General features: G+C 49.0%; 6 protein-coding genes, 1 long non-coding RNA gene, 1 other non-coding gene and 2 pseudogenes across 17 annotated transcripts in view; 5 read left to right on the top strand and 5 right to left on the bottom strand.

Annotated features, from left to right (window-relative positions):
- The window catches only part of LOC125407427 (uncharacterized), a 12,886-nt gene extending 6,666 nt beyond the window's left edge, over positions 1-6,220 (top strand). For both annotated transcript variants that reach the window (XR_015735665.1, XR_007234214.3), the window contains 2 exons: positions 3,840-3,933; positions 5,066-6,220. This is a non-coding gene — a long non-coding RNA (uncharacterized LOC125407427). The remainder of the gene's footprint in view (positions 1-3,839; positions 3,934-5,065) is intronic.
- LOC125407426 (ribosomal protein uL24-like pseudogene) lies at positions 1,279-6,104 on the bottom strand (annotated as a pseudogene). Its single transcript, XR_007234210.3, has 3 exons — positions 5,964-6,104; positions 4,612-4,721; positions 1,279-1,999 (listed from the first exon to the last, which is right to left on the bottom strand). The product of XR_007234210.3 is annotated as a ribosomal protein uL24-like pseudogene (transcript).
- Positions 6,221-17,548: 11,328 nt separating the features above from the next.
- Cyb5r3 (cytochrome b5 reductase 3) lies at positions 17,549-35,460 on the top strand. Of its 2 annotated transcripts, none has more exons than XM_048445007.2 (9): positions 17,549-17,705; positions 23,945-24,076; positions 27,494-27,566; positions 27,806-27,912; positions 29,017-29,146; positions 29,514-29,597; positions 29,756-29,841; positions 30,823-30,922; positions 34,390-35,460. In XM_048445007.2, exons 1-9 carry the CDS (start codon positions 17,685-17,687, stop codon positions 34,560-34,562), a joined length of 906 nt encoding a protein of 301 aa, XP_048300964.1. In that variant the 5' UTR covers positions 17,549-17,684; the 3' UTR covers positions 34,563-35,460. The 2 variants fall into 2 exon arrangements, with proteins under 2 accessions (XP_048300964.1, XP_048300965.1); XM_048445008.2 differs by lacking the exon at positions 17,549-17,705 and adding an exon at positions 19,127-19,260.
- A 1,457-nt stretch (positions 35,461-36,917) lies between these two features.
- Positions 36,918-37,068, bottom strand: LOC125407520 (U12 minor spliceosomal RNA). The gene has a single exon (XR_007234244.2). It is a non-coding gene; the product is annotated as a U12 minor spliceosomal RNA (small nuclear RNA).
- Positions 37,069-37,347: 279 nt separating this feature from the next.
- Poldip3 (DNA polymerase delta interacting protein 3) lies at positions 37,348-66,201 on the top strand. Of its 2 annotated transcripts, XM_048445009.3 has the most exons (9): positions 37,348-37,505; positions 52,461-52,851; positions 53,754-53,840; positions 56,231-56,326; positions 58,355-58,534; positions 59,078-59,155; positions 59,234-59,363; positions 62,789-62,855; positions 64,132-66,201. In XM_048445009.3, exons 1-9 carry the CDS (start codon positions 37,447-37,449, stop codon positions 64,307-64,309), a joined length of 1,266 nt encoding a protein of 421 aa, XP_048300966.1. In that variant the 5' UTR covers positions 37,348-37,446; the 3' UTR covers positions 64,310-66,201. The 2 variants fall into 2 exon arrangements, with proteins under 2 accessions (XP_048300966.1, XP_048300968.1); XM_048445011.3 differs by lacking the exon at positions 53,754-53,840.
- A 4,833-nt stretch (positions 66,202-71,034) lies between these two features.
- On the top strand, positions 71,035-103,832 carry LOC125407430 (ribosomal RNA-processing protein 7 homolog A). 3 transcript variants are annotated; one of them, XR_015735662.1, is made up of 9 exons: positions 71,035-71,179; positions 71,606-71,748; positions 73,918-74,043; positions 74,627-74,744; positions 76,139-76,236; positions 76,576-76,774; positions 77,642-78,173; positions 86,079-87,942; positions 102,897-103,832. XR_015735662.1 is itself a non-coding variant. In XM_087899124.1 (7 exons), the coding sequence occupies exons 1-7, from the start codon at positions 71,107-71,109 to the stop codon at positions 77,725-77,727; spliced, it is 843 nt and encodes a 280-aa protein (XP_087755250.1). In that variant the 5' UTR covers positions 71,035-71,106; the 3' UTR covers positions 77,728-78,190. The 3 variants fall into 3 exon arrangements, 1 of the variants encoding a protein (XP_087755250.1); XR_015735663.1 differs by lacking the exons at positions 86,079-87,942; positions 102,897-103,832 and adding an exon at positions 80,198-80,953; XM_087899124.1 differs by lacking the exons at positions 86,079-87,942; positions 102,897-103,832 and having other exon boundaries at positions 77,642-78,190.
- LOC146890965 (serine hydrolase-like protein) lies at positions 78,017-92,712 on the bottom strand. Of its 2 annotated transcripts, XM_087899121.1 has the most exons (12): positions 92,655-92,712; positions 91,431-91,580; positions 91,239-91,352; positions 90,844-90,885; positions 90,464-90,483; positions 90,109-90,183; positions 88,406-88,515; positions 87,420-87,499; positions 82,216-82,250; positions 80,369-80,451; positions 79,093-79,189; positions 78,017-78,443 (listed from the first exon to the last, which is right to left on the bottom strand). In XM_087899121.1, exons 1-12 carry the CDS (start codon positions 92,710-92,712, stop codon positions 78,324-78,326), a joined length of 984 nt encoding a protein of 327 aa, XP_087755247.1. In that variant the 3' UTR covers positions 78,017-78,323. The 2 variants fall into 2 exon arrangements, with proteins under 2 accessions (XP_087755247.1, XP_087755246.1); XM_087899120.1 differs by lacking the exon at positions 92,655-92,712 and having other exon boundaries at positions 91,431-91,644.
- LOC148118986 (serine hydrolase-like protein) lies at positions 103,659-119,040 on the bottom strand. The gene is made up of 12 exons (XM_087899125.1): positions 119,022-119,040; positions 117,679-117,828; positions 117,487-117,600; positions 117,090-117,131; positions 116,714-116,733; positions 116,359-116,433; positions 114,813-114,922; positions 113,824-113,903; positions 107,744-107,778; positions 105,902-105,987; positions 104,733-104,829; positions 103,659-104,085 (listed from the first exon to the last, which is right to left on the bottom strand). Exons 1-12 carry the CDS (start codon positions 119,023-119,025, stop codon positions 103,966-103,968), a joined length of 933 nt encoding a protein of 310 aa, XP_087755251.1. The 5' UTR covers positions 119,026-119,040; the 3' UTR covers positions 103,659-103,965.
- A 6,010-nt stretch (positions 119,041-125,050) lies between these two features.
- The window catches only part of LOC148118984 (serine hydrolase-like protein), a 20,368-nt gene continuing 7,072 nt past the window's right edge, over positions 125,051-138,346 (bottom strand). Inside the window, exons 9-12 of one of the 2 annotated variants that reach the window (XM_087899123.1) lie at positions 135,692-135,726; positions 132,518-132,600; positions 131,362-131,458; positions 125,051-126,249 (exon numbers count right to left, since the gene is read on the bottom strand). In XM_087899123.1, the coding sequence (XP_087755249.1) occupies positions 126,223-126,249; positions 131,362-131,458; positions 132,518-132,600; positions 135,692-135,726 (242 nt within the window). In that variant the 3' untranslated portion in view covers positions 125,051-126,222. Of the gene's footprint in view, positions 126,250-130,287; positions 130,715-131,361; positions 131,459-132,517; positions 132,601-135,691; positions 135,727-138,346 lie in introns of those variants that run through there. The other variant, XM_087899122.1, reaches the window with a different exon arrangement.
- On the top strand, positions 127,203-130,461 carry LOC148118985 (ribosomal RNA-processing protein 7 homolog A-like; annotated as a pseudogene). The gene is made up of 4 exons (XR_015735664.1): positions 127,203-127,336; positions 127,912-128,029; positions 129,188-129,285; positions 129,918-130,461. The product of XR_015735664.1 is annotated as a ribosomal RNA-processing protein 7 homolog A-like (transcript).

Here is a 138,346-nt window from a genome sequence, read left to right as displayed (position 1 = left end):
GTATTTAGGGCTGGGGCTCAGAATTTATCTCTAAACTCTCTGGTCACTGGATTTAGGTTAGTAGGAGTTCAGACATCTTTTGGGTGTGGATAACATTAACGTTGTTTTATGCTGTTTCTTTATTGAAAAGTTGGCTCTAGAGTTGGATTATGGCTCTCCCTTCACGAGACCCAGGCATATTGAAAAGTTTCCTCTATGTGGCTGTGTCAGTTGAGTCAGCTGGCACAGAGACAGGGAGAAGAAAGCAAAGCAGAACAGCCAAAAATTAGACTTGGTCTATGTGAACATTCTGTACCTCAAGATTTGTAAGTTTATTTTGTTGAATATGGTTAAAATTCTGTAGAATCTTTTTTAAAAAGTTAAAACTAGTAACATTGGAGTTGACAGTTAACAATCTATGAATGGGTGATTTTAAAGGAATCATGTGGCAAATATCATTTTGATTTACCACCATCTTTGGGTGGCCACATGTCTGACAGCCATCTTTGCTAGGGGTAGAGAGGGCAGATGTCAAGTGATAGGCTTTGCTGGGTTGCAACAGATGGAGGTCATGTGTCTCCACCACTATCTTGGTTAAAGGTAAACCACTTAGAGTGGGCTTACCAAGGAGGCAGTAACAGGTCTCCAAAATATTTTGGATTAGGATGCATTTTTGTATGATAATTCCTGTCCTGCCCTGAAAACAAGGTTTATGAAAGATAGGATTTAAAAACATGCTTGTTTAATCAGGTATTAAAGTTGTACCCCCATGCTTTTATATGCAAGAATGTACCTTGCCCTGGCAGTTAAATTTTATACTTTAAGTGTCGTCCAAGTGGCATTGGTCTAAAGGAGTCACGGGGAACAGCTGAGACTTGCCAGTGTGTGGCAGGGCTAAGTTCTTAAAGACAGCCCGGTTGCAGTGGTGTGCCTCAGCGGTTTGGGGACTGTTGGTGTGATGTTATAGTCACCAGGAGCACCAGCACAGTGAAACGGAGCAGGCTGGGGTCTAGAGGGCAGGCTATGTATATGATGCCGAGGGTGGGGCCAAAGAGGTGATCCTAGAGAAAACCCAAAAGATTGTGAATGAATCTCAGATATTGAGCTCTGAATTGTTTGCTCTGTTGGAACTTGGTTTTGTCTTATGTAGATTGTGGTTGGGCCCTGTGTCTTCCCTCTTGAAGTAAAAACAGGCACTTTATTTTTGATATTGCAGAAGCACAAAGTTGAGAGATTTTAACCTTCTTTTAGGAGGAAATTTTGGAGTTACACAGACATTTTAAATTAAAAAACGGAACATTTTTAAAGGAACGGCTTTTATTTTATAATATTTACTTTTTTACTCCTTAAGCAGTCTTTTGTTTGGTTGGTTTTTCAAGATAGGATTTCTCTGTAGCTTTGGAGCCTGTCCTGGATCTAGCTCTTGCAGACCAGACTGGCTTCAAACTCACAGAGATCTGCCTGCCTCTGCTTCCCGAGTGCTGAGATTAAAGGCGTGCGCCACCACCGCCTGACTCCTTAAGCAGTCTTTAATGAAAGCTGTGTATGAGACGCCCCTTCTCCACCATCTTCTCAATCATTTCTTCCGTGTGTTTGCCCTTCCCCTTCCTACTTGCCGAGACTTGGCTTTCCTTTCCAGGATCTTTGCGCAGCTTTAACCTGGTGATGATAACCACCTTGCTGGGGTGGCTGCCCACTCGGACAATTGTGCCATTAGCCTTTCCTCGCTGCCCTTGTTCAATGTAGAATAGGAAATAATGTAGGCATATTTCTTTCTGTACACTTGGACCACTTTGCCAGTCTGCTGGCCTTTGTTGTGTCCTCGGATAACCTGAATGTCATCCTTTTGCATGGGCATAGATTGAACATTGTACTTCTGACTCAGCTCTTTGGAAAGGGGGAAGGCGTGATCTTCCTCCGGATGAGAGAAGGTGCACTGAAGTGCTGTTTGCGGTTCTTACTTCAGTCAGGCATCAGAAAGGGATGGAACTTCATTTTGGTGGGGGCGATCCAGTGACGGCTGCAAAAGGAAAGAGCAAGGAACACCTTTTAAAATATTTAAATTTATAAGGCTATGGGGCATTTTAAGTTTATAAAATGTTTTATATTAATAATTTGAACTCAAAAATAAGTAAAAAAGTTAAAAATTAGGGCCACGGCTATGAGCACCAAATGCCTAATACCAGAGGCTGGGCTATTCCTGTCTTATAATGCAGCAAGACAGTGACCTAAATTGTCTGGCAAAGGGCTTGGAGCAGCTTCTCAGCCTATCAGTCTCCATCCTTCGGGGGCCGAAAAACCTTTTTATAGGGGTAGCCTTGGACCACCTGCATGTCAGATGTTTGCACTGAGTTTCATAGCAGTGGCAAAACTGCAGCTGTAAAAAAGCAATGGGAGTCGGGCAGTGGTGGCGCACGCCTTTAATCCCAGCACTTGGGAGGCAGAGGCAGGCGGATCTCTGTGAGTTCGAGGCCAGCCTGATCTACAAGAGCTAGTCCCAGGACAGGCTTTAAAAACTACAGTGAAACCCTGTCTCAAAAAACCACCCCCCCCAACCAAAAAGAAAGCAATGGGAATGATTTTGTGGTTTGGTGTCTTCACAACATGGGGAATTGTAATTAAGGGTCTAAGCATTGGGAAGGTTGAGAACCACTGGCTTAGAAATGTCTCTCCTTACCTAAGGTCTATTCATGCTTGAGAATGTATGTCTAGCCTACTTGTCTTTGCTAACTTTATTAAGCTTAAGCTATTTGGATAAGCCGAGTCATGTAAGAAACTGTTATATTCTGTAATGGTGCACTGTAAAACAATCAGGAAACTTCCTGGTCTCTCAGTGGGCTGTTTATGAGTTAAAAGTCTTATTTTGATACTAAAGGAGCTTTAATTCAGAAATTATGGGGTTTTATTTGTTTGTTTTTTGGTGTGTATTTTGTTTGTTTTGTTTTTTGAGACAGGGTTTCATTGTAGCTTTGAAGCCTGTCCTGGAACTTGCTTTGTAGATCAGGCTGGCCTCGAACTCACAGAGATCCACCTGCCCCTGCCTCCCGAATGCTGGGATTAAAGGTGTGCACTACCACTTCCTGGATCAGAAATTGTTTTTTAAAGTTCAGACTTAACAGAGATAAAACTTTAAAGTCGTTCCCAAGTTCAGGCATTTAGACAAAAGCCTCCATTTCCTCAGGAGCTTGAAGAAAGTTCCTGTTTGTTAAAAAGGGAATCATTTTCCTTATCTCTATCAAAATGAACTTGTGGCCCTTTCATTGACACGGGGCAATGCTAGCCTCTAGGCTCCCTCAGTCCACCTCACAACCCTACCCCTGCAACTGTATGTCTTATGAAAGCTAATAAGTTATTGTAAGCTGTTAAAGATAACTAAGATATACAAGTTAACAGTTAGCCACCTTATAAATGATCAAACTCTTTAATATGTTCAGAACTGTACTTGTAGTCATGCTACATATTAATGTGATAAATTCTAGGAAAAAGCTTTATTTAGCCTATATGTGTTTTAAAGGTTCAGCCAAGATTTGTTTAACTCAGATATACTTCATAGATAACGGCCCTCAAATGTGTCGGAGGGCTGAATAATATGGCATTTAAAATGTTTAATGGAAAAGCTTCCTGTGACAGAGACTCTCCAGCTTCTATCTGTGACCCCAAAGTCTCCAAAGATAATAGCAGGGCACTGTAATGACTGCGCTTGGATTGTGGTAACACTAACCGCTGGACAAGACTGCCTAATGCTGCACCTACCACCAGGACCAGGCCCAAACTGTGAACAAGCAGGACACCTGAGAGCCAACTGCCCCATTTTACCCAGACAAAGTAAGATCAGTCTCCCCCATGTTCCTCCTCCACAGGAAAACCTCTTACCTTCTGGGCCTGGCAGCCAAAGTCCCGGTATCTCTGCCCCTAACTCCATGGAGAACACAGGAGCCTGGGATGATTGTCTAGGTAATGGATTAGTCTCTGTCATTTTTAGCTGGTACCTGGGCCATTTGAATTATACTTCATGTTATAATTTATCCTTCTCACATCTCTGATGGTATTGACGGCTAGGCTAACTGTAACACTGTCAGCTTAGCAGCAGCAGGGAACCATGTTCTTTCCCCCATAGCTTTGGTCACCATATTATCTCATTTCATGTGTAAAACTCAAGGCTTGATTTTTCTACAGCTACTAAGTTTCCTGTAGAGAAAAGGTAGACAAGTTTGCCTTGCTAATGGGCTTCATATTAAAAGATAAACAGGTTTCAGATGTAACTTTCCACGAAAGGAACATGATTTGTAATAATTGTTCTCAGTAATAACTACTTGTGTCTCTGGTAACTGATTAGATGGGGAAAAACGTGTTAAAGTCAATGCCAGTTTTGAGGGTCTAAGAAAATGTTCTAAGGTATATAAAGGTCTGAGCCTATGAGAGTCTATGTGAGTTCTGGAGGCCTCAGAAAGTGGTTTAAGATGTAAATATAAGTTGTAAAGGTGTGAGAAAGTGATTTAAGGTCTGTGAAAGTGGGAAATGTTTCAGATTTCTTTCCCCTTTATGCTATTGTTACACTAAGACTGCAAAGGTTCAGAGTTTTAATATTGATCAGTAGAGTTCTGAAAAGCTGGTAGAACATTGACTACTTACTGTTTGGTGACAAGGTTAATATTTAAATTTACTTCAGGTATCTTTTAAATATAGACTTAAAAGTGCTTCTCATCAGGCCAAAGACCTCTGTCCAATCTATATTTAGCTCTCTAGAAAGAGAAAAAAAATATTTATGCTTTTTAAACCAAATATATAGCTTTTTCTAGGACTCAAAGGTGTGAGTCTACCCCAGCTGTTTTATAGACATTTGTTACCTGCTTTTTCTACTTTTATGTCTTTTTGTAAATTAAAAACTATGCAAGCTTCAGAGAATCAAGGGAGTCATAAAGCGTGGATCTACTTTTCACAGGTCAAAAGGACTCCAGATAAGTACAGCCTAAATTTCCCCCACCTCTCTCCTGGTCTCCTCCCAATTACTAGGATTATGGGCCTGAAAGTTCCAAATTTAAGTTTCTAAATTTTAACTTCTGTCTCTCATCTATCTCTGTTTCAGGAGATTTCCTTAAGGCTCTCGGTCTCTACAGCTGGGTCAGTGAACCAGAAGCTTCTGATGAATGCCCCACTGCCTGGATTCCAGTCTCCTGGGCCCTGACAACACCACCCTTGCTTTAGCAGGAAGTAGTTACAGGAGAGTCTGTTGCCTCTGTTCCTCAACACTTTAGAATGTTAGATCAAAAGGAAACTCTCTAGCATAGGGGACAAAATAGCTACCTATAGTGCCCATAGGTACACCAGGCAAGATACCTGTTAAAACCAAGTAGACCCAGATCTATCAACAGGAATAGTCACTACCTGAAATAATTCTATAGAGCTATGACAGGGCACTCGACCTGCTCTACGTAAAACAGAGAGGTTACTGTACAGCTTTAAGAGAAAGTTGTTTCTATATAAACCATTCAGAAATTATTAGAAATGATCTGTACTCGGAAAAAAAATTGTTGCAAAGGGGACCTGAGATGAAATAAATAACTGGTCCCCATTCTCATTTCCAGGTCCTTCTAGATAGTAGCTCTGATGTCAGCCATCAAAGGGCCTTTGGCCCTTCTGCTTCAGCTACTTGCTGTTGGCGCTTGCATCACTACTGCCTTAACTAAATGATAATTCCTGCCTGGGCACCATTAGCTGATGGTTATTAGATCCCAGTATAAATAGGTACCCATCAAAGAGTCAAGGATTTGACTCAGGAAACAACTCAAGGGGAGAGTGTAAGAGTCAAAGTTACATTTCAGATTTTAATTACTATGCCTTAGAGATGCATGAAACAAAAATGTCTCTGATCTGTAAGCCCCTTGCCCAAGGACAGATAGTTCCCGAAATGCTGGAGGCTGTTGTTTATGGTTGATAACAAGCCACATGGTTTCCCTCCCCCAAAACAAGTTTGTTTGACTCACCTGCACAGGATGTGTTTGATCAGGTACGTGTGGGAAGTTCACAGGCAGGAAATACATCAGACGTATTCTTGCCCCTGATTGGACATAGGCTGTTGGTATGTAAGGACGTATGTTAGCCCCTGATTGGACCTGATGGGAATACTTAAGCTGCTGTAAACCTTGATTTGGGGTCATCTGGAAACCCAGGGATGTACCTGCCTAGAGCCCATCCATCTGGTCAATATTTAACTAAAGCTTGCTCCAAATTTGGCTTTAAACTGTGGTAGTGATCCTATTCTTGATTGGTGGGATAATGGGAGTCAGCTGGTCTACAGAGTTTGGAGTCAGCAGGTGCTACACAGTAGGACACTATCTACAAATAAACAAAACCAAAGGGGAGGAAGAGAAGAAAGAAGGCACAGGTGTCAGTACCCAAGGTGGAAATGGTGTAGAAACGAGTTTTGTTGTTGTTGTTGTTGTTGTTGTTGTTGTTGTTGTTGTTTTTGAGACAGAGTCTCACTGTGTAACCCTTGGCTGGTCCGGAACTCACTTTGTAGACCAGGGTGGCCTCAAACTCAGATCCACTAAAAGCTGACCTTCACTGCATAGGAGAGAGTTGTGGGAGAATTTCCCAGAGGGAAGCAAACTGGATTTTGGACTTCAGGCCCCTTGAACTAGGAGATAAGATATTTCTGTCAACCTTAGCCAGTTGGTGGCTGTTTTTAGGGTGTTTCCTAGTTACTTATACCTGTGTAGTACAAAGATATTCATTGGCAGCTTTACTGAAATATTTGGAATATTTTCCCCCTCAGGAACTGGTGCAATGTCTCAGCAGTTAAGAGTGCTGGTCACTCTAGCTGAAGACTCAAGTTTGGTTCCTAGCACCCATTCACGGTGACTCACAACCACCTGAAGCTCCAGTTCCAGAGGATCCATCTGCCTTTAGCAGATTTACGCAGATTTATCTGCAAGACCTAGGATTTGAAGACCTGAAAGCATCAGGTGGACTACAGTCTAATGCTGTATACCACTTTCTTTCAGTGTGCTTTTTTCTTTTATTGTTTTTTTAAGACAGGATTTCTCTGTGTAGCTTTGGTGTCTGTTCTGGAACTCACTCTGTAGATCAGGCTGACCTCGAACTCACAGAGATCTGCCTGCCTCTGCCTCCCGAATGCTGGGTTTAAAGGCATGTGCCACCATTGCCCAGCTCAGTGTACTTTTATACATGAAAGATGACTAAGAAAGCAATGATCCAAAGAAGGCTGTTTGAGTTCAGAAACACATGATCGGAAAAGCATGTCAGCACATATTAAATATTAATAGGGCAGCCCTTTCCCAGAACTTTCTCAGGACAGATCAATTTGAACACAATTGCCTGGCACATCCTATAGGTTTTATCTGGGGAAGCATGAATGTAAGGCAGAGGGTCGTATCCAGATTCAGGGAATACTGACCAGACTGGAGAATAAACATGTCTTATAAATTGAATGTTTAATGTTTAACACAGGGGGCACGAAATCACGCCCAAGAACAATCCAGGGAGTAAAATGTACTCAAGGTAAAGGCCCTCTGCATTTGTCCTGGTCCCCAAGGCATTGTTCACCACACGTCATTGTTTTGACCATGTCACGACAACCAGGCACCTGCAATTGTGCACATACCCATACACAGACATACAGGTACATAACTGAAAAATACCATCCTCAAAAAATCAAACTTGGGCTCAGCACTTGCTGATCCTTCAGACCCATGTTCAGTTCACAGCACCCATATGGCAGCTCATAACTGTAATTTCAGTTTGAGAGGATCTGACTCTCTCTCTGATGTCTATGGGTAACAGTCACATACGTGGTACACAGACATACACACAAGCAAAACATTCATACACAGAAAATAAAACTTTAAAAAAAAAAGTGGCGCAAGCCTTTAATCCCAGCACTTGGGGGGCAGAGATAGGTGGATCTCTGTGAGTTTGAGGCTTGTCTGGTCTACAGAGCAGTGAGGTCCAGGACAGCCAGAGCTGTTACACAGAGATACCCTGTCTCGAAAAAGCCAAAAAAGAAAAAAAAAAATTAAACAAACCATACATGTGTTCTCTTTTTGCCCAAACATTTCTGTCTGTTCATTACCTTTGAATAACTCAGTTGACAGTACAGATTTGTCCATTCCAGGGTGTTCCCTGGGTTCTATTCAAAATGATGAAAAATCAGGAAAGAGTTGAGCTACCACTGGGGAGCTTGCTCACATGTGTGGCAGCGCCTCTGCATGTTAGAGCAGCAGGCCCCATTATGTTGGCCTCCAAAGAGGTTAAATGCTCACACAGAGAAAAATACTGTTTCAAAGGTGAGTAACCTATGAGATGGGAAGCCAAAGCCACGTCCTTACAAGCTGGGTTCATTCTATTGGCTGAGCAGTCACAGAGCTCGGGAGGACACAGCGGTCACCTCTCTATGGTAGAACATCAAAGAGTGTACAGACATGATTTGGGTTTTTTTTTTAATTTATTTATTTGTATTTTATGTACATTGGTGTTTTTGTCTGCATGTGTGCCTGTGTGAAATGTTGGATCCCCTGGAACAGGAATTACAGACAGTTGTAAGCTGCCATGTGGGTGCTGGGAATTGAACTCGGGTCCCTCTGGAAGAGCAGTCGGTGCTCTTAACCACTGAGCCATCTCTCCAGCCCCATGATTTGGGTTTTTGAGACAAGGTCTCTTTATGTAGCCCTAGCAGTCCTAGGACTTGCTATGTAGACCAGGCTATCCTTGAATTTACAGAGATCTTCCTTCTTCTGGCTCAGGAAACCTGGGAATAAGAGCATGCACCACCATGCCTGCCTGTAGACATACTTTTAAAGCTGTAGAGTTGTTGTGGGGATTAGATCAAGTTATGCATAAGGTCTCAGAGGGTTGTCTTGTAGATCAAGAAGCAGGGAAGGAACCTTTATAAAAAGATATGGCTAAAAGGAAAAAAAACAATAAAGAAGATAAAAAATTAAAAAAAGAAACAACAACAACAAAAACTAAACAAACAAGGAAAAAGAGATGGTTTAGCCAAGTGACCATAGTAGCAATAAAGTAACAAACAGACCAACTGTCATTGTTGTAAATGGAGGCTGTGCTTCCTGGCTGTCCAGACCGGAATAACCACGCAGAAACTATATTAATTACAACACTGTTTGGCCAGTGGCTCAGGTGTATTTTTAGCTAGCTCTTACATTTTTAATTAACCCATGTCTATTAATCTATGCATCGCCACAAGGCTGTGGCTTAGTGGTAATGTTCTGGCATCTTTCTCCTTCGGTGGCTACATGGCACCTCCTTCGATTCCACCTATTCTCTCTCTCTATCTCTGTTCAGATTTCCCATCTGGCTTTACTCTGCTAAGCCACTGGCCAAAACTGCTTCATTCATTAACCAATAAAAGCAACACATACACAGAAGGACCTCCCACATCAATTGTTGCTCCCTCGGGGCCTTTGCATGTGCTCTTTATGGCCAGAAATGCTCTTCCCATGTATCTACTGGATTTGTTCACACACCTTCCTCGGGCCTCTGTTTCAAATGTCCCTGCCGTAGAAAGCTTTCCTGCTTACCCTAGCCCTGCTTTTCCTTGACATTATATGCATATTTTCTCCTTTACTCTTCCTTCAAGTCTCTACTTTATTAAAAAGCAGTTTTGAGACTGGGTGTCATATAGCTCAGGGCTAGGGGCTCAGACTTGCTTTTTTTTTTTTTTAAAGATGTGCTTTTATCTTATGTTGCAAGTATGTCTGTGCCCCATGTGTATATGGTGCCCTTAGAGATCAGAAGAGGGTGTCTGATCCCCTGGAACTAGAGTAAAAGATGGTTATGAGCATCTATATGGGTGCTGGGAACTGAACTCTGGTCATCTGGAAGATGCTTGTAGCCACTGAGTCACCTCAAACTTGCTAGTTTTGAATTGATTTTTTTGTTTGTTTGTTTATTTGTTTTCAAGACAGGGGTTCACAGTAGCTATGGAGTCAGTCCTGGAACTCACTCTGTAGACTAGGCTGGCCTTGAATTCACAGAGATCAATCAGCCTGCCCCTGCCTCCTGAGTGCTGAGATTAAAAGCGTGCGCTGCCACCACCACCCTGCCTGAACTGATGATATTCTTACCTCTATTTCCCAGACTCAGCTAATCCTGATCTTTCTAGGTTCAGATAATCCCTCGCTTAATGGATAAGGAAACAGAGCCTGGGAGAGAGGAGTGATTCATTCAAAGTCACAGAAACAGCCAAGATTTGAAATTTTCTGGCAGTATGGATGGAGGGACACAGAATCTCCCCTACCCTGCTCCAGCAGCATGACCACCCACCTTAAGGCATCCGAGGTAGACATTAAAGTGGAAAGAGAGGGGCCTAATTCCAGAGGTAGTAGGGAGAGCCAGTTCAGAAGCAAGCAGGTTGCAAACTGGGAATTCTAGCTTCGTCCCAAGTCTGGCTGTGTGACCTCAGGCAAAATTCTGCATCTCTGAGCCTTGGCCTTGCGTCAGACAGCAGTTCTGGGTTAGGGGTTACATGCTCTCTGGGGGACTGGACCAGGTTCTCTCCCCCCCTCCCCCAGGTAATGAATCCTCCTGGCTGAGAGGTATTCTGCGGACTTGGGCGACTTCCTGAGAGGATTACCACACCATGCAGGGGTGCCAATGCCTGTTTCAACAGGACTAGCCCTGCTTGCTTAGAGATTGCTCAAGGATGGTGCTGGATTGTGTGACTTCGAAAGAGGCTTCAGGGGTGGCCTGAATCAAGCTCATCACCCCAGAGTCCCCTCCCTACTGAGCCCCCTCCCCATACCCCACAAGAAGTTTCTACTGGCCTATATTTACCTTTCCTTCTTTGGAGGATCCCCAGCTCCCCTCTCCTTTGTGAAATCTTTGAAACATAATCTCCTTCACACTGTAAGAGCCCGAGGATTATGTCCTTAGTGCACAATGGAACATTTATCAGGCCCTGCAGGAATCTAGTTGGAGGGGTTATGTGTCTATGTGATTAGTTCTTGCTTCCCCTCCCAGGGGGTGGAGACCCTACCCTCCCTACCCATCTGGGGGCTTTCTGAAGCAGAAATGATATGGTGGGATTATTTGAGCTGAAACCTCTCTCCTTCCAGTGAGTTCCTTGCAGCTCAACACCCTACCCCACTCCAGGGATAACCTTACTGTCCCCCTCCTTGGTGCTCTCCCACCCCCAACCCCCCACCCCGCCCCTTCATTCCACAGGTGGGCTCAAGTGTTTCCTGGGCTTTTCATATCCTCCCCTGCAGTCCCTCAGAGCCTACTTGTCTCTCATGCCAGGCCACTGACCACCACCTTGCTCAATCCAGTGACTCTGTGCTGGTCTTCCTAGATGGTGAACCCTGAGCCTGAGAGTTCTGAAATGTTCTCTTTATACTCTGACCAAGGGCCTAAGCCTGGAAAGTTGCTAGTCACTGCAGTCACTCCCTGGCCCCTTCCCTTATCCAGCCTTCCCTCCTTCTCTTGAGCCACAGGGAGATCTTTTTTTTGGTAGGTTTTTTTGAGACAGAGACAGGGTTTCTCTGTGTAACAGCCCTAGCTGTCCTGGAACTAACTCTGTAGACCAGGCTGGCCTTGAATTCACAGAAATACGCCTGCCTCTGCCTCCCAATCTGCTGGGATTAAAAGTGTATGTGTGCCACCATCGCCAAGCCACAGGGAGATCTTATGCTTTGTTGTGGCATGAGTTTTGAAGGGTCTGTGTGTGTGCACGGTACAGAGTTGTGTAGTGTGCTCAAGACAGGGCCTTATGTATCTCAGGCTGGCCTTGAACTCATTGTATAGCCAAACAGGATCTTGAACTCCCGATTTTCCACTTCCACTTTCTGGGTGTCGAGAACCCAGGTGTGCACTCCAGGCCTGGTTCTCAGAGCACTTTTAGAATGGTCTGTCAATGGCCGGCCCTCCAAGTCTAAGTCCCCTGCCCAAGGCTAACAGCTACTCTCAGAATACCTTGTCTGTCTCATTGCCCTGGCAGCCCTAGCCCCACTTCTTACATCCAATAGTACCTGCCCCACATATTTTGTTTAGCACATTTGAGTAGAAAGTGACCCTGTTTACCTGAAATTTGGATTTATATTTTACCTGGTCCAAGGCAAACGACTAAGACATCCGAAGTCCTACAGTTTTACTGTAAGTATAGCCCAGACAATATTTAGATGTGAAGCAAGAATTTAACTATGATATATATATATATATGTGTGTGTGTGTGTGTGTGTGTATACATGAATTTCATATATATAATATATATTCATATATATACATGAATTTCATTCATTTTCATATATATGCATTTTTTACACAATAATATAATAGCATGACTCCTGGGCCTCTAAGCAGCATCCAGGGTACCTCCGGGACAGTTTTACTCCAACCTAGGGACTTCAAATCTGCCCTTAGACTCTGCCTGGGAGCCTTTATCCAAATCCTCACCAATCCATGGAAGGACTGGAGTATAGAGCCCCTCGGGAAGTAGCTCCTCAGGAAGTAGTCCCCACAGGACTGCAGATTCAAGGTGACTCCAAGACTGATGACCTGAATTTGTTTCCCAGGGAAATTGTTTCCCTTTTTTGTTTTGTTTTTTGAGACAGGGTTTCTCTGTGTTAACAGTCCTGGAACTCACTCTGCACACCAGGCTCAAACTCACAGAGATCTGAGATCTGGTTCTTATGGGTTGCCTTGGTGTAGGAGGTCCTTCTGTATTTGTGTTGCTTTCGTTGGTTATTAAAGAAACTGTCTTGGCCTAGTTGATAGGGTAGATCTCAGGTAGGTGGGGAAGACAGAGCAGAATACTGGGAAGAAGGGCAGAGTGGCAGATGCCATGAATCTCTGGTCTGAGACGGATGTAGGTTAGAATCTTGCCAGTAAGCCACAGTCACGTGGTGATTCACAGATTTAATAGAAATGGGTTAATCAAGATATGAGAGTTAGCCAATAAGAGGCTAGAACTAATGGGCCAGGCAGTAATTTAATTAATACAATTTCTGTGTGGTTATTTTGGGGGTTAAGCTAGCCGGGCAGTGGGATGTGACTTGCGCCCCTTACTACACCTTCTGACCTCCACATACATGGTAGCACATGAACACTCATATCTACATAAACAAACAAACAAACACATAAATAAATCAATCAATTCTCTGTCCTCTCTGGGCCATGGCTCACTCCTATACCAAATGGAATTAACATAAGCCTTTTTTGAGGATCAGGGGTTTGGGTAGGTCGGGGATTCTCTGCCAATGCCTGAAGGAGATCGACTGACAGGGAAATTCTGGTCTTAGGTCACAGCAGGGCCCTGAGGTTGATCAGGTCATAGGTTTTTCTTTCCCCTAAAGCAGTTTTTAAACCGCTTCAGTGACAGCCATTCCAGGCAAGGAACATTGAGGACACTAAAACCTGGGATGAAGTCACTGGGGATTGAGACATTCACACGGGAGGATCGCCTTACCCTGGGAAGATCTGGCGAGTGCCAGGTGCCAGGAACAGTGGTGAAAGCTGACACCGCACAGATTTTATCTGTCACCATGCTGCCTGGCAGGAGAGCTGGTGGGAGAAGCAAGAGCAGTTGACTTGATGCTGGGTGCAGAAGCAAGTCTGCAATCCTAGTAAGACCCGGACTCCAAAAAAAAGTACTAAAATTGTAAGAAACAAACCAAACCATGAAAGAACTGTAACAGGGGTGCTGGTGGTCGCCCAGGGGATGGACTGGAAGTCTGGGTAAGACAGAAGACCGATCTGCGTGGAAAGAGAAAAGGCTGCAGTGTTGGTACACTTTTAGTCCTAGCTCTTGGGAAGCAGAGGCAGGGAGTTCCAGGCCAGCCCGGTCTACAGAGTGAGTTCCTGGACAGTTAGAGCTACACAGAGAAACCCTGTCTTGAGAAAACAAACAGCAACAACAACAAAAAAAAAAAAAAAAAAGAAAGAAAGAAAGAAAGAAAAGAAAAAGAAAGGAAGGAGGGAAGAGAAAACAACAGCTTTAGTGCAAACTGTTCCCAATGTCACCTACTTTCTCTCCCTGATGCCCCAGGCTGGCCTTATTGCTAGTTCCTCACAAGAGCCTGGGAAGAAATCTATCCCAAAACACTGGACCCCAGCCTCCCTCAGCCTGCTCAGCCCTGGAGCAACATCCCAACCTGAGCTGAAGCCCCGATCTGACAGAGGGAGGGTAGGCTGGGGCTCAGAGAAAAGGTCACAAGAAGAGGCACAACATCCCCCTGGGAATCAACAACTTCTGGGCGGAGTCCAACCACTGCAAATAGATCTGAGGGCTCCCCCCCACACACTCAGGAAGAGAGTTTGTTGAAAGTTGAGAGCTAGCTCAGTAATCAAATAGAGCAAGCCAGAAATGGTGTGACAAGCTTGTGATCCAAGACTCAGGAGGCAGAGGCAGGAAGATCACTGGGAGTTGGAAGCTAACTTGGCCTACATAGTGAGAGAGACACTGTCTTCAAACAGGCACCAACTCAGACAACTTTGACCACATTCTATGTTGGAGTTCGGTTCTCACCAGGGCTGGAGGCCGCCAAGCACTAGGTTGGTAGGCCTCGGGACCCAGGCAGCTGGAGAGTGGGGAGAGTGGAGTATCTAAGGTGGCTTTTTTTTTTTCTTCTGTTTTTTTAAGACAGGGTTTCTCTCTGTAGCCCCGGCTGTCCTGTAACTTGCTCTGTAATCTAGTTTGGCCTCAAACTCAGAGCTCCACCTGCCTCTGCCTCCTGAGTGCTGGGATTAAAGTTGTGTGTACCACGAGCGGCTTTTTAAAAAAAATTATTGTATTTTATTTATGTCTGTGTATGTGTACATGTGCGAAGGTTCTCATGGAGGACAGGAGAGGCCATTTGATTCCTTAGAGCAGTGGTTCTCAACCTTCCTAATGCTGTGATCCTTTAACACAGTTCCTCATATGATGACCCTCAATCATAAAATTTTCATTGCTACTTCATAACTATAACTTTGCTACTGCTATGAATCATAATGTAAGTATCTGTGATTTCTGATGGTCTTTTGGGGTTGAGAACCACTGCCCTAGAGTTAACACTGAGGTGGCTAGGCAAGCTGGGAACTGAACTCTAGTCCTCTGAAAGAATAGCACACGCTCTTAACCTCTGAGTCATCTCTCCAGTTTGTGGCTCTTCCTCTCTACCGTCCTGCGGTCACAGTCACCTTCCTGACCACATGATTCTTCCCTCCCCTAAGCTGACAAGATCTGTCCAGAGGTTGGCATCAGCTTCCACTATTCTCTACTTTGATATCAGCTCTGTCTCCTCAGGTCAGAGGTCACACAGCTAGTCACAGTGCCATGCTAGAATGACACCTGGTGTGAGATCTACTAGGGAGGCAGAGGCAGGCAGATCTCTAGGAGGAGACCAGCCTGGTCTACAAAGCGAGTTCCAAGACAGCTAGGGCTGTTACACAGAGAAACTCTGTCTCAAAAACGAAAGGAAGGAAGGAAGGAAGGAAGGAAGGAAGAAAGAAAGAAAGAAAAGAAAGAAAGGAAGAAAGAGGGAAGGAGGGAGGGAGGGAGGGAGGGAAGGAAGGAAGGAAGGAAGAAAGAAAGAAAGAAAGAAAGAAAGAAAGAAAGGAAGAAAGAAAGAAAGAAAGACTGCCAGAGGTTTAAGTATGAGTGCAGACAAGAAAGTTGACTGTGACCTATGACCCACCTTACGCTCAGGAAGAGGAACAACTATGAAGAGCTTCAGGCCCAGAGGAAAGAGATGGACAGTCAATAATGATCCTAACGAAGGCAACAGTGAGGGCTGGGGAGAAAGCTTAGAGGATTAAGAGTAACAGGGGTTGCTGTGCAGGCGTGAAGACCAGAGCACACATTTCCTAGCTCATTACTTCTAGGCCTAAGAAGAGCCTCCACACCCACACCTCCCTTTCGAGACAAGGTTTTACTCCGTAGAACAGACTGGCCTGAGTTTGTGATCTTCCTGCCTTAGCCTCAAAAATGCTGAGATTAGGAGAACATACTTAACTGATGTCCAGTCCACCCTCATATTCCAGGGTAGTATGTGTCCCTCCTATGCTTATTTCTTTGAGGTCGGGTTTCATGGAGCATACGCTAACCTCCACTCAGTATGTAGCCAAGGATAACCTTGAATCCCTTATGCCTGCCTCCACTGTCCAAGTTCTGGAATTGCAGATGTGGCAGCCATTGCTCCTTATTTATTTATGCCTTGGATTATTTGAGACAAGGTTTCTGGGGGTGGTTTGAATAAGAACTGTTCCACACAGGGCTCAGGTATTTGAACATTTGGTCCCCAGTCTGTGTTGCTGTTTAGGGAGGTTTAGGAGGTGTGGTCTTGTTGGGGATGTACTGTCACGGGGCTAGGCTTTGAGAGCTTATAGACTTGGCCCTCCTTCCCGTTCTCTCTGTTATGTTTAAGGTCCAGATGTTATCTCTCAGCATCCGGACTCCTCCAGCCAGGCTCACCTGCTGCTTGTGGCCATGCCTCCCCACAATAGCGGACGTCTTACCCCTCTGGAACTGGAAGCTAAAATAAACTTCGAAAGCTGCCTGTGGTCATGGTGTTTTGTCACAGAACGAACACATACCTAATACCGTCTCACTGTACAGCCTGGACCTCACAGAGATTCACTTGCCTCTTTCAGTACTGAATACATGGGTCACCACAACAGGCCCTAGTTCCCTGTTTTCATGCAGCAAGACCTTTCCTCACTCCCTCACTCAACCCTCCGAGTTCCCACACTCATCCAGGTCTCACATCACGGAGAGCAAGCAGCCCCCCCCCCGCCCCCGTTTCAGCCTCTCTAGCCTCTCCTGCCTTCTGCATCTACCACTTTGTCCCCACCTCCAGGCTCTGCAGGTTCGGGGTGCTCTCAAAGCGATCTTCTCTTTCCTATCTGGCCAGTACCACGCTGAAGAATATTCCGGAATACCAGGGAGGCATTCACTTCCCCACTAGGTCACATATTCAGCATGTGTTTATAAAAGTACCTACGTTCTATAGACTCGGTTCTGGATTCCAGGCACACAGGGGGCTGACTGCAGAGTCAGCCTGGGTAAGCGGGATGGGCACGAGGAAGCAGAGCATCCTGCATCCTGAACGAGCCGTAACTTAAAACGCTACAAAGGCCAGTCTGCACCAGGTGGGTCCCTCCAGGGAGCGCCGGCGCAGAACCAGCCTGATTGTAGAGGTGACATCTGAACTTTAATCCGGAGTTGGTCTCAGTACACTTGGGAAATTTATTCAGAATGGACCGACCGGTTCAAAGGCTTGAAGGGCTGGGCAGGACCGTGGCCTGAACACGGTGGTCAGAGGTGTTGGCAACATGCCCTGGGGTGAGATTTGAGTCCTGGCCAGCATAGTCAGCTCCTGCAAACTTCCAGGGCTGACTATTTGAGAGCTTATCATGGGGAGGGCCATCTTGTTCTCTACACCCGTACAAAACAGGCCCAGAGGACATCAGCTACCGCCCGAGGCCACACAGCGGCGCCGTCCCGGCTGGTCCCGCCGAGCCTCTTCCGTGCAGCGCAGACAGCCACTCAGAACGCACTCCAGTCCTCGCAGGGCGGAAGTGGTGGGCGGGAACACCAGGAGTCCCGCCCCAATCCGCCCACCACAGCCCTCCTGACTGGCTCCGCCTAGCGGCTCCGCCTCCGAGGTGTTGCGGCTGGGGTGGGTCGTTGGGGGGAGCGACCGGCCGAGTAGCGGGTGCAGAGCAGCGCAGCTACTGTCTTCTCCGCCACCATGGGGTCCCAGCTGAGCACGGTAGGTGGCAGTGGTCAGGGGTCGCCAGGTGCGCGCCGTGGGGACCCGGTACGATCCGGGACACCCAGCATCCGTTCTCGCGCACCGCGTCCCACCCGGCCCCTTGCGGGCCATGACTCACGCCCTGGCTAGTGGCCGCGCCACACCGGTTCTGCCGCAGGCCAGAGGGGCCTGGGCGCGGGGCGGACTTTGGGGGACCCTCCTGGGTGTGCACGAACGTGACAGGGAATGAGTGACGTGTGTGCCCGCGTGAGTGGGCGTGACTTGTGAGAGTGAGAAAGTTGGAGCGACTGAGCCCAGCCCGTGAGAATGTGAAACGCATGCATCTGTAATGAGTGCGCACCTGAGGGTTTTGTGAACGGGCAGTATGCTGTGGGTGCCCAGGTGTGTGAGAATGAAGTCATGGGCGTGAAGACACGCATGTGTGAATAGTGGACACGTGTGAGCTGGCATGGGCTAGAGTGAGAACTTTGGGGTGCATATGTGCACGGGCAAAATGTGTAGGATATCTCTAAAGCAGGGGTTGGGGGCATCTTTTTGCCATAAACAAGGCTGGTGGCTGGCCAGGATCTTTCCTGCTGTCTGTCACTTCGCTGCTGTCACATTCAGGCCTTGGCCATCCATTCCTGTTACTCACACAGCTATGTTGTTACTGAAGTGTCACTTAGACTTGGCCACCAGCCCAGAACACTAAGGATTCTGGGACCTTCTAATATCAATAAATCTACCCTCCTGCTGTCCCTCTGGGTTGACTGAGGCCCCCTCTCAGCAACTGGAGACCACCTTCTCTTCCTTATTTCTTAAGAGCATCCATGTGAAGTGTGCCCAGCCCCAACCACATAAACACACCCTAACTTTGAGGTGCCCAGCTTTTTGGATGTGGGAAAATTAGGCCAGCACCTGTCATGGAGGTTGTCCTCCTCTCTGTGAGACCCAAGACTTCTGCTGAAGACAGAAGTCTGGCTTCTTGGCCTGGCATTTGCTCTTGAGAGAGTGGTCAATCTAGAATGGTCCATTCAAGGAGCAGTCTGGGCCCAAGGCATCACCCCAGAGTGACATCACCTCACAGTGACATTCTGACCAGTTTCCCCAGAGGCTGCCCTTGGCCCCCTGCCCTCCCCTGCCTTCCAGGCTCTCCCCACCTTCTGGACCATGTTGGTGGGTTTGTCACAGCACCCCAGCTCCTGGCTGTTGCACCCATTCATGCTAAGTCAGCAGTAGAGCTCTAATCAGGAGACCCTCACCCTGGCCTCACCTCATCTGTCCAAGGATTGCTTGGTGTTGTCCTTGACTTAGGGGATCAACTGGGATCCCACATAGTGTCTGATGCCTACAGTATACACGGTCCAGCCTCTTGTCCTGGAGGCCATGTGCTCTGTGGGTGGCTGCTGGGCATCACGTGTACCAGGTGTCTTATCTGGGCCATGCAGGCCCTGTGGGAGGCTTCCTGCATATATTGGGGGCTCTAGCCCAGAGGAGGGCACTCAAGTCAGCTATCCGTCTGGAAAACATTGCAGGCTTGGCGTACTGTTCTGGACTGCCGCTCTGCCTGTCCGTAAGTTCCAGCAAGCCCTGACAGACCCATTCCTCTTGTAGAGTCGAGAAGGCCTTCCCACTGGCTCCTGGCAACCCAAGCCTGGTTGGTGGTGTAGAATGCTCAGAGGGTGGCTCCACTAACCACCTGTTCCTCCTCCTGGGCTCCCTGCCCCCAGAGTCTGGAGCCCAGCCCAGAGCCCCCCGCTTCAGGACTTCCTCCATTTCCTCCCACTTCCTCCTACTTAGAACAAGACCAGGGCTGTGGTCACTAGATAGGGCAGGACAGCAGGCGAGTGGGAGGTGGGCAGGTAAGCAAGTCGGTGACTGGTTTGTTTAAGCCCCAGGTTAGGGACCTGGCTCTTGCAGGAAAGGGAGGGTGGGGCAGAGATGCCCATTTTCCCTATCCAGCCTAGGCAGAGTGGATTCCAGGGTCCTAGAGGGGAGAATGCCAGAGCGAGCAGCACCCTTTTGCTATGATGTTAAGTGAGTTCAGGGCTCCCATCTTGGACATTGGCACCCAGTTTTCTTTATCTCTCTTTGCTGTCAGAGCAAGGAGAAGAAGGGGTGGGTTTCTTGGTACACGGTATGGCCGGTATGGCCGGAGTGTGAAGGTCTGGGAAGCAGCTGCTCCCAAGGACTTGAAACTGGTTGGGGTAAGGTGTGTGTGCTTGTGTGTGTGTGTGCGTGTGTGTGTGCGCGCACACACAGCTGAGGAGGAACTGGGGCAGTGACTTGGCCTCAGCCATCTGCCTCCTGTTTACTTGGCCACTGCTACTGGGACTAGGGTGGTGCTGCGAAGGGATGGGGACAGCCTGTTTACCTGATGCCAGTGAGGACAGAATACATCCAGCCCCTGGTGAGTGAGTCTGGTTGGGCCTCTAACTGTCAGAGATCAAGCCTTAACTCTTCTGCTCCTGGCCTTGATGCAGTAGCCCTGTGAGTGGGCCTGTCTCCCCCTGTCGTTTGAGCTCCTTGGGCGTGGGGTTTAGGCCTGGGCCACACACACACACACCTACTTTAGACACAGGAGTGCCTGCTGGGGTTGTTGACTGAATGAATGACAGCTGGGATGGCTTGTCACAGCTACCTTTCTAGATAGGAGTTTTTACATTGAAGAAGGTTCACCTCTCCCTTCCCAGTGTCCAGGAGTGTCCTTGGACTCAGGCTTCTCACCAAAGTGCCTGTTTGCTTATCTTAACTGAGAGCACCTCCCAGATGCAGCCTGAGGGTTGAGGTAAGAGGACAGTGCCTATTGGGCGCAGCCAGAGGCTGGGCCTGGCTCTTGAGACCTACACCTTCTGAGCATGCTCCAAAGCAAGAGGCAAGTGGCCTGGTTCCCTCCATAGCCTATGCTAAGCCAATTAGGGAGCTTTCTAGACAACACAAGAAGTCAGAGAGGCATGAGGGGTCAGGAGAGAGGGATGTTGTCCTTTCGGCAACTGCACAAATATTTGCTGAGTGCCTCCTGCACCAAGTGCTGGAGTAATGGTGACCAGGCAACCATAAGTTACCTGGAGACAGGAGAGGTGGGACATTCTGAACCCAGGACCGGTGGAGGGACTGTGTGGGGACCCTAGCTTACCCTCTGGGACCCACCCAGAGTCCTGACACAGGGGTGTCTTTGTAGACACTGCCCTCAAAACTGACCAGTACTGGTGGGTTTAGGGTGAGGGAGGATTGTGGGCTGGTCCACACATGGAACCAAATCTGAACTCCATGTTGGGCCCTTCTGAGCCTCCTTTGTTAAATGGGGAAGGGGACAGCTGCACTCTGTGGTAGTTGTTTTTCTATTATTGTGTTAAAGCAGCGTGACCAATGGCAACCTAAGGAAGAGTTTGTTTTGGCTCATGGTTTCAGAGGGCTAAAGTTCACCATGGCAGGGAAGGCATGGCGGCAGGAGCAGGCAGCTGGGGGATCACATCAACCACGCAAAGGAAGCAGAGATAGCTGATCTGTCCCCAGCCCTTCTTCCAGCAAGGCTGTACCTCCTAAAGGTTCTAGGACATCACTAAATAACACCATGAACTCAGGACCAAATATTCAGATCCATGAGCCTATGGGGGATATTCCCCATTCAAACCACAGCAGGAGCCCATGGCAGAGGGTCAGGAATGATCCAGGTGTGTGGCAGGCCCTGGGAGGCCCCCTGCGGGCCAAGGGGACTCCAGCTAGTGAACCTGTGAACTCCGAACAGTCCTGCTGGGGGAGATAAAGCAGGGTATGCCAAGCATAGGTCCAGTTGTGCAGAGTCATCGGTGCTCATCCCCAGGACTCCTGACAGAGGTGGTTTCTGGATGTGGTTTTGCTACATGCCATGGAACCATCTAGTAGAAGAAAAGCCTCCAGAGTGGTTCCTCTCTTCAGAGAGCTTACAGAGAAATTAAGGTTGTGCCAGGAGAGCTAGGCATGGCTCCCCAGGAAAACTTTAACATTTGAGTTGGGTTCTGAAAGAGTCATAGGAGAAGCTGGCCAGATGCATCTAGAGGCAGGGCTTTGGGGGCAGAAAGGAAAGTGTGCAAACGCTGGAGCAAGGTGAGTTGTGGAGGGAGCAGGGAGGGGAGGCCTATGTTGGAGCCACAGAATAGGTGCCTTGAAGGTTGGTGGTGGGAACGCTAGTGCGTGTTGGGGGAGTGGAGCAGCGTGTTGGTTTGGGAAGCTGGGGTTGGAAATATGCTTGAACCTTCTATAGGGGCTTGGTGTCTGGATCTGAGCTGTGGACAGTGATGTGAGCACAGTAGGACCTGTCCCCAGAGGTGACTCAGGAACAACAAGATGGGACTGAAAAGCCCTGAGGTCAAATTGCGGTCTCATTCTTACTTCGTTTTGTCTCTGTGGTCAGCCACTTGCTTACCCTGAGTAAGCTGGCAGATGTGACATGGATATGATCCTGAGACTTTGGTGTGACTTGGGACAGGATGATTCCCTCAAGCCTGGAGTAGCTAGGCTCTGTGACTTGGAGTAGCTACTAGATTTATAGTCAAGGGCTGAAGTGGGGTGGGCCCAGGGACGCATGGCCTTGACCTTGGAACAGTGCCAACTCAGGGTTTGTGGCTGGTGTTTCCTCTGTGCATGACCTTTGGAAGCCTCATTCACTTTCTCCAGAGCCCTAAGCCTTAGGGGACCCTTTCTGAATTCTGGGCTGGACCTCAAAACTGGGTCTCGCTAGGTGGTGCTGGCTCGGGCCTTTAATCACAGCACTTGGGAGACGGAGGCAGGTGGATCTCTGTGAGTTCGAGGCCAGCCTGGTCTACAAAGAGAGTTCTGGGACAACCAGGGCTACACAGAGAAACCTTCTCTTGAAAAACAAAAACAAAACCAAAAAACCCTAAATGAAACAACAACATAAAACAAACAAACAAAAAAACAAAACAAAAACCTGAATCTCTTTGAGCTTACACTCATGCCAACTTGGTCCTTCAGTGAGCCATGGGTCAGAAAAGATGCTTGCATGACGCTGGGCATAGTAGTGCTCACTAAGTGGGTGTGGTCCAGCCATTGACCCTTTTTAGACCCTTTGGGTCACATACCAGGAGCCCATGGGGTGTGGCCTTGGTTAGGAGAGAGGCAGTTTGTTCTGGACCCAACAAAGGGCCCTTGGCTGCTGGGCTGCTGGAACCTGCAGAACCAGTTTAGGGGTGAGGAGTGTGTCAGGTTTATGGTCCCTCCACTTCTTAGGTTGCACACCCCTCTGGGAATCAGGGGAGCCCCCAGCTTAACTCACTGCTCCTTAACTCACTCCTCATGGTGAACCTTTGTTCAGGCAGAGTACTCTCTGAGCTGCTGCGGGGTGGGGAGTCCTCTCAGGGCTTTGAGAGAGAAGACAGTGGGGCTGGGCCTTGAGAGCAACAATATCCTTCCTTAGGGGCTACAACAGGGCTAACCAAATGGCTCAGTGGGTGAGAGCCGTTTTCTTGTGATCCTAATGACTGATAGAAATAGCCAGAGAGGAAAGAGCTTTTGGCTTGTGATTTCAGTCTGCCATAGTGGAGAGGTCATGGCAGTAGAAGTAGGAGCCTGTGCTTGAGGCTGTTCACATCCCTGCTAACCAGGAAGCTGAGAAAGGGCCTGGGCCAGATCCAGTGACTCACTCTTTGAGCTAAGCCCAACTTCCAAAAACAGCTGCCCAGGGCTACTCAGCCAGTGAGGAGCAGTGCCCAGCCCATTGCTGAAGGCACAGCACATCACCAGGGAGAGATTCGGGGTCATTATTTATGGGGAGTGACTCAACTTCTCCAACCTCCCTGGCTTGTTTCCTTGGTTCTGAGGGGAAGGAAGGAGGAGAAAGTGTGGGGTCAGTGACCCCTAGGATTCAGGTTCATAGATGCTTGGAGCCCTGTGGTCAGCACAGGGCTCTGAGGTGGATTCTGAATGGGGCTAAGAACTGGAACTTGGGCCTGGGATTTGACTCAGTCAGTAGAGACCTTGCCCTGCATACCAGACACATTATGCCTGTAATCTCCACAGTCGGGAGGTGGAATCAGGAGGACCAGAAGTTCAAGGTTTTTCAAAACTTTTCTCGTGGCACTGGGCACAGATGGCTGAGAGATGTGGCAGGCGTCGTAAGTCTGGTTTTGGTAGTTCTAACGGGCTGCCAAATGGAGTTCCCTGGACAAGACTGGAGAAAGAAGGTCCCAGTCACCTGTAAGGGGGTAGCCGAGCTTCTTCCTGCCCATGTTGACCTGGGGCCCACTCTGTCCTTGCAGTTGAGCCACGTGGTGCTCTCTCCGGTCTGGTTCCTCTACAGCCTCTTTATGAAGCTGTTCCAGCGCTCTTCACCGGCCATCACCCTCGAGAACCCCGACATCAAGTACCCGCTGCGGCTCATCGACAAGGAGGTGACTGCCCCACCCCACGTTCCAGCATCCCTGTGGCTCCGGGGCACCTCATCACCCCATCACCTGCCCCTTTTACGGATGGCAAGACACAGGGATATCCCTTCCTAAGGCTACGGAGAAGTAACAGAGGGATTCAGACCCTACTCTCTGTTGTGTGAACTCCTTCCCTGGGAGGGTGAAACAGACGTCTGTTCCCTCCAGATAGGGCACAGTGACAAACCAAAGTACCAGTCTACCACAAGCCACCCTGGGTACCAGTGAGTTTATTGGACTTACTTTCAAAGCATGGGTGACCCCAAAGCAGCCATACCACCGAAAAGCCTCACCCCGACATGGATGATGGATTTCCCCACATGGCTTAGGTGGAGGGCCCCTTGGGTTAACCCTGTGCACTGTAGCACCTCCAGGAGGCCCTTAGACCCAGTCAGTTAGCAGGGAACCACATCTGACCCCAGCTGACAGGAGGTACAGAAGGGAGTGGCCGGAATCTCAGGTGGGAGTCCCCTGACCCTCCCCAGCCCATCCTTTCCCTTCTGTGGGGGAAAGTCATAGAATCTGGGGGTGGGGTGTCAAAGCTGCTCTGGTGAAGACGGTAACTGTTATACTGCGGGGTAATGTAACACCCTCTGGCCACCTCCATGTTCACTGTCCATAGAGTATGAGAGTGGGACTTCTGGGTACACACCCCTACTTAGCCTGGGGAACAGGGTGAGAGGCTGAGCACCCTGCACCTTGGAGATAAGAGCTCCCTTCCCCTGCCCGAGTGGTAGATGCAGCCTGGTTTTCGTTAGCCTGGATGTCTTCCTCTCGCTGCCTCTATGAACTATGTCTGCACCAGACCAGTCCTCTGGTCAGGACCCAGGCTGAGCTGCTCCCCTCCTGCCTAGATGCCCTCCCTTTTCCTCAAGGCCCTCCCTGCTCTATTCCTGGCTTCCCCTTGTTGCTTCCAGAGGGGTGTGGCAGGAAAACTGAGTCAGGGAGCAGAGAGTCAAAGCCTAGAGGAGTTGAGGAACCTTGGCTTCAGGCCCTGGACCCAGGTCTCCGCTTGGAATGTGTGACCATGGAATTGATTATCTCCGTGGGGAACTGATGGTGCTCACAGATGCAAGTCTGTAATGTTCTTAGTGTTGTGGAGGAGACAGAAGGGAAAATTCAAAATAAACAAATCCTCTCCTACTGAGACCTCTGGCCTCTCAGTAAGTCTTGTACATATGTGTAGACACATGCATGTACATATGTAGACACATGCATACTTTTTTTTTTTTTTTTTTACCAAAGTGGAGTTCTCATGTTTTGTTTTTTGGTTTTTTTTTTTTTTTTTTTGGAGACAAGATTTTACAGTAAGTGAGGCTGGCCTGGAACTCACAGAAATGCCCCTGCCTCTGCCTGTGAGTGCTAGGACTAAAGGCAAGCACTACCCGAGTGCCACCAGACCCAGCATCATGTTTTTTTTTTTGCTTGTTTTTTTCCCCTTTGGTTTTTCAAGACAGGGTTTCTCTGTGTAGCTTTGGCTATCCTGGAACTCACTCTGTAGACCAGGCTGGCCTTGAACTCAGAGATGAGTCTGCCTCCCAAGTGTTGAGATTAAAGGTGTGTACCACCGCACCCAGCCAGCATCATGTTTTAATAAAAAAAAAAGTGTATTTTTTATGTTTTGCCTACATCTGCATCTGTAAGTGTGTTGGATCCCTGGAACTGGAGTTACAGATAGTTATAAGCTGCCATGTGGATGCTGGGAATTGAACCTGGGTCCTCTGGAAGAACAGTCAGTGCTCCCAACTACTGAGCCATCTCTCCAGCCCCCAGCATGATGTTTTTAAACCTTGTTTGTCAGGTTCTTGGCTTGTGTTACTGATCATGGAACCCAGGGCTTTAAGCAAGGTGCTCAGGGCTCACCCCTCATTTCAGCCCTCTTAACCTGTTTTTGTTTTTCATTTTCATCTCCCCTCTTTGCTGCATTTTAATCATTAAAGTGTGATATGATTTGTGTGTCACTGTAACACTTCTGCTTGTGCGGTGGGGCTTCCCCTCCCCACCCATTTTGGAAGCTTGAGGCCTGCTTCTATTTTGCCCGCACAGTGCAGATGAGTTTACATGATTCAAAGCTGCCTTCTTCGGTTTGGTTTGTTTGCTTGTTTTCTGAGACTGTCTAGTGTGCTTTATGAGGACACAAGTTCACACAATGGGAACCCTCCTGTCCCCACTGAATGGGCACATGGCGTTTCTGGACTTCAGCTTCTTCCCCTCCCTCTCCACAGCCTGCTGCTGCCCCTCCCTGTCAGCAGGTGAACCTGCTTTGTGGTTCTGCCAAGCTGCCTTGCCAGACACTGTCTTAGTAGTTATCTGTACTTCCTCTCGAAAAAAATCTCCAGGGGGTGGTGTCTGCCGTTGGCCCTTAGGCCCAGTCAGTATTGCTGGACTCTGCTCCCGGTCAGCTTGAGGCCTCATTTGACCCAGCCCAAAGGTTCTGGGAGGCAGGGTGGCCCACAGCTTTGCCCTGAGTAGTGGCGCACAGAGAGCCTTCTCCAACGTTTCCTCTGCTCAAATGTGCAGGGTGGGGTTTCCCCTGCCCAACAGCCTCCTTGTGCTGATTTCTTCCCGATGGCCAAGGCCTTCTTTCTCAGTCTGACCTAAGATGGGGACACCTGCCTTTTACCCCCAGGTGTTAGTGCTGCGGCCATCTGTGATGCTTCCCCCTGTGGGTGCGGCCCTGCAGATGCTGGCTCTTCTCGAGCCAGCTTGGGTGCCAGGAGAGGATCCACAGTCAGCTCTGGCTAGAACTCACTGGCGAACTGCTTGATCTTCCCACAGGGGTCTCAGGAGGTCTCTCGGTCCTTTCCTTCGGCTCTTAAGCAGCTGCGGCCATCCCTGGAGGGGAAGTGTCCTCCACAGTCCAGCTGTTGACTCTGCCCTAGTGCCCAGTCTGTGGAGGGTGGAGGGTGGAGGCCTGACTTTGGGCTGTTGGCTGTGGCCAACCCCAGGACCTCCCAGGCAGTAGAGGTTGCTATGGCTCCTGGCTCTACATAGCTCAGCTTCAGCCACTCACTCCTTGTGGGCTCTTGGCTGCAGTGACTTCTAGAACCTTCTGCTGCCAGGTTTGGCACATAATGATTCTGTCTCAGCTCTGCTCCTTTTTAGTCCCGTCATAAGTTGCTCCTGTTATCTTAGGCTCCAGAGAGTAGAGGTGGATCCTTCCCACCACCATGTGGAATTTTCTGGATTGTCTGTTATCCCTCTTTGGGACCGTATGTTCATCCTTCCTTTGACCACCCAGTTATATGGCCTTCTCTGCAAGAGCAGAGGCCCACCAGACATGTGACTGCCCCCCCCCAGTATATGTGTGCTGGTGATGTCATTGTCACTGCTGAGGGATTGGCGTGGGGACCTCTGAGGTCCAGCAGCTCTGCCTCTTTACAGATCATCAGTCACGACACACGGCGCTTCCGCTTTGCCCTGCCTTCACCCCAGCACATCCTGGGCCTTCCCATTGGTGAGTCTGCCCAACCTAGCTCATCTCCTCCCTGCAGTCCAGTGGGAGGAGGGGGTCTGTGTCCCCGACAGTGGCACCAGCACAGGTGTAGAGACCAGTGCTAAGGCATGCTGGGAATCCCTCTGAGGTAGGAGCCAAGGCCGGACCAGAGTTTGATTGTGAAACAGGTGTAGGGTCATGGGAAGTAAAGCTCCTGGGGGGATGGTGCCTGACCCAAATGACCCCTCCCTGCCTTACAGGCCAGCACATCTACCTCTCAAGTAGGATCGATGGGAACTTGGTCATTCGGCCCTACACTCCCGTCTCCAGCGATGATGACAAGGGCTTCGTGGACTTGGTGGTCAAGGTAGGGTCCCCAGGGCATGACTGCGGGTGGCAGGGTGGGGTGTGGAAACCTACTTCCTCCTCAGGTGGCAGAGAGGGGGAGACCTCTAGCGGAGTGAGTATTGGCCGGGTGAGGAGGAAAAGGGAAACCTTCCAGGGGTAAAGGCTCAGAAGTCAGAGGACTTGAGAACTGACAGGTACAGAACAGAACCAGGCCATGGTGGCGTGCGCCTTTAATGCCTGCTCTTGCGGGGTGGGGGTGGTGGGAGAAGGCAGGTGGATCTCTGTGGGTTCAAGGCCAGCCTGGTCTACGGAATGAGTTCCAGGGCAGCTAAGGCAGTTACACAAAGAAATCCTGTCTCAGAAAAAAGAAAAATCAAGTGCAGAGCAGGGCCTTGAGGGGCAGATAAACGGTGGGGACATCCATAGCGCTAGACAGGGTCCTGTATGCCCCAGGCCGGCTTGGGACTTTGTCTAGGAACAAAGGAAATGGTCATGGACCGAGCATCTGTTTGGGTTGGAATCTCTGGTCAGAGTGCAGGGAGGTGGGGGAGCCTAGGACAGAGGGAGAGGGACAGAGAGAGGGAGAGAGAGAAAAAAAAGAAGCCGTTGACTGGCTCCTCCTGAGTCTCCATGGCTCCTGCTGGCCGATGTACCCAAGCCTATAACACCTCTCCCCTTCCCGGTCAGCCTCCTGCTTGTGTCTAAGGTCTAGGCCCCTGGGAGACGGCCCAGCCCTGACAGGGGCACTGCTGCTCCTCTGTGTCCATATTCTTAGGTCATTTGTATCACAGGCCTCCCCTTTCCCAAGGCAGTAATCCCACAGGGGCCCAGAAGGAAGTTGTCGAGGGGGATGTTTTTGTGACTGCTGAAGCTGTACCAGGAGGGAAGGGCGGGGCCGAGCTGATACCCAGAGCCTCACTGCCCTGGCAGATGTATAGATGCTGACACAGAACCTCAGCTGGTGCAGCATGGCCCTCCCGCTAGTAGCCCTGTGAGGCAGGTGGAAGCCTTGCTTTTGTGAAGTGTGGGGTAGAAGGCTTAAGTTTGGGTGAATGGGACCTTAGGAGAGGCTGGGGTGCCCCAAGGCTGGGTGGGGTCTGAGAGATACCTGTGTGGCTTGCAGGTTTACTTCAAGGACACCCATCCCAAGTTTCCTGCTGGAGGGAAGATGTCCCAGTATCTGGAAAACATGAATATCGGAGACACCATTGAATTCCGGGGCCCCAATGGGCTGCTGGTCTACCAGGGCAAAGGTGATTGGAGCGGCTATCCCTGGGAACTGGAGAGCTGGGGGTTCTGTGTGGGAAGGCTGGGAGGTGGGGCCAAGTGGTGTTCTCTTCTGCCTTAGTCATTGGCTGTTTAGAGGGTAAGTGGCCTGCTCAGGGGCTGCCCCTGGCTGTCCTTGGGGGACCAGGTTTACTTATAGACTGCCTTGTTTTGCTTACTCGGTTGCCCCCAAACCAGCCAGCCAGTGTCTGAGTGCCCACCTGTGCTCTCTCTTTCCCATGAGAGGACTCATTTGCACAGAGCCACTCCAGCTGGCTGGGGCTGTGTGGTCTTCTCCCTGTGCTGGACCTCACAGGGCACAGCTGCTTCAATCAACCATCTTTCTCTTCCTAGGGAAGTTTGCCATCCGTGCAGACAAGAAGTCCAACCCTGTTGTAAGGACGGTGAAGTCTGTAGGCATGATTGCAGGAGGGACAGGTAAGGGTTGGAGCCCCGGCTGAGCTGTGGTGGGTCAGGATGTGAGGATTGGGGAGGCAGGTCTGAGGCCACGCCTCAGTGTCCCACGCTTCTCCCTGCTTGGATGACTGGTGTGCCCCAGCAGGCATCACTCAGTGTGTGGGGACCCTGCTTTATAGGCATCACCCCAATGCTTCAAGTGATTCGCGCCGTCATGAAGGACCCAAACGACCACACCGTGTGCTACCTGCTCTTCGCCAACCAGGTCAGTGAACAGTCCCCAGCAGAGGCAGGCTCAGGGCTTGGCCAGGGCTCTGCAGAGGTGCCGAGGATGTCTGGAATGAGGGCCAGGGCAGACATTCTGGTGACAGCAGGTGTGGGGGGCTGCTGAAGAGGGAGCCCCGGGGCAACTATCTATCCCTAAACTCCTTCCTGCACACTGGGTGCTGCCTTCACCCTGGGCAGAGTTCCCCTTGGACTTCTGGTGGAGTGGGAGGATACTGGCCTGGGCAGAGTTGGAGGTGAGCTGCCTAGGACGCAGGCCTCTGAGCATTGTGGAAGCCTGGCTTTTGTGACCTGTTGTGTAGCTTCTCACTGGTGGACTAGGCTGGGACTTTTGCAAGAGCCTTCTCAGATCGTTTGTTTTGTGGATGAATATGAACTCATATCTCTGGGGAGGCCGGGCCGAGTCCCACCTGTTGTAGCAGTGTAGAGGCCAGACCCTGGCACCTTGTGCTTTCCAGATATGATTCAGGTTCATCATCCCCAGGATCCATCAGGCCCAGCTCTGCACTGCCCATGTGTCGGGCACAGTAACCCAGGGAAGCATGTCCTGTCTCCAATCTAGTCTCAACCGTCCTAAGACTTGGTCCCTGCACAGCTGTCAAACACAGCTTGATACCTGCACAGAGACCTTGCCTAGGCCAGGAAGAAAGAGAAAGCTTAAGCTGACTGTAAACCCACAAGTGGAGGCTGGTCCTGAACTCATGGTCTTCCTGCTTCTGCCTCTAGATGCTAGAATTATAAGCATGTGTCTCCATTCCTGGCTCACAGGCCCCATTTATAGGGTCTGGTTGGCCAGCTGTTTTGAGGGGCCCTGCAGGCAAGGTAGCTGGATTCTAGTGACCTTCAGCATCTTCCTCTGAGCTGCTGAGTGTGGTCCACAGGGGCATGATGACCCACTCCTGGGTCTGTCCCTGTTGAGGTGTCTGTCACCTTTCCTGACTGGGCGGTCTGTCTCCTGCAGTCGGAGAAAGACATCCTGCTGCGGCCTGAGCTGGAGGAGTTGAGGAACGAACATTCCACTCGCTTCAAACTCTGGTACACAGTGGACAAAGCCCCGGACGGTGAGCACAGGGAACCCCAGGTCAAGTGGGAGGCATCCACCTTTTAGCTCTGAGCCTTCACCAGGCTCCTTCAGCACCCATGGCCTGTTCATGGCTGTGGAGGAACCTGCTCTCAGAGAGGGGAAGTAAGTGACCACATCACACAGCTAGAGAGCAGCAGAGCAAGGCTGGAAGCCCTGCCCTCTCCACCCTGCCCCCACTGGACAGAGAATCCCACACTATCTCATTGGGCCTGGCTCAGGCCTTGGGACAGTGCTGAGGGTTGGGGTGGCAGCTTCTGTGTGGTTTGTAATCTGAACAGCCTTTGTATGTATTTTCTCTGGTCACTCACTCTGGAGAGAGGCTGTGGAGGAGCCAGGCCCATGCTGGAAGGAGGGAATGAGGCCCCCAAACTCCCGTGAGCCTGCTATCTGGGAGCTGAGCTGTTCTTCGTTTCCTGCTTTGAGTCAATAATGAGGGTCTAAGTGGTCACATCAGTGTTGGCGTGGGCTCACTGCAGGCATGAAGCCCTAGGTCTGACCTACAGCATAACACAGGCTGGACATGGTGGCACATGCCTACAATCTCAGTGTTCAGGAGAAGGTGGGGGTAAGAGGACTAGAAGTTCATCATTCTCAACCATCTAGCAAGTTCAAGGCCAACCTGAGCCACTTGGGACCCTAACTCCTTAAAACAACAGCAACTAACACTACTGTCTTTGCTGTAAAGAAAGCAGCTGTCCTGCTTCCCCCTGAGACTGTTTCTAGTCCCCTCTGGGAAAGAGTGCAAAGGTAAAAGATAAACTGTTTCTAGTCTCCCCCTGGCAGAGAGATCAAAGACTATTTCTATTAACCCAGGGTGGGGAGGGCAAAAAGTTAGACTGTTTCTATTTATCTTGGTTAGAGGGAGCAAATGAATGATTCCACCCAAGTTCAGCTTGGTGTCCAGTGAGTTTTGGGGGGTTACCCAAGAGAATGGCTGAGGGGTCTCTTACAGGAACATGGTGTCTCTCAAGGAGCTGCATCACCAAGAAGCACACCCCAGCATGGTACCCACTCGTGACCGCGGCATCCCAGTGCAGCTTGCAGGCAGCTCCACTGGAGACTCCCCTTCCATAGACCACTTTCCTGCCTTTTGTAACCCCAGGGAGGCCCCAGCAGTCTCCCAAATTTCTATAGCGTTTTTATGAGCCTTGGCCTTACTGCCCTGGGGCAGGAAGGAGTTTTAGTGGGAAGAAACAGCTACTCAATACCATGTGTGTGTGAGTCAGCGTGGCACTGGGTGTGGGTGTCTGAATGGCTTCTTTTCTTCTTTAAGGAAAGTGTCTGTGGGAGGTGGGCTTGCCTGGGAGCTGCTGAGACCGCCCTCCAGAGGGGGTCAGGGCCAGAGCTGCCCCCTCATGGTGGTCTGTGGAAATGCAGGCCATCTCGCACGGCTGGTTTTCATAGCAAGGCCAGGCAGGGCAAGAGCTGGGTTATCAGCCGGTGTTTTCCTTTTCTTCAGTACCATCCTGACCCATAGGGAAGCAGCAGCAGGCCCTTAGGACTCAGACACGGGACCAGCAGCCCACACGTGTGGCAAATGCTAGGTTTCCCCAGGGCCTTTGGGACCTGGATAAGGAAACACCATGCAAAAATGTCTGAGCTTCTGCTCTGTTCCCGTCTGCCCTGTCAGATGGCTCGTTCCCAGGCAGCTGTCTGGCTGCACCACGCCTTGTTCTAGAGGAATCCTAGGAAGCTTACAGTGACTCACACGCTGAGTCAGAGGGGTACAAACGGAATGTAGAAATGGAAGAAAAACAAGGGCTGGCCTAAAGAGTCAGGGATGAGGCTCACAACAGAAATAATGGCTGTGATGCATGTATGCCACAAGCAGACCTTGTATGTCACTCTGGGAAATAAATGTGTTCAGTTATTTAGCTCACGGTACCCATTGCTCAAACCCAGTGGATTCTCCCCAGTCCTAGAGTCCCCTGGGACTGCACTGGTGCCTCCTGCACCTGGAGACCCATAGAGGAGATACCAGAAGGCAACGCCTCCCTGTCAGTCAGTGCCTTTTGAAAACATTAACAACGTTGTAATTGTATGTCTGTGTGTGTGCTGCAGGATGCATTCCACAGCACACATGTGAAGGTTAGAGGATAAGTTTGTGGAGTTGAGTTCTGGGCATCGAACCCAGGTCTCCAGGCTCGGCTTGCACAGCAAGTGCCTTTACCCACTGGGCCATCTCCCTGGCCCCAGTGCCTTTTTAACCTTGAGCTTCTGTGTTGTTTCTGTTGGTGTTGAAGGCTTCGAGGAAGCTCCTCTGGGTTTCAGAGGGCAGAGACAAGCAAGAGATAATCCTGAGTGATGGCCACGAGGGGCTTGAGGGGCCTCTGCCAGGCCTGGCGGAGCCCTGAGTCTCAGAGGTAGCCTCAGTCGCAGGTGTCAGTGGCCCAGCATTCCTCTGCTCAGCCGCTACCTCCACCTGCCTACTTTGAAACCAATCTAGAGGATGTCTGTGCCTCTGGGGCACAGACCCGGGACTGGCCTGGAGCAGGTATCTTCAGGTGGACTGGGAGGTGTCAGAATTGTTCTGAACATCCGGAACCAGCCAGTCCTTAAAAGTCAACACTGGACCAGAGCCCTCCCCAGCCACCGTGTGCTGGCTTCCCTCTGCCACATTACCTATTATGAAGGACGGGAAGGGTGGAAGTAGTGTGCACACAGGCCCAGAAAAGAGGGAGGTGGTGGCAGGACCTGGAGGGAGCAGCTGCCGCCCAGAGCCCAGGCCTAGAGTCTGTTCTGGCCTCTCCAGTGTCAGATCCTGGACCCTTATTACTTGCTGCCCCTTCTAGGGAAGTCTTTTGTTTATTTATTTATGGTGAGACATTCTCACTCTACAGTCCTCAAACTGGCCTTGAACTCACGTCCACCCTTTCCTTGTCTCTCTCAAGTGCTGGGATTTCAGTCCTGGCCTGTGCATCGTTTACTGAGTAACAGTTTCAGGTCAGGGACCAGAATCCATCTGTGAACCAGACCCTACTTCTTGTGCGCTGACTCTGAGGTGGCAGAGGAGTCAGGTGGTGAGCTTGCAGCTGGGGTTCAAGGTGTCAAGAATGCCACTCTGACCAGCCTGGGCTGGGCACCTCCTTAGGGAGACTAGGGTGTAACTGTGAACAATTCTGGCTCCTCTGGGCATCTGTTTCTATAAAATGAAACTCATATGCCTTATCCTGGGCAGGCCACTTGTTTAGCATGCATGAGCCAAACTCTATTCTAGCACTGCAAGACTAAATAGTCCTAGATAGTTGTGGGGGCCATGGGCAGGGTTCCAAACTGTAAAGTGGGTGAGGGCAAGTGGGAAGGCCTTGTGTTTTGGTTGCAGGCTGTCAACAGGTGGTAGGTTTAGGAATGAATAGCATCTGGGAGAGGACAGGACTGGCAGGGAAACTGGGGTCAGCAGGGCAGCCGATTCCATCCTGACTGAGCTGGTCTCTTGTTCTACAGACTGGAACTACAGCCAGGGCTTCGTGAATGAGGAGATGATCAGGGACCACCTTCCACCTCCTGGGGAGGAGACGCTGATACTGATGTGTGGACCTCCACCCATGATCCAGTTTGCCTGTTTGCCAAACCTGGAGCGTGTGGGCCACCCCAAGGAGCGATGCTTTACCTTCTGATGGCTGGACGCTGGCCATTACCATGCCTGCTGCTCATGTATTCACCATAGCTACCTGTCCACCCTTTCCCTCCCCACTACTGTCCCTCACATAACATAAGCTCACATCCATACTGGGGCCTGGGTTCAGCCTGGTCTGCCCGGCCCTGGTCATCCAGCTGTACTGGCCCCTGAGGGGCCCCTTTGGGATCAGGACTTTGTATCAGGTGGTCCCTGTTGACCACTTTCTGCATAGGCTCCTGTTTGGCACTAACTAGCCATTATCAGAGATGTCCCATGACCCCCTTATACACACACCACACAGATACACACAGACAGACACATACAGACAGACAGACACACAGAGCTGTCAGTACCATGTCTACCCATTGTCATGGACCACAGTCTACAGAAAAGAAAAGGGAAGCCACAGTCCCAGCACCCACGTCTACACCTATATCCACTCACCTGCCTCAGGCCATGGCATGGCCTGTGCCCCTCACACTACATTATACAGCCGCACCCAGAGGCTCTCTTAGGAGGGTGACTGGCAGTGACAGGCTACTTTTCCCACCCCCTGCAGACCAAGAGTTCCTGGGACAGTACATGGAACCTTCTGAAACCTCATGCCCGCTCCTTACAGTCTTGGGTGCCCTAAGTTGTCAACCCAACAGAGTGTGGTAGATCTTGGGATCTCCGGCTTGGGCTGGAACCACCATGCTGGCTTGTTTCTCCATCCCAAACCTCGCTCCTGCCTGGTCCCCAGCCTGGGGGCGGGCCTCTGAGCAGTGCCTCTTACCTTGGAGACAGACTCGGTGCCTGGCGCTGCCTCCAGCAGGTGGCATTGCCTCCTGCACACCGGCTTTTTTTTAGTCATTTATGGGCAGAAAAGAGTTGAAATAAAACTTTGCTAATATTGACCCTTCTGGAGTCTGCATGGGGATTGCCAGGGAGGGGCAGGAGGGCCATGTGGGACAGACATATATTTTATTTCAGATATGCATTTGCATTGCCTGTTCTGAGTTTGGGAAGTGGGGAAAAGTAGATGGGAAGCCCACCCTTGTCCTGTCATCTCACTGATGACAGTCACTCCCAGGTTAGGACAACCCTGTGGAAGGTGGAGAGTCCTGGTTCACTGTCTCATGTTGAGGCCTGCCTGTGATGCCTCTGCTATTGCCTTTCCCTGATCTCCAGCTCTGGATTCTATGGGGTAAGGTGCTGGACGGGTAACATTGGGAAGACAGTTATTTGGAGACAGATCAGGTGGGAGCGACTGCCGCTCTTACAACTGGGTAGCAGGAAAGTCACCTCTGCTGAGATCGCTGGATGTCAATACCTGCTCCGTCAGGGGCAGACGTTCAGGCAGTGAAAATGAGTTTGAGGGTATATGGCTGGTAGAGGCAGCTCCCAGAAACATCAAGAAAAGCAGGCGTCTGGAGGGGCTGGGGAGCTGGCTAGGCCGTGTGTGTTTGTAATTCTAGCACTGGGAAGTGGAGAGAGGAGCCAGAGGTTAAGAGCACCAGAGCACCTGAGCTCAATTCCCAGCAACCACAAGATGGCTCACAATCATTCATAATGAGATCTGGTGCCCTCTTCCGGCCTGCAGGCATACATGCAGGCAGAACACTACATACATAATAAATAAATCTTAAAAGAAATAAAAAGGTGGGGAGAGAGGGACACCCAGCATGTGCACAGTTGGTGAATGAACAAAAATGAATAAGAGTAAATGGCTGGACCATATAAATACAAACACCCCCACTTGCCTTCAGCTAAGCCAGAGTGGAGCCAGGACGAGTGTGCAGGGGTCACAGGGCAGTCCCTCCTCTCACCTATCCCAGTATGTCCCTGGAACTGCACGTGGACTCTTGGGTGAGTCACCTGGATTCTCAGGCCCCGCAGACCTTTTCAGCTGTGTGACATAGCCGCAGGTTATGTCTGTGTTGCCTGAGGATGCGAAATTAGGGTTTGAGGGATTTGAAAGGGATCTGGTCTTATTCTCCGAGAACAAACCCGGATGAGATGTGCTGGACCGTGCCCAAACCCTTTCTGCCTTGGTTTTCCACCATATGAGCTAGCGAGTCTTTGCTCTTCCGAGACGAGACCTGAGGCTCCTGGAAGCTGATTTTCGGTCCCTAACTTAGACGTGGAATTGGTGGGAAAAATCAAATCGCTCCATGTTTGGAGGAAGTCATCAAAAGGAAAGGAATTCCTCACAGGGTGACACTTGCTTCTTAGTATGCTCGTGTACAGTTGGAACGGAATTCCCAATAGGGCGACAGCCTGCTTTTGTAGTCCGTCCGCGGGACGGAGGGTTACACAGCACCATCCCCAAGCAGTTTGTCATCTTTTTAACTTTCTTTAGCATGAATGGGGTCGGGCAGATTGCCTCGCCCAGGCATCCCGCAAAGTAGGCGGGTCGCCCTAGGGGGGAACCTTTACCCGCGCAAAAATTCTTCTCACATTAGCAGTGAGGACTCGGGCGTCACCCCGAATCGTTATTTTCCTTACTCATAAGTTTAAGGCATAAGGAGCCAATCGTCGTTCCTTAGGGGTAAGGAATTATATTCTCATCTCAAATGTGGTGAGTCCCGGAACGGTCAACTCATAAACTTATTTACGCGAAAGTTTTCTAATGGTTTCAATTTACATCCTGTTATCTCTTCCTTTGTAAAAGGAGGAAAAAAAGAATCCACCACGCTCCGGCCTTCTATATGCAGATTAGAAGTGGGCACCGCAAAGGCTCACGGGGAGCGGCCCCACCCCCTCCCGTTCTGAGCGTCGTTAGAACTGTCGCGAGAGTTGGTTGTCCGGGTGTCGGAAGCTGCTCGTCGTTCCGTAAGTGGCCAAGGGGCGGGCTCGCTGCTGACGGCTTCTCCGTTCTCCGCTAGGTTTGGCGGCACAAGATGGCCGACATCTCGCTGGATGAGCTCATCCGGAAGCGCGGAACGGCGACCAAGGGACGGTGAGCGTCCTTTTCCTCTGTTAGGGGCTCGTGGGGCTCGCTGCTTCGCGAGGTTCGGGGGCGGAGGAGGGAGCGGCCCGGAGCGCGACGCGAGAAACCGCTTGCGCCCGCCCCCCTGCGTCCGCCGCGCTCCTTATTGGCCGGGCCGCGCGGGCCCATCCGCTCGCCAGCCCACTGGTTACCGGGCCCGGGACGCCCAGCCGCGGGCGGGCCGAGGGCTGGGCAGGGCCGGCCTTTCCGACTCGGCGACTAGGTCCGGGGACCACGGTGGCGCAGTCTCTGCTCGCGCTTTGTGGTCCTTGGTGTGAAGAGGACGGAAGTTGAGCGATCGAGATCCTAGCCCAGAGTTGGAATGCCCAATTCCGCAGGTTCTCTCTAGCCGTTGTGGTTAACCCGGGCCCGCTGAGAGGCGGTGTATAGCTTTCAGATGCAGAGTACCTTGTTTCTGTCATAGTAGTGTCTGTAATTTTTTGTTTGTTTGTTTCGTTTTGTTTCTCCGTTTTCTTGAGACGGGTCTCACATAGCGGGAGCAGGCCGCGAACTCCGTGTGTCGTAGAGATTGGCCTTAAATGCCTGGATCCTCCCACTTACATTTCCCAAGTGCTGGGATGACAGGCGAGTTTGTTTCTGTTTTGAGAAGCTGGCTTCCTCCATGTTGCCCAGGCTGGTTTCGAACTCCTGAACTCTATCGGTCTTCCTGCCTCAGCCTCCTGAGTAACTGGGGCTCCAGGCACTCCCGTGCTGTTTATTTTATTCTATTTCTGGTTTTTCGAGACAAGATTTCTCTGTAGCTTTGGATCATGCCCTGGAACTAGCTCTTGTAGACCAAGCTGGTCTCCAACTCACAGAGATCCGCCTGCCTCTGCCTCTGCCTCCCAAGTGCTGGATTAAAGGCGTGCTCTACAACAGCCCGGCTCCTACTGTTTATTTACTTTGTACCCGTTTCGCAAATGGGAAGCTAGAATCTGCAAGAAGGCAAGCCACAGAGTGCTCAGAGTTTTAACTGCTGGCTGAGTTGGCCACCGACAAGGAAGGAAAACGACAGAGTGCATTGGTGGTGTTCACTGATGAGTGTCCTGGAGTTTTTAAGACTCAGTAGACTCTTAAACATTGGTAGCCTTTTCTAGCTTTTATGACTGTTGGGTCTGGGAATCGTGCAAATATTGAAGCCGAGGCCACCAAAATTAGATGAGCAGAAGTAACTTTAGTCCATTACCACGGGCTACCAGAACTTCTAACAAGTTAGGGCCACAGGCATTTTGGGGTGTGGCCTGAGAAGAGACCATAAGCTGCTGCTTCTTTTTTTTTTTTGGCAGCGCACACCATCTATTTATTTATTATGCAATATTCTGCCTGCATGTATCCCTGTGAGCCAGAAGAGAGCACCAGATCTCATTACAGATGGTTGTGAGCCACCATGTGGTTGCTGGGAATTGAACTCAGGACCTCTGGAAGAGGAGCCAGTGAGTGCTCTTATCCTCTGAGCCATCTCTCCAGCCCCCATATAAGCTTCTTTTTATAGCAAAAAACAAAACAAAAAACCTGCAGGGTAGGAAGTCAAGGAAGGGGAGTCAAAGGAATTTTTATGATCTTGAGGTTAGGTTTTGAGGGGAGTGCTTTTTGAAATTTACCACTTGTGATAACATAGTGTTTGTGTAAGCTTAAGGGGGTTTGCGCACACACGTCAGTGGTTATCTTAACATGATTCTGAATACAGCTGGGGTGTTGTCATAATATTTAACCATCTGCTCTCCTTGTGATTGAGTATATAGGGTAAGGGTCAAGCAGTAGAAGCTGGGTAGGTGGACTATTGTTCAGATTTACTCTGGGCCCTTCAGTGACTTAAATTTGCCATGTGAAGATGTGAGAATTGGCTAGTGGTTCAACACATTTATAGATTGTTGAGTTTGTAAATGCCCTGCTGTAGAGATGTTAGGTTCTGTTTCCCAGACAGTGATCTGCTCCATGAATGCTCATCCTTCCCCATGCCTGTGTCTTGTGAACACTTTTGATTCCCATACTAAACTGTACTTCCCTCTAATCTCAGCATTACTGCTTCCTTCACTGCCCAGTTAACCCTGCCTCCTGAGCCATAATGGAATGACCCATAGGAGATAGTCATTGACAACCACGATGGTTAAGCCAATTAAAGTTTTGAGAGTCCAGCTGGGAGGTGGTGACAGGGCAGCGTTCTCGTAATGGTCTTCCTGGCAGCTTGTTCATGAGAGGTAATTGTGCATGAGAGGTTGTGTGTGTTAGCTGTGACATTGGTATGACAATACTTGAGATAGTTGACTAACAGAGAAAAGAATTATTGGGCCGAATAGTACAGTAGCAGGAGGTGTTTACCTAAAGGCAGCCAAGAAACAGGAGAGGTGAGTGGAGGAGAGAGGGGAAAGGACAAAACATATACCCTTTGAAGAAGGTGACCTGCTTCCTGCTTTTGGGCCCCACCCCTTAGTTACCCATTTAGTGGAGTAATCGTTGGTAAGGTTAGTCTTTCCTGATGCAGTCGTTTCTTAGCACCACCAGGTTGTGATGGCACACACCTGTAGTCCCAGGTGGATCTCTGAGTTCAAGGCTAGTCTGATCTACATGGAGTTCCAGACAGCCAGAGCTACATAGACAACCCTGTCCACTCCCCACCCCACCCCCAAATAGCATGTCCAGTTGGAAACCAACTCTTCCACAATGAATTCTCTGGAGAGCATTCTAGATCTGAACCATAATTTTCTTTTCCTTTTTAAGTTCCTATCATTTTAGAGCTGAGGGTGATGGAGCATGCCTGCCATTCCAGCACTAGGATGGCTCAGGTGAGAGATTTGTTACCCAGCCCGAGCTAGTTATACCCTGTCTCAGAAAACAGCGAATATACTTTGTCATGATGTGGTGGGAGGTGTCATGGAGCTTTCCTTAAAGGAGGAGAAGCAGGGAACTCACTGCATGGGAAAGGATAGGTAAGAAGGTCTGCACTCGGAGACCATGGTTTACTTCTGCTTCTCCTTCCCGTGTGATCCTACGTAAGTTACTTTACTGTCCTTTCTCTTTCCACATATGTCTAAACACAAGGAACGCCTATTTCATTTCCCCAGGCCAAGTGCTCACTAGGGGGTGGCTTTCTTCAGTGTCACTGTCGAAGGCTTAAAGAAGAAAAATGAACTGATTTTTCAGTGTGAGAATTTTACTTCTATGTGAAGATTGGATTGGGACAGGAGTATTCTGGAAAACTAGAAGGCAGTGCAAGGGTTAAAACTCACTGAAATTCCATTTCACTTGCACAGTCAACAAACTCTAGATCTGGGGCTCCATATCAAATTCTGTGATGTCATTTCCCACAGTAAATATATTGTGTAGTACTTTTTAGAAGGAATCACTATTCTGGCAACTTCGATATTCATGCTGCAAAACTCTCCTGAGAAGAGTCTTGTGTTTAGTAACTTGGGAAGAGTGTGTGGCTCCTGGGGCAGCCTCTCTCCTCCTAGTGGATATGACAAAAGCCAGAGTCTGCCAGGGAAAACAGCCTCCTTAAGCCCACCTGCCTGTTAGCCCTTCTTGCTGCTCACCCAAGGCATGCCAAGGCAGTCAGGACCTTGGGGAGCAGTCCGAGCAGAAGCTGGAGAGCCCAGCACCGACTGCATTTGTGGTCAAGTGTCTTCCAGAGCAACTTCTGGTGAGGCCTCTTACACCTCATAGAAAGGACAGTATTCCCTGGGTCCCCAGTTAATCACGAAGACACTTTGATGAGTGGGTGTTTGTGGAGTAGTCAGAGTGGTCTGAGTGACCCTTGATTCATTTCTTGGTAGACTCTGCTGTCTCACCCACACTTGTCTCTAGTGTGAAGGACCCTCAGCCCTGTAGTGCTGGCTGTGCCCTGTTGACTTCCACCATAGATGTGAGAATCTCGGATTAAGTTAGTTGGCACAGCATCTCTCTTTAGTCTGGTTAGTCTAGTTCTTGGGATCACTGCTGGTTCAGTTAGAGTGTGCTGGAGCTGATCAGCTGAGAGCTGCACATCTTGCCTGAGGAAATCCTGGAGCCACAGTGGGTGGGAGGAAAGTGAAGTTAGGTTGAGACCTATGATCTACACCTGCTCCTCGCTGTTACTCCTTGTTGAGATAAACTGAAGGAAATGTAGCTCCAAACACTGAAGGTGGAAGAAAGAGGCTTTAAAGAGGCTTTCAAGTGAAATGTCTGAAAATACTTCAGTAAAGGAATGTTTCCTAGTATCTTGTCTTGCTACTAATTTGGGTTAAACTCTGTTTCTTTTCTCTGTATAAAAATGACCTTAGGGCTGGCTCAGCTGTTAAGAGCACTGGCTACTCTTCCAGTGGATCTGGGTTCAATTCCCAGCACCCACATGGCAGTGCACAACACCTTGTAACTGTAGTACCCAGGGATCTGATATCCTCATTTGGCCTCCCTGTGCACATAATACACAGACATGCACGTTTAATCAAACATATAAATTTAAAAAAATAAATAAAATCTTCAGAAAACAACAATAAGATCCCCCCCCCCCCTCCAAGTGATCTCAGGGCCAACAAGGTAGCTCAGCAGGTAAAAAAGCTTGCCACCAAGCCTAGCAACCGAGTTCCATCCTCAGACCTATTTTTGTAGAAGGAGAGAACACAGTGAAAGTTGTCATCTGATCCCTACATTTGTATTCTGCTGCACACGTGGCCACACACACAAATAATTATTTTGTTCTTTTTTTAAAATTATGTCAACACACACATACTCTAACATAACTCCCCTTCCTGTATTTAAATCCACTTTATGTAACCCATGGGGCTACCTTCATGACCTCTGGAGCTGGTCTTGACTCTGTCTTCCACAGAATCATGAAGGCAAGGCATTCCTAGTCCCCACACACTCTTAGTGTATGCTAGGTTCTAGTTGGAGACTAGGAGAGAGAAGGGTCCAGTGGCATCTGCACCTCTTCTTGGCCTGCAGTGTTCTTCCCAGGATCTCTCTTGAAGCCATTGCGCAGTTTGTAGTACTGATGTTGTTGTCTAGGGTGGGGCAACTAAGAGTCTTGCTCAAAGCTGCCCTCCTTCACCTTCCCGAGGACAAATGTGCAGAATGTGTTTAGCAAACTCAGTGTCCCTACAATGGGATGTGAGGCTGCAGGCTCAAAGATGGGAGCCGTGCCCGCCCCCCCCCCCCCAATAGGGCAGGGCTTTGTTAGAGATCCTTCAGCAGTTCTGGGGCAGGTAACATAATTGACTCTGGTTTAGAGACCTGCCCCCAGCAGTTGTGTTTATTTGAAGAATCCCTAATGACTAATGCCTGCCTTGTAACCAGTGCTGCTGCCTGTTGGGATGGATAGCTGTCTTTTCATGCAGGAGAAGAGATGTGATTATAAAAAGCTGGAACACAGAAGCCCCCAAAGCTGTGAAAAGAGTTGAATGAATGCCTGTAATCAGGGGATGAATGCATCAGATTGCAGAGTAGCTACTCCTAGCAGGAGCAGTGCCTGTATCCCTAACTGCCACAGCCTTTCTTCCACAAATGCACCCTTGGTGTACAGATAAAAGTGACATGCATGGAGGTGGCCCCTGGGGTTATGTGACATGGCAGTGCTAAGCTGTTTCATTACTGTCCCCTATTTCTCAGTGTATCCCTGTCACCAAGTAAGGCATTGCTATACATTAAAATGTCAGTCCAGATTGTCTTGGTGACTTAATGTATAGGCATTGCTATACATTAAAATGTCAGTCCAGATTGTCTTGGTGACTTAATGTATAGGCATTGCTATACATTAAAATGTCAGTCCAGATTGTCTTGGTGACTTATATGTGACCAGCTGAGGACTTTGTCAGGTGTTGTTCCTGTGCATTCTCACCTGATCAGCAGCACAGTGTGCTCTGTCCCAGAGCAAGACTAGAGCCCTAAGAGATACTCCTCCTGGGGACAGTAGCTTGTAGTCTTTTTTTGAGAAACTTGGTGAGACAGTTGAAAGGGCAGGGACCACTGAGTAAAGTTAGCACGATCATCTTGACTGGGCCTGCCAAGGGAGCAGTCTGTGGTCCCCAAGTAGTCAGGTGTCCTTTCTCTGTATTTGATTCTAATTGTTTAGCGTTTTCCCATACTAGGCCAGATTGGTTCCCATGAAAACAGCATCCTTCCTCTAGGAAGGCATAGTTCCTTCCTGTTGGCAGTCATTAAGTCCTCTGTGATTTTGGAGGACCGCCATAGTCAGGGAATCTATTTGATTTTGTAAAGTGCCTAATACTGTGTGTACCAAGGTCAGGTCTTCCTTAATCTGATTGGTCAGTTGGCCATGTTGTAAGTGTTGGCGCCCCATCCTTTGTAGGGTGAGAGCCATTGGGAGAGCTTACATGGAACCTTTTAGATGGGTATAGGGGAAGTTCAGAGGGCAAACACTTAAAAGAGGGTAAAAATGTGACTATGAGGATAATAAGGATGGAAGAAGTGATGGGGTAGGAGCAGAATGGGAGGGAACTAGAAGCACACACATACATAGACGCTTGTGGTGGAATTTTTGTTTAGTCCCTGTGTCTTTGGGCCACATCTCAAACCAGTTAGGATCTGTTGATGTGGAAGCAACATTGTTTTCAGAGGAGGGCACAGATCCCATCTCAAGCTGGAGTCAGGCCTAGTCACAGAATACTGAAGCAGCCAAAGAACCAGGTTGGCCATTAAACTGATCTGAAATGTTTCTTGGGCTTTTAGGAGCTGGTAAAACAGTTTAATTGATATAGAAAGACTTTAGTCTGGTTGTTCTAGTTCTGAGGGCCAAAAACTGTTCAGAGTGACAAAAAGAGGGATGAATTGGATGGAATTGGATCCCCCTTTAGAGGTCACCCAAACTGTTTTTAGGAGTTTAGGGTGCAGATTTCTCTTTGAGCTGAAAAGGACAATGTGGAAAGGGCAGTAGTAGTCAGAGCGCCTCGGAGGAGGGTCCTTCCAAGGGACCACAGTGAAACTCGACAGACGGTAACAGATCCAGAAAAATGCAGGAGGTAATAACTGTACAACCTTGTGGGAACATTAGAGACAAGTCTAATATCAGTTTTGTTTAGTAAGATTAAATACAATTGTACAACTGGCCAGATTGTGTACCAGAGTTTTAAAGAAGAAGAAGGTAACTATAATTAGCAGTTACACCAAACTCCCACATAAGAAACAAGCACCTGGAAGCTTTGTAAAAGAAACTTTAAATTTAGTTAAATTCAGCATCTAATTGGCAATTTAAAAGAGAACTAGAACCCTATTGAGCCATTTTTATAGGATTTTGTAGCCAGTTTTCACAGACACCACTTGGATAGTCTGGATAAATGTCCACAACTGTGAGTGTGATGGCAGAATATCTGGCAGTCTCCTTTAATTAGCTTTTATTAAGAGGAAGAATGGAAGGTAGGGTAAAGGACCCAACCAATTGAAAAGACGTACAGATCCTGTACCAGTCAGATGGTAGGCTTAGGTGCAGGCTCACTTGTTCACAGCATCCTCATACGTCTGTTCTGAAGACTTTGAGGGCAAAACAGTTGCTATTTTCTGTAGTTGGACTTCCTTTTTCAGGACAGTCACCTCCCCAATAACGACACAGAGACCTCTTATTAATTATGAAAGCTCGGCCAATAGCTTAGGCTTGTTTCTAACTAGCTCTTATAACTTAACCCATTTCTATTAATTTACATGCTGCCATGTGGTTCATGCCTTGTTACCTCATCTTCTTCATGTCATGCTTCCTCCACATCTCCTGTGACTTCCCCTCTTTTTCCCAGCATCCTTTGTGCCTGGAAATCCTGCCAGGCTATTGGCTATTTAGCTCTTTCCTAAGCCAATCAGAATGACACTTCTTCACACCGCATAAGATTATTCCACAGCAGTTTGCCTGTCTGAATGTAGACTCTCAGACATTCCACAGGCAAGAGAATTCCTTTCCCTGTCATGTGAGAGTGAGGAGCAATTCATCTTCTCTACAGATAAGGAGGCTTTTTTCTAGTTTGGCCTACACAGCCAGAGACAGGAGCAGCAGACTATTGACAGGTCTTATTTTCCCATGTATACTTATCCTGTAAATCCTGTAATGAGGCTAAGCATGCAGCTTACCCGGGTGGGGTTGTGTTCCATCCAAGGGAACGGCTCTTCCAGAGGTCCTGAGTTCAGTTCCTAACAATCACATGTTGGCTCACAACCATTTATAATGAGATCTGGTGCCCCCTTCTGGTGTGCAGGCACACATGCAGGCAGAACACTGTATACATAATAAATCTTAAAAAAAGAAAAGAAATGAAAAATGTTTTTTAAAAAAGAATTTAATCATTTATCAGGTAACTGACCATTAACTTCTATGTCTTAGTGATCTTTAACTGTTTACAGTAAGTAATTTTTATCAAATTAGGATTTTATTTTTTTCTCCATTAAGTTTGTTTTAAAAATTACAATTTTGGGGGTTGGAGAGGTAGCTCAGTGGTTCAGAGCACTGACTGCTCTTCCAGAGGACCCAGGTTCAATTCCCAGCACCCACATGACAGCTCACTGTATGTAACTCTAGGATTCAATGCCTTACCCAGACATACATTCAGGCAAACCACCAATACACATAAAATAAAATAAATAATTTTTTAAAAATTACAACTTTGAGTTGAAGCTCTTGTAGTATAAACTTTAAACCATAGATACAGTTCGTGGGAAGACTGAACGTTGACAAAGACATCCATCTGTAAGTCAGATTTTGTTAGCATGAATAGACCATTATAGCCTTAGGAGTTTATACATGGTATGCTAGAGTGAATTGAGATGACCTATATATGAATTTTTAACTATTAACTTTTCTTGAAGATTTTAAATTAATCAAGTGGGGGTGCACACCTTTGATCCCAGCACTCAGAAGGCAGAGGCAGGTGGATCTCTGTGTAACATGACGGGGGCCGGCTTGTTGGGGCTTCTGTCCCGCCCGGTACCCCAACAGCTGGCAAATCCCAAAGAGAAATTACACACAGGACTCCATAAGGTTATAAACTGATTGGCCCATTGGGTCAGGCTTCTTATTAGTCCTTGTAACTTATATTAATCCATTATCATTATCTATGTTAGCCATAATGGCTCAGTACCTTTTCCAGCGGGGGCAGCTTACATGTTGCTTCTTCAGTGATCTGCGCAGGAGTGGCTGAGGAACCTCCTTGCTTCCCAGAATTCTCCTGTTCTCATTGCATCACCTCTACTTCCTGTCTGGTTTTCCCACCTATACTGCCTGCCTGGCCAATCAGCGTTTTATTAAAATATGATTGACAGAATACAGACAATTCTCCCACATCATCTCTGTGAGTTCGAGGCCAGCCTGGTCTACAGAACAAGTTCCAGGACAGACTCCAAAGTTACACAGAGAAACCCTGTCTTGAAAAACCAGAAGACAAAGCAAAACGAAACCCTGTGATGTTCGAGTTATTGAGAGATTTTGAACAGAGATCTTTTATCCTTTCCATGTGTGAGCATCATGTTAGCTGGGTTTATTATAAACACTTTTACACCATGAAGTAATCAATTGGAAATAGCTTACCTGTTTAGCTGTACATATGTTTTTTTCCTGGGCTGTTTTGTTCTTCTCCTTGTCACGGAGGCGGGCCAGCCTGACCCGACAGAGGCTTTGGAGGAAATGCTGAGATACGTGTAAGCTTGATCTGAAGCAAGCAGGTCAAATGCCATCTTCAGAGCCAACTTTCCAAGTGAGTTAAAACAACCTGTGACAATTCACTGATACTATCCATACCCAAAAGACACCTGAATCTCTGTAAGGTGAAACCCAGTGATCTACATCTCCATAACCAGTTTGTGTCTATAGAGGGGGACAGACAGGTTTGAAAAGCCTAACAGCTAACTGAAAAGTCGGAATAAAAGCAAGAGTATCCAGTCTTGGTGGGGGAGAAACAAAGACAGAGCATAAAGTAAAGAAATCCCAGGAACAAAAAGACCATCCTATCTCAGGAGAAGCAGACTTGGAGACCTAGTAGAAACAGCAGGCATGAGGGCCTACTGTAGAGTCTGTCTGCCTAGGCCAGGTTATTAAGTCTCAAAAAAAGAAAAGAAAGAAAAAAGGAAAGTAATGACAAACAGGACTGGCGGAGTGTCTCTCCTGCTGCCCAGGTTTTGGGAAAGAAGAAAAGGCGCTTCAGTGTTAGGAAAAGGCATCCCTGTGCTTGGAAGACTCATCATAAAGTCAGGCAAAGCGAAATGTTGCAGGTTGTGGGAATCTCAGACGTTGTGATCTGGAGAAGGAGTAAAAAAGCTCCTGTAGCTCCTGGGGCCTGGTTAGGGTGCCTCTGAGTCAGACCTAGACAGACAGTCTTGCAGAATTTGGGTGTGTAGATGGCAGTGATCTCCTCTCAAAAGTTATTTGAGCCTTTTCTTCTTCTTTTTTTTTTAAAGAGTAGTGCAAAAACAGCACTTTTATTCTTTTTTTTATAACCTCATTTTTTTATTGATATTTATTGAGCTCTACATTTTTTTCTGCTCCCTTTCTTGTCTCTCCCCTTCCTTCTTCAATCCTCCCCCAAGGTCCCCATGTTCCCAATTTACTCAGGAGATACTGTCTTTTTTATACTTTCTAATCTACTTCCCATGTAGATTAGATTTATGTAAGTAAGTCGCTCTTAGTGTCCTCATTGTTGTCTAAGTTCTCTGGGATTGTGGTTTGTAGGCTGACTTTCTTTGCTTTATGTTTAAAAACCACTTATGAGTACATGTGATAATTGTCTTTCTGTATCTGGGTTACCTCACTCAAAATGATGTTTTCTAGCTCCATCCATTTTCCTGCATAATTCAAGTTGTCATTATTTTTTTCTGCTGTGTAGTACTCCATTGTGTAAGTGTACCACATTTTCCTTATCCATTCTTCGATCGAGGGGCATTTAGGTTGTTTCCAGGTTCTGTCTATGACAAACAAAGCTGCTATGAACATAGTTGAGCACATGTCCTTGTGTCACGATTGAGCATCCTTTGGATATATACCCCAAAGTGGTATTACTGAGTCTTGAAGAAGGTTGTTTCCTAATTTTCTGAGAAATCACCACACTGACATCCAAAGGGGTTGTACCAGCTTATTTTCCCACCAGCAATGCAGAAGTGTTCCATTTTCCCTACAACCTCTCCAGCATAAGTTGTCATCAATGTTTTTGATCTTGACCATTCTTCTAAGTGTAAGATGGAATCTCAGAGTTGTTTTGATTTGCATTTCTTCGATGACTAAGGATGTTGAACATTTCCTTAAGTGTCTTTCAGCCATTTTAGATTCCTCTGTTGAGAGTTCTCTGTTTAGGTCTGTACTCCATTTTTTTTCTTTGATTTTGTGATCTTTTGGTGTCAAATTTCTTGAGTTCTTTGTATATTTTGGAGATCAGCCCTCTCTCTGATGTGGAGTTAGTGAAGATCTTTTCCCATTCTGTAGGCTGCTGTTTTGTCTTGTTGACTGTGTCCTTTGCTTTACAGAAGCTTTTCAGTTTCAGGAGGTCCTGAACAATTTATTAATTGTTTCTCTCAGTGTCTGTGCTACTGGGGTTCTATTTAGGAAGTGGTTCCCTGTGCCAATGTGTTCAAGTGTACTTCCCACTTTCTCTTCTGTAAGGTTCAGTGTGGCTGGCTTTATGTTGAGGTCTTTGATCCATTTGGACTTGAGTTTTGTGCATGGTGATAGATATGGGTCTATTTTCATTCTTCTACATGTTGATATCCAGTTATGCCAGCACCACTTGTTAAATATGCTTTCTTTTTTCCATTTGATGTTTTTTGCTTCTTTGTCAGAAGAGCCTTTCCTTCTTATGGTGCAGAGTTGGCACAGATAAGGAGGTGCTGGGTGAGAAAATCCAGGCTGTGAGAGACATAGGCTTATAAACAGGTCGTGTGGTAAGCGCTTTGAAAGAGACAAGAGGAACTTCCATCTGGGTGCAGAGAGACTTTGGTATATGGACTCAGGTGGTAAAGAACCCTTTGTGTTTGGAAAACCTTTTTGAGTTGGGAAAGCTAGATGTTTCCTCGACTCTATGAGCAGAGAATTCGCAAGCTGTGGGCTCTAGCTAACTTTTCTACATGCTGCTTGTCTAAAACACTTTTGACTACTGCTTTTCTCAGGCTCCCTGGGTCATGTCTAAACTTCCCCACAGCCTTCCAGGTGTCCAATTGTTTGTGATGACCCCACATACTGTGTGCCTTCTTGGGAGAACTGTGATCATTGTGTGATTGGCTGTAGGCCACTCTTGGATTTGAAGTACCTGGAAGCTTACACTCTCCGACTCCCTTTGGTAACCCTGTAACTTTGGAGGAGCTCAATAAGTGGGTATTTTAATCTGGGAGGCCCAGTTAGTGGGTTGGAAACAGTCAGGGAACTTTTCATGCAGCATAGTGTAGCCGTCTAATGTTAAGATTTCTCAACACAGCTCTTTTCCAGGTTTAGCTTTCAGGTTACAAATGCAGCCCCAGACACTGCTAGGGTTTGGTGTCAATAACTCAGGGGTGGAATCTGACAGCTCTGTATTTGAGGAGTATATAAGAGTATGAAGACTTAACTAGCACACAGTGCTACTTTTTAGATATCAGGTCCAGGGAAAGAAATGAACCCCTTTCTGCCCTTCCTTTCAGCTTAGGGGTTGGGGAGAAAACACGGAAAGCACAGCTGTAACAGGCACAAAGGAAAGTTGTCTTGGAGAATCAGAGAGGGTTTCCGAGAAAGGAGATGTTGGCATAGACGTCTCGAGGCAGGACACCCGCCTTAGGAGTGGTTGCTTTTACTGGCTAGCATGGATAGAGGCCTGTGGGTATAGTAGGTAGGTCAGGCAGGAGAAACCTGCAGACTCCCATCCTTTACTCAGCAGGGCCAGGTGTTGATTTTCAAACCACAGGAATGGGGCCTGCTTAATGGAGTTTAATTCATTTCTCGTTTTTAAGGATTTATTTAATTAATGTGTACTAGCATTCGGATGAACCTGGTCCTGCATCTTGAGGACCTCACAGAGTGCATCACGCAGGGCAGACCATATCCCCTCTTTAAAAGGCGAAACTGCCTACTTCTCTCTTCTTCCACTTCCCCTTTCTCTCTCTGCATCCCTCTCCCCCCGCTTCTCACCCTCTCCCCCTCTTTTCCTTTCTTTCCACCACTCCCTTTATCGCACTAAAACTCTCCACTTAAGCTCTATCTGTATGGCATATTTGTCTCTCACCCACTGTGGTTTTTTGTTTGGACTCCCCACCACCAGGGACCCTCTGTGCAGACTTATTACAATGTGAACTGGTGTTTTGCCCGTATATGTTCTGTGTGAGAGTGTTGGATCCCTTAAAACTGGAGTTACAGACAGTTGTGAGCTGCCATGTGGGTGCTGGGAATTGAACCCAGGTCCTCTGGAAGAGCAGCCAGTGCTCTTAACCGCTGAGCCTTCTCTCCAGCCCCTTCATTTCTAATTTTTAAAAATAATATTTTAGTTTTATTTTTATTTATGTGTATGCATGTGTTTATGTGCAGTGCCTGAAAAGGCTAGCAAGGGGCATCAGATCTTCTGTAGCTGGAGTTACAGGCAGTTGGTTGTGAGCTTCCTGGCACCGGTGCTGGGAACCAAACTCTGGTCTGGAAGAATAGCAAGAGCTTTTAACCGCTTCACCATTGCTCTAGCCTTCATTTCTAACTTTAGGAGTTGTTCAAATTGTGTGTTCTTGTTATTGCAGAGCTACTCTTTTTTTTTAAAAGTTTTACTTACATGTATGAACATTTTGCATGCATGTATATAATGCATGCGTATACCACGTATGGGCCTGGTGCCCTTCAGAAGTCAGAAGAATAGGGTATTGGATCACCTAGAATTACAGATGGTGTGAGCCACCATGCCAGAGCTGGGAACAACCCAAGTCCTCTGCTAGAGAAATACACTTCCTTACTCCCTTACCCACTGAGCTCTGTCCAGCCCCTGTGTGGGTTTTTTTTTTCTCCCCCCCCCCCGAGACAGGGTTTCTCTGTAGCTTTGGAGCTTGTCCTAGAACTAGCTCTTGTAGACCACAGAGATCCGCCTGCCTCTGCTTCCCAAGTGCTGGGATTAAAGGCATGCGGCACCACCGCACGACTGTGATGATGATGATGATGATGATTATATGTATCTTTCAGTGTAGCTCAGACTATCTATCCTTGAACTCATCAGCAGTCTTCTTGCCTCAGGTTCCTGAATGCTGTGGCTATGAACATTGCCTTGCCTAGCTATTAAGTCTTTTTTATTTTTCAAGACAGGGTTTTTCTGTGTAACAGTCTTAGCTGTCCTGGAACTCTCTTTGTAGACTAGGCTGGCCTCGAACTCACAGAGATCCGCCTGCTTCTGCTTCCCAAGTCGTGGGATTAAAGTCATGTGCTACCACCATCCAGCATAGCTATTAAATCTTTATCTTTATTTTATTAGTTTTTATAGTGCCGAGACCTACATGTTGGCCCCCTTAGTCCTAGTAAGAGGTGTCTGCCTGCATAGCAGCACCATTTGTTTTAAGAGGCAGCTTCACTGCCTTCTACACAGAAAGAAGGCATAACAAACACCTCTGGGTACATAAAGGGTTGATTGAAAGCATGATCAGGGATGAAAGTCTTAACCTGTTGTGAACTAGCTATGATTTTTTGTTTATGACGCAAAGTTAAAAGCCAGAGGTAAGAAAGAAGTTGGTGGGCTGGAGAGATGGCTCAGTGGTTAAGAGCGTTGCCTGCTCTTCCAAAGGTCCTGAGTTCAATTCCCGGCAACCACATGGTGGCTCACAACCATCTGTAATCTGGTGCCCTTTTCTGGCCCGCAGACATACACACAGACAGAATATTGTATACATAATAAATAAATAAATATTTAAAAAAAAAAGAAAGAAGTTGGGGTTTTGAGAGTTATGGGGCAAGCTCTATGCTCAGTGTTCCTAGCTCTCCTCCATGGGCTCTGTTGGTCTTCAGATCCATTTACTGTTACAGTTTTGTACTTGCAGGCTCAGCACCAGACCAGGAGTTGGAGGCATCCGATCTCGAGTTGGGATCCAACATAGTCTTCTTAGCCAGCCAGCTCGCACAGCCACCTTCCAGCAGAGATTTGATGCCCGGCAGAAGATTGGCATCTCAGATGCTCGGCTCAAGCTTGGAGTCAAAGATGCCCGAGAGAAGCTTTTGCAGAAAGATGCTCGTTTTCGGATCAAAGGAAAAGTACAGGATGCCAGAGAGATGCTGAACTCACGAAAGCAGCAGAGCACTGTGCCCCAGAATCCCTGGCAGGTGGCTGATGCCCGGGAGAAAATCAGCTTGAAGAGGCGATCCCCTGTTACCTTCACAAGCCCACCCATTGGGACAGTGACACCTGCTCTGAAACTCACCAAAACCATCCAGGTAGGCTTTGGCTCCTGCCTACATTTCCAGAAACCTGGGAAGTAAGCTAGAAGTATGCAGGAAACATTGGAGAATGGAAAAGTGCAAGGTTTTGTTTCAAGTGTTGGTTTAGCACTTTCTGCCTTACAAAAGGGCATGGAGAATACATTAGAGACAGTCTTGTGGCATACAGAATATTGTCTTTTAAAGAAGAGGTCCACAGAATGAATGACTTTCCACAGTGAGGCAAAAGTAGAGAAAAAAGTGAGGAGAACACAAAGCATGTTGTACACATGCTATGGCAGGTACTTAGCAAATTCTGTCTTATTTGTTCCTCACTTAAACTTCAGAATAATTACCTCAGTTTTATTTAAAAAAAAAATAGTCTGAAAGAAACGTGAACTAGTGTATCTGACATTATTCACTCATCCAGTCAATGGGAAGAACAGGATAGGTGCCCAGGAGATAAGACTGATTGTCCGATGTCCCAGCCACCCCACACAATCAGTACTCCAGAAGGAAAGGAAACTGGGTTTAATATGCGTTAGTTTTTTTAAAATATTAATTTATTTATTATGTATACAATATTCTGTCGACGTGTATGCCTTCAGACCAGAAGAGGGCACCAGACCTCATTACAGATGTTTGTGAGCCACCATGTGGTTGCTAGGAATTGGACTCAGAACCTTTGGAAGAACAGGCAGTGCTCTTAACCACTGAGCCATCTCTCCAGCTCCCTGCATTAGTTTTTAAAACAGGAGTAGCAGCACCAATTATTTACCAAATCCATTAAGCTCTTCAGGCCTATTATTGTTTGACCTTGGCTGATCTTTGTACATGCCAACATATTTCAAGTTCGTTGACCTGCACTTAGAATGCACACAAACCTTCTGGGATGGATTATGACCACTGGATATTTCTAGGTTCCACAGCAAAAGGCCATAGTGCCACTCCATGCTCATCCTGCTGGAATGAGGATCAATGTTGTCAATAACCACCAGGCCAAACAGGTAAAATGAGGGTGTGGGGGTGTGGTGCCCACACCTGAGTGTATATGCATGCATGCATATATTTTGATGAGGTCTGCTTGGGTAAATCAACTGAGGACTGGCTTATGGCTCCTATTTCAAAGTGTTAGAAGAAGGTTTTCACTTTAGAGTTTGTGAGTTTTAAGAAGAAACTTGTGTTAGGAGTGATGGCACACACATTTAATCTTAGCGCTCAGGGAGCATGGGCAATTGAGTCTCTGTGAGTTTGAGGCTGGCGTGGTCTATGTAATGAGATGCTATTGCAGAAAAAGAAGCAGCAGCCTCTTTGGAGACATGATGGTTCTCATCTCTAATCTCAGCACTTGGAGGCTGGACCAGAGTCCATGAATTTGAGCCCTGGGGTATATAGTGAGTTCAGGACAGCCTGGATTATAGAATGAGACCTTGTTTTTAAAAAACGAAACAACTAGGCGGTGGTGGCACATACCTTTAGTCCAGACAGCCTGGTCTACAGAGTGAGTGGACAGCCAAAGCTGCACAGAGAAACCCTGTCTCAAAAAAACAAAAACAAAACAAAAAATAACGAAAGAATGAAGGAAGGAAGGAAGTTAGTTCTTAATCTAGGTATGGTATATGTGTAATCAGGGAGGCAGAGTCAAGAGCATTACAAGGGCTAGGACAGCCTTGGCTATGTACTGAGACCTTGTCTCTAAAAATAGAAACATTTTTTTGTTTTTTTATTTTGTTTTTGAGACAGGGTCTAATGTAGGCTGGTTTCCAGTTCACTCCTGCCTCCACCTCCTGGTGTATGGTGCTGCAGATGAAACCTAGGGCTTCACATTGTACCATTTTAGCACCTACACCCGAGCCTCTGGGAATATACTTCTTACTGAGAAAAGAGAGGCATAAAGGGCAGTAGAAGAGAGGAAAACTACTAAATTGTTATAAGCATTACATGTGCCTGATGTAGAAAAATACCTTCATGTACCTGTTCACCAAGCCAGGGACTGTTGATGTTCTGCTATAACTCCTCTCTAAGTTTGTTTTTAAAATGTGTATCATTGTTTGTTTGCATGTGAACTACATGTATGCCTGGCACTGAGTTCAGAAGAAGGTACCTGGAACGGGAGTTTCACCCATCATTTGGGTACTAGGAACCAAATCCAGGTCCTCTTTGAGAGGAGCAAGTGCTCTCAATTGCTGAGCCATCTCTCTTGCCCCCCCCCCTTTGTTGTTGTTTTGTTTTGTTTTGATGTGCTGGGAATGGAACTCAGGGCCTTATGGTGCTAGAAATACTGGACCACTGAACCATTCCAGCCCCCTCTCTGTCTTTTTTCATTTGTTGTTGCTGTTGTTAATTATGTGCAATACTTAAGTGGAATTGAGGTTATTTTTTCACCCAATTTTGTAACATTCTTTTTTTTCATAATTTGTTTCAAATTTTTATGAAAATCTTTAACAACTGGATAATTGTTGGTTTCATGTTTTCCTTACTAGAAATACTCTCCTGTGAACACTAGAAAAATTCTATGAATTTTATCCTTTGGGATAAAACTCTTTGTCGGGTTTAGGTTTACTCCTACAGACCAGCCTGTGGGATGGATGACTTTTCGAAGCCAAATGATACATAGTCATGTACTTCACAGTGGCATTGTGGTCAGTGATAGACGGCATACAATGACATATACCAGACTAACTATGTACTAGGCCTCTACTATCTTACCATCTAGGCTTGTGTAAATAGTGTAAGTACACTTGGTTCTCCCACAATGAATTTTTTTTTCTCAGACTGTGTCATTAACTGACTATAAAATCAAGAGATTCTGGCATTTGCTACTTATAAAAAGATATTTATAGTATCTTATCGTGGCACACACCTTTAATCCCAGCAGTCTAGAGGCAAAGTCAGGTAGATCTCGTTGAGTCAAAGCCAACCTGGTCTACAGAGTAAGATCCAGGACAGCCAACCATAGCTACACAGAGAAATCCTGCCTCAAAAAAATCCAAAACCAAACAAAAAAAGTTATTTCTGGCCATGTGTTATGTACCCGAGAGTCCGGGGACAAGAGGATTGAGTTTCAAGCCAGGCTGGGCTACTGGATTATTTCTACCAAAAAAATAATTTCCAAGCACCTATAAATCACAGTACTTTTTAAACAATTTTTGTTGAGTTCTGTGGGTAAGAGTCACTTTGTAAGGACTTGAATCTCCAGGCCCCTGTACTCATGTGTCCACCTCCTTCCTTAGTTCCTTGTTCATTTCAGCAGCTGTTTCTCTGTTCTTGGTTCAGATGTTTGTTGTGGGCCTGCATTCCATAGTAGTATGTATCGGTCTGATTGATTTGTTTATTCTGGGGTGCTAGGAATCATTAACCGACATTCCTAGCCCAACTACTGTTTCTTTATTCTCAGAACTTATATGACCTAGATGAAGATGATGACGTTGCAGCACCTGTTCCTACTAAACAGATGAAGTTTGCAGCCACAGGCAGCTTTGTCCACCACATGGTATGGTACTCTGCATCAGTGGATGAATAAGGTTGTAGAGTAAAGGGCCTCTCACTGACTATGCTGTGAGTTTTTAGAGTCATTAACTATCCAGCTCCACTGCTGAGACTGGAATGTCTAGGTCTTGCTTAAGATCCCATAGCAAGCTGGGTGGTGTTGGCGCATTCAGGAGGTAGAGACAGGCAGATCTCTGTGAGTTCAAGGCCAGCCTGGTCTACAGAGCGAGTTCCAGGACAGGCTCCAAACTTATACAGAGAAACCCTGTCTAAAAAAAAATCCCCTAGCAGTGAAATGAAATGAGCTGTAGTTCCCAGGGGTTGTCTTTGAGACACTTGAAGGGAATTGTTTTGGTCTATTTTCTGCTACTGTAACAGTCCAGCAGGCTGGATAAATTATAAGCAGTCAAAGTTTACCAGCAAGTCAAGAAAGTTGGGTGGTATCTGGTCAGGGTCAGACATCATACAGAGAAGTGAGAAAGCAGTGTCTGGGAGCTTGAGGAGGGTCCTGTTGCAAATTCTCAGCTTTGACCAGGATCCCAAGTGTGAAGCAATCTCCTGGTTACTAGTTAAGTTTTTATAGTGGTTGTAAAGTTGAGTGATGACAGTTCATTTCTTTATGAAGGGAAGAGGCCTTTCCAGTAATTAGACTGTTTGGAGGTGTCTGCCTGTCTACTGGCTTAGTCTATGGCTAATTCTAGTTTAAAAAGAAAGGAAAAAAACAGTACTTACAGTAATTTCACTTAAGATTTCCCCTTCTCAGTGACATGAATTTGTTTTTATGATAAGGAGGCAGCACAGGGAGAGAGGATGAACGTATTCAACATAACATGACATAGATCAGTATTGCTCCTGGGTACTGTTTTGACACAGAGAGTGGCTTAAGCAGTGTGGAATCTGGTGTGGAGAGAGGATGCTTCACCAGACTCAGAGAAGCCTGGTGAACTGACTCCACCCCATACTCTGATCTATTTCTTTGGCTGTGGAGTCCCTCCTTTCTTCCTGTTTGGTGCCAGCAAACCTTAAGTCACAAAACCACCTGGCTTTAGTGTGATGCATCTTTCTAGTCATGTTAATATGAGGAGTTTCTGTTTCCAAGGGACCATATCCTCAGTTCAGGAGGGACTGATTCCAATGGTCTGTGCATACTACCTTTGCCAGCCTGTCCTCACAGTCTTAGAGCCACAGAGGCAATGACTAGACATGGTGCCTCTGTATTGCTAGATCAGAGACCAGAAGCTAGGAGTTCCATGCCTTCTTAGGAGAGTTCCTAGGGACCAGAGAGTTAAAAGTACTAACTGTTCTTCAGAGGACCCAGGCTCAATTCCCAGCGCCTGCATTGCAACTCACAACTGTCTCTAACTCCAGCTCCAGAGGATCTGATAAATACGCCTGCAGGCAAAGCATCAATGCATATAAAATAAAAATTAATCATTAAAAAAGAGTTCATGTGTCCAGCCATTCTGCAAGCTGATGAGAAGCTGATCTAGGAATGAGCTTGATCTCAGGTTTTTGGCCTTCTGATCAGCTGTAAATTGCAGGGTTTCCAAAAGTTTGAGTAGTGTGGGTGAGCCTCTGACTCTTGGATGAGTTTCTTCTTGCCCTGTGGAAAGTGGCTTCTTTGTGCCTCCCTTACATCAAGGGTTCCAGTCAGTGCTTGGGCTGTATGTGCTTCTCGATCTTGAGCCTGTGTGTGTGCATACACATACACCCATATACCCCAGCGTATATTGCTAGTACTGATAACCTTACCCCTCAGGCTTGGACTGGGAAGTTTTGAGGGTCTTGCTCTAGCTGGCTGTTAGCCCTTCAGGCAATAGTCTGTGTCTTGCCTGGCAGTGGTGGCACACACCTTTACTTCCGGCACTCAGGAGACAGAGACAGGCAGATCTCTGTGAGTTCGAGGCCAGCCTGGGCTACAAAATAAATTCCAGCACAGCCAGGGTGTTTACACAGAGAAACTCTGTCTCTAAAAACAAAACAAAAGACTGTGTCTCTGGCTTCTCAGATTCCTTTCTGCCTGTTTGTGTAGACTGGACTGAGCAGTTCCAAGCTGTCCATGTCCAAGGCCCTCCCTCTCACAAAAGTGGTTCAGAATGATGCCTACACAGCTCCTGTTCTCCCCTCCTCTGTTCGAACCAAAGCCTTGACCAACATGTCCCGGACGCTAGTGAACAAGGAGGAGCCTCCCAAAGAGCTGCCACCTGCTGAGGTAAGATAAAAGTTACCACTTCAGCTAGTGTCAGCCTGTGTGGGTGGTCACTGTGCTGTGTGTACCCCATGAGTTCTCAGAGCTCCCCCGTGAAGTGATGTTTGCCATCCCTTTCTGCAAGTGAATAAAAACCAGTACCTGGAGACCCTTACCCTCAATGAGCTTTCTGGCCAGTGAGGACCCTTGGAGAGAGATCACTCTGTGTAGTGACATGGCATGAGGGTCCTAGAAGAAAGCTACTGAGAACCTTGAGGAAACATGTTGTGCCTCTCAGGAATTTAAGCCTATGCCTTTACTAAGCCTGAGCTGACTGAGTCTGGGAGCATGGATAACATTCCATGCAGAGACTTGGGTCTGGGTCTGAAGGGTCTGCACACCTAAGAAGTAGCAGGAGTCTGATGGCCTCTATAGTCCAAGAGGCCCAGTGTGATAGATGAACTCTGAGTGGGGTTTCTGCTGTGCCTTTCTAGTCAGCTGTCTGGAATGAATTTGTGTTAGTACATGCTGCCTTTTGACTCCTTGTCACATTCTTGTCTCTGGCAGCCTGCGCTCAGCCCCTTGGAAGGCACCAAGATGACTGTGAATAATCTGCACCCTCGAGTCACAGAGGAGGACATTGTTGTAAGTACCGTCACAGCTGCCTGATCATTATTTAGGTCACAGTCAGGGTTTTCTCCCAACCTCACTTGTCCTTTGCAGGAGCTTTTCTGTGTGTGTGGAGCCCTCAAACGCGCTCGACTGGTCCATCCTGGGGTAGCAGAAGTTGTCTTTGTGAAAAAGGATGATGCCATCACTGCTTACAAGAAGTACAACAACCGATGTCTGGATGGTAAGTTAGAAAGGAGCCACCACCGGGCTCCCTTCTGTTTTTAAGCAGTAGACATCTGGGACCTTCAGGGTAACAAGAAGAGGCAGTGACATGCACTCTGTGAATAGTGCATCCGTGTGGATGAGTATCTTAGGGTCTTGTTGGGAAAGCAAGCTTCACATTTGGGCTTGCTAGGACACAGGTTTCTCAGAGGCCTGGAATCTTGGCTATATGTTGTCTTCTGGGTGAGATCTACCAGTGAGTAAGCAACTTTTTTTTTTATATCTCAAGCTAAATAGTAGAGAGGAGTTTTGTGCCATGCTACTTTCTAGTTGCTCATTGTGTTTGTGATGAGAACCTGCTGAGGACCAGGGCTCTGGACTGGAATCAGGGAGGCAGAGAATAATAGCCTTGGAGGTGCTCTGGTTTGCATGTGCTTGTCTGCCATGTATGTATCTTCTAGAGTAATGTCCATACAGTCTTTGCCAAGTCTATAGTTGGATTCTTTTTTGGTTTTTGAAACCGGCTTTCTCTGTGTAGCCTTGACTGTCCTGGAACTCAACTCTGTAGACCAGGCTGGCCTTGAACTCACAGAGATCCACCTGCCTCTGCCTCCCTAGTGCTGGCTGGATTCTTTCTCATTCATATTCTCTCTCTCTCTCTCTCTCTCTCTCTCTCTCTCTCTCTCTCTCTCTCTCTCTCTCTCTCTCTCCTGAGTTGTAAAGAAGATATAATTCCAAGACTAGGGAGGCAGCTCAGTGGGTTAAGTGCAAGCATAGCATAAGGACCTGAGTTGAGGTTCCCTCACCCGTATAAAAGGTTACATGCTTCTGCAACACCACAACTGTTGGCACAGGGACAGGTGGATCCTTAGGTTTGCTAGCTAGTCAGTGATAGACCCAGCCTCAAACAATAAGTAGCTAAATGAGTAAACAACTAAATGAATAATAATGTGAAGCGCAGTAGAGGAAGACACTGATGTTGACCTCTGGCCTCCACATGCTCACCCTTACACCATGCACAAGAGTTCTTCATATAATTTTAGGTCAGGTCTTTGAGTAGGTAAATTTATTTTGCAGGGTGTTATGTGTCCCCCATCAGCCTATTCCTTTTTCTTGATGGGGTGATAGTATTGGTTTGCAAACAACAGGGTCTTGCACGTAGCTCAGTCTGGCCTCAAACTCAAAGGAATATTCCTGCCTCTACCTCCCAAGGGCTGAGTTTACAAGCATTCACCACTAGGCACAGCTTCATTTTATTTTATTTTTTTCCAGTGCTTGGATTTAAACCAAAGGCCTCACATGTGCTAGGTAAACACTGTCCTCCTGTGGCCTATGCCGTTAGCAGCATTAACTAGACATGCAACCCTTCTTTCCAGGTTACCATTTCTAATTGTCATAACTTAGACTATCTAGCCTGGGCTGTGTAGTTTCAGGACAGCCTAGTCTACACAATTAGACCTTGTTCAAACAAAACAAATCTATTATAAATATAGGTTATTAGTTGGTCTGATTTCAGTATTATGTTTCAAGGATAGGCAGGTTAGAGACAGGAATGCCTAGTCAGTGGGGCAGCCAGGGCACACATTTCTGATGCATCTTACTGTATCACACAGCAGGTGTAATAACACTGAGACAGCTTCAGGCAGTGCAGAATGACCAAAACGTGACAGGGGCCAGGCAACAGTGACACATGCCTTTAATCCTAACAGGAGAGTTCAAGGCTATCCTGGTCTACAGAGCAAGTTCCAGGACAGACTACAAAAATACACAGACAAACCCTGTCTTGAAAAATCAAAAACAAATTAATAAAAAAAAAAAGTGACAGAGACTTAGAGTTACACTGCTCCTACAGAAGTGGTTCTGATAACCTCATTCATTTGAGGTGCCAGGACCCTTCAGTTTGAAGAAAGAAAGGGGGAATAAACCCTCAAGGGCACTGTAATGCAGAGAATGGCACAGTGGCCTGGGGTCAACAATATGGATTCAGTCCAGTTTCACCTTTGCTTTCCTTTAAGTGGATTCAGTGATCCACCCACATGCACAACTAATAATCAGATTTTTGGTTCCTTTAATGAGTTCAGTATGTATTTTGAACTTTTCTTTAGGGTTGCTCAAGGGTTTGCAGTGCACATGATAATCTATCAGAACCTGTTTCAGGTTGGTACAGAAATGTTCTCACACAGCTCTGTTCCTTTGCGCCATGACTCACCGTGCAAGTGCAGCCTTAGCACTTGATCCTGTTGGACAGGGAGAGCCTCACATACATCTTTAAATCTGTTTCACCTAGGGGTCGTGGTATGAACATTTTCTATTGTCTGAGGTTTTCTGTCCCACCCGGTCCTTGTCCTGCCCAGTTCCTACAGTCATTAAGTCCCAAAGAAATCACACAGAGGTCTACATTAGTTATAAACTGATTGGCCCATTAGCTCAGGCTTCTTATTAACTCTTATAATTATATTAGCCCATTATTCTTGTCTATGTTAGCCATGTGGCTTGGTACCTTATTCAGTGAGGCAGTCACATCTTGCTTTTTCTGTGGCTGGGTCATGAGTGCAGACTAGGACTTCCTTCTTCCCAGAATTCTCCTGTTCTCATTGACCCGCCTCTACTTTCTGTCTGATTTGTCCTGCCTATACTTCCTGCCTGGCTACTGGCCAATCAGCATTTATTTAAAATATAATTGACAGAATACAGACCATTGTCCCACACCAATTTTCCTTACTGTGTGTCTCAGACTTGTTTGAGTTGCTTCTCACTACATAGTTCCATCCCCATCCTACACAGTGTGAAGCAGAGTTCTGACCTTTTTGCTTCCTAGTCTCATTACTGAGGGTCCTGTACACTCTCAAGTTTCCTTAGTGTCTACATGTTAGTGTGTTTTCTGTTGCTGTGATGAGTACTTGAGGCTGTATTTATACAGGAAAGAGAGAGAGAGGTTCATTTGGGATTTCCAGAGGCAGCACTAACATTGGTTTGGCTTATGCGAGGACTTACTGAACCAGGCCTGTTCTCATCACGCAGTACACCATACTCAGGGATCACACGTTTTACAAAAGACAAAGAGTTTGTTAGCAAGAGTAAGCATGGAGATGGGGCCAGGCTTTTCAAATCACTTTCCGAGGATAGAGTTTAGGGGTCTAGTGGGTGAAAGAGTGGTCTAAAATGGAGGTTAGACTTCCCAGCTCTGTAGGACACACATTCAGAAAATGGCCAATCAGCTGCCCCCAGATCTCCGTGCTAGATAGCTTCTGTTCGTTCTGCACGAGGTACCCCAGGCTGACTGTAAACTTGGAATCCTCCTGCATGCGTCTCTCAATACTTCAGAGCTGGGCCACTAATGTCTGGCTTTAGTGGGATTTGACCCTTGGTCATGCTGTTGGTGACCTTTGTCCTCAAATGAGGAGCAGGTCTCTTGATGGAACCTTTTTCTTTTTTGGTTTCCAGGACAACCCATGAAGTGCAACCTTCATATGAATGGGAATGTCATCACCTCAGACCAACCCATCCTGCTGTAAGTGCCTAGAGGATCAGACTGGGAAAAGTTCTCTGCTTGTTTGCTCTACATAGTCACCTCTTCTGTTCTGGGGGGTAAAGCCTCTTCACGACTTCTTTTGTTCTCCATTCCATCTCTGTTCTGATGCTCAGCGGTCAATCGGGGCACTTAAATTAGAACCAAGCGGTGTGTTTCAGACTGTCCCCAAGGTTTGAATACAGTGGACTCTGAGGGGAGTGGAAAACAAACCAGTCTCCTCCCCTTTGTGTGACTGACATCTTCTAGGTGGAAAGTAATTGACTGTGTTGAGCTGGTGCTTGAGCACTCCTGGGCACGTGTGCCTGGCTTACTGTTGAGGACTTTTTGGAGCCTGAGATGCATAGAATGTTGAGGCTGGCAGGATAGAATTTTCTTGAAAGGGGCAATAATACCCAAGGAGAAGGTGAGACTTGCCAAGGTAGGTGGAATTGTGCCAGGCAGGCCTAGAATAGACTTGGACATGCAGAGGCAGGATTTGAACCTGGGTAATAGACAGTGATTTGAGAAATCTGTAAAACTGTCCCAGTAGTAAGTGTTTTGGAAAGGGGATGGAGAAAGAGAGAGCTCAGTAATAAGAGCGCATGCTACTGGGGGCTGGAGAGATGGCTCAGTGGTTAAGAGCATTGCCTGCTCCTCCAAAGGTCCTGAGTTCAATTCCCAGCAACCACATGGTGGCTCACAACCATCTGTAATGAGGCCTGGTGCCCTCTTCTGGCCTGCAGGCATATACACAGACAGAACACTGTATGCATAATAAAAATAAATATATATTTAAAAAAAATAAAAAAAATTTAAAAAAAAGTGCATGCTACTCTTGCAGAGGACCCAGGATTGGCTCCCCATGTTGGGCATCTAAACCATCTGTGAGCACTCACATGCACAGACACATATAAACATAATTTTAAGTTAAAAAAAATACTGAAGGTTTTTATGATCTGATAAATTAGGAAGTCATTGGGCTAACCAGAGTTATTGTAGTTGATTTATGTTAGACTTTGAAATATTTGTGTAATGTGTGACCGTCTAGAAGAACATGCAGTATTTCTAAACTTGAAACTCTAGCACTCAACAGGCTGCAGCTAGGTTTTTGTCTTCATTTGTTTAGTAGTAAATAAGAAAAAGAGAAGTCTCCTACAAGATGAAGTCAGATAGAGGGTACGGAGAGCCTTCCACCCCATGCCTAGCTCCCAACAGTGGTGATATCCAGCCCTGTCTAAGGAGAAACTAACAGGGATTTGGTTCTCTGCTCTCACAGGCGGCTGAGTGACAGCCCCTCAGTGAAGAAGGAGAGTGAGCTGCCTCGGCGGGGGAATCCTGCCTCCTCTTCCAACCCTCCAGCCGAAGTGGACCCTGACACCATTCTCAAAGCTCTCTTCAAGTCATCAGGGGCCTCTGTGACCACACAGCCCACAGAATTCAAAATCAAACTTTGAGGAGGGGAGTGAGGGAGCCAGAAACAGGGCAGAGGAGGGTAGCTCTGTTTCTCAAGGCAAAACTTGTGACCAATGGGCCGTCGGACTGAAGCCCCCTGAGCAAGGGACAAGGCACCAGGGAGAGCTTCCTCACTGGACGGGACCCGCCTTTCTATATTGTTCCACACCTTGCCCTTCTGTGCGTTACATTTCTGTAGTATGTTTCTTCTTTTCTCCGCTCATCACCAAGGTAGGCTGTGTTTGTCTGTGTGCCTCCCTTACCCTCGGCCTCAAGCTGATTTCTTCCTTAGGAATGGTGCACTGTTTCCCTGGGGTAGCCTTGTGACCCCGTGGGACACAGGGCTCGAGGGCTGTCAGAGAGACTGCTTTTTTTGTTTTGTTTTCAGGAGTTTTCTTGTTCTGTTGAAGTTTTACAAACAAAACGGAATGAATGGGACCTCCTGCCATTCGGTGGGCACCAGGTCAGCTGGGGAGCTGCATTAGGTCTCTGGCCTCTGGTCTTCTCACCACTGTTATCTTCAGCCTGACTGCTAATGTGCAGAGCTCTATGACAGGGTCGGGTAGGGTGGCTGTGTTGCCAGCTCCTGGCTGCCTGCTATCTTGGGCAACCCAAAAGGATTTCCCAGAGTTCATGTACCCTTGTTAGAGTTGTGCCAAAGGCCCTGGCCCAGTTCTCTCTGCTTCCAGATAGAAGCACAGGAAGGAACCTGTGCCATTAACCCTCTTGCTTCTCACTTGACAGGGCAACACCACAGCCAGGTTTTGGTGCAGGTGCTAGCTGCAAATTAGTTGAGCCTTTTTCCAGGCTGTACCCACAGGCTGCAGCACAGTGAACTTGGGAGAGATTGATTGAATGGGAGCTGTTGGCTGGCTCTGGCTGTGCCTTTCTGGCTTCAGTTATCTACAGAACAGCAATCAGGGTTGCCCAAAGTGCAGTTGCCACCATGGCATTGTCTCTGTTAGAGTGAGTGACCTACGCTGCCATGAGTGGTCTGAGAGTAGAGCTGACTACCAGCCAAGCTGGTGGGCTATTTCCTACAGTGTGGTCCTAGACTGTAGTGCAGAACTCTGGAGCTTAGGCAGGGCCGACGGTTGGGCAGCACCGTTCCAAAGCTGGTCAGTAGTCCTGTGACAATGGGAACAGGACATTGTAAGCTGTCACAGCTGTAGCAGGATTTTAAGGGCACGGCACGCACACCAGTAGAATGTGCTGTGCTGTAAAGGCACAAACTGAGGAAATAAAGGAAGCTGAGACACCATGACCCTCTCAAAACCAGCCCAGAAAAAAAAGGACTTCAATTAATTCATGCTCTCCTGGAGTAGATCTGCCCATCTAGAAGGATCTAGTTTGAGCCAAAATCAGTCCTTCAGCTCTAAGATTGCCCAGCTAAGGAATCCAGGAACGGTATCTAGGGTGCTGCACTCTACTGTTTAAAGAAGTCTGCTTCTCTTAAATCCTTCTAAATGGGTACAAACTTAATTCTTCTCAACTACTAGAAGGCATTCCCCCATGCTTCACCCTTCCTGGCCCAAGAGAACACCAAGACACTAGGGCCTCTGCTACTCGGAACAGTTGGCATGCCTTTTGCTTTGTGTAGAGTAGGGATGGCCTAGGCCTTTCCTGGTTTCCTTCTCTTGTTGAATCGGGCATGCTCTGTACAGCATAGTTGAACCGAGTCAGCCTCAGCCTCCTGGCTGTGTGGTACATTGTGGGGTGGGGGTGGCCTCCTGCATTTCAGAATGTCCTCTTGGGAAACAGAAAAGAAGGTGGGCCAACCCTCATGTCCCATTCCCTTGCATTACTTCTTTGTGTCTTGTTCAGGAGAGAAAGGCATTGTGGGATGGAGGGGCTTATTACTTTCCATTTCTCAATAAATGTTTGTTATTCCTAACCTTGAGCTGTAATGTCTTTGATATTGCTTTTACTATATTTATTTTGTGTGTGTACATTTCATGATCCATGTGTTGTGATCAAGGGCCTACTGGGAGTCCATTCTTTGCTTCCATCATGTGGATTCCATGGATGAAACTCAGTTTATTAGGTAGGCTGAAGGGTAAAAACTTTTACCTACTAAACCATCTTGTTGGCCCTGGCCTCACACACACACACACCTACTGCCTGCAGACACCAGAAAAGAGCTTCAGATCCCTGGAAGAACTGAGAGTTACAATTGTGAGCTGCCTTGTAGATGCTGGGAGTCAAACCCTAGTCCTCTGGAAGAGCAGCCAGTGGTCTTAACTTCAAGACAAATTCTTAACTGACCCCCTAAAATCAAAAAAGATTATATACTTCCAACATATATCTAAGAATGCACATTTCCATCCCAAAAGGGAGGAATGGAGACATAGGAAAGATTGGACCAAAAACCAAAATCCTGCAGTATGAACCCAATCCTGTAGCTCCATGTAATGATGGAAGCTTCAGTTTCAAGGGTTTGGGTAGCTCTCTGCCCCTCCAGCTTTACTGTCTCCAACAACTCTCTGGCCGGCTCCACTTCTTGTATGCAGTTTTCTGTTAAATGTCCATGACTTTGGCATCTCCGCCATCTTGTGGTCTCCTGCATCCCAGGCTTCACTAACAGTTGTGCTGTGTGTAGCCTTGCCACATTAGTGATACTGCCAGTTCTGGCCAACTGGGGTTGGGCCTTGACCCATTGGAGCACAGTTGTGACAGCTTCTGTAGGAAGCTGGTACACTACTCTAGGCAGTTGCTTTCTAGGAGCAGAAAACCACTGTTTCCTCCTCACACTCAGAGGCTGAGCCAGGGAATGGTCTTGTGGGTGCAGAGCAGGCATCCATACCGGCAGTAACCTGAAAGTAATAGCCTCTTTCGACACAGGACCGTGCTGCAGCATGAGACATTGTGAGCTGTTCCTCTCCAAGTGGCATGCCCTTTATTTTTTCTGTCCTCCTTGCTGTGTAGACCTGCATGAGTAACCGTGGATAGCCATGCCATAGTAACATAGACTCTGTTACTCTGCCTTAAAGAGATGTGTTATCCTTCAAAATTCAGCCTCAGATAAATTCTCAGGATGTGGACAGGATGTAAGCAGTTTTGCCAAAATATTGTATGACCGGCCCATAGCCCTGTTTTTGGTTAAGAGTCTTCCCACCCAGCTCCCCCCCCCCCCAAAAAAAAACCTCAAAAGCCAGGCCTCTGCTGTCCACATTTCTCTTGAGTATTATCTTCCAAGTTCCCTCCAGAATGTCCCATTGAGCTCTGCTTCCAATATTAAGCAGTTTTTTCTGCCTAGAATCCAAATTCCCACAAAATTAGTCCCAAACACATAAACACCACATGGTCAGATGTATTAGAGCAGCAGCAACTCCTGCTGGGTTACATTGTTTTCTGTTGAAAAAGCATGCTCACAAAAGGAAGAAAGGGTTGATTTTTGCCTTACAGATCCTGGGGGATAGAGTAGAGTCTGCTGTGACCAAAAAAAAAAAAAAAAAAAAAAAAAAAAGAGCAGGCCAATGACATTTTCATCCATGCAGGAAACAGAGCAGGCCATGGTGAGACCAAGCCCTCAAACTTGCATCCCCTGTGTACTTCCTCAGGCAAGTGCCTGTCTCCTAAAAGGCCCATTAGCTTTCCTATACAGCACCAAATACATGAACTAGTGGTGAGAGGGAGCCTGGCAGGTGGCCCCATGATGGCTAAGGGACAAACATGGTCGGGCAGATAGAGCTTAAATGGGAAGTTTTATTGGGGGGAAGGGAAGGGAGAGGAAAAATCCTGCCTGCCCTACCTCCCCACCCGCAGAAGTGTAGCAGGAAAGACAGCTGGAATGGGAGGGCTTATCTCTTTAAGGGACTTTTTGCACTTGTGCACACACAGCAGCCATAGAACCCTGGAATGACTAGGATACTGCCTGGGTTCATCTTGCCAGGTGACAGGGGCCCCCATAATGCCTGAATTCTAACACCTAGGGGGATGTTTCTCATTTAAACCATCCGTAACTTTAGTGGACTTAAGCCAGAAAGTGAGCATTTCTATAATTTTGTTTTGTTTTTTAGAGACAGGGTTTCTCTGTGTGCAGCTCTGGCTGTCCTGGAGCTCTGTAGACCAGGATGGACTCAAACTCAGAGATCCGCCTGCCTCTACCTCCCGAGTGCTGGAATTAAAGGCGTGTGCCATTACTGCCTGGCCTTTCTTTGTTTTGTTTTTTTGTTTTGTTTTGTTTTTAAACTTTGCAAACTTATTTATTGGCTTTTCAGGGTAGCCCTATGTATATTGGAACTCTCTCTGTAGACCAGGCTGACCTTGAATTCAGAGATCCACCTGACTCTGCTCCCAAGTGCTGGGATTTAGTTGGATCTTCTGGAGGCATTTTCTCAGAGGAGGTGCCCTCTTTTCAGATAACTAGCTTGTGGCAAGCTGACATAAAACTAGGCAGCACGCTAGCTACAAGCCCTGTTTTCTCGAGTATAGACAGACAGGCATTTGTTCATAGGGAACAAGGAGCTGGTGTCTTGCTCTGAAGAAATTAAACTTGAAGGACTACTTCACTGTTTGGGTGAGCTCTGGCATCAAAAAAGTATAACTACTTATTCACTGATAAGGATAGGATAGAATAGTACTTAGTCCTACTGCTCTTCCTCCTCCTAAACAACCCTGAATATGTTATAGAGGAAAATGGGACTCAAGGCTTTCAACCTGAATGTAAATGAATCGAGATTTGGGGTGAGGTGGGGGAGACAAAGTAAAGGCAGCAGACTGGCTATAACACAGGTTTAAATTAATTAGTCTATTACAATACCCAAAATGTCTGTGTCTCAGTTGCCAGTGACTCACAAGAACCCATGGACATCAACCCTAGGGTGGCAGAGGTGGTGGAATTGACAAGGTTTTTTTAAATTTTCTCACTGTTTATTTTTTAACAGGGTTTTACAATGTCACTATCTAGCCAAGACTGACTGGCCTTGGACATAATAATCTAATCCTCCATCCACAGTCTGATAATGGGGATTAACACATGTGGCACAGCTCCCAACTTTAATATTAAAGTAGCCATTGTTTGGTTGAGGGGCTTCACCTCAGCTCCCTGGCAGCCCTTTATTCAAAGAGTCTGGAATGTTTGGTTGGTGGCTTCATCCCAGCCCCCTAGCATCCATATATACAGGGAGTCTGGAATGTTTGGTCAGAAGCCTCACCTCAGCCCCTCTCCATTTCAAGCCCCCTCCCCTGGGAGTTGCCTCAGTCCAGACTCCACCTCCAAGAAAGCCCGCCAAATAGTGACTGCTCCCTCAGGGAGAGTCAAGACCACTTCCATAGGCTACTTAAACTGCCCCCCCCCCCCAAGGGACGAACACATGGTCTTCCCCGTTCTCTTTCTTCTCTGTGGTTTCCCTGGGGGCCATCTGGGAGTGCTGGCATCCATTAATCCTGGGCTTCTAATTTGGTTTAATTTGGTCTGATTTGGATTATTGTGTTGGCAGAGAGGTTTACCAGGCCAGAGAAAAATTTAACAGCCGTCATGAAGCCGGGCAGTGGTAGTTCAGGCCTTTAATCCCAACACTCGAGAGGCAGAGATAGGCGAATCTCCATGAGTTCAAGGCCAGCCTGGTCTACCAAGTGAGTTCCAGGATAGGCTCCAAAGCTACAGAGAAGCACTGTGTTAGGAATTTTTTCTAATGCGAGCTCTCTGCTGACGCAAATTCCCAATCAAGCCAAATCAAAACAAGCCAAATTAAGAAATGTCCAGGTTTAATGGGATTCCTGTGCTCTCGGGTGGTCCCGAGGGGGAACCTGGGGGCCGCCAATGCGACCACCAGGAGGAAGGAAAGGGGACCACGTGTTTCAGTGAGAAAATTTTAAAACTTTGTCAATTCCACCACCTCTGCCATCCTGGGGTTGATGTCCATGGGAGATTTGCTGGCTCTTGTGAGTCATTGGCAACTGAGACACAGTTTGGGTATTGTAATAGACTCTAATTAATTTAAACCTGTGTTACAGCCAGTAACATCCTGGGATTTGGAGTCCAGACCAATACAATTCTCAGGCCTGGGATAGATGCGAGTGCTGGGGTCTATGCTCCCAACTTAACATGCTGTCTTGAAAAAAACAAAGAAAAAAAATTCTTAACAGAGCGGAAATGTGCTATGGAGTGCATGTGGAGGTCAGAAGGTAACTGGTAGGAGTCAGTTCTCCCCTTCCAAGGATGTATCAGGATGTCAGGCTGGGCCGCAAGTGTCTTTCACCTCTGCCATGGCTCCTTGCTTACAGTCTCTCAGCCCAAAGCTGCTCACCCCTTGCCCTCTCACAGTTGAATGAACTACCAAGGAGAGACTGTTTATGCATTTCTCCTCTACTCAGAATCGCACAGTGGCTGCTCAGTTGCACCGTGATTCAACTGCCTAATATTTATTTTAAAGATTTATGTATTTATTGTGTTATTACAGTTTTATCTCCATGTTTGTCTACACCACGTATTTACTGTGCCCACAGAAGCCAGAAGAGGACTTCAGATTTCCCTAAAACTGGCATTACAGACAATTGGAGTGATCAGAAGTGAGTGAACCCGGATCCTCTGGAAGAGACGCAACTGCTCTTAACCTCCAAACCTTCGTTTCACACTCCCCCACGCCCCCCTTATGGCCCCCATCTAAGCCTGCAACCACTTCCCCGCCCCCAAATTTGACGAGGAAGAGGAATACTTTAGGGCTGGGTAAAATCCGGGAGGCGGGCATAGGCAGAGAAGGCGGAGCCCCACGTGGGGTCGTCGTCATGGAGACACAGCCGCGCCGGGAAGCAGAACTACAACTCCCATCCTTCCTTGCGCTCCCGGGTACGCAAGATGGTAGCCCGCAAGAAGAAAGCCCGAGCGGGCGGCCACGAGGGGAGCATACCTGGCCCACCGGGTTATTCAGGTGAGCAGCTGAGGGCCAGGGACTGACCTTTTCGCAGGGAGGTGGCCTGCGGGTGGCGGAGACCACAGCAGCTCGTCAGTTGTCGGGACGCAGGAGCCCGCCGCTCCGGCTCTGGCCGCTGACTCCGCGGGCTTTGCTCAGAGAGGCCTTGGGAGCTCTTCCTCCAGGTCGCGCCCAGCGCCGAGCTTCAGCCGCTGGAGTTTGTCATCGCTGACCTGCTCGTGTCTGCTTCTTCAACAAGCGCTTTCTGAGTGTGGTGGCCGCTGCTGTTTTCCTGACCCCAAGGAAAACGTCCCTGGCTCCCGGGGGTGGAATGGACAAACAGACAGGCCGGTGGAGCTGGAATGGGACACAGAGAAAGGAACTTGAGTGACAGGGCCGCTGGCCTCAACTCAGGGTACCCCGAACTCTCTCTTGCACTTGTAGCTGTTCCAGTCAAGTTCTCAGAAAAGCAGCAGGCTTCTCATTACCTGTACGTGAGACAGCACAGAGTTCGCCAAGACACCCAGTCCACGTGGCCTGCCAATAGGACCCTTTTTATCCTCAATGTGCCCCCGTACTGCACAAAGGTAGGCGTCTGTCAGGGGACCAGTGGGTTCTGAATGGGGGCTTGTCATGGGCCCTACAAAATTCTGGCGGTCAGAGGGAAATGCCTGCAAACCCCCATTGGAGGATGTGGAAAACCGGGCCTCTCAGAATAAGAACATGGCTTTTTAAAAATAAAATTAACCCTGTCCAAACAGAGCCTCACTCTCCTGGAGGCTGTCCTGGAACTCACTAGATAGTCCAGGCTGACCTCAGACTTGCTGTCCTCCACCACCCACTACTCCCTGTCACACCTGGTCGAAATTAATTGTCCTTCCAGCGATTTTTTTGTTACTGGTTAGTTTTTCCTTCTTTCCTTCCATCCTCCCTTACTTCCTCCCTCCCTCCTTTCTTATTTTTTTCTTTTTTTCTTTTTGGTTTCTCAAGACAGGGTTTCTCTAGCTTTGGAGCTTGTCCTGAATCTGCCTCCCAAGTGCTGGGATTAAAGGCTTGTGCCACCCCGCCCAACTTCATTCTTTTTTTTGTTTCAAAGAAAGTCTGGGCTGGGCTGGCCTGGGCTGCAGGGGGTGGGGGGGTGGGGGGGGGAGTGGGGGATGGTGGTAGTGAAGAGGGGTGTTGGGAGGGGGGTGCACTCCTTTAATTCCCCAGCACCCTGGAGGCAGAAGCAGGCAGTTTCTGAGTTTGAGACTAGCTAGCCTGGTCTAGAAGAGTTACTTCCAGAACAGCTAGGACTATTACACAGAGAAACCCTATTTCAAAAAATAAATAAACTAACAAAAATCAGCTACAGTTCTGTCCAAACATACTTTCTGATTATTTGCAGAAACAATTACAGTTATTTACTTTTTTATTTTGTTACGTGTCAGATAGGGTTTCTTGTAGCCTGAGCAGGGTTCGTACTTGTCGCTTAGTTGACGCTGACCTTGAACTCCTGCTCCCAAGGCGTGTGTCACCACACTCAGCTTAAAAAGGAGGTTGAGGACTGGTGAGATAGTCCAGTGAGTAAAGGCACTTGCCACCATGCCCCATGGCCTGAGTTAGAACTCCGGGACCCACATAGTAGAAGGAGAAAACTGACTCCTCCAAAATTTTTGTTGTTGGTGGTGGTGGTTTTTTTTTGTTTTTTTTTTGTTTTTTTTGGTTTTTGTTTGTTTATTTGAGACAGGTTTTCTCTGTATAGCTTTAGATCTATCCTGGAAGTTGCTCTGTAGACCAGGCTGGGCTCAAACTCATATATCCGCCTGCCTTTGTCCCCTGAGAGCAAGGATTAAAGGCATACGGCGCCACCATCCAGCTAAAGTTGTCCTCTGACCTCCACACTTGTAATGTGAAATACACTTGTACCTGTGTGTGAACACAAACAAATGAAATTTAAAACTTTTTGTTTGTTTGTTTGTTTGTATTTTGTTTTTCGAGACACAGCTTCTCTGTAGTTTTGGAGCCTGTCCTGGAACTAGCTCTTGTAGCCCAGGCTGACCTCGAACTCCGCCTGCCCCTGCCTCCTGGGATTAAAGGCGCGCGCCACCACTGCTAGGCTTAAAACATTTTTAAAATTGTTAAATTGATGCACCCACCCTGAGTGCAGGGATTTCAGGTCTCGTGCCTGGTAGGACAGATTCCTTTTTTTTGAGAAGAGAAACGCCGGAGCTCGGGAGGTAGATCGGTGATGGGCTGCTGGCCCAGCATTCCTGAAACCCTGGGATCAGTCCTCAGCACCACAGAAATCAGATTTGGAGACTAGAGGATCAGAACTTCAAGGCCCATTTTGACTACAAAGTGAGTTCAAGGCCAGTCTGGACAACAGGTTGGAGAGAAGGTCTGGGCTGTACAGTGGCTGCCTATCGAAAGCTGACCACCCCTATGTGTAATTAGCACAAACTAAAAAGTCCCCTCGTATTTTCCTGCCAAAGCTGACCACCATGCCGAGCCCAACACCAGCACTGATTCTCTCAGACTTAGTGGTAAAGCTTAATCAGTTGTCCTCTGAAGTCAGTGACATTGGAAATCCTCATCTGCCATGGCAGGCTAGAAAGATCTGCCTCCATGTTGTCTTGGGAGCTACTCAGGGTCGGGCACTCAGGCCCCCTGGGTTTCGTCAACCTGGGCTCCGAGTCGTTCTGGGCTATTGTGGGTGCCCGGAGACCCTGAGGAGCCGTGGGTGTTCATGCTCTGCTCCCCTCTGACCATGGCAGGAGTGCCTGTCCCGACTCCTGGCCTCCTGTGGCGCCATCAAGACAGTGGAGTTGCAAGAGAAGCCTGACCTTGCCGAGAGCCCTAAGGAGCCAACTTCTAAGTTTTTTCACCCCAAGCCAGTTCCGGTAGGCTGCCCAGTACCGCCAGGTTCCACTGAGGGGGGCAGGTGGGTGGGGCCTGGGTGGGCTCAGCAGTGGACTCTCAGACAGACCACTCTGTGGCTCTGGGTAGTCTCTGCAGTGTGTGCTCTAGGCGGTTGTCAGGTGATGGGCTCTGATTCTCTCAGGTGGGCCACATTCCTGGACTTCCTGTTTCCCTGTCTGCTCTGCAGTCTCCCAGAGGACGTTTTCCACTTCCGTAGCTTCCTTCTCAAGACTGGGGCCCTGGCTCCAGGAGCCCTGCTCCTCTCCCCTCTCCTCAGGTTCCCTCATGTCTCCGTGAGGTACAAGGGGGTCTGACCCTGAGTTTGTGCCTTGTCTGTTCATGACGCGCCCTAGCCTGGGATGAGCCTGCTTTTCACTGAGCCCACGGGTGTCCCAGCAGCGGTTGGCTAGCAAGGAGCATGGCTGCCCCTCACCCAGACTCTGGGATGATACATAAAGCAGCCTGGCACCATCTCCCCCGGTCCAGGGCAGGTATGGGGACCTTGTGTCACCAGTGGAAAGGCTCCACGCAGATCTCTCTCTCTCTCTCTCTCTCTCCCCCCAGGGCTTTCAGGTAGCTTATGTGGTGTTCCAGAAGCCAAGTGGAGTGTCAGCTGCCTTGAATCTGAAGGGCCCATTGCTGGTTTCTACAGAGAGCCACCCCGTGAAGAGCGGGATTCATAGTCAGTACCGCTGGCAGTGTCCAGTGCTTCCTCCCCCAGGCTTGGGTTGGTGAGGGACGCTTAATGGGGCCAGCATCTGTGAATGCCACAAGCTGGGGCTCCCTCTTCCCAAGGGACCTCAACTATCAGGGCTGTGTCTGAGACATATCAGGACATAGCCTGAGCCTTTGGCACCAGGTAAGGGTCAGGCCTGTTGCTACTAGAACCTTCCTAGCACCTGAACCTTGACCCCAGGTGCCTCTGCTAAAGGATCCCAGCTTGCTGGCCATATCTGGGTGAAGCGTGAATATCGACTCTGAGTCAGTCACTTCTGCATTCTGTCTGACTTGGAGAACAGGACATTCTATGATAGCTGTAGTTATGGTTTCAAATGAGTGTATTATGTATATGGCCAGCCATTTACATAAGTTAAGAGCACAAACCCAGACAGCAAAGCATCATCAAATCAGTGCTCATGGGCTGTAGACCTGGCTCAGCAGGTTAAGAGCACTGGCTGTTCTAGAGTTCATTTTCCACCAAACACATGGTGGTTCACAACCATTCCTTTTTTTTTATTATTATTATGTATACAATATTCTGTCTGTGTATATGCCTGCAGGCCAGAAGAGGACACCAGACCTTATTACAGATGGTTGTGAGCCATTATGTGGTTGCTGGGAATTGAACTCAGGACCTTTGGAAGAACAGGCAATTCTCTTAACCTCTGAGCCATCTCTCCAGCCCCTCACAACCATTCTTAATGACACCTGGTGCCCTCTTCTGCCCTGCAGGCAAACATACAGACAGAGCACTGTATACATAATAAATCTTTAAAAATGAATAATTCACTGTGCAGAGCTGCTGGCATGGCCTGGCTGAGAGAAGACTAGGGAACAGCTTCAAATGGAGGTTTGGAATGCCCCAGAGTGACTGTGGAGGCTAATAGCTTCCATCAGTGTGCCCCTGCCTTCCCTGTCTCATTGCGGTGCTTTTATGCCATGGCATGAGAACTAGTGCCCTCTGTGGAAGGAGATGCCTGCTGGCTGTTTTCAGGAGGCAGCTGCTGTTTTTCCCCCTCCGGACTACAAAGCCCAGGAGCCAGGCTGCACCAGTAGAGGTTTTGGAGGAGACAAATGAAGGCCTTTTAGAGTCTGCTCTTTTTCTTTTTTTCTTTAATTTTTAAACATCTTACTTTTGTGTGTTTGAATACCACATGTATGTTTTGTATCCAAGGAAGTCAGAAGAGGGTACATCTCTGGAATTGGAGTTATGGGTGGTTAGAAGCCACCATGTTGGAGCTTGGAACTGAACCTGGGTCTTCTGTAAGAGCAACCATGCTCTTAAGAGCTCTGGTCCCCAGGGTCTTTCAACCTGCCCAGCAGCACACGCTTCACACATGCTCCCTTCTCCCTCAGAGTGGATCAGTGACTACGAAGATTCAGTGCTCGACCCTGAGGCCCTGAGGGTCGAAGTAGACACTTTCATGGACGCCTACGACAAGAAGATAGCTGAGGTAGGGGCTCCAGCAGGTCCCCAGGTATCAACGCTGTAGCCGTGGGAAGGTGGTACCACAAGTATTGTATGTTGTCGTGTGGTGCCTGTCCTTGGTTACCAGAGGGAGTGCAGGCTTCCATTTTTGCTTGTGGAAACCTGGGCCATCTGACTGGGTGACATGGACTCTAAAGGGTCAGTAGGTGAGGGTAGTGTCGTTGATATGTCTGATCGACATTTATTGAGGCCAGGAGACACTGATGCTCAAGGTACTTTACCGCAGGAGGCAGCAGTGGGCCCCTAGCCAGTCAGGCATGCTGCTGCTGCACAGCCCTGCCCTTCAACATCCTCTTCCACACAGGAGGAAACTAAGGCCAAGGAGGAAGAAGGAGTCCCTGATGAGGAGGGCTGGGTGAAGGTGACCCGCCGGGGCCGTAGGCCTGTGCTCCCTAGAACAGAAGCGGCCAGCCTGCGCGTTCTTGAGAAGGAGAAAAGGAAGCGTGCCCGCAAGGAGCTGCTCAACTTCTACGCCTGGCAGCACCGAGAGACCAAGATGGAGCGTAAGGAACACCTGAGGGACCCCACAGGCCTTGGGCAAGAAACAGGGTGGCTTGAGGCACATCTGATAGAGGCTCAGGGTTAGAGTCTCTGTGTGCAATGCCCCTACTGCTCCTCTGATATAAATAGTATTTGCCCAGGAGCCCAGCCAGTCTGACTACAGAGTGCTGAGGGAATGAGGGATGGGGCACATGAGGGACTTGGGCTCCTATCCAAGTGTTTCTTATGGGAGGACCTGCTCTTCCTGCTGTCGGTAGGCATCCTGCTCTCAGGACAGTTCTGGGTCCTCTCCTGAGCATGGGGTGGGGGCTCAACCTCTGCCTTCAGACCCCACCTTTTGGCACTGACACCTGCTGCACTGTCTTTCCCACATGCTCCTGGTCCTAGGCCCCAGACCGCACCTTCACCTGAGCAGCCCCTGTTGACCGTCCCTCCTGACAGCGGCAGGTGCCACCTCTAACTTGGGTCACTTGGTGACCGTTTACACACTGAATTCTGGAGCACCCTACTGCAAGGCCTCATCTAGGGAAAGGGACCCCTGGGACTGCTTCTTCGTGGGGAACAGAGGGGTTAGGAGTCCTGCTTTCTCTGGGCCTCTCTTCCCCTGATACATTGTCTACTCAGAATATCATACACCATCATCTCCCACCTCAGCCTAGCCCCCAGAGTGGCAGTAGTCAGCGTCCAGTTCTGATTCCTTGCAGGCGCCTGACCTTGACCGTGTAGTCAGGATGGAAGGGGTATGGGGAGGGTGAGGGAGAGAGCAGAGCCGCCCTGGGACATGAGGGTGAGGAGGTCCCTTTAGTGGGGTAGCTGGCAGGTCCTGCACAGGTACTCTGTGACCCGTCCTGTTCCCTTCACACCCCCAGACCTAGCACAACTGCGCAAGAAGTTCGAGGAGGACAAGCAGAGGATTGAACTGATGCGTGCCCAACGCAAATTCCGACCCTACTGAGCTGTTCTGGGTGTGGGGAACACAAAGACCGACAGGCCTGCTGCCTCGGGGACCGTGCTTAGGGGAGCAGATGCCAGGTCTCCCACAGAAGAAGCTGCTGCCTCCCACAGCTCCGCCTCTACACCCACGCAGGCTGGAAATCAGGACAAGAGGAGGATTTGGTCTTGAGGAGCTGCCCCTGCCTCTTCGGGCCTGTAAGGACACTCCTGGGAAATGTGACTGCTCTCTGCTCTGAACCTGTTACCCTCCATGAATCCCTGCTGGCAACAGAGCCATTTGGAGGGCAGGAAAGAGGGAGGAAGATTTTATTTCCACAGAGACTGGTGATAAACACAAGCACCAGAGACCCAACCGCAGCCCTGCTCCCTCAGCGACACCAGCTTAGTACAGCTCACCAACCGCAAGCCCCAGATCACCTGTCCCCTTCCTGAAGTCACGTATTAAAGGTTAGAATCTTCTTCTATTTCCCCTTGCTTCTAGCTCTGCCACCTGTCTTCTCTGCCGCCTCTCTTGGTCTCGAGCACAGTGAGACCCACCCCACCTATTTTGTGGGAGAGGGTGCTAGGTAGACAGTGTCAACAGCTCCAAGGCCAGAGCTACAGCCTGGAAGAGGTCCTGGGTTGGCTCTGTAGGAAAGAGCTGATGAATCCAGCCACAAGGTGGGGCTCATTCATGTGGACATAGTGATTGCCTGGGACTTCCACATACTGGAACTGCTGGAGAAAGGGGCAGGAGGTGAGATGCTGCTCACGCAGGAGACTTCCACAGCTGCGTGTCTCCAAGGGGGTCAGAGGCAACCTCTATTACCAGCAGCCTGGGGACTTGGGGGCTGTTCCAGTAATGTAGGCATCTGAACTGTGAGGCTACAGTGCTAATCTGGGCATTCACAGTCAGGGTCACTTCTGCCAGTTCTGATAGAGATGAAGCACTCTGTGCAAGGCAGGTGTCAAGACAGCTCCCACTGCACAGAAGCCTGAATAGCAGATGCCCTTTGGGGTGGCACATGGCTGTGTGTAGAGGTTCCAGGCCTCGGGGATTCTAAATGCATGATGACCAGGGAGGGCCAGGTCCTACACAGGCTGCTGGATCTACCACGGGTCTCCTCGTGCCCTGTAGCCATCACACTTGCCAATGTGCTGGTTCCAGGAGCAGTGGAGGCAAGCACAGGGCTGCTTCTAAGAAGTGCACCCCACGAGTAAGCGTGGCCAGGGGTTAGGGTCCTGAACTCTATGTGTCCCAGATTTCTGGGGCCTGGCCATGGAGGGATGAGGCACCGTCTCAGGAAATATGAAGCCATTGATTCTTTGAGGTGGGGTTCAGAACAGACATGTCCAACTTGTCACCTACCCGGGCCACATGCCTTACCTCCTGTAGGATGACTCTTAGCGTGTCCAGCATGAAGAGCAGTGGCTCCTTCTTGTCGTCATTCTCTCGTCTCACTTCAAAGTACCCCTGTGTTGCTCTGGGCAGCAAGAAGTTGGGGTGTCTCATGTCTGAGTCTTAACGGAGCCCTCTGCCCTGTGTGTGTTTCAGGACCTGAAGAGCCCAAGCCTAGACTGATTCTGATTTTCCTTCAGCTATGTCCCTTTGATCCTAGACTGATCCCGGGGTCCAGTCATTTAGTACCAGGTTCCTCTTAGAGCTGGTAGCAGGGCTAGCACGAGCTGAGTGCCTGCTGGGGTGCAGCTTTCTGTACCGCGGAAGTGGGGACCACTGAAAGGTGGGCTGAGATTTGAACTGGCTCTCAAGGCCAGGCTTTTCTTTAAAATAGAACCTACTGAGGTATAATGTAGAGATCACGCAACATTCCCCTCCGTGTTTGAAGCACACTGTAGCCTAGGCTGGCCTCAGGCTTGTCACAGCCGAGCCATGCCCTCCCTAGTCCTGAATTGCAAGTGTGAGCCACCATGCCCAGGCAGTTCCTTGTTTTTTAATTCAAATTCACCTTAATTTATAACAGTGTTAACATTCCTACAACCCCATAAGGAGTTGAAATTTTAACTATAAAGTAAGTATTGAGCCTCCAGTCATCCTAGCTCCAATTCAAGCCTTCGTGTCAAATGTCCCCTGAATGGCTGTCGCTGTCACCACAAAGCACCTAGGAAAGGATCGGGCTAGACGAACTATGAGTAGCTAAACCAGGAAAAGTTTCTAATTCAAAATTCCCAAATGTAAAGACAATGCTGGATGTCTGCTACCCCCTGGTCATCAGGGTTAATCTGGGGATCTGGTTAGGGGTGTGTCCCCTCCACATCGCTCCAGGTGCCTCCTTCCTGAAGCTGTGCACGCAAACAGGACGACCTGGACTAACAGAGCGGGACTCCAGGTCCCCCGATTCCAGTGCCGTGTCTGTGACGTGCATTCTGGTTTCTGAGCATGGGAAGTGGAATCATAAGCACAGCCCACGTCAGGTTTCCCCAGAGACCTGCCGGTCTATGCCGCCGTCCTCACCCCTGCCCTCTGCTCCCAGGCTGCTGCTTCCTTGGCCTTCCCCTCCCGGCACCTGCTGACAAAGATGGTTCCTGAGAAAGCCTGAGTGGACAGTCGTGTGTGGTGTCACCTGGGGAACTGGACACCTTGTGCCAGGCTCCCTCAGGTTCCTGATTCCTGGGTCTGTCAAGGGCACTGGGTCTACACTCACTTGATCAGCAGCACATCGGCCTGCAGGCTGCTGATGAACTGGACACACATCTCCTTGCTGACAAAGTCAAAGACGTTCTCTGGCTGCAGAAACAAAACCGGGGTGAATCCTTACCATGATGTTCCATGTCCACCTGCAGTCAGAGTCCTTATTTCAGGGCAGCTGGGTTCCAGTGAGGTCAGCAGGGTCACCCTCCCCAGGAGGCCAGTGTCCACCACGTCCCTTACTAATCAAGGCTTCTTAGCTTCCATCTGCCAAAGTTCTGTCTCCCATCCCCCATATCCATTCTCCCCTCAGTGAATGTAGACTCCACTCACAGAACCCTTTTCAGTCAGGTATAGCTGTTGACTGGAGGTGACTTGTGGACCTATTGAGGACTGAGGAGCCCCCCGCAGACCCCTCCCGGTACACAGTCCAGCTGTGGACTCTGGGCTCTGGTCACACAGAGCTCATTCCCTTCAGGATACTGCTTCCATTTGACAGTGTGTTTGGACCACAACAGAGTTGTGTCCACTGTACCTGTGTCTCCAGCCGGCACTCACTGCTCTGTCCTTGCATTTAATACACCTGTGCTGCAGGGCACAAGGAGGCCTCCAAACCCGTGCAGCTACTGACGGACACTAGGACACACGCAGGGCAGGGGTGATATACAGGCTAGGATCAGGGGACAGCCAAGTCAAATGAACTACCAGCTTAAACATTCTGCATAGACACAAGGTGTGAGACCTGGACCCAGGTCGATGTGCCCTGCTGTGCCCCAGACTTCTGGGGTCCTCCTCCAGGGGAGCCCACCTCTGTTCTCTAGCCCCACAACTGGCTTCTTTAACTGTGAGAGACTTCAGCAAGAGAATGTGGAAAGGATGCAAAGTCCTGAGACAAGGGTCTGTGTCTGTGTCCATGCGCATGGATGAAAAGACACTTGGGAAGAGAGTCTGTCAATGTATGTACACATGTATAAAGACATAACTGGGAGAAAGATCTGGGGATGTAGCTCACTGTATAACACTTGCCTAGCCTATACACGTCCTAGGGTTCAATACCCAGCACCCCTCCAACCTGCATATGTGTTAGAGATTGGGGATGAAGTCAAAACCCTTGTGCATCGTTGGTGGGAACATAAAATAGTGTAGCCTCTGTGGACAGCAGTTTAGCGCCTTCTCCAAAGATTAGTCACGAGTCATTGCGGGCTCCCGCTGTCTCTTCTGGCAAAGCCAAGAACCGGAAGCCAGGTCTCAAACATTTGTCCCCCATGTTACAGTAGCATTGCTCTTAATTGCCAAAACCTCAACCCCAATGTCTGTCAGCAGAGGAATGGACATAGAAAATGTGCTGTGGGCCAGTTAGATGGCGCAGTGGATAGACACACTGGCTGTCAAGCTGAGTTTGGTCCCTGACACTCATGGAGGAAGGAGAGACTCCCATGAGTTGTCCTGCCCTTAAACTGACACACACAAAAAGAGACAGAATGCGCGCAAGCTGCTTTGCCCACACATTCTGGGATTAAAGTCTCCAGAACGAAACAGTTAAGATTCAGTCTCACAAGTATGAACATGGATGTGCGTTTCCCATGAAAGAATCCGGACAGCATGATGCTGAGGAGAACCCAAGCCCAGAAGGGCAAACACTGGTTAGGGGTTGCTGGCGAGATGGATGAGAACTTAGTGTTTTAATGGATTCAGTGTTTACTGAGGATGACAAAGGTTGGGCTATCAGTGTTGGTGATGGTTACACATGACAGTGTATTTAATACGACCCAGCAGCCAAAGTATGCATATAATTCTAAAACTACTTTTAAAGAAGAGACCACAGGCATTCTGTGAGGGAAGCTGGAAGACAGTGGCACTTACCAGAGAGATCCTCCGGTCCCTGTTCAGCACCAGACCTGGGGAAAGCACAAAGCATGGTGGTTTCAGGGTCACCTGATACAGGAAGGGACTCACCTGGCTTCCTCAGAAGTCCCAGTCTTTCCACAGAGGGCTCATGTCTGCTATCTGGTCTGGTGAAAGCTACCCTGATGTCAGCCAGCCCTGAACTTCCGTTCTGGGATTCCTCAAGAGCAGAGCTTGGTCAAGATGTCCACCGCATCTGGACATCTGGGCCCCAAAAGATGGGAAGGATGAGGATGGAGACAACACGGGTCTCTCTTTCCTTTCCAGTCTTTCTTGTTAAACAGGATCTCACTGTGTGGCCCTCCATGGCCCAGAACTCACTATGTAGACCAGGCTGGCCTCAACTCAAAGAGAGTTGCCTGCCTCTGTCTCTAGTTGCTGAGATTTAAGGCATGCGCACCACTCTAGGCTCCAACTCCCATCGCAGAGAAAGAAACTGTTCATTGCCTTAGGAACAGAGAGTAATCGAGAACCATGGCATTCCTTCCCACATTTGGTTCCTGACATGGATGACTGACAACTTTAGCCATCTAGAAGGGTGTAGCCATGCCCTCCTGGGCCATGTTAATGATTCCTGGAGAAATCATTATGTCCGTAGGAGTGTGGGGGTGGGCAGAGCAGCCTCTGCTGCCGTGTAGTAACTCACAAGCCTTGGAAGTTTTCAGGAGCTGGCAGGGAATGGAAAAGCCAATTCTGGGGGCCCTGCTTCAACAAGGTTAGTTGGAGGGCTGCCTACAAGTAGTCTGCTGAGCTCCCTCATGCACAATCACCAAAGAAAGGTGAAGTCAGATCCAAACACTTGCAAATTGGCTAAGTCCCCAATCTTCAAACTTTCAAACAAATACAGTTTAGAATCAAACAAGTAAATGATTCACATTGCAGAATGCATAAAAAAGACACATATCAGATTTTAATGCCACAATTCTGCACTCAAGAAGAGAAACCACTCCAGGCGAAGTCTAGAGAGGAGTGAAAGCAATTCTATGTCTGCAACACTGGATATACTTAAAACTGAGATAAAGCCATGGAGTGGGCATAGGCGGGGTAGATGCCCACACTGCACTCGGGGCTTCCATCCTCCATAGCCGTCACCTAAATTTTCTGTCTTTTTGTGCAGTGCTGTGGTTGGAACCCAGGACCTCTGCAAGCTGAGGAAGCACTCTACCAATGAACTATGCACCAAACCTTGCACTTTTATTAAGTTACCTGGTTTTGATGTTTTATTCTCATTTTTTAAGACAATGTTTCTGTATGTAACAACACTGGCTGTCCTAGAACTAGCTCTGTAGAGCAGGCTGGCCTCAGACACACAGAGATCTGCCTGCCTCTGCCTTCTGATATCATACAACTTCTTTAAAATGTGGTGAGGAATTGAGGAAGACACAGACGTCAACCTGTGGCCTCAACAGAAATGCACAGAAACACACACCACACACATGTAAGTCTTTGTGTTAGAGTAACCCTTAAGAGAGCAAGGGGACTCTCATCACACATGCTGTTTTCTCTCCCTTTAGGCCTAACCCCATTCACCCCCTGTCCCCTCAGCACAACTGCCACTCAGCAGGTTGAATCATCACTTGCTGCTTTTCTGTCCAATCCCCACTGGACAGGGAGCTTCCTGATGGCAGGGGCTGGGTCTCACCCCTCTGCATTGCTCAGACCTAGAGGTTAGGCAGCGTCAGATTGCCTTACACAAAGTGTCTGATTCTAAGACACGTGTTAGCTAGCTGGGTGGAGGAGAGCCGCGAGCTCCCAGCAGGAGGGGATATGTGTCTGGATGAGAGGTGGGCCCCACACAAGCAGCATGTGACCTCCTGGCCAGCTTTACCCGCTTGGCATCCTGGTAGCCCTGAGAAGGTGCAAGAAGGGCTTTTTTTCTAGAAAGCAAAGCCCTGGACATGCCCCAGAGCATGGAGAATGGAAAGTAGGTCCTAGGTCTATTCTCTGTGGATTTTGTTTGTAAAAAAACAAAAACAAAACAAAACAAAGAGTCTGCTGGGACCATTAAGATGGTTCAGTGGGTAAGGGCACTTGTCACCAAGTCTGAAGATCCAAGTTCAATCCCAGGAATTCACATAGTGGATAGGGAGAACCAAATCTCAAAAGTTGTCCTCCAGCTTCTACATGTGCGCGCGCGCACACACACACACACACACACACACACACACACACACACACACAGACACAACAAACAAATGTGAGCTGGAAAGATGGCTCAGCAGTTAAGAGCACTGGCTGCTCTTCCAGAGGTCCTGAGTTCGGGTCCTAGCAACCACATCACGGCTCAAAATCATCCATAATGAGATTTGGTGCTCAATTCTAGCATGCAGGCATACATGCAGGCAGAACACTGTATTCATAATAAGTAAATTTTTTTAAAAAGCAAAAGCAAACAGATGTCGTTGAAAAAGAGACAAAAATCAAACAGGCCTTGACCCTTGAACACTTACAGACAGCCCCCCAGAGAGACTGCCAGCTGCTAATTCTGCCCGTGGTGACAACTTCCAACTTCTCACCTAGGAGACCCTGCCATCTGCAACATCAGGGAACTCAGAAGTCTTCTACTCCGTCCTCCCTATCTCTGCTGGGACTCGCCAGAGTCACAGACAGATCCAGCATTGACCTGCAGAGAGGTCTCTGACTACAGACATGGCCCTCAGAGCCCTGTTGCTGCCTGTACTGGGTGACTGTGTTATTAGGTCTCTCACCGGCTCCCTTGCCAAGTGTCTCTGTGAAACTGTTCAAGCCAGACAGATGGATCTGCTTTTGACTGAATGCAGCCGGGTTTATGACAGGCATTTCAGCATCCTGGCGGGGCGGGCAGGGCTTCCCTGCCTAGAGACTGGTAGGGCCTCTTGCTTTGTCCTCAGGGGTCCTAGACAGAGCTGTGCTATCCCTCTTTGCAGAACACCTGTAGCCAGTAGGATGTGTTGCTTTTGTTGTTTGCTTGAGTTACATAGAGTCTTACTATACAACCCAGGCTGGCCTCACAGCACTGTCTTCCTGGCTCAATCTCCCAAGTGCTAGGGTTTCTGAATAGGAGGCCACCATACCTGTTTGATAGCTGGGACTGTGGGTTGGAACACTTGTGTTTAGACAGGCATATGAGGAAGGCTGAGCTCATGGCTCTCTCCTGATCATGGTTCATCTTCCTGGTTAAATCAGCTTTAGACTCATGCCTTGGCTTTATTGGGAACTCTCTCTGGCTGGAAGTGGACGCCTAAGTCCTCTTCGTCACCTGCAAGTCTCAGATCATATGACAGAGAGAGAGAGAGAGAGAGAGAGAGAGAGAGAGAGAGAGAGAGAGAGAGAGAGAGAGAGAATGTGCACATACATGTGTGTATGGGTTGGGGGGTTTAGACCGAGAATAATGTTTCCAAACAGTGTATGTATCCAGAGAGCCAGCAGGATCTGGATTTACCTCCTGCTAAGTTAATTCTGCTACAGAGGGGTGCTCCCGCCACAAAGTTCCAACCACTTGCCTCCTCCCCAGCACAAGGCTCACCTACTCAGCAATGCCCAATGTCCTTTCTGTGATCATTCACCATCTCTGCCCACATTTCAGGCAACTCGGGGACCCAGTTGTAATTCCTGGACTGGCAGGGACCATGCCTTTTCTGGATTAACCCATTTCTGTCCAGGGAACCCTGACTTGCCATCTTTGTGAAGCACAAAAGCCTAGACCCTCAACCTTCCTATGGGTTTGTAGGGTAGGGAGACAGGCTCAGGACTAAAGCAATAGATCTGAATGGCAGTCTGTACCCAAACACTCCAGGCCTGCTCCCTGTGACCCTCACTTGGTGTTATATCCTTCCCTACAGGTACAGTGTGCAGCCCAGGAGGCCTCAATCAGCAGTTGGAATTAGAGTCACACAGGACAGGAGTTCCTTGTCTCTGCCAGGGTCAGAAGCTGCAGTGCCCATCACTCCCTCCTGTCTTCCTCTTGGCCAACAGGATTTGACAAGTTGCCCAACCCCATGGCACTGGATTTTCACAACCTCAGTTGAGCCTGTCAGCCTGTGAAAGCAACAATCTAATGACCTTGTCTGTTTCCTTACAAAACTGGGGGAGTCCCATGGTTGTTATGCTAGCACCCACAGGGACTCTGGCTTTGTGCCCAATCTGGGGTACTTTCTGTCTCATCACAACACCGCTCAGAAGCCTTTACCTCACCCGAGAGCGGCTCTGAGCCCTCCCCAGGACACTCATATTTACTCAGTGGTTGTTTGTTACTATGGTTAATCTGGAATGTCTGTTTGACAGGCTTTAGAATCACCATGGAAACAAACCTCTGGCATGTCTCAGAGGGAGTTTCTAGAATCGACTGAAGTGGGGCAGTCTACCCTGATTGTGGGCAGCACCATCCAGTGAACTGGCATCTGGGACTGAACAAAAGAGTGAGCTGAGGGCCAGCATTCACCTCTTTCTGCTTCCTCGTTGTACACACAATGTGACCAACTGCCTCCTGCTCCTGCCGCCAAGCCCTCCCCATCATGATGGGCAGTCCCCTGCAACTGGGAGTCAAACCCTTGCTTCTTGAAGTTCTCAGATAATTCTGCTGCAGTAACTGACAATTGTCTAAAGCCTGTTTGTCTTCTTTTTTCTCTCCTAATATTTACATTTTTTGCCCAGCCTCCCCCTTGCCCATTCCCAGATGTCATTTCCACAAAGGGCATTTGTAAAGGGTGCCCCCTGGAGTTGGGTCACCTACAGAGTCTGCACCCATGGAGACAGGGACAGTGGGACTCACTGCCACACTCACAGTCTTGAGGGGGAGCTGTACCTCTCAGACCCTTAGTAAGGGTATTTAACAAATACATGGAAGAAGTAACACAGAAGACTCTCACGTCGTCAGTGGCTGCCAGGGCCACGGCATCTCCACATCCTCTGCAAACCTCCTCCACATAGGCCCGGCAGGGCACAGCCATGACAGTCACCAACTTTAGTCCAAAACCCTACCAACCTTCACACAGAGTGCGGCCTTCTGCAATGCCTATGTGACACTGTACCTGGTCCTCGGCAATGTGCAGCCTCAGTTTCCCTGCTCTCCAGGACTGTGTATGAGGCGATGGGGGAGTCAATGAAGCAGCTCAGGCACCAAGTGTCAGCTTGGCACATGCGCCCTCCCATGTTCTCCCTCAGTAATGACAGGCGGTCCTTACCTGTGTCCACCTTCGTGGTTCCTCTCTGCAGCAGGAGCTCCCCACTCTCTTTACTCAGGTGGGCGTTGTTACTCAGGAGCCTGGGGGAGACAGGAAGACTCTAAAGGAACCAAGCCTCGATCAAGCCCAGGGGTCGGACAGAAAGGAAAGCAGGCAGCAAGAGATACTGCGCCCATTTTGAATTCCAGAAGGATTTGAATTCAAGGCCAGTCATGGCTACACTGTGATTTCAAGGCAAGCTGGAATATTAGCGAAATCTCTCTAAAATGAATAAACAATGAAAATAAGGGCCAAGGATGTGAATCAGGGGTAAAGTACTGGAGGACTTAGGTTCGACCTCCAGGAAGACAGAAGAAAGGAGATGGAGGGAAGGGAGGCTACCCATGAACAATGCGCATGTTCTTCAGAATCAGTGGGGAATTTCAGCATCAGCGCATCTGCCTGTTATTCTGTGTGTGTCCCTTCCTCTGGAGAACAGACACAAAAGGGAAACCCTGTCCCTACCACACATATTGCAGACGCAGTGAGTACAGATATGACCACGGCAATCCCAGTTGGACCATGAGTGCAGAATTTAGAGGACAACATGGGCATGAGGCAGGTGGTTGTTTTGGGGTGTAGGCTGCCTGACAACTCTATCAGGAGAGTGGGAGAGAACTGTGGGTTTATTGTTGAGGATCCTAAGGCTGGTAGTCAGAGGGAAGAGCTGTGCCATAGAGCGTGAACGTGGGGAGAGGAAAGAGCCCCTCCCCACAGGCAGCATGAGGAAAGAGGGGTGGTGACAACATGGGGCTTCTGAGAAGTCCACTGAGTGACACCCCAGCAGGAGGCAAACTGGGGGTGAAAGGTGGAGGGGAGTATATTGTGAGGAGAGGGAGGAACAATCAGGAGGAGGAGGCTGTAACTTCTCCCTCACTTGGAATGTTGCCCACCAGGGCACAATGGTCCCAGCCCACCTCTGCCCTGCCCTGGCTGTCAGCACCTACCCCTGCAAAAGCTCTTCTGGGCTGGACACCCTCGGGGACTTCTGGGAAGCTTCCATCTTCAGCATGTGCTCTATGTTCCTCCGTTTGTAGGTCAGGATGTTCTCCATTTCCTAGGGATTCCGCCAGAGCTGGTGAATAGGGACGCCCCAGATGAGGGGTCCCAGTCCTCCCCATGGCCCTGCCTGCTGCCCTCCATGCCCCTCTGAGGGATCAGTCAATGCTAGCTGTCCTTCCTCATTCAGCACAGGTTGCCTGGGACAGCTGGAGGGATGTGCTTTGTAGAGCTGTGACACTAGGATTCCTTAGGGCAGGCAAATCAGTGACGTCAGAAAATGCTGTCATCACAAATGGCAGGTAGACGCTTCAGGGAACAGGCAGATTCCATCAGCCATAAAACATGTTCCCAATGGCAGAAGACCAGCAGGTTCAGGTTTTGGGGGCTCAGTGTCACCAAACACCACCCAGGAGGAAGCCTAAAGGCTCTACATTTGTTTCATCAGTGGGACATTACAGAGACGAAAGATCAAAGTTTACCATAATCTGGGTATTGGGTCCACACTAACCCATGAGTTAATGGTTCGTGCAATGGGAAGTTGCTGAGTGCTTACAGTGTGCAGGGCAGTGGTGGCGCACACCTTTAAGTCCAGCACTTCAGGGGGAGAGGCAGGCAGATCTCTGTGAGTTCTAGGCCAGCCTGGTACACATAGCTAGTTCCAGGGAAGCCAAGGATACACAGAAAATCCTGTCTTAGAAAACAAAACGAAACAAAAAGCAAACAAACTCTGATTGCAGCTGTTAGGACGTTGAGGTAGGAGGATTGCCAGGAGTTCATCGCCAGCCTTGGTTACAGAATGATCTCGTGTCTCATAATAAGGAATGAGTTCATTTCCTTAGGGAAGATGTGGCTATTTTGTAAAGGAGAAAATGGAAAGGTGTGGGGGAGGGCCTTGGACTTCCCACAGGCAGGGTGCATTGCCCTCTGTTAGGACTGGAAAAGGGGTGGGGGGAAGGGTGTGTGGGGGAGCAGGGAAAAAATGGGAAAAGGGGAGGAAGTGGGAATTTTTATTGGTATTGTTTTGAAAGTAATTTAAAAAGGGGGAAAAAAAGAAAAAAATAAATTCTGGAGTTATAAAAAGAAAAAAGAAAAAAGGAAGGGTGGAAACAGACACAGTGGAGTCCCCTGGAGCAAACTAACATCCTCAGGGTCACACAGTGGGTAAGGACAGAGCCAAGCCTCAGATACAGAACGGTACTGGCTGCTGTGAGTGCCGCTGCTGGTGTTTTTCCCTCAGCCACACTCACGGCTGATGGATCTGGTTGTGCTCCATGTGCACAGCATAAAGGAATTGGTTAAGTGTTAGGGCAGGCAGCTTGCTGTGGCCCAGAGTTCCTCTACCCATGGCTACTCCCCTCATCTACCTTCTGCTGTTTCACGGTCTATGCGGAATCCCTCAGAATTCTGAGGAATCCAGGCCACACACTGGGCTTCCAAAGACTTCCCATACCCTGGGCACTGACATTCTCAGGATCACAAGCTTCAGGATGCTGCCCTCTCTGGAGGAGATCCCTGGCTAACTTATCCACCCTCGGCCACATTCTCTGGCCTCATTAATGTCCCATACAGGAGACAGAGATGACACCGCCCTCCAGTCCCCAGGAAGTATGGGGTCCCGATCACAGCCTCCAAAGAAGTCTTTTCCTACATTAGAGTCAAGGCCAAACGGTGTTGTATCCAGTAAGATGAGTTTGTCCACCATCTCGGGGAAGGTACAGGCGAACTAGAGAGTGACAACAGAGATGGAGTTAGTGGGTGAAGGCACAGGCTTCACAGTGCAGGAGTCTGCTCTCCCTCCAGTGTGCTCCTCCCAGACCCAACCGCAGACCCAGTGACCCTAGATGGGACACGTAGAAACTCTACAAGGGACCTTTATCAGAACATAGTGTGAATGTGAAAACAGTCTCTGACTAAGGAGATGCTGGCCACAACATCCATCGTGTGAAGGGACTCTTCCTAGCCAACCAAGGTCCCACGTGACCACAGAACAGCCAACTACTCACCATGCTGCCCACAATGCCACCTGTCAGACAAGAGAACAGAGCTGACATCCTATGCAACCCCTCGCCAATATCCTCACCCAAGCACGTTCCTAGGGGCTGTCCTGTCCCATCCCCAGCTCGTCTCCCACCATGGGGTCGGGACTCTGCATCTTCAACTTGGAGCCTCTCCCTGGGCCACCAAGGTCCCTTCACTGAAAACACTCACAAGGCCACCCCTTCCCTCACATGAGACCAGAGGCTCGGTCCCTATGATAAGTATTGGAGGGTCCTCTTATAGCTCTTCAGAGGGGCAGGGAATGGTTTCAGGTACCACTGTGTCAATCTTTCTCCCTCCCCTATAGCCCTCCACAGAACTCAGGGCCTGGCCCAAGCTGACTCACCGAAACTGTGGCCCAGGATGGAGAACCGAGTCCATTTAAAGGCTGAAAACACAAAGCCGGAAAGAGTTACAGCCGTACTCTGAATGTTTTCCTGTGTCCTGGTTTTGGACTTCCTCCAAATCCCTGTAGCACCCCACCCAGGAGACCAGCTGAGGGGGCTCAGCTCCACTGTGGGAAGCTCCTAGAGGAGGAAGCAAGCTCGCTCCTCTCAGTTGCTGGGAGAACTGGAGTCAGACCCCAGACATCCATTCCCAAGCTTGTACTGCCTCCTCGACACTGTATCCTACTCCTGGGATAGAGGGGATGTCACAGAGGACCCCCATCCACCCACACTCCCTCCCCCACAAACACACACTCACAACTCCTTCGTGGCCCTCACTTTCACCCTTGCTTACCTGTTGCCACCCGTCGGACGTCACTCACAAAGCTTTGGTGATAATATGGAAAACCTGGGTTGTGATGGGACGAGAGTCCGTGACCTCCGAAGTCCATGGCCACATAATGAAAACCTGCAGCAGAGAGGAGAATGAAAGAGGGGTCTGCATGGCACCTTCCACCCCTCCTCTGCCCCTCAGTCCATAGCCCACCTTGTGGAAGAAGAGGAATGAGCCTGTCAAAGGAGTTGGCATTGTCCAGCCAGCCATGCAGGCAGAGAACTGGAGAGTTCTTCTGGGAGCCCCAGACTTTGACAGCAATGTGACCCCAGGGCACAGCCAGCTTCAACTCTGAGAGCAGACCTGTAAGGTAGAAGCAGTCATTCATCTCCTGCATCCACCAAACCATCATGTCCTAAGCCCCTCATCTATGTATGCAGCAGCATGCGTGGGCTTCAGTGCTAAAAGGCCTGTCTTGGCTTTTGACAGACAGACTGCCAGATATCCCGACGAGGGAAAGATAAGCATCTGTCCTGTGTGAGAGAACTGAACCGGCTTTTCAGATGTAACTTATTAATGTTGGAACAGAATGGGAAGATGTGTGTTGGGGGTGCTGCCTTTAATCCTGCCAGTTTGGGGCTGTATGACCTTGGACTGGTGGCTTCCAATCTCTCCATTCTCAGTTTCCTTTCTGGTTTATTGAAGTAGGTTACAGTGCCTCTTAACTGTAGAGCATCCCATTCCAAGAACCCCCATGGACATCTGAAATCATTAATGAACACCATATAATGATGAATGCTAGCTATGCTTTTTCATATATAAACACCCATGATAAAACTTAAATCATACGCTAGGTGGAGAATTGCAGCCAGTTCTGGACAGACAGGTATAGGGAGTTCCATGCCCGCTAAAGCTACATTTAGAGAAACAATGAGAGGTCCTGGAGGACAGTCTTTAAGGTGACTCTGGATTTACAACACCACTCAGAGTAGCATCCAACCCAACACTGGAGTTTGCACTAAATATCGTGGACGCTGGGAAGCTGAACCCTAGCTAGTAGAAAATGGCCAGAATCTTCTAAGCCATTCCTAGCAGGCGCCAGGCACTTCACACAAGCCAGCTGCCCACATGTTGAGTTGGAACACTGCCTTTTTCAGTACAGAGACCATGGAACTGAGCCGCGGGGAGGTACAGAAGGTAGCCAAACTCATTCGAAAGATCGAGAGAGAAGATTTATGGCAGACAGCATGATTCCAGGACTCCAGCTGGTCGTACTCAGGTCAGGTGTGTCCCAGAGCTTACCTCCTCATGAGCTGACCCCAAAATGCAACCCCAAATAGCCAAGCTCACATTCCTTTAGTCTTAGGGCCCCCACACTCATTTGGAGCCCACACTCTGGCTCACTGCATCCCAGCACTGCTGACTGAGTCTGAACACCCAGTGGTGAGGGCGGTGAGCGTCCCCTCCACAGGCTCGAGTAAGTGAGTGGGTGCATGACGGTTGTCGCGGGCCTCCCCCTTCCCACTACCACCTAAGGGGCCCCAGGGGCATTTTCACCCATTGCTCTGTCCTCAGGGTTGTCACTCTTCCCTCAGGAGCTCACAGGGATGGAAGAATTCAGAAGCTCCAGCCCCGCCCTCCGATTTTAAATCCAGTCAAGCCACTCCCCTCTCCCTCCCCCGCAGACCTCCTCCAGGACAGTCCCACTTCTAGGTCCAGTTCCTCCCCAAGCAGCAACCATTACCTTGGCCCCGCCCTGCCCAGGCCTAGCCTTCCTGTGTGTGTTCCCTAGCTGGGAACATCCATGTGAATTCTGGTGCTTCCCAGCTCAGTCCTCAGGCTGAGCTGCTGTGGTGGGGCGGCATGGCAGGGCAGTGTTGGAGAGAGTGGAGAAGGCTTGAAGGACAGGCAGGTGGCAGGACCCATGCCTGGGCCACAGCAGCTGGAGTAGGCTGCAGTGACCCCTCAGCAAACAAAGTGCTCTGAGGATTTGCTCTGGCTTCCATAGGAGTGGGACAACTGTGTTTACAGCTTAAGATGTCATCCATGCCCCCACGTGTTCGAGTCCACGCAACAGGGCCTGGCGCCATCCAGTTCTGATTACTGAATGAAAAAAATGAATGTATTGTAATAGAGGGCTGTGGTGGAAACCCCGTCAGGCAAGGAAGGATTCTAAACTGGTTCAGTCCAGAAAAGATGAAGAACCTAGAGTAGGGCTTTGGGCGTGGTTCAGGACACCAAGAAAGGCAGATGAGGACTCCAGGCAAGCCTGGGATACACAAACCCACCCTAAAACAAACCCCTAGGAACCCAAACCACAAAACACTTCCCAAATGATCATATGCAAGCATTAAATTTCACAGTAAAAGAAGAAACCTGCACCTCTTGAACTTTTGAAATTTGCCAGGCAGACCTGGGGGGTACAGGAGGTGGTCCAGGCACTGAGCGACTCACTGTCCTAGCCTGAGAACCCCAGACCCGGACACTGGGAAATGTTTATGAGTTCCCCAAAGCAGTGACAGGACAGACTCTGGGAAAAGAAGACTGTTATTTCCAGATCTGCGAAGTCTCCCCAAAAACCAACAAGGAGACCTAGTCCCGTATGTAAAAGCAAAGAGCCTTTATTGAATACAAGTTTGCAAACTCGGTCTCTCCGCATGTCCAACGTTTTGGAATTATCAGAGAGCCCTGAGTTCAGTTAGAGTTGGGTTTTTTAGTCATAAAGGTGTGGGTGAGGGATTTCTAAGGTTCAGGACCTGATTGGCTGACATTTGTCTAGAGGTGTCCTGGTGAGTGTGCTGGCAGGTGATCCTATCTACAAAGGTTGGAACCTTAGATATTTCCTTTGAATGGTCTGTTCTTGGGTGGTGCTCACATAATCTTAGTTTATGGTTCTTCCTGCAACCAGGTATGGCTTCAGGGTAAACTGAGACTCCGGCCTCCATTAAGCTTGTCTGGCAAGGTCCAACACTGGCAGGAAATAATGGTTGGAAGTTAAGAATTTCCTTGGGTAGTCTGTTCCTATTAATCTTATCACGGTTGGCTGAGTCCTATACTCCCCCTCATTCACAAGCGCCAATGACAGGACTCACTTTTGGGTCCTGCTTGCCCATGTTTTTAAGGAGGTATTATTGGGACCTAAGAACTATTTTAGTTAATAAATCCACTAATCGACAACTCTGAACCTATTTTTCTGGTGTATCAAAGGGCACTATCGGTAGTCATTTTGGCCCCCCCTGCCAGGGAGTTCCCCTTTGTCTCAGGCTTTCAACCTATGCTGGGCAGGATGCGTGGGACAATGTGTTCCTTTCTGCAACTACTTCAAGCTGATATTGGGGCGTTGTTATCAGGGCCCGAGTAGGTTAAAAGGCTAGGCAAAGGTAGGGAGGAAATTCAGGCAATGGGGCATTCATCAGACTCCATTGAAGGGACAGGGGGCGTTCATATCAGCTGGACTGGTCCGTATCAGCTTTCAGGAAGTCCCGGGTTCACAGTCATTCAGAACAGGTTATAGTCAGCAATTGATGCTTAGATGTGTCTGCCAGCCAAGCAGAGGCCTATTGAGATAAGTTTAAACTAGGAACAGAGGTTAAAGTTTATGTACTTAGAGAAAAATAACACATTATTGAAATCCATATTGTAGAAAAAGAGCAGATAACAGGTATCTGTAAACAGAAAGAATAGACTCATACCTTTGAGTCCTAGCAAAAACTACAGATTTTGGTTAGAAACACGTATATTTTTCTGCTGTCCAGAGAGCCATGTATGTATTGGACAGAGATGCCTTTGGCCTGATGAGAAACACTTTTTAGTTAATATTTAAATGGCAACTAGAATAAATCTAAAATCTTGAGGTTGTGACCCAAACAGTAAATAGTCATTGCTCTATCACCTTATCAGAAGTATACTGTAGTGGGGGGAAGAAATCAGAAACATTTTCTATTGGAGGAGGGACGCTTGTTTGTTTCCTGGCCTCGTGGCAGCTAAGACCTGAAATAATCATACAGAGACTATATTATTTAAAAACACTGTTTGCCCCATTATCTCTAGTTTTTATTGGCTAACACTTACATGTTAATTTAACCCATTTCTAGTAATCTGTGTTTTGCCACGTGGCTGTGGATTACCAGGTAAAGTTCCCAGTGTCTGTCCCCAGCAGAGCTACATGGCTTCTGTCTGACTCTGCCTTCCTTCTCCCAGCATTCAGTTTAGTTTTCCCTGCCTAGCTCTGTTCTGCCCTGCTCTGCTATAGGCTCAAGACAGTTATTTTATTAACCAATGGTATTCACAGCACACAGAGGGGATCCCACATCAATTCTCCATATCTTTTAGATTCTCAAAGCTTATGAACTTTTATATCCTCAGATCTTAAAACATTTTAAGAGACCTAGTTGCTTTAGAAAAAGCAAGGTTTGATAGATAGATAGATAGATAGATAGATAGATAGATAGATAGATAGATAGATAGATATAACAAACTGGCTATAGCTTTGTGGAAGGATCTGGATGTCTTTTGCTGCTAAACTGACAACATTATAGCTAGCCTAACCATCAATACTACAGAGATCCCAGATGGGTAGATAAATTATACCTGAGTTTCCTAATCTTTTGAAAATGACAGTGACCAGAGCCCATACACAGTTAGCCATACCCAGATCTCCATAGCATTGGAGGCAGACGTATCCAGAACAGCAGTCTTACAGTCTTAGGCCATAAGGTGATTTTTTTTTTTCAGTGGAAGAGGGATATGGAAAACACTGACCTTATTTGTCTGAGCAAAGGTGATGCAATCAATTCTCCAATGTCCTGCTGTTTGTCCACAGTCTGGGCCGGGTCCTGGCAGCAGGTGTTGCACTGGGTCACCTCACCCAGTGGTCAGCGTCATCATAATCCACGTGGAGACATCATGGTGTTCCATAATCTTCTTTGGAGACCTTAGGTTACTGCTGGAATCTTAGAGTCTCTGTCTAATATAATAAGCTTTTTAGTCATTATTTTAAATGCCATATTCTGCAGATCTCTGAAGTATGAGGGCTGCCTATGTATATCTTTTTAGACAAACCTTGTTTTAAGTTTGACTTTGAAAACACATACGGGAAACTGAATATGGCTTATTCCTGTATTAATTATATCAGTACTTTAAAGATGATTGACTAACTTGTATTTCCTAACAGTCTATCATAAGTTAGCAACTTACATAAGACTAGAACTTTACATTCTGTAATGATTTTGAATTGAAGCTAATGAAGAAACTGAATTAGTCATTCCAAAGGTAAACACAGAACAAGTTTGTATCCAGCTGTTAATGCTGTCTCCTGCAAAGGCAAGGAAGAGGTCCCAGGGTGAAATGGGAACAGGAGGGAGTCTAAGAGCTAGCATTGCCCTACGGCAAACTGAGACTCAGGCCCACATCCTGCTGAGCTATAGAACCCATCTTGGCAGGTGTGTACCAAGTTGCCCTGGGAAAGCTGTCCTGGGCCTACATTTTTCCCACTTGACAAGTACTGGTGACAGGACTCAATCACAGGACACAATCCTGAGTCCTGTCTGTCCTGGGGCTCCTACAAAGACCACAGGCTGCAGTAGGGAAGTGGAGTCTGGGCAGAGCCACCGTGTAGAAAAAGTTGAGGCTGGGAAGTAGGCCAGGGTAGACAAAGGACTGGAGAATGGGGTCATCAGGTTGTGACAGGATTTGAGCTTGAACTTTTCTGAGTGGGTTGGCTCTGGGGAGATTAGGATCTAGGAACAATGCAAACTTTTCTGTTCTATTTGTTCTTTGAGACAGGGTTGGAACTTACAATGCAGCCAAGAATGGCCTTGAACTGAGACCTCCAGAATACTGGGGTTACACCCTTGCTTCATTTATGCAATGCTGGGGATCAAACCCAGGGTTAGTGCAGGCCAGGCAAACACACTACCGTTTGAGCTACGCCCTCCAGTCCATGTGAGCTTTTCTATATGGTCCAAGCAGTGGTATCTATCAGTTGAGGAAATGGTTTCACATCCTGTGGACATGGATCTTTACCAAATTATACTGTAGCAACTTAGGTTGGCAACACGGTGCTTTTCCCATTCTTCCCCGAGGACACATTGCCATAGACACTTGAACTTGGGTAGCAGTCTCTGGCCTGCCTGACTTCTGGGTTGGCATATCCTGTGCCTTTGACCTCCAAACTCTTGGCTCAATCAGTTCCATCAACCGACACGGGCTCTGCTGGCTCCTGCCTGTCCTGCTGGCCCATGACCTCCGTCGCCCTCCCTCCATCCAGCCTCATCCTCATATTCACAATCCATTATTATCCCATTTCTTTCCTTGCCAGCCTTCCCATTCCTGTGAACCCCTTGGATTCGGTACTTATGACCCTATAAGACAAATCACTGCCTGCCATGCCCTCCATCCCAGCCCACTACAACTACCACGAGCTACCACCAGTCCCTCTGCCCCAGCTCTGGTTTTACCTCTGTGTGAGATTCTGGGTGCTTCTTGCTGCTGGCTGGGAGAGGTGGATCTCCAGCCATACCATTAGACGATGTTCGGGCCTCTCTTTCCTCCTGCACATGGGAACCCTGTGCTGTCCACTGTACCAGGCCTTTTCTTTTGGGCCACCAACCAGCTCCCAAATCATGACACAGAGATTTCTTATTAGTTATGAGTGTTCAGCCTAGCTTAGGCTCATTTCTGCCTAGATCCTTCAACCTAAATTAACCCATTTCTCTTTGCCTTTTGCTTTGGTGCTTTTTAGCTTTTCTTTCTCTCTTCCTGTATGCCTTCCTCCATGTCTGCAGACTGGCAGATGCCTAGCTTCAGGTCCTGAACATCTCCCTCATTCTCTCCTCTCTTCTTCCTCTCGTTCTTCTCTCCTCTTCTCCCTCTTTTTTTCTTCTATTTTTGCTGCCTGTCAGCTCTGCCTAGCCTTTTCCTGCCCAGATTTTGGTCCATTAGTTTTTTATTAGACCAATCAGGTGTTTTAGGCAGGCAAAGTAAAAAAAATTAATACATCTTTACGTATCTAAACAAATACAGCATAAACAAAAGTAACACAGCTTTACGTTCTTAAAGTAATATTTCACAGCATAAAGAAATGTAATGCATCTTTGCCTACCTAAAATAATTTTTCACAACAGTTCGTTCTCTGGACCTGACTCTTGCTTTCTGTATTACTGAGCCTCTGTTCCTTCCCTCCAGAATGCTGTTCCCTTCCACCTTACCCTGCAAGTTCTACCCTCTTTTCAAGGCTGGGTTTCAAAGTCAGCTTCCCAAGAAATATCAAATGGGAAAAAAGAAAGGATATTTAACAAGTGGTGCTGTCATAACTGGATATCAACATATGAATGAAAATAGATCGATATCTATCACCATGTACAAAACTCAAGTCCGAATGGATCAAAGATCTCAGTATGAAGCCAGCCACACTGAACCTTATAGAAGAGAGGTACGTATTGGGAAGTGGATTTTACTGAAATCAAATCTGGAAAAATTGGATCCAAGTACTTATTAGTATTCATAGACACCTTCTTCAGATGTACTGAGGCATGTCCAACCAACAAGATGGTCAACGTGGTAGCAAAGGAATTAATTGAAGAAATCCTGCCCAGGTATGGCTTCCCAGCCATGATGGGGCCTGACAATTGCCCAGCCTTCATATCACAGGTAACCCAGGAAATAGTCACTGCACTGGGGACTGATTGGAAACTCCTTTGTGCTTATAGTCCCCAGAGCTCAGGGTAGGTAGAAAGGATGAATAGAACCCTAAAAGAGACCTTATCTAAATTAGCTCTGGAGACTGGCACAGACTGCGTGACTGTCCTCCCCTTTGTCCTGTTTAGGATAAGGAACTCTCCATATCAGATGGGCCTCACTCCCTTCAAGATTATGTGTGGGACAACCCCCCCCCCCATGATACCAAGCCTCCAGACTGGCCTAGTCTCTACCCTGGATGACCAGGATATGCTGAACTCCATCCGCAGACTGCAGTTAACCTACCAGCAGGTCTGGCCCCAGTTGAGGGCCATATATGAAGTAGCTGCTTCCCCTAAAGCCCTCAGGTTCCAGCCGGGTAACTGAGTCCTCATTCACAGGCATCAGCACAAGACCTTGGAGCCGAGATGGAAGGGTTCCTTTGTTGTTCTGATGACCACGCCAACGGCCCTCATTGGCATCACCACCTGAGTAAGCTACTCCTACGCCTACCCAGCCGATCCGTTCACCATCTCAGAGGACTACAAAGGAGACATGTGGATGTGGGAAGCTTCCAAACATCCCTTTAATCTGCTAAAACTGCATCTTTGCTGTGGGGATCGAGTTGAGTTCCGTTGATTTTGTTTCTATTGCTAAATACTCACGTCCCCTCTTCCTCCTCCATGCATAACCCGCATTCCCCAGGGAACCAAACCTGGTTGATTGTTAGTGAGGACAGCACCACAGCTAATAGCACCTCTTCTGCTCAGAACCCCAAGGACACTTGGTTCCCTGACCTCTATGGAGACCTTTGTGGCTTGGCGAGATACAGGTGGGACCCTCAGACCAGGAACCATCCCCCAGGTATGGATGCAAAATTCCTGGATGGCTGGGATCAACTTAATCCTTGGCATTGTATATCTGTCCTGGCCACTCTCACTCCAGGGAGCGACAACGTACTTGGGGGGGGGAGGGTGCTAGGGACGCCTACTGTGCCAAATGGGGATGTGAGTCGACTAGGTGGATTAGCTGGTCGCCCCCTGTCACTGGGGACTTAATTACTGTCCACTGGGCAGGGGGTATGAAGACAACGGGAGAGGGACTTGCTCCGTAGGCAAATGAGTTGACTGTGGACCCTGCTATGATAAGGAGCGCTACCCCAACCACCCCTGGGCTACTGCTGGAGGGCCCTGCAACAAGTTTGGCATCAAATTCCCCTAGGTGGCAGAAAGACCAATTGGACCACCGGTAAGACCTTGGGCCTACAGCTCTACCGCACTGGCTGACTCAGTACTGACATTAAAGTTTTGATAGGACCCAACTGGGTCATTAATCCACCCCAGGCCCCCAGCCTGTCACCCCAAGTTCTGTCCGGCAGGATGACTTCACAACCAACTCTAGCCAGTGTCAGCTCTAGCCTCATGACCACGTCAACCATCAACCCATTGATGGGACACGGGCACCCTTTAATAGATCTGTTGGGTAGATCATACCTGGTACTGGATGCTTCCCAACACAATTTGATCAAAGCTTGCTGGCAATGTTATGATATAGCTCCTCCTTCCTAGGAGGGCCTAGCAGTTAGTGCTTCTGCTTCCACGATGGCTAACATCAATCACTTTCGGTGGCAACAGAGCAGACAAGGCCTTACCCTAGAACAAGTGACTGGGCAGGGACTATGTATAGGGCAGGTTCCCCCAGATAAAGCTTCCATCTGTATTCTTCACTGTCTCCCCACAATTTCACACAGGATCAGTACTTGCTCCCACACAATGACACTTGGTGATCCTGCTCCACGAGGTTTACCCCTTGTGTACATATTGAAGTCTTCAACCAAACCAAGGGATAGTGTGTACTACTCAGGCTCCTCCCGAGAATACCTATCACACTGATCAGGAGTTCCTAGACCTCCTGCAGCAAGGATGGAGCCAGCCGTCACGGCTGTGGAGACATAAGAGAGAGCCCAAGACAACCCTCACCCTTAGCCTACTTTTAGGCACTAGCCTGGGGGGATTGGGCATGGGAATCTCAGCACTAGTAACCCAGAATCAGTATTACTCAAGCCTTTGTATTGCCATAGATGCGGATATAGAGTGCATAGAAAAATCCATCTCCCACCTAGAGAAGTCCTCCCTGGCAGAGGTAGTCTGGCAGCACAGGAGGGGATTAGATCTTCTATTCTTACAGCAGGGTGGGCTCTGGGCAGCGCTAGGGGAAGAGTGTTTTTTCGTCAGTGATCATTCAGGAATAATAAAAAACAAAAGGGCTAGAGTTAGAGAAGGGCTGACAAAGCAGAAAATAGAACGCCAGGCCATGCAGGGTTGGTTTGAAACCTGGTTTAAGACCTCCTCTAGGTTGAGCACTCTCATCCCTACTCTACTGGGACCCCTGGTGAGTCTGCTTTTTTTTTTCCTGAGACAGGGTGTCTCTGTAGTTTGGGGCCTGTCCTGGAACTAGCTCTTGTGGACCAGGTTGGCCTCGAACTCACAGAGGTCTGCCTGCCTCTGCATCCTGAGTGCTGAGATTAAAGGTGTGAGCCATCATTGCTTTGCTGGGCTTTGCATTCTTAACTGGCTAGTAAAATTCATGAAAGACAGGCTGTGTACAATACAACTTATTGTCTAGATATCCCAAACCTATAGACCTCTCCGGACAGAAGATACTTATGGGAAATGCCAGGAAGCCAAGATTGGGTTCACTATAGTTACTAGAGCAGGGGAAATGAAGAACCAAAGTTCCTCCATTTTATACTCCACATCCATCGTGTGTCTTGTATAAGCTATTTCTTGTAAAATCATTCCAGTCCTCAGAAATGACTAGGGGCAAAAGTAATGGGGTAGCCACCTGGAAAGTCCAGATAACTGCAGAATGTCCCCACCCGAAGGTCAGCCAATAAGAAAACTTGACAAGCAACAGGTGATCCTCGAAAATAAAATTTCTGAAAAGTCCTTAGACACAAGCAAGTCACGATTGAGCCCGTCACCCCGTACCCTGCTAAGGTAACTTTTGTGGGTTTTGCCTTTAAATAATGCCCTCTAGAAGGGCGAGACCCCTCCTCTAGCTGTTGCTGCACCAGTTGCTTTGATGAGGTTCCTACCAGCTTGTATTGTGCACACAATAAACCTTGCTTTTGCATTTCCGTGAGTCGAACTCCCTTACGGTCTTTTGGGGTGCCCACGGACAGGAAATAACAGTGTACATTCTGTCTTAGGTTGCCATGTAGGTAAAGTTATATATATATATATATATATATATATATATATATATATATCACCCTGGTGGTGCATACATTTTATCCCAGCACTTGGAGAAATGGAGGCAGGAGGATCAATGTTCAGACACACCTAGGCTAAGTGAGACTTCTGCCTCAAAGAAAAAGGTTTGGCACAGGTTTTCACTGTAACCTCAGACGGTCTGGAACACACAGGTCTCCTGATTCAGCTGGAACGCCCAGTTGGAAACATTTATTTGAGCTCACTTCAATTTGTAAAAATTTAAAATTGTAGGGTCAGGCAAGGTGGTGCCCACCTTTAATCCCAGCATTCCGGAGACAGGCAGACATGGAGGCAGATGGATCTCTGTGAGATTGAAGTCAGCCTGGTCTACCAGCTCCAGGTCAGCCTGGATCACACACATATATTTTTTTAATTTTAATTGTGGGAGCGGAAATATGCCATAGTGCATGTGGAGGTCAGAAGGTAACTGGCAGGAGTCAGTTCTCCCCTTCCAAGGATGTATGAGGCTGACAGGCTGGGCCGCAAGTATCTTCCCCCTCTGCCATGGCTCCTTGTTTACAGTCTCTCAGCCCCAAGTTGCTCACCCCTTGCCCTCTCACAGGCGAATGAACTACCAAGGAGAGACTGTTTATGCATCTCTCCTCTCCTCTCCACTCAGAATCCCACAGTGGCTCCTCTGTTGCACGGCGATTCAGCTGCCTATTTATTTTTAAAGATTTATTTATTTATTGTGTTATGAGTGTTTTATCTCCATGTTTGTTTGCAGGGTGTGTATACTGTGCTCACAGAGGCCAAAAGAGAACATCAGATCTCCCTATAACGGGGATTACAGATATTTGTGAGTGAAAGGAACAAAACGGATCCACTGGAAGAGCAGTCAGAACACTTAACTTCCCAGCCTGCATTCAGCCTGCCCAATGAGCCCTCTCCAGTCCCATCTGACCCTGGCCCTCTCTCCACCTCCAGTTTGATAAGGAACATTTAGGCCTGGGGATGTTCCAGGAGGGAATCCTAGGGCTCAGAAGGCGGAGTCTCACGTGGAGTCGTCCTCATGGAAACACAGCTATACCCGGTGGAGAAGAACAACTCCAGGCCAGAACTACAACTCCAGGCCAGAACTACAACTCCAGTCCAGAACTATACCTCCGGTCCATCCCTGCGCTCCCGGGTCCGCTAGATGGTGGCCCTCAAGAAGAAAGCCGGAGAGGGCAGCCACGGGGGGAGCATACCGGCCCACCAGGTGATTCAGGTGAGCAGCTGAGGGCCAGGAATGACCTCTTCACAGGGAGGTGGCCTGCGGGTGGCAGAGACCACAACAGATGCCAGGCCAAGAAGCTGCTGCCTCCCACAGCTCCGCCTCTGCACCCACACAGGCTGGAATCAGGACAAGAGGAGGATTTGGTCTTGAGGTGCTGCCCCTGCCTCTTTGGGCCTGTAAGGACACTCCTGGGAATGTGACTGCCCTCTGCTCTGAACCTGTTACCCTCCATGAATCCCTGCTGGCAACAGAGCCATTTGGAGGGCAGGAAAGAGGGAGGAAGATTTTATTTCCACAGAGACTGGTGATAAACACAAGCGCCAGAGACCCAACCGCAGCCCTGCTCCCTCAGCGACACCAGCTTAGTACAGCTCACCAACCGCAAGCCCCAGATCACCTGTCCCCTTCCTGAAGTCACGTATTAAAGGTTAGAATCTTCTTCTATTTCCCCTTGCTTCTAGCTCTGCCACCTGTCTTCTCTGCCGCCTCTCTTGGTCTCGAGCACAGTGAGACCCACCCCACCTATTTTGTGGGAGAGGGTGCTAGGTAGACAGTGTCAACAGCTCCAAGGCCAGAGCTACAGCCTGGAAGAGGTCCTGGGTTGGCTCTGTAGGAAAGAGCTGATGAATCCAGCCACAAGGTGGGGCTCATTCATGTGGACATAGTGATTGCCTGGGACTTCCACATACTGGAACCGCTGGAGAAAGGGGCAGGAGGTGAGATGCTGCTCACGCAGGAGACTTCCACAGCAGCGTGTATCCAAGGGGGTCAGAGGCAACCTCTATTACCAGCAGCCTGGGGACTTGGGGGCTGTTCCAGTAATGTAGGCATCTGAACTGTGAGGCTACAGTGCTAATCTGGGCATTCACAGTCAGGGTCACTTCTGCCAGTTCTGATGGAGATGAAGCACTCTGTGCAAGGCAGGTGTCAGGACAGCTCCCACTGCACAGAAGCCTGAATAGCACATGCCCTTTGGGGTGGCACATGGTTGTATGCAGAGGTTCCAGGCCTCGGGGATTCTAAATGCATGATGACCAGAGAGGGCCAGGTCCTACACAGGCTGCTGGATCCACCACGGGCCTCCTCTTGCCCTGTAGCCATCACACTTGCCAATGTGCTGGTTCCCGGAGCAGTGGAGGCAAGCGCAGGGCTGATTCTAAGAGGTGCACCCCACAAGTAAGCGTGGCCAGGGGTTAGGGTCCAGAACTCTATGTATCCCAGGTTTCTGGGGCCTGGCCTTTGAGGGGTGAGGCACCCACTTAGGGAATATAAGGCCATCGATTTTATTAAGGTATTTCATAGCAGACATACACACCTGTCACCCTCCCTGGCCATATGCCTTACCTCCTTTAGGATGGCTCTTAGCGCGTCCAGCATGAAGAGCAGCGGCTCCTTCTTGTCGTCATTCTCTCGTCTCACATCGAAGTACCCCTGTGTTGCTCTGGGCATCAAGAAGTTGGGGTGTCTCTCATCTCCAAGACTTAACAAAGCCTTCTGCCCTGAAGAGCCCAAGCCTAGACTGATTCTGATTTTCCTTCAGCTCTGTCCCTTTGATCCTAGACTGATCCCGGGGTCCAGTCATTTAGTACCAGGTTCCTCTTAGAGCTGGTAGCAGGGCTAGCATGAGCTGAGTGCCTGCTGGGGTGCAGCTTTCTGTACCGCCAAAGTGGGGGCCACTGAAAGCTGGGCTGAGATTTGAACTGGCTCTCAAGGTCAGGCTTTCCTTTAAAATAGAACCTACTGAGGTCTAATTTACAGATCACACCAACATCCCCCTCCCTAGTTGAAGCACACTGTAGCCCTAAGCTGGGCTCAGACTGTCACAGCCTAGCCACGCCCTCCCTGAATGGCAGGTGTTAGTCATCATGCCCAGCCGGTTCCTTGTTTTTAAGTTTTGATTTGCCTTAATTTATAACAGCGTTAACAAATTTCTCCTGAATTCTCTGCTGTCGCTGCCACCACCAAGCATCAAGGAAAGGATCGGGCTAGACGAACTATGAGTAGCTAGACCAGGAGAAGTTTCTAATTCAAAATTCCCAAATGTGAAGACAATCTTGGATGTCTGTCACCCCACTGGTCACCAGGGTTAATCTGGGGATCTGGTTAGGGGTGTGTCCCCTCCACATCGCTCCAGGTGCCTCCTTCCTGAAGCTGTGCACGCAAACAGGACGACCTGGACTAACAGAGCGGGACTCCAGGTCCCCCGATTCCAGTGCCGTGTCTGTGACGTGCATTCTGGTTTCTGAGCATGGGAAGTGGAATCATAAGCACAGCCCACATCAGGCTTCCCCAGAGACCTGCCGGTCTGTGCTGCAGTCCTCACCCCTGCCCTCTGCTCCCAGGCTGCTGCTTCCTTGGCCTTCCCCTCCCGGCACCTGCTGACAAAGATGGTTCCTGAGAAAGCCTGAGTGGACAGTCATGTGTGGTGTCACCTGGGGAACTGGACGCCTTGTGCCAGGCTCCCTCAGGTTCCTGATTCCTGGGTCTGTCAAGGGCACTGGGTCTACACTCACTTGATCAGCAGCACATTGGCCTGCAGGTTGCTGATGAACTGGACACACATCTCCTTGCTGACAAAGTCAAAGACGTTTTCTAGCTCCTGAAACAAAACCGGGGCAAATCCTTACCAGGATGTCCCATGCCCTCATGGAGTCAGAGTCCTTATTTCAGGACAGCTGGGTTCCAGTGAGGTCAGCAGGACCACCCTCCCCAGGAGGCCAGTGTCCACCACGTCCCTAACTCATCAAGGCTTCTCAGCTTCCATCTGCCAAAGTTCTGTCTCCCATCCCCCATATCCATTCTCCCCTCAGTGAATGTGGACTCCACTCACAGAACCCTTTTCAGTCAGGTATAGCTGTTGACTGGAGGTGACTTGTGGACCTGCTGAGGACTGAGGAGCCCCCCGCAGATCCCTCCCGGTACACAGTCCAGCTGTGGACTCTGGGCTCTGGTCACACAGAGCTCATTCCCTTCAGGATACTGCTTCCACTTGACAGAAGTGTGTTTGGACCACAACAGAGTTGTGTCCACTGTACCTGTGTCTCCAGCCGGCACTCACTGCTCTGTCCTTGCATTTCATACACCTGTGCTGCAGGGTGCAAGGAGGCCTCCAGCCCATGCAGCTACTGATGGACACTAGGACACACGCAGGGCAGGGGTGATATACAGGCTAGGATCAGGGGACAGTCAAGTCAAATGAACTACCAGCTTAGACATTCTGCATAGACACAAGGTGTGAGACCTGGACCCAGGTCGATGTGCCCTGCTGTGCCCCACACTCCCCGGGAACCTCCTGTGGGGGAGTGTTCTCTAGCCCCACAACAGGCTTCTTTAACTGTGAGAGACTTCAGCAAGAGAATGTGGAAAGGATGCAAAGTCCTGAGACAAGGATCTGTGTCTGTGTCCATGCACATGGATGAAAAGACACTTGGGAAGAGAGTCTGTCAATGTATGTACACATGTATAAAGACATAACTGGGAGGAAGATCTGGGGATGTAGCTCACTGTATAACACTTGCCTAGACTGTACACGTCCTAGGGTTCAATACCCAGCACCCCTCCTCCGTGCATATGTGTGAGAGATTGGGGATGAAGTCAGAACCCTTGTGCATCTTTGGTGGGAACATAAAATAGTGCAGCCTCTGCGGACAGCAGTTTAGCGCCTTCTCCAAGGATCAATCGTGAGTCACCGCAGGCTCCAGCAGTCTCTTCTGGCAAAGCCAAGAACTGGAAGCAAAGACTCAGACACTTGTCCCCCGTGTTACAGTAGCATTGCTCTTAATTGCCAAAACCTCAACCCCAATGTCTGTCAGCAGAGGAATGGACATAGAAAATGTGCTGTGGGCCAGTTAGATGGCGCAGTGGATAGACACACTGGCTGTCAAGCTGAGTTTGGTCCCTGACACTCATGGAGGAAGGAGAGACTCCCATGAGTTGTCCTGCCCTTAAACTGACACACACAAAAAGAGACAGAATGCGCGCAAGCTGCTTTGCCCACACATTCTGGGATTAAAGTCTCCAGAACGAAACAGTTAGGATTCAGTCTCACAAGTATGAACATGGATGTGCGTTTCCCATGAAAGAATCTGGACAGCATGATGCTGAGGAGAACCCAAGCCCAGAAGGGCAAACAGTGGTTAGGGGTTGCTGGCGAGATGGATGAGAACTTAGTGTTTTAATGGATTCAGTGTTTACTGAGGATGACAAAGGTTGGGCTATCAGTGTTGGTGATGGTTACACATGACAGTGTATTTAATACGACCCAGCAGCCAAAATATGCATATAATTCTAAAACTACTTTTAAAGAAGAGACCACAGGCATTCTGTGAGGGAAGCTGGAAGACAGTGGCACTTACCAGAGAGATCCTCCGGTCCCTGTTCAGCACCAGACCTGGAGAAAGCACAAAGCATGGTGGTTTCAGGGTCACCTGATACAGGAAGGGACTCACCTGGCTTCCTCAGAAGTCCCAGACTTTCCACAGAGGGCTCATGTCTGCTCTCTGGTCTGGTGAAAACCACCCTGATGTCAGCCAGCCCTGGACTTCTGTTCTGGGATTCCTCAAGAGCAGAGCTTGGTCAAGATGTCCACAGCGTGTGATCTGGACATCTGGGCCCCAAAAGATGGGAAGGATGAGGATGGAGACAACATGGGTCTCTCTTTCCTTCCCAGTCTTTCTTGTTGTTAAACAGGATCTCACTGTGTGGCCCTCCATGGCCCAGAACTCACTATGTAGACCAGGCTGGCCTCAACTCAAAGAGAGTTGCCTGCCTCTGTCTCTAGTTGCTGAGATTTAAGACATGCACACCACTCTAGGCTCCAACTCCCATCGCAGAGAAAGAAACTGTTCATTGCCTTAGGAACAGAGAGTAATTGAGACCCATGCATTCCTTCCCACATTTGGTTCCTGACATGGATGATTGACAACTTTACCCATCTAGAAGGGTGTAGCCATGCCCTCCTGGGCCATGTCAATGATTCCTGGAGAAATCATTATGTCCGTAGGAGTGTGGGGGTGGGCAGAGCAGCCTCTGCTGCCGTGTAGTAACTCACAAGCCTTGGAAGTTTCCAAGAGCTGGCAGGGAATGAAAAAGCCAATTCTGGGGGCCCTGCTCCAACAAGGTTAGTTGGAGGGCTGCCTACAAGTAGTCTGCTCGGCTCCCTCATGCACAATCACCAAAGAAAGGTGAAGTCAGATACAAACACTTGCAAATTGGCTAAGTCCCCAATCTTCAAACTTTCAAACAAATACAGTTTAGAACCAAACAAGTAAATGATTCACATTGCAGAATGCATAAAAAAGACACATATCAGATTTTAATGCCACAATTCTGCACTCAAGAGGAGAAACCACTCCAGGCGAAGTCTAGAGAGGAGTGAAAACAATTCTATGTCTGCAACACTGGATGTACTTAAAACTGAGATAAAGCCATGGAGTGGGCATAGGCGGGGTAGATGCCCACACTGCACTCCGTGCTTCCATCCTCCATAGCCGTCACCTAAATTTTCTGTCTTTTTGTGCAGTGCTGTGGTTGGAACCCAGGACCTCTGCAAGCTGAGGAAGCACTCTACCAATGAACTATGCACCAAACCTTGCACTTTTATTAAGTTACCTGGTTTCGATGTTTCATTCTCATTTTTTGAGACAGTGTTTCTCTATGTAACAACACTGGCTGTCCTAGAACTAGCTCTGTAGAGCAGGCTGGCCTCAGACACACAGAGATCTGCCTACCTCTACCTCCTGAAGTCATACTTCTCTAAAATGTGGTGAGGAATTGAGGAAGACACAGACGTCAACCTGTGGCCTCCACAGAAATGCACAGGAACACACACCACACACATGTAAGTCTTTGTGTTAGAGTAACCCTTAAGAGAGCAAGGGGACCCTCATCACACATGCTGTTTTCTCTGCCTTTACGCCTTACCCCATTCACCCCCTGTCCCCTCAGCACAACTGCCACTCAGCAGGTTGAATCATCACTTGCTGCTTTCCTGTCCAATCCCCACTGGACAGGGAGCTTCCTGATGACAGGGGCTGGGTCTCACCCCTCTTCATTGCTCAGACCTAGAGGTTAGGCAGCGTCAAACTGCCTTACACAAAGTGTCTGATTCTAAGACACGTGTTAGCTAGCTGGGTGGAGGAGATCAGAGAGCTCCCAGCAGGAGGGGATGTGTGTCTGGATGAGAGGTGGGCCCCACACAAGCAGCATGTGGCCTCCTGGCCAGCTTCACCCGCTTGGCATCCTTGTAGCCCTGAGAAGGTGCAAGAAGGGCTTGTTTTCTAGAAAGCAAAGCCACTTTTGGTGAGGATCTCAATGAAGTTTCTGATGTTCCCCTGCTGGCCACAGTCAGGAATTAGAGTCATTTCAGTCCCTAGAGCTCCCCAGTTCAACCCCACCTTGCCATCCTAAGCCTTTCCCCACAACTCCCAGATGGATTATTCTAGAATTTTAAATAAGCTGCCACACTTCGCTCTTACCTCTCTTTTCAGGGCAGGACTCCATGCCTCCGTGTAGCAGAGCTGTCAGTGAACCCCACACTAGAGACTTCCCCCATAACCCTGCGCACCTCTAGGCAAGGGCACCTGTGTCGTGGGAGCAGACAAATCTGGCTGCAGAGTGGACATTATTTCTAACCTCTCACCAGGCAGGAGCCAGACCTTCCTTCCCTTTATGAAACTGCGGAGTCTGGGAGTGAAATGAAGGTACCCTTCAAGGGCACAGCTGGCCAAAGCCAGATGGTTCTTTTATTGTATCAGTGGGGGAATTCCTTCTCAGGACAGTGGTTTCCACGGATCCCTAGCAGGAGGTTGTGTGTCTTAAGTCCTACTGACCTCTCAAACACCTTCAGCCTATAGTACTGGTCCTTGCCATCTTGCTTGTATCTTGGACAGGTTGACCTGCCCTGAGTTGAACCCACATGAAGCCATGGGTTCCCCAGATCAGACTTACTTGGCCCTGATTGGACCAACTTCCAGCCTTGTGTTTAGAAGCATCCCGCCATTCTAACCCTCAGCTTCCTGGCAGGTCCTTGCTTCAGTATGACTTCTATATCTGCTGGCCTTTCTTGTCCCTCCCTTAGCAGTGTTCTCAGTATCAGGGGGACACCTTTATGGTGAAAGTCTCCCAATTCCCTGGTTATACAAATGAATGACCAGGGATATTCCCTACTCATCCCTTTGCCCCAGAGTATGGGGAATGGAAAGTAGGTCCTAGGTCCATTCTCTGTGGACTTTGTTTGTTATAAAACAAAAACAAAACAAAACAAACTAAGAGTCTGCTTAGACCATTAAGATGGTTCAGTGGGTAAGGGCACTTGTCACCAAGTCTGAAGATCCAAGTTCAATCCCAGGAATTCACATAGTGGATAGGGAGAACCAAATCTCAAAAGTTGTCCTCCAGCTTCTACATGTGCGCGCGCGCACACACACACACACACACACACACACACACAACAAACAAATGTGATCTGGAGAGATGGCTTAGCAGTTAAGAGCACTGGCTGCTCTTCTAGAGGTCCTGAGTTCAGGTCCCAGCAAGCACATCGTGGTTCAAAATCATCCATAATGAGATTTGGTGCCCAATTCTAGCATGCAGGCATACATGCAGGCAGAACACTGTATTCATAATAAGTAAATTTTTTTAAAAAGCAAAAGCAAACAGATGTCGTTGAAAAAGAGAAAAAAATCAAACAGGCCTTGTCCCTTGAACACTTACAGACAGCCCCCCAGAGACAGCCAGCCGTTAATTCTGCCTGTGGTAACAACTTCCAACTTCTCACCTAGGAGGCCCTGCCATCTGCAACATCAGGGAACTCAGAAGTCTTCTACTCCATCCTCCCTATCTCTGCTGGGACTCGCCAGAGTCACAGACAGATCCAGCATTGACCTGCAGAGAGGTCTCTGCCTACAGACATGGCCCTCAGAGCCCTGTTGCTGCCTGTACTGGGTGACTGTGTTATTAGGTCTCTCACTGGCTCCCTTGCCAAGTGTCTCTGTGAAACTGTTCAAGCCAGACAGATGGATCTGCTTTTGACTGAATGCAGCCGGGTTTATGACAGGCATTTCAGCATCCTGGCGGGGCGGGCAGGGCTTCCCTGCCTAGAGACAGGTAGGGCCTCTTGCTTTGTCCTCAGGGGTCCTAGACAGAGCTGTGCTATCCCTCTTTGCAGAACACCTGTAGCCAGTAGGATGTGTTGCTTTTGTTGTTTGCTTGAGTCAGATAGAGTCTTACTACACAACCCAGGCTGGCCTCACAGCACTGTCTTCCTGGCTCAATCTCCCAAGTGCTAGGGTTTCTGTCTAGCAGTCCATACCTGTTTTGTAGTTGGGGCTGTGGGTTGGAACACTTGTGTTTAGACAGGCAGGCATGTGAGGAAGGCTGAGCTCATGGCTCTCTCCTGATCATGGTTCATCTTCCTGGTTAAATCAGCTTTAGACTCAAGCCCTAGCTTTATTAGGAACTCTCTCTGGCTGGAAGTAGATGCCTAAGACCTCTTCCTCACCTGTATTTCTCAGATCATATGAGAGAGAGAGAAAGAGAGAGAGACAGAGAGCGAGAGAGAGCATGTACACATACATGTGTGTATGGGTTGGGGGATTGAGGCCGAGAATAATTTTTCCAAACAGTGTATGTATCCAGAGAGCCAGCAGGATCTGGATTTACCTCCTGCTAAGTTAATTCTGCTACAGAGGGGTGCTCCCGCCTCAAAGTTCCAACCACTTGCCTCCTCCCCAGCGCAAGACTCACCTACTCAGCAATGCCCAATGTCCTTTCTGTGATCATTCACCATCTGTGCCCACATTTCAGGCAATTCAGGGACCCAGTTGTAATTCCTGGACTGGCAGGGAGCATGCCTTTTCTGGATTAACCCATTTCTGTCCAGGGAACCCTGACTTGCCATCTTTGTGAAGCACAAAAGCCTAGACCCTCAACCTTCCTATGGGTTTGTAGGGTAGGGAGACAGGCCAGGACTAAAGCAATAGATCTGAATGGCAGTCTGTACCCAAACACTCCAGGCCTGCTCCCTGTGTGATATCCTTCCCTACAGGTACAATGTGCAGCCCTGGAGGCCTCAATCAGCAGTTGGAATTAGAGTCACACAGGACAGGAGTTCCCTGTCTCTGCCAGGGTCTGCCAGCTGCAGTGCCCATCACTCCCTCCTGTCTTCCTCTTGGCCAACAGGATTTGACAAGTTGCCCAACCCTACGTAAGTGGGTAGGTGGAGATGAATCCAGTGTCATTAGGTTCTTCAGAAATTAATTTTCACAACCTCAGTTGAGCCTGTGAGCCTGTGAGAGCAACAATCTAATGACCTTGTCTGTTTCCTAACAAAACTGGGGGAGTCCCATGGTTGTTGTGCTAGCACCCACAGGGACTCTGGCTTTGTGCCCAATCTGGGGTACTTTCTGTCTCATCACAGCACCGCTCAGAAGCCTTTACCTCACCCGAGAGCGGCTCTGAGCCCTCCCCAGGACACTCATATTTACTCAGTGGTTGTTTGTTACTATGGTTAATCTGGAATGTCTGTTTGACAGGCTTTAGAATCACCATGGAAACAAACCTCTGGCATGTCTCAGAGGGAGTTTCTAGAATCGACTGAAGTGGGGCAGTCTACCCTGATTCTGGGCAGCACCATCCAGTGAACTGGCATCTGGGATTGAACAAAAGAGTGAGCTGAGGGCCAGCATTCACCTCTTTCTGCTTCCTCGCTGTACACACAACGTGACCAGCTGCCTCCTGCTCCTGCCGCCAAGCCCTCCCCATCATGATGGGCAGTCCCCTGCAACTGGGAGTCAAACCCTTGCTTCTTGAAGTTCTCAGATAATTCTGCTGCAGTAACTGACAATTGTCTAAAGCCTGTTTGTCTTCTTTTTTCTCTCCTAATATTTACATTTTTTGCCCAGCCTCCCCCTTGCCCATTCCCAGGAGGTGTCATTTCCACAAAGGGCATTTGTAAAGGGTGCCCCCTGGAGTTGGGTCACCTACAGAGTCTGCACCCATGGAGACAGGGACAGTGGGACTCACTGCCACACTCACAGTCTTGAGGGGGAGCTGTACCTCTCAGACCCTTAGTAAGGGTATTTAACAAATACATGGAAGAAATAACACAGAAGACTCTCACGGTGTCAGTGGCTGCCAGGGCCACGGCATCTCCACATCCTCTGCAAACCTCCTCCACATAGGCCCGGCAGGGCACAGCCATGACAGTCACCAACTTTAGTCCAAAACCCTACCAACCTTCACACAGAGTGCGGCCTTCTGCAATGCCTATGTGACACTGTACCTGGTCCTCGGCAATGTGCAGCCTCAGTTTCCCTGCTCTCCAGGACTGTGTATGAGGCGATGGGGGAGTCAATGAAGCAGCTCAGGCACCAAGTGACAGCTTGGCACATGCGCCCTCCCGTGTTCTCCCTCAGTAATGACAGGCGGTCCTTACCTGTGTCCACCTTCGTGGTTCCTCTCTGCAGCAGGAGCTCCCCACTCTCTTTACTCAGGTGGGCGTTGTTACTCAGGAGCCTGGGGAGACAGGAAGACTCTAAAGGAACCAAGCCTCGATCAAGTCCAGGGGTCGGACAGAAAGGAAAGCAGGCATCTAGAGATACTGCGCCCATTTTGAATTCCAGAAGGATTTGAATTCAAGGCCAGTCATGGCTACACAGTGAGTTCAAGGCAAGATGGAATTATAGCGAAATCTCTCTAAAATGAATAAACAATGAAAATAAGGGCCAGGGATGTGGATCAGGGGTAAAGTACTGGAGGACTTAGGTTCGACCTCCAGGAAGACAGAAGAAAGAAGAGATGGAGGGAAGGGAGGCTACCCATGAACAATGCACATGTTCTTCAGAATCAGTGGGGAATTTCAGCATCAGCGCATCTGCCTGTTATTCTGTGTGTGTCCCTTTCTCTAGACAACAAACACAAAAAAGGGAAGCCCTGTCCAACCATGCACACTCCAGAAGCAGTGAGTACAGATATGACCATGGCAATCCCAGTTGGACCATGAGTGCAGAATTTAGAGAACAACATGGGCATGAGGCGGGTGGTTGTTCTGGGGTGGAGGCTGCCTGACAACTCTATCAGGAGAGTGGGAGAGAACTGCGGGTTTATGGTTGAGGATCCTAAGGCTGGTAGTCAGAGGGAAGAACTGTGCCATAGAGCGTGAACGTGGGGAGAGGAAAGAGCCCCCACCCCACAGGCAGCATGAGGAAAGAGGGGTGGTGACAACATGGGGCTTCTGAGAAGTCCACTGAGTGACACCCCAGCAGGAGGCAAACTGGAGGTGGAAGGTGGAGGGGAGTATATTGTGAGGAGAGGGAGGAACAATCAGGAGGAGGAGGCTGTAACTTCTCCCTGACTTGGAATGTTGCCTACCAGGGCACAATGGTCCCTGCCCACCTCTGCCCTGCCCTGGCTGTCAGCACCTACCCCTGCAAAAGCTCCTCAGGGCTGGACACCCTCGGGGACTTCTGGGAAGCTTCCATCTTCAGCATGTGCTCTATGTTCCTCCGTTTGTAGGTCAGGATGTTCTCCATTTCCTAGGGATTCCGCCAGAGCTGGTGAATAGGGACGCCCCAGATGAGGGGTCCCAGTCCTCCCCCTGGCCCTGCCTGCTGCCCTCCATGCCCCTCTGAGGGATCAGTCTGTGCTAGCTGTCCTTCCTCATTCAGCACAGGTTGCCTGGGACAGCTGGAGGGATGTGCTTTGTAGAGCTGTGACACTAGGATTCCTTAGGGCAGGCAAATCAGTGACGTCAGAGAATGCTGTCATTGCTAATGACAGGTAGGAGATACAGGGAACAGGCAGGTTTCATCGGCCATACAACAAGTTCCCAATGGCAGAAGACCAGCAGGTTCAGGCTTTGGGGGACTAAGTGTCATCCAACACCACCCAGGAGGACGCCTAAAGGAAGCCTAAAGTTAAATCATTAAGCAAATGATTAAACATTTGTTTAATCAGTGGGTCATTGCAGAGACCAAAGGTCAAAGTTGACCATAATCTGGGTATTGGGTCCACACTAACCCATGAGTTAATGGTTCATGCAATAAAAACTGCGGAGTGCTTACAGTGTGCAGGAACTGGATACATGGGGATAAATCTAAGTCTAGCAGGGCAGTGGTGGCGCACACCTTTAAGTCCAGCACTTCAGGGGTAGAGGCAGGCAGATCTCTGTGAGTTCTAGGCCAGCCTGGTCTACATAGCTAGTTCCAGGGAAGCCAAGGATACACAGAAAATCCTGTCTTAGAAAACAAAACGAAACAAAAAGCAAACAAACTCTAATTGCAGCTGTTAGGACATTGAGGTAGGAGGATTGCCAGGAGTTCATCGCCAGCCTTGGTTACAGAATGATCTCGTGTCTCATAATAAGGAATGAGTTCATTTCCTTAGGGAAGATGTGGCTATTTTGTAAAGGAGAAAGTGGAAAGGTAGAAACGGACACAGTGGAGTCCCCTGGAGCAAACTAACATCCTCAGGGTCACACAGTGGGTAAGGACAGAGCCAAGCCTCAGATACAGGACGGTACTGGCTGCTGTGAGTGCCGCTGCTGGTGTTTTTCCCTCAGCCACACTCACGGCTGATGGATCTGGTTGTGCTCCGTGTGCACAGCATAAAGGAATTGGTTAAGTGTTAGGGCAGGCAGCTTGCTGTGGCCTGGAGTTCCTCTACCCATGGCTGCTCCCCTCATCTACCTTCTGCTGTTTCACGGTCTATGCGGAATCCCTCAGAATTCTGAGGAATCCAGGCCACACACTGGGCTTCCAAAGACTTCCCATACCCTGGGCCCTGACATTCTTAAGGTTACAGGCTTCAGGATGCTGTCCTCTCTGGAGGAGATCCCTGGCTAACTTATCCACCCTCGGCCACATTCTCTGGCCTCATTAATGTCCAACACAGGAGACAGAGATGACACCGCCCTCCCGTCCTCAGAAGGTATGGGATCCTGATCACAGCCTCCAAAGAAGCCTTTTCCTACATTAGAGTCCAGGCCAAACGGTGTTGTATCCAGTAAGATGAGTTTGTCCACCATCTCTGGGAAGGTGCAGGCAAACTAGAGAGTGACAACAGAGATGGAGTTAGTGGGTGAAGGCACAGGCTTCACAGTGCAGGAGTCTGCTCTCCCTCCAGTGTGCTTCTCCCAGGCCCAGCCGCAGACCCAGTGACCGTAGATGGGACATGTAGAAACTCTACAAGGGACCTTTATCAGAACATAGTGTGAATGTGGAAACAGTCTCTGGTTTCTCCATTCACTGTGTGAAGGGGCTCTTCCTAGCCTACCTTCTGCTTGCTTCCCAAGGTGCCACATGACCACAGAACAGCCAGCTACTCACCGTGGTGCCCAGAAGGCCACCTGTCAGACAAGAGAACAGAGCTGACATCCTATGCAACCCCTCGCCAATATCCTCACCCAAGCACTTTCCTAGGGGCCATCCCATCCCCAGCTCGTCTCCCACCATGGGGTCGGGACTCTGCATCTTCAACTTGGAGCCTCTCCCTGGGCCACCAAGGTCTCTTCACCTGAAAACACTCACAAGGCCACCCCTTCCCTCATATGAGACCAGAGGCACAGTCCCTAAGATAAGCATTTGTGGGTTCTCTTATTGCTCCTCAGAGGGGCAGGGAATGGTTTCAGGTACCACTGTGTCAATCTTTCTCCCTCCCCTATAGCCCTCCACAGAACTCAGGGCCTGGCCCAAGCTGACTCACCGAAACTGTGGCCCAGGATGGAGAACCGAGTCCATTTAAAGGCTGAAAACACAAAGCCGGGAAGAGTTTGCAGCCTTACTCAGAACATTTCCTGTGTCCTGGTTTGGGACTTCCTCCAAATCCCTGTAGCACCCCACCCAGGAGACCAGCTGAGGGGGCTCAGCTCCACTGTGGGAAGCTCTTAGAGGAGGAAGCAAGCTCGCTCCTCTCAGTTGCTGGGAGAACTGGAGTCTGACCCCAGACATCCATTCCCAAGTCAGCACTGTCTTCCAGACACTGTATCCTACTCCTGGGATAGAGAGGATGTCACAGAGGACCCCCATCCACCCACACCTCCCCCGCCCCACAAACACACACTCATAACTCCTTCGTGGCCCTCACTTTCACACTTGCCCACCTGTTGCCACCCGTCGGACGTCACTCACAAAGCTTTGGTGGTAATATGGGAAACCTGGGTTGTAATGGGACGAGAGTCCGTGACCTCCGAAGTCCATGGCCACATAATGAAAACCTGCAGCAGAGAGGAGAATGAGAGAGGGGTCTGCATGGCAGCTTACACCCCTCCACTGCCCCTCAGTCCATAGCCCACCTTGTGGAAGAAGAGGAATGAGCCTGTCAAAGGAGTTGGCATTGTCCAGCCAGCCATGCAGGCAGAGAACTGGAGAGTTCTTCTGGGAGCCCCAGACTTTGACAGCAATGTGGCCCCAGGGCACAACCAGCTTCAACTCTGAGAGCAGACCTGTAAGGTAGAAGCAGTCATTCATCTCCTGCATCCACCAAACCAGCAAGTCTGAAGCCCCACATCTATGTATGCAGCAGCATGCGTTGGCTTCAGTGTTAAAAGGCCTGTCTTGGCTTTAGACAGACAGACTGCCAGACTTCCCGAGGAGGGAAAGATAAGCATCTGTCCTAGGTGAGAGAGATCTGAACAGGCTTTTCAGATGTAACCCATTGGTGCTGGTACAGAACGGGAAGGAGTGTGTTGGGGGTGCTGCCTTGAATTTGCCACTTTGGGGCTGTATGACCTTGGACTGGTGGCTTCAAACCTATCCATCCTCAGTTTCCATTCTGTTTTATTGAAGTATATTACAGTGCCTCTTAACTGTAAGGCATCCCATTCCAAGAGCCCCCATGGATATCTGAAATCATTAATGAACGCCATATAATGATGAATGCTAGCTATCATTTTTTGTATATAAACACCCATGATAAAATTTAAATGTGTGCTGGGATGAGAATTGCAGTCAGTTCAGGACAGCCTGGTGTAAGACATTCCATGCCCCCTAAAGCTGCATTTAGAGAAACCATGACAGGTCCTGGAGGGACAGTCTTTAAGGTGACTCTGGATTTACAACAGCACTCAGAGTAGCATCCAACCCAACACTGGAGTTTGCACTAAATATTGTGGACGCTGGGAAGCTGAACCCTAGCTAGTAGAAAATGGCCAGCATCTTCTAAGCCATTCCTAGCAGGAGACAGGCACTTCACACAAGCAAGCTGCCCACACGTTGAGTTGGAACACTGCCTTTCTCGGTAGAGAACATGGAACTGAGCCGCGGGGAGGTACAGAAGGAGGCCAAACTCATTCGAAAGATCGAGAGAGAAGATTTATGGCAGATAGCATGATTCCGGCACTCCAGCTGGCCCTACTCAGGTCAGGTGTGTCCCAGAGCTTACCTCCTCATGAGCTGACCCCAAAATGCACCCCAAATAGCCATGCTCACATTCCTCTAGTCTTATGGCCCTGAGACTCCTTTAGAGCCCACGCTCTGCCTCACTGTGTCCCAGCACTGCTGACTGAGCCTGAACACCCAGTGGGGAGGGCTGTGAGCTTCCCCTCCAAAGGCTCCAGTAAGTGAGTGGGTGCAAGATGGTTCTCGCTGGGCCTCCCCCTCCCCACTCCCACCTAAGGGGCCCCAGGGGCATTTTCACCCATTGCTCTGTCCTCAGGGCTGTCACTCTTCCCTCAGGAGCTCACAGGGATGGAAGAATTCAGAAGCTCCAGCCCCGCCCCCCGATTTTTAATCCAGGCAAGCCACTCCCCCCCCCCCTCAGCAGACCTCCTCCAGGACAGTCCCACTTCTAGGTCCAGTTCCTCCCCAAGCAGCAACCATGACCTTGGCCCCACCCTGCCCAGGCCTAGCCTTCCTGTGTGTGTTCCCTAGCTGGGAACATCCATGTGAATTCTGGTGCTTCCCAGATCAGTCCTCAGGCTGAGCTGCTGTGGTGGGGCGGCATGGCAGGGCAGTGTTGGAGAGAGTGGAGAAGGCTTGAAGGACAGGCAGGTGGCAGGACCCATGCCTGGGCCACAGCAGCTGGAGTAGGCTGCAGTGACCCCTCAGCAAACAAAGTGCTCTGAGGATTTGCTCTGGCTTCCACAGGAGTGGGACAACTGTGTTTACAGCTTAAGATGTCATCCATGCCCCCACGTGTTCGAGTCCACGCAACAGGGCCTGGCGCCATCCAGTTCTGATTACTGAATGAAAAAAATGAATGTATTGTAATAGAGGGCTGTGGTGGAAACCCCATCAGGCAAGGAAGGATTCTAAACTGGTTCAGTCCAGAAAAGATGAAGAACCTAGAGTAGGGCTTTGGGCGTGGTTCAGGACACCAAGAAAGGCAGATGAGGACTCCAGGCAAGCCTGGGATACACAAACCCACCCTAAAACAAACCCCTAGGAACCCAAACCACAAAACACTTCCCAAATGATCATATGCAAGCATTAACTTTCACAGTAAAAGAAGAAACCTGCACCTCTTGAACTTTTGAAATTTGCCAGGCAGACCTGGGGGGTACAGGAGGTGATCCAGGCACTGAGCGACTCACTGTCCTAGCCTGAGAACCCCAGACCCGGACACTGGGAAATGTTTATGAGTTCCCCAAAGCAGTGACAGGACAGAATCTGGGAAAAGAAGACTGTTATTTCCAGATCTGCGAAGTCTCCCCAAAAACCAACAAGGAGACCCAGTCCCGTATGTAAAAAGCAAAGAGCCTTTATTTAATACAAGTTTTCAAACTCGGTCTCTCCGCATGTCCAACGTTTTGGAATTATCAGAGAGCCCTGAGTTCAGTTAGAGTTGGGTTTTTTAGTCATAAAGGTGGGGGTGAGGGATTTCTAAGGTTCAGGACCTGATTGGCTGACATTTGTCTAGAGGTGTCCTGGTGAGTGTGCTGGCAGGTGATCCTATCTACAAAGGTTGGAACCTTAGATATTTCCTTTGAATGGTCTGTTCTTGGGTGGTGCTCACGTAATCTTAGTTTATGGTTCTTCCTGCAACCAGGTATGGCTTCAGGGTAAACTGAGACTCCGGCCTCCATTAAGCTTGTCTGGCAAGGTCCAACACTGGCAGGAAATAATGGTTGGAAGTTAAGAATTTCCTTGGGTAGTCTGTTCCTATTAATTTTATCACGGTTGGCTGAGTCCTACACTCCCCCTCATTCACAAGCACCAATGACAGGACTCACTTTTGGGTCCTGCTTGCCCATGTTTTTAAGGAGGTATTATTGGGATCTAAGAACTATTTTAGTTAATAAATCCACTAATCGACAACTCTGGACCTATTTTTCTGGTGTATCAAAGGGCACTATCGGTAGTCATTTTGGCCCCCCCTGCCAGGGAGTTCCCCTTTGTCTCAGGCTTTCAACCTATGCTGGGCAGGATGCTTGGAGCAATGTGTTCCTCTCTGCAACTACTTCAAGCTGATATTGGGGTGTTGTTATCAGGGCCCAAGTAGGTTAAAAGGCTAGGCAAAGGTAGGGAGGAAATTCAGGCAATGGGGCATTCATCAGACTCCATTGAAGGGACAGGGGGCGTTCATATCGGCTGGACTGGTCCACAACAGCTTTCAGGAAGTCCAGGGCTCGCAGTCATTCAGAGCAGGTTGTAGTCAGCAACTGATGCTTAGATGTGTCTGCCAGCCAAGCAGAGGCCTATTGAGATAAGTTTAAACTAGGAACAGAGGTTAAAGTTTATGTACTTAGAGTAAAATAACACATTATTGAAATCCATATTGTAGAAAAGGAGCAGATAACAGGTATCTGTAAACAGAAAGAATAGACTCATACCTTTGAGTCCTAGCAAAAACTACAGATTTTGGTTAGAAACATGTATATTTTTCTGCTGTCCAGAGAGCCATGTATGGATTGGACAGAGATGCCTTTGGCCTGATGAGAAACACCTTTTAGTTAATATTTAAATGGCAACTAGAATAAATCTAAAATCTTGAGGTTGTGACCCAAACAGTAAATAGTCATTGCTCTATCACCTTATCAGAAGTATACTGTAGAGGGGGGAAGAACTCAGAAACATTTTCTATTGGAGGAGGGACGCTTGTTTGTTTCCTGGCCTCGTGGCAGCTCAGACCTGAAATAATCATACAGAGACTATATTATTTAAAAACACTGTTTGCCCCATTATCTCTAGTTTTTATTGGCTAACACTTACATGTTAATTTAACCCATTTCTAGTAATCTGTGTTTTGCCACGTGGCTGTGGATTACCAGGTAAAGTTCCCAGTGTCTGTCCCCAGCAGAGCTACATGGCTTCTGTCTGACTCTGCCTTCCTTCTCCCAGCATTCAGTTTAGTTTTCCCTGCCTAGCTCTGTTCTGCCCTGCTCTGCTATAGGCTCAAGACAGTTATTTTATTAACCAATGGTATTCACAGCACACAGAGGGGATCCCACATCAATTCTCCATATCTTTTAGATTCTCAAAGCTTATGAACTTTTATATCCTCAGATCTTAAAACATTTTAAGAGACCTAGTTGCTTTAGAAAAAGCAAGGTTTGATAGATAGATAGATAGATAGATAGATAGATAGATAGATAGATAGATAGATAGATAGAGATAACAAACTGGCTATAGCTTTGTGGAAGGATCTGGATGTCTTTTGCTGCTAAACTGACAACATTATAGCTAGCCTAACCATCAATACTACAGTGATCCCAGATGGGTAGATAAATTATACCTGAGTTTCCTAATCTTTTGAAAACGACAGTGACCAGAGCCCATACACAGTTAGCCATACCCAGATCTCCATAGCATTGGAGGCAGACGTATCCAGAACAGCAGTCTTACAGTCTTAGTCCATAAGGTGATTTTTTTTTTCCAGTGGAAGAGGGACATGGAAAACACTGACCTTATTTGTCTGAGCAAAGGTGATGCAATCAATTCTCCAATGTCCTGCTGTTTGTCCACAGTCTGGGCCCGGTCCTGGCAGCAGGTGTTGCACTGGGGCACCTCACCCAGTGGTCAGCGTCATCATAATCCACGTGGAGACATCATGGTGTTCCATAATCTTCTTTGGAGACCTTAGGTTACTGCTGGAATCTTAGAGTCTCTGTCTAATATAATAAGCTTTTTAATCATTATTTTAAATGCCATATTCTGCAGATGTCTGAAGTATGAGGGCTGCCTAGGTATATCTTTTTAGACAAACCTTGTTTTAAGTTTGACTTTGAAAACACATACGGGGAACTGAATAAGGCTTATTCCTGTAATTAATTATATCAGTACTTTAAAGGTGATTGACTAACTTGTATTTCCTAACAGTCTATCATAAGTTAGCAACTTACATAAGACTAGAACTTTACATTCTGTAATGATTTTGAATTGAAGCTAATAAAGAAACTGAATTAGTCATTCCAAAGGTAAACACAGAACAAGTTTGTATCCAGCTGTTAATGCTGTCTCCTGCAAAGGCAAGGAAGAGGTCCCAGGCTGAAAAGGGAACAGGAGGAAATCTAAGAGCTAGCATTGCCCTAGGGCAAACTGAGACTCAGGCCCACCTTCCTGCTGAGCTATAGAACCCACCTTGGCAGGTGTGTACCAAGTTGCCCTGGGAAGTTGCCCTGGGAAAGCTGCCCTGGGCCCTACATTTTTCCCACTTGACAAGTACTGGTGACAGGACTCAATCACAGGACTCAGTCATGAGTCCTGTCTGTCCTGGGGCTCCTACAAAGTCCATAGGCTGCAGTAGGAAAGTGGAGTCTGGGCAGGGCCACCGTGTAGAGAAAGTTGAAGCTGGGAAGTAGGCCAGGGTAGACAAAGGACTGGAGAATGGGGTCATCAGGTTGTGACAGGATTTGAGCTTGAACTTTTCTGAGTGGGTTGGTTCTGGGGAGATTAGGATCTAGGAACAATGCAAACTTTTCTGTTCTATTTGTTCTTTGAGACAGGGTTGGAACTTACAATGCAGCCAAGAATGGCCTTGAACTGAGACCTCCAGAATACTGGGGTTACACCCTTGCTTCATTTATGCAATGCTGGGTTTCAAACCCAGGGTTAGTGCAGGCCAGGCAAACACACTACCTGTTGAGCTACGCCCTCCAGCCCATGAGAGCTTTTCTATACGGTCCAAGCAGTGGTGTCTATCAGTTGAGGAAATGGTTTCACATCCTGTGGACATGGATCTTTACCAAATTATATAGCAGCAACTCAGGTAGTAGAGGAACTGGGAACACGGTGTCCTTCCCATTCTTCCCCGAGGACACATTGCCATAGACACTTGAACTTGGGTAGCAGTCTCCGGGCTGCCTGACTTCTGGGTTGGCATGTCCTGTGCCTTTGACCTCCAAACTCCCTTGGTTCAATCAGTTCCATCAACAGACATGGCCTCTGCTTGCTCCTGCCTGTCCTGCTAGCCCATGACCTCCGTCGCCCTCCCTCCCTCCAGCCTCATCCTCATATTCACAATCCATTATTATCCCATTTCTTTCCTTGCCAGCCTTCCCATTCCTGTGAACCCCTTGGATTCGGTACTTATGACCCTATAAGACAAATCACTACCTGCCATGCCCTCCATCCCAGCCCACTACAACTACCACGAGCTACCCCCAGTCCCTCTGCTCCAGCTCTGGTTTCACCTCTGTGTGAGAATCTGGGTGCTTCTTGCTGCTGGCTGGGAGAGGTGGATCTCCAGCCATACCATTAGACGATGTTAGGGCCTCTCTTTCCTCCTGCACATGGGAACCCTGTGCTGTCCACTGTACCAGGCCTTTTCTTTTGGGCCACCAACCAGCTCCCAAATCATGACACAGAGATTTCTTATTAGTTATGAGTGTTCAGCCTAGCTTAGGCTCATTTCTGCCTAGATCCTTCCACCTAAATTAACCCATTTCTCTTTGCCTTTTGCCTTGGTGCTTTTTAGCTTTTCTTTCTCTCTTCCTGTATGCCTTCCTCCATGTCTGCTGGCTGGCAGATACCTGGCTTCAGGTCCTGGACATCTCCCTCATTCTCTCCTCTCTTCTTCCTCTTGTTCTTCTCTCCTTTTCTCCCTCTCCTTTTCTTCTGTTTTAGCTGCCTGCCAGCCCCGCCTATCCTTTCTCCTGAGCAGATTTCGGTCAATCTGTTTTTTTTTTTTTATTAGATCAATCAGGTGTCTTAGGCAGGCAAGGTGAAAACATTTAATACATCTTTACATATCTAAACAAATGCAGCATAAACAAAGTAACACAGCTTTACACAGTTAAAGTAATATTTTACAGCATAAAAAAATGTAATGCATCTTTGCCTACCTAAAATAATACTCCACGACAGTCATTCTCTGGACCTGACTCTTGCTTTCTGTACTGCTGAGCCTCTGTTCCTTCCCTCCAGAATGCTGTTCCCTTCCACCTTACCCTGCAAGTTCTACCCTCTTTTCAAGGCTGGGTTTCAAAGTCACCTTCCCAAGAAATGTCAAATGGAAAAAAGAAAGCATATTTAACAAGTGGTGCTGGCATAACTGGATAGCAACACGTAGAAGAATGAAAATAGATCCATATCTATCACCATGTACAAAACTCAAGTCTTCCCCCTCTGCCATGGCTCCTTGCTTATAGTCTCTCAGCCCCAAGCTGCTCACCCCTTGCCCTCTCACAGGCGAATGAACTACCAAGGAGAGACTGTTTATGCATCTCTCCTCTCCTCTCAGAATCCCACAGTGGCTCCTCAGCTGCACAACGATTCAACTGCCTACTATTTATTTTTAAAGATTTATTTATTTGTTGTGTTATTAGTGTTTTATCTCCATGTTTGTTTGCAGGGCGTGCTCACAGAGGCCAAAAGAGAACATCAGATCTCCCTGGAACGGGGATTACAGATATTTGTGAGTGAAAGGAACAAACCGGATCCACTGGAAGAGCAGTCAGAACATTTAACTTCCCAGCCTGCATTCAGCCTGCCCAATGAGCCCTCACCAGTCCCATCTGACCCTGGCCCTCTAGCCACCTCCATTTTGGTAAGGAAAGTCTTAGGCCTGGGGATGTTCCAGGAGGGAATCCTAGGGCTCAGAAGGCGGAGCCTCACGTGGAGTCGTTGTCATGGAAACACAGCTATTTTGGGTGGAGAAGTACAACTCCAGTCCAGAACTACACCTCCGGTCCATTCCGGCGCTCCCGGGTCCGCTAGATGGTGGCCTTCAAGAAGAAAGCCGGAGCAGGCAATCACGGGGAAGCATACCGGGCCCCCCGGGTTATTCAGGTGAGCAGCTGAGGGCTGGGAACTGACCTCTTCGCAGGGAGGTGGCCCGCGGCTGGGGGAGGTCACAGCAGCTCGACAGGTGTTGCAGTGCTGGAGCCCCCGCGTTGGCTCTGGCCGCTGACACCGTTGGCTCTGGCCGCTGACACCGTGGGCTTTGCTCAGAGAGGCCTTGGAAGCGCTTCCTCCAGGTCGTGCCCAGAACCCAGCTTCAGCCACTGGAGTTTGTCATCGCTGACCTGCTCGTGTCTGCTTCTTCAATAAGCACGTTCTGAGTGTGGTGGCCGCTGCTGTTTCCCCGTCCTCAAGGAAAAGCTTCCCTAGTTTTATGGGAGTAGCATTGCAGTGCTGTAGATCTTGGGAAGGTGGGGCTCGCTTGGTATGAGGTGATGGGCGCGTCAGCCCCAAGCTGAAACTAGTGCTATGGGGGCTGATGGTGTGAGGCAGCCAGTACCCTGAGAGCACAGAACCGAGTCGCTGGCTCCCTGTGCCCCCGCTGGCAGTGATTACCCAAGTACATGGTCCCTGGCTCCAGGGGGTGGGATGGACAAGCAGGCAGGCCAGTGGAGCTGGAACAGGACACAGTGAAAGGAACTTGAGTGACAGGGCCGCTGGCCTCAAACTCAGGGTACCCCGAACTCTCTCCTGCACTCGCAGCTGTTCCAGTCAAGTTCTCAGAAAAGCAGCAGGCTTCTCATTACCTGTACGTGAGACAGCACAGAGTTCGCCAAGACACCCAGTCCACGTGGCCTGCCAATAGGACCCATTTTATCTTCAATGTGCCCCCGTACTCACAGAGGTAAGCAAGCCTGTGTCAGGGGACCAGTGGGTTCTGAATGGGGGCTTGCCATGGGCCCTACAAAATTCTGGCGGTCAGGTGGAAATGCCTGCAAACCCTCATTGTAGGATGTGGAAAAGACCAGGGCTCTCGGAGTAAGAACGTGGTTTTTTTTTAAACCCTGTCCAAACAGAGCCTCACTCTCCCCGAGGCTGTTCTTGAACCTGGAACTCACTAGATAGTCCAGGCTGGTCTCAGACTTGCTGTCCCCCACCACCCCACTACTCCCTCCACTCAGTACTGTTAATGAACGCTCACACCTGGCTTCAAATTTATTTTTCCTTCCAGTGATTTTTTTTTTTTTTGGTTACTGGTTAGTTTTTCTTTCTTCTTTGTTTAAGAAAGTCTAAGAAAAATCACATGTAGTGCTGTCTCGACATAATGATGTTTTGCAGAAGCTATTACATTTCTGTACTTTTGATTATTTTGTTTTGTTTCAGACAAGGTTTCTTGTAGCCTGAGCTGCATCTTCCTCATTATGTAGTTGACGCTGTGTGTAAACAGGACAGACCTAAGAAGTCCCCTCATATTTTCCTGCCAAAGCTGACCACCATGCCGAGCCCAACACCAGCACTGATTCTCTCAGACTTAGTGGTAAAGCTTAATCAGTTGTCCTCTGAAGTCAGTGACATTGGAAGTCCTCATCTGCCATGGCAGGCTAGAAAGATCTGCCTCCATGTTGTCTTGGGAGCTACTCAGGGTCGGGCACTCAGGCCCCCTGGGTTTCGTCGGCCTGGGCTCCGAGTCCTTCTGGGCTATTGTGGGTGCCTGGAGACCCTGAGGAGCCGTGGGTGTTCATGCTCTGCTCCCCTCTGACCATGGCAGGAGTGCCTGTCCCGACTCCTGGCCTCCTGTGGCGCCATCAAGACAGTGGAGTTGCAGGAGAAGCCTGACCTTGCCGAGAGCCCTAAGGAGCCAACTTCGAAGTTTTTCACCCCAAGCCAGTTCCGGTAGGCTGCCCAGTACCGCCAGGTTCCACTGAGTGGGTCAGGTGGGTGGGGCCTGGGTGGGCTCAGCAGTGGACTCTCAGACAGACTACTCTGTGGCTCTGGGTAGTCTCTGCAGTGTGTGCTCTAGGCGGTTGTCAGGTGATGGGCTCTGATTCTCTCAGGTGGGCCACATTCCTGGACTTCCTGTTTCCCTGTCTGCTCTGCAGTCTCCCAGAGGACGTTTTCCACTTCCGTAGCTTCCTTCTCAAGACTGGGGCCCTGGCTCCAGGAGCCCTGCTCCTCTCCCCTCTCTTCAGGTCCCTCATGTCTCTGTGAGGTACAAGGGGGTCTGACCCTGAGTTTGTGCCTTGTCTGTTCATGACGCACCCTAGCCTGGGATGAGCCTGCTTTTCACTGAGCCCGTGGGTGTCCCAGCAGCAGTGGCTAGCGAGGAGCATGGCTGTCCCTCACCCAGACTGTGGGATGATACATAAAACAGCCTGGCACCATCTCCCCTGGTCCAGGGCAGGTATGGGGACCTTGTGTCACAAGTGGGAAGGCTCCACACAGATCTCTCTCTCTCTCTCTCCCCCCAGGGCTTTCAGGTAGCTTATGCGGTGTTCCAGAAGTCAAGTGGAGTGTCAGCTGCCTTGAATCTGAAGGGCCCATTGCTGGTTTCTACAGAGAGCCACCCCGTGAAGAGCGGGATTCATAGTCAGTACCGCTGGCAGTGTCCAGTGCTTCCTCCCCAGGCCTGGGTTGGTGAGGGACACTTAATGGGGCCAGCATCTGTGAATGCCACAAGCTGGGGCTCCCTCTTCCCAAGGGACCTCAGCTCTCAGGCCTGTGCCTGAGACACATCAGGACATAGCCTGAGCCTTTGGCACCAGATAAGGGCCAGGCCTGTTGTTTACTAGAACCTTCCTAGCACCTGAACCTGGACTCTAGGGTCCTCTGCTAAAGGATCCCAGTTTTTCAGCCATGTGTGGATGAAGTGTGAATATCGACTCTGAGCCGGTCACTTCTGCATTCTCTACGACCTGGAGAACGCTCCCTGTTCTCTGAAATGAGTGTATTACGTATAGGAGCAGCATAGGTAAAGAGTACAAACAAACACCAGACAGGCAGCAAAACATCATCCAATCAGTGTTCATGGGCTGTAGACCTGGCTCAGCAGGTTAAGAGCACTGGCTGCTCTTCGAGAGGTCCTGAGTTCAATTCCCAGCACCCACCTGGTGTCCTCTTCTGCCCTGCAGGCATAACACTGTGTACATAATAAATAAATAAACAAAGAAATGAGTGGGTCCCTGACTGGAAAAGCCTGGGTGAGAGCAGGTAAAAGGAAGAACATCAAAAGAAAAAGAAAAACAAAACAAAACGAAAACCAATGGGTGCTGGGAATGCCCCAGAGTGAGCTGCTGCCTTCCCTGTCCCACTGCAGGGCTTTGATGCCATGGACTGAGGGATAGTGCCTCTGCTGGAAGGAGCTGCCTGCTGTTAGAGAGCCAGCTTGCTGTTTTCTTCCTCTCACGGTACAGAGCCAGGGAGCCAGGCTGACCCAGGAGACGTTTGGAGGAGAGTCTGCTATCTTTCTTTAATTTATAAACATTTTACTTTTGTGTGTTTGAGCGCCACACGTGTGTCTGGATCCAAGGAAGTCAGAAAAGGGTGCATCTCTGGAACTGGAGTTATGAAGTTATGGAGTTAGAAGCCACCATGTTGGAGCTTGGAACTGAACCTGGGTCTTCTGCAAGAGCAACAGCGTTCTTAGCTGAGCCGTCTCTCTGGTTCCCAGAGTCCACTTTCAACCTGCCCAGCAGCACACGCTTTCCTAGTGCAGTTTCCGTTACACCGTGCTCCCTTCTCCCTCAGAGTGGATCAGTGACTACGAAGATTCAGTGCTCGACCCTGAGGCCCTGAGGGTCGAAGTAGACACTTTCATGGAGGCCTACGACAGGAAGATAGCTGAGGTAGGGGCTCCAGCAGGTCCCCAGCTATCAATGCTGTAGCCATGGACTGAGAATCCTGGTCCTCTCCTGAGCATGGGGTGGGCTCAACCGCTGCCTTCAGACCCCCTTTGCTGGCACTGACACCTGCCACACTGTCATTCCCACACCTCACATGCCCCAGGCCGCACCTTCACCTGAGCAGCCCGTCGACCCTCACTCATGAGAGCGGCAGATGCCACCTCTGACATGGGTCTCTTGGTGACCGTTTACACACTGAATTCTGGAGCCCCCAACTGCAGGCCTCATCCAGAAAAGGGGACCCCTGGGACTGCTTCTTTTTGGGGAGCAGAGGGGTTAGGAGTCCTGCTTTCTTTGGGCCTCTCTTCCCCTGATACATTGTCTACTCAGAATATCATACACCATCATCTCCCACCTCAGCCTAGCCCCCAGAGTGGCTGTAGTCAGCGTCCAGTTCTGATTCCTTGCAGGCGCCTGACCTTGACCGTGTAGTCAGGATGGAAGGGGTATGGGGAGGGTGAGGGAGAGAGCAGAGCCGCCCTGGGACATGAGGGTGAGGAGGTCCCTTTAGTGGGGTAGCTGGCAGGTCCTGCACAGGTACTCTGTGACCCGCCCTGTTCCCTTCACACCCCCAGACCTAGCACAACTGCGCAAGAAGTTCGAGGAGGACAAGCAGAGGATTGAACTGATGCGTGCCCAACGCAAATTCCGACCCTACTGAGCTGTTCTGGGTGTAGGGAACACAAAGACCGGCAGGCCTGCTGCCTCGGGGACCGTGCTTAGGGGAGCAGGTGCCAGGTCTCCCACAGAAGCTGCTGCCTCCCACAGCTCTGCCTCTGCACCCACGCAGGCTGGAAATCAGGACAAGAGGAGGATGTGGTCTTGAGGAGCTGCCCCTGCCTCTTCGGGCCTGTAAGGACACTCCTGGGATGTGACTGCCCTCTGCTCTGAACCTGTTACCCTCCATGAATCCCTGCTGGCAACAGAGCCATTTGGAGGGCAGGAAAGAGGGAGGAAGATTTTATTTCCACAGAGACTGGTGATAAACACAAGCGCCAGAGACCCAACCGCAGCCCTGCTCCCTCAGCGACACCAGCTTAGTACAGCTCACCAACCGCAAGCCCCAGATCACCTGTCCCCTTCCTGAAGTCACGTATTAAAGGTTAGAATCTTCTTCTATTTCCCCTTGCTTCTAGCTCTGCCACCTGTCTTCTCTGCCGCCTCTCTTGGTCTCGAGCACAGTGAGACCCACCCCACCTATTTTGTGGGAGAGGGTGCTAGGTAGACAGTGTCAACAGCTCCAAGGCCAGAGCTACAGCCTGGAAGAGGTCCTGGGTTGGCTCTGTAGGAAAGAGCTGATGAATCCAGCCACAAGGTGGGGCTCATTCATGTGGACATAGTGATTGCCTGGGACTTCCACATACTGGAACCGCTGGAGAAAGGGGCAGGAGGTGAGATGCTGCTCACGCAGGAGACTTCCACAGCTGTGTGTCTCTAAGGGGGTCAGAGGCAACCTCTATTCCCAGCAGCCTGGGGACTTGGGGGCTGTTCCAGTAATGTAGGCATCTGAACTGTGAGGCTGCAGTGCTAATCTGGGCATTCACAGTCAGGGTCACTTCTGCCAGTTCTGATGGAGATGAAGCACTCTGTGCAAGGCAGGTGTCAGGACAGCTCCCACTGCACAGAAGCCTGAATAGCAGATGCCCTTTGGGGTGGCACATGGTTGTGTGCAGAGGTTCCAGGCCTCGGGGATTCTAAATGCATGATGACCAGAGAGGGCCAGGTCCTACACAGGCTGCTGGATCCACCACGGGCCTCCTCGTGCCCTGTAGCCATCACACTTGCCAATGTGCTGGTTCCCGGAGCAGTGGAGGCAAGCGCAGGGCTGATTCTAAGAGGTGCACCCCACAAGTAAGCGTGGCCAGGGGTTAGGGTCCAGAACTCTATGTATCCCAGGTTTCTGGGGCCTGGCCTTTGAGGGGTGAGGCATCCACTTAGAGAATATAAGGCCATTGTTTTTATTAAGGTATTTCATAGCAGACATACACACCTGTCACCCTCCCTGGCCACATGCCTTACCTCCTTTAAGATGGCTCTTAGCGCGTCCAGCATAAAGAGCAGCGGCTCCTTCTTGTCGTCATTCTCTCGTCTCACATCGAAGTACCCCTGTGTTGCTCTGGGCAGCAAGAAGTTGGGGTGTCTCTCATCTCTGAGACTTAACAAAGCCTTCTGCCCAAGCCTAGACTGATTCTGATTTTCCTTCAGCTATGTCCCTTTGATCCTAGACTGATCCCGCGTCCAGTCATTTAGTACCAGGTTCCTCTTAGAGCTGGTAGCAGGGCTAGCACGAGCTGAGTGCCTGCTGGGGTGCAGCTTTCTGTACCGCGGAAGTGGGGGTCACTGAAAACTGAGGTTGAGATTTGAACCGGCTCTCAAGGTCAGGCTTTCCTTTAAAATAGAACCTACTGAGGTCTAATTTACAGATCACACAAACATCCCCCTCCCTAGTTGAAGCACACTGTAGCCTAAGCTGGCCTCAGACTGTCACAGCCTAGTCACGCCCTCCGTGAATTGCAGGTGTTAGTCATCATGCCAAGCCGGTTCCTTGTTTTTAAGTTTTGATTTGCCTTAATTTATAACAGTGTTAACAAATTTCTCCCCAATTCTCGGTGTCGCTGCCACCACCAAGCATCAAGGAAAGGATCGGGCTAGACGAACTATGAGTAGCTAGACCAGGAAAAGTTTCTAATTCAAAATTCCCAAATGTGAAGACAATCCTGGATGTCTGCTACCCCACTGGTCATCCGGATTAATTTAGGGATCTGGTTAGGGGTGTGTCCCCTCCACATCACTCCAGGTGCCTCCTTCCTGAAGCTGTGCACGCAAACAGGACGACCTGAACTAACAGAGCAGGACTCAAGGTCCCCCGATTCCAGTGCCGTGTCTGTGACGTGCATTCTGGTTTCTCAGCGTGGGAAGTGGAATCATAAGCACAGCCCACGTCAGGCTTCCCCAGAGACCTGCCGGTCTGTGCCACAGTCCTCACCCCTGCCCTCTGCTCCCAGGCTGCTGCTTCCTTGGCCTTCCCCCTCCCAGCACCTGCTGACAAAGATGCTTCCTGAGAAAGGCTGAGTGGACAGTCATGTGGTGTCACTTGGGGAACTGGACGCCTTGTGCCAGGCTCCCTCAGGTTCCTGATTCCTGGGTCTGTCAAGGGCACTGGGTCTACACTCACTTGATCAGCAGCACATTGGCCTGCAGGCTGCTGGTATAATATGCAAACATCTCCTTGCTGACAAAGTCAATGACGTTCTCTGGCTGCAGAAACAAAAAACCAGGGTGAATCCTTACCATGATGTTCCATGTCCACCTGCAGTCAGAGTCCTTATTTCAGGGCAGCTGGGTTCCAGTGTGGTCAGCAGGGCCACCCTCGCCAGGAGGCCAGTGTCTACCACGTCCCTTACTAATCAAGGCTTCTTAGCTTCCATCTGCCAAAGTTCTGTCTCCCATCCCCCATATCCATTCTCCCCTCTGTTATTGTGGACTCCATTCACAGAACCCTTTTCAGTCAGGTATGGCTGTTGACTGGAGGTGACTTGTGGACCTGCTGAGGACTGAGGAGCCCCCCGCAGACCCCTCCCAGTACACAGTCCAGCTGTGAGCTCTGGGCTCTAGTCACACAGAGCTCATTCCCTTCAGGATACTGCTTCCATTTGACAGTGTGTTTGGAACACAACAGAGTTGTGTCCACTGTACCTGTGTCTCCAGCCGGCACTCACTGCTCTGTCCTTGCATTTAATACACCTGTGCTGCAGGGCGCAAGGAGGCCTCCAGCCCCGTGCAGCTACTGACGGACACTAGGACACACGCAGGGCAGGGGTGATATACAGGCTAGGATCAGGGGATTTCGTGGAGAAATGATATAGTTAATAAGGTTAGAAATGTCAGTACAGCTGGGCTGAGGCTGCCGGTCAGTGGCAGAGAGCTTGCCTGTTATACACTGGGCCTGGTGAGTGTCTGATACCCACTTCTCAGACTCACCATGAAAAAATTCACTTCTGGGCTGGAGATGTTCAGTCAGTAGAGGGCTTGTGACAAGGCCTCATTCTGATCTGTTGTTTAAAACAACAAGTGGACAATGTGTGACATTCCTACAATCTCAAGAGCCAGGGACAGATCCTTGGAGTGTGCTGACCGGCCAGCCCAGCCTATTTGGAAAGTGTGAGATCATCTCTAAAATAAGTAGATAATAAATAAATGTGAGGCTGGGCAGTGGTGGTGCACCCCTTTAATCCCAGCACTTGGGAGGCAGTGGCAGGCAGATCTCTGTGAGTTTAACAACAGTATGGTCTACAGAGTGAGTTCCAAGATAGGCTCCAAAGCTAACAGAGAAACCCTGCCTCAAAAACCTAAACAAATAAATATGAGTGTTGTGGCTAGGAGCAACACTGAGGGCTAACCTCTGACCTTCCACGTGCACAGCGTACACATGCTCTCACACAGACACACACAACATGGTCACTGCTTGTCCTGTTCCGCAGACTAAAGTCACCATGGGTTCGTCCTCAATACAAAGATTCCCACATCGCCCAGGGGGCCCACACTCTCAGTCGGGTCCTCACAGAGCAACTGCAGGAGCTGTGACAAGGCCTGAGGGCTGCCTGCCAGAGAGACCCTGTGGCTTCGCCAGGGAGACCCTGTGGCTCCACCTTCTCAAGTCTGCAGGGGAAGGGGTGCAGAGAACAGCTCTGAACCCTGGCCACAGGCAACCGCCAAAAGGAGGAAGAGTCTGATGCAGATAAGTCAGGCTTGGCCTTGGCCTCTCATCTCCCTCCTTCTCCTCAGGAACTGGGGTTGCCTGTCTCAAGGGCACAATCAGGTCTCAAACTTAATTTTAAGCTGGCCCCAGGGCAAGGATTAGGGGATATTACCTCCACTCATGCCTGCAGACGTGAAGCTCTTCTGAGTTTTATGGCAGCTGATTTCTCCACTGTGGGCTGACCACACTGAAGGCACTTCCAATTTCCTGACTCACCTTGTTTTCTCTCTTTAAATAATAAGATTAACCCAAGAGCAAAGTCAAATGAACCACCAGCTCTGAGGCATTCTGCATGGACACAGGGTGTGAGACCTGAACCCAGGTCGATGTGTCCTGCTGTGCCCCACACTCCCCGGGAACCTCCTCTAGAGGAGAGTTCTCTAGCCCCACAACTGGCTTCTTTAACTGTGAGAGACTTCAGCAAGAGAATGTGGAAATGATGCAAAGTCCTGAGACAAGGGTCTGTGTCTGTGTCCATGTGCATGGATGAAAAGACACTTGGGAAGAGAGTCTGTCAATGTATGTACACATGTATAAAGACATAACTGGGAGGAAGATCTGGGGATGTAGCTCACTGTATAACACTTGCCTAGCCTACACACATCCTGGGGTTCAATACCCAACACCCCTCCTCCGTGCATATGTGTTAGAGATTGGGGATGAAGTCAGAACCCTTGTGCATCTTTGGTGGGAACATAAAATAGTGCAGCCTCTGTGGACAGCAGTTTAGCGCCTTCTCCAAAGATCAGTCACGAGTCACCGCAGGCTCCAGCAGTCTCTTCTGGCAAAGCCAAGAACCGGAAGCCAGGACTCAGACACTTGTCCCCCATGTTACAGTAGCATTGTTCTTAATTGCCAAAACCTCAACCCCAATGTCTGTCAGCAGAGGAATGGACATAGAAAATGTGCTGTGGGCCAGTTAGATGGCGCAGTGGATAAACACACTGGCTGTCAAGCTGAGTTTGGTCCCTGACACTCATGGAGGAAGGAGAGACTCCCATGAGTTGTCCTGACTGCAACACAAGCATCCCTCTGCCCTTACACTAACAAACACACACAAACACACAAAAGTAAAAATTATATAGAGAAAAATAAGAAATAGATGTAAGAAATATGTTTCAAGAAAAAAATCTCAGAGACTTGCCTGCCTCTGCCCCCACGTGCTGGGGTTAAAGTCCCCAGGACGGAACAGTTAGGATTCAGTCTCACAAGTGTGAACATGGATGTGTGTTTCTCATGAAAGGGTCTGCACTGCATGATGCTGAGGAGAACCCAAGCCCAGAAGGGCAAACCCTGGGTCTGCTTTCGTGAGGCCCCTAACAGGCAGCCTCACAGAGACAGAAAAGTAAATTAGTGATTGTTAGTGAGACAGGCGAGGGCTTAGTGTTTTAATGGGTTCAGTATTTACTGAGGATGGCGAAGGTTGGGCTATCGGTGTTGGTGATGGTTACATAAGACAGTAAATTTAATACGACCCAGCAGTGTACTTACAGGCAGCTAAAATGTGTCTATTCATATAACTTTAAAGCTACTTTTAAAGAAGAGACCACAGGCATTCTGTGAGGGAAGCTGGAAGACAGTGGCACTTACCAGAGAGATCCTCCGGTCCCTGTTCAGCACCAGACCTGGGGAAAGCACAAAGCATGGTGGTTTCAGGGTCACCTGGTACAGGAAGGGACTCACCTGGCTTCCTTGGAGGTCCCTGTCTTGTCACAGAGGGCTCATGTCTGCCAGCTGGGCTGGTGAAAGCCACCCTGATGTCAGCCAGCTCTAGACTTCTGTCCTGGGATTCTTCTAGAGCAAATTTTGGTCACGGCTGCCTAACCACAGCACACAGGCATCTCCTCAGGACCAAGGAAAGGAAGAATGAGGATGGAGCCAACACAGGTCTCTCTCTAAAACCTAAGAGCTTTTCTGGTTGACGAACTTTTAGGTGACCCCAGCCTAATGCATCCAAGGCAGAGGCCTCTTTCCACCGGGACTGTCACCCAAAGGCGACCGCTTGTCCTGCTGAATGAAGGGTCCTCTCTGCACTTGCAGACTCGTGACCTGCCTAGGCTTGTACACTCCTGGTCTGCGGTCTGGCTGCTCAGAGAATGTGAAAATACTTCAGAAAGGAGGGGTCCTAGGACTGAAGATGGCTCCGCGGTAAGTACTTGCTGCACAGAAGCCTAAGGGCCTGAGTTTGGTCCTAGCACCAACATGAAAACCAGGCAGGTGCCTGAAGTCACAGGCTGAGGAAGTGCAGGCCAGCTAGCCCACCTGTGACCTCTTCAGTGTGAGCCTGACTCAGAAAATACGCCAGAGGGCGGAAGAGGTGATCAGCAGGTAAAGGAACTTGCTGCCAGTTCTGAACCTGAGTTTGGTCTCGGGATCCCCACGGTGAAGGTGAGAACGGAGAACATGGATTATCTTCTGACATCTACATAGTTCCATGGCATGCTCACATGCACATGCATGCACACACTCATGTGCGGAGCACAGGAAACCCTGAGTAAACCTGTGCTGTTGCCATGAGCATGGCCATGTCAAGGACCCCAGAGCCTCAGACCCATGGGGGATGACACAGAGTCCCTGCCACAGCCCCTGAGGCTCAGAGGGAAATGGCAAAGCCTTCCTCTGGTGGACTTGACAGTGTGTGCAGGAAGTGTCCCCCATAACTTCTACACCCTGGTATTTACAGCCTGAAGACAGCTCCCCCCTCCCCCAGGAGACTGCGCCAAACAAGATTAGCTAAACCCGCCTCCTTGACCCAGAAGTTCCAGGAGCCCCTCCCCCTTGTTTATCTGTGTGATCACCTGCCTTCTTGTTCAGGTGTATGTAATAGCCCTGCCCTGCTGTTTAACGATATAATAAATACACTGAGCTTCCAGAGTGCTGAGGCTTTTTCCAACCACGTGTCCTGACCACTGGAACCCAGCTATTTTTGTTCTGTCTTCATTCTCTTGCTGCCCTAATCAGGTCCATTCCTGGGAGCCACGGGAGGACATGGGACAAGTATGGGTGTGCACACACACAAAAGAAGAGTTAACTTTTTTGCAGGGGATCCCCATCACACATACTGTTTTCTCTCCCTTTAGGACTCCCTCCACCCAAGCACAACCGCCACTCAGCAGGTGGAATCATCACTTGCTGCTTTTCTGTCAAGTCCCCACTGAACAAGGAGCTTCCTGCTGGCAGGGGCTGGGTCTCAGGCCTCTGCATTCCTATGGGTTAGCCAGGTTCAGACTTCCTGAATACAAAATGTCTAATTCTAAGACACCTTAGCTAGCTGGGTGAAGGACCAGCCCAGAGCTCCCAGCAGGAGGGGATGCTCGGCTGGATGAGAGGTGGGGCCCCACACAAGCACCTTGTGTCCTCCTCAGCAGCCTCACATTACTATATAGCCCAGACTGGCCTCAACAGCACTATCGTCCTGGCTCAAACTCCCAAGTGCTAGGGTTTCAGGCTGGCAGGCCACTGGTTTGCTGGTTTGTAGCAAGCACTGGGCTATGAGTCAGAAAACTTCTGTTCAGACAGGAATGTGTATAAGGTAAAGTCAGCTTTAGCCTTATGTCCTACATTTTTGGGAACTCTCTCTGGCCGAAAGTGGATGCCTACAATCTCTTTCTCACCTGCACTACTCGGATTATGAGAGAGAGAGAGAGAGAGAGAGAGAGAGAGAGAGAGAGAGAGAGAGAGAGAGGGAGGGAGGGAGGAAGGGAAGGAAAGAGAGAAAGAGAAAAAGAGAAAAAGAGAAAAAGAGAAAAAGAGAGAAAGAGAGAAAGAGAGAATGAATATGTGTGTGTGTTGGGGACTGAGGCCCAAAACAACAGTGTTCTAACATTGCCTGAATCGAGAAAGACCGCAGGATCTGGATTTACCTTCTCTTGAGCTAATTCTGCTACAGAAGGTGCTCCTGCCACAGGGCTCCAGCCACTCGCCTGCTCCCCAGCACAAGACTCACCTACTCAGCAATGCCCAATGTCTCCTAGGTGACAGTTTGCAATCTGTGCCCATACTTGAGGTAACTCAGGGGCCTAATCTGATTCCATGGACTGGCAGGGAGCAGGCCTCTTCTGAATTAACCCATTTCTGTCCAGGGAACGATTGGGTTGCCATCTTTGTGAAGCACAAAAGCCTAGGCCCTCAACCTTCCTATGGGTTTGTAGGGTAGGGAGACAGGCTCAGGACTAAAGCAATAGATCTGAATGGCAGTCTGTACCCAACACTCCAGGCCTGCTCCCTGTGACCCTCACTTTGTGT

This window comes from Myodes glareolus, chromosome 19 (assembly GCF_982192425.1).
Source record: "Myodes glareolus chromosome 19, mMyoGla1.1, whole genome shotgun sequence".
Taxonomy (NCBI): Eukaryota; Metazoa; Chordata; class Mammalia; order Rodentia; family Cricetidae; genus Myodes; species Myodes glareolus.
This window is presented reverse-complemented; position numbering and strand designations above follow the sequence as displayed.

Excerpts from the sequence above, each read along its gene's own strand:
- Cyb5r3 (XM_048445007.2), top strand. The coding sequence starts at position 17,685 with ATGGGGTCCCAGCTGAGCACG. Across the intron at positions 17,706-23,944 it reads TGGGGTCCCAGCTGAGCACG|TTGAGCCACGTGGTGCTCTC; the intron begins GTAGGTGGCAGT and ends CTGTCCTTGCAG. Across the intron at positions 27,567-27,805 it reads CATCCTGGGCCTTCCCATTG|GCCAGCACATCTACCTCTCA; the intron begins GTGAGTCTGCCC and ends CCTGCCTTACAG.
- Poldip3 (XM_048445009.3), top strand. The coding sequence starts at position 37,447 with ATGGCCGACATCTCGCTGGATGAGCTCATCCGGAAGCGCGGAACGGCG. Across the intron at positions 59,156-59,233 it reads TCACAGAGGAGGACATTGTT|GAGCTTTTCTGTGTGTGTGG; the intron begins GTAAGTACCGTC and ends TGTCCTTTGCAG. Across the intron at positions 59,364-62,788 it reads CAACAACCGATGTCTGGATG|GACAACCCATGAAGTGCAAC; the intron begins GTAAGTTAGAAA and ends TTTGGTTTCCAG.
- LOC125407430 (XM_087899124.1), top strand. The coding sequence starts at position 71,107 with ATGGTAGCCCGCAAGAAGAAAGCCCGAGCGGGCGGCCACGAGGGGAGC. Across the intron at positions 76,237-76,575 it reads ACGACAAGAAGATAGCTGAG|GAGGAAACTAAGGCCAAGGA; the intron begins GTAGGGGCTCCA and ends TCTTCCACACAG. Across the intron at positions 76,775-77,641 it reads CCGAGAGACCAAGATGGAGC|ACCTAGCACAACTGCGCAAG; the intron begins GTAAGGAACACC and ends TCACACCCCCAG.
- LOC146890965 (XM_087899121.1), bottom strand. The coding sequence starts at position 92,712 with ATGCACCCACTCACTTACTCGAGCCTGTGGAGGGGACGCTCACCGCCC. Across the intron at positions 90,184-90,463 it reads GTGGCATTGTGGGCAGCATG|TTCGCCTGTACCTTCCCCGA; the intron begins GTGAGTAGTTGG and ends GTCACTCTCTAG. Across the intron at positions 88,516-90,108 it reads CGTTTGGCCTTGACTCTAAT|GAAATGGAGAACATCCTGAC; the intron begins GTAGGAAAAGAC and ends CGGAATCCCTAG.
- LOC148118986 (XM_087899125.1), bottom strand. Across the intron at positions 116,734-117,089 it reads CATCCTGGGCCACAGTTTCG|GTGGCCTTCTGGGCACCACG; the intron begins GTGAGTCAGCTT and ends CTTGTCTGACAG. Across the intron at positions 107,779-113,823 it reads AACCACGAAGGTGGACACAG|GTCTGGTGCTGAACAGGGAC; the intron begins GTAAGGACCGCC and ends TGCTTTCTCCAG.